Genomic DNA, 144,179 nt, shown 5'->3' with positions numbered 1-144,179 from the left:
ACCACCTCACTCCAGTTAGAATGGCAAAAATCAAGAACTCTAACAACAACAGATGCTGGAGGGGATGTGGACAGAAGGGAACCTTACTTCATTGTTGGTTCGAGTGTAAACTTGTTCAACCACTTTGGAAAGCAGTATGGAGTTTCCCCAAAAGACTTCACATAGAGCTCCCTTGTGACCCAGCAATCCCACTTTTGGGCATTTACCCAAATGTTTACAAACAAGACCACACTAAAGCTACCAGCTTTAATATGTTTGTTGCAGCATTATTTACCAGAGCTAAGATCTGGAACCAGCCCAGATGCCCCTCAGTAGATGAATGGATCAAGAAAATGTGGTATATATACACAATGGAATTCTATGCCTCCATCAGAAAGAATGACATTGCCCTATTTGTTAGGAAATGGAAAGACTTGGAAAAAATTATATTAAGTGAAGTAAGCCAAGCCCAAAGAAACATAGGTCCTATGGTTTCCCTTATTTGCAATATCTAGTATATGTATGAGTCAAGCAGAAAAGGTCAGATAATGTGATGTTAGGAAAATGAACCCTTAGATACGTATTTAAATGTTTTTTTCTTTCATGCATTTGTTTCTAACGCATTTATAAGATTATTTCTTTGTTGCTTTGTATGTCCCTCCCCCACAGTACAACCCCTGCTTTCACTATATTTGATGTCGGTATAATTTGTGGAGGAGATGGGGAAAAACAAGTCGTTTAAGGATACAGGTGGACCTGTTGCAACCATGAGAAGTACAAGTTGTCATGTCATAAACGAACTTTACAACTTTGGTGCGGGGTTGGGGGTGGGGAGGGGAATTGTGTGTGTGTGTGGGGAGGCTGGGAAAGGATGTGAAGGGTAAACAAAGGAGGAGGCTGCAATGCTTGATAAGAAATGTACTCATTATCTTGCCCATGTAATTGTAACTCCTCTGTACAGTATGTTCACAAAAAATACAAAAAAACAATCAATGAAAATAAAAACATTTGAAAACTTATCTTGGGGTACATTTCACCTAACATCAACTTATCTGACCATTTCTGCTTGTCTCACACATATACTAATTATTGCAAATAAGGGAAACCATGGGACCTTAGTTTCTTTGGGCCTGGCTTACTTCACTTGATTTAATTTTTTCCAAACCTTTCCATTTCCTAACAAAAGGGGCAATGTCATTCTTTCTGGTGGAGGCATAGAATTCCATTGTGTATATATGCCACATTTTCTTGATCCATTCATCTACTGAGAGGCATCTGGGTTGGTTCTATATCTTAGCTCTGGTAAATAATGCTGCAATAAACATATTAAAGCTGGTAGCTTTAGTGTGGTCTTGTTTGTGATCATTTGGGTAAATGCCCTAAAGTGGGATTGCTGGGTCATAGCGGAGCTCTATGTGAAGTCTTTTGAGGAACCTCCATACTACTTTCCAAAGTGGTTGAACAAGTTTACACTCCCACCAACAATGCAGTAAGGTTCCCTTCTGTCCACATCCCCTCCAGCATCTGTTGTTATTAGAGTTCTTGATTATAGCCATTCTAACTGGGATGAGGTGGTATCTCAATGTTGTTTTGGTTTGCATTTCTTTTATGGGTAGAGAAGTTGAGCATTTCTTCACGTGTCCATTGGACATCCTTCTTTCTGAGATAATCTGGGTTACAATGCAGACTGCAAAAAGTGAGGTGAAAACACAATTGCAGTACACTATTGTGCAGGCACAGTATTCTCTAAAAGAAAGTTTCAACAGTGAAACAAATTTGAGAAGTTAATAGAAATTTGATAAGGAATAAAAGGAGAAATAAAGTTGAAAGAAAGTGAAATACCTGTTTTTGATATACAACATGCACTCAAACTGCATCTTAGTTTTATGTTCATTTTTTTCCTATGGGCATTAACAAAAATCAACACAAGAAGGGTCTGTGAATAGGACCTTTTTATTTAAATATGTAAGATTAGGAATTTGTGTTGGTAGGATTCAGACATAGACTGGATTCTAAACCTGGGAGCCCAGACAGTGGTCACTTTTATAGCTCAGCTCACATCATTAATCTTTGAACTAGAAACACATGACTCATTCAGTCAAGCCACCAAGGTTCCCTTTAGCAGAATCTGTGTTGAAATGTTGCAAGGTACATGCCAAAGAGTGGATTGCAAATCTTTGCACAGCTACACAAAAGTATTTATCTTCAATAAAAGTACTTTGTTAAGCAATATACAGCTAGCAACAAATATGTTATAATAATAAGTAAAACAATATGCCTATGCTATATGAAAAGAAAAGTTTTGTGTTTCTGTAAAAATGGATATATATTTGTGTATTTGTGTCTGTGCATGGGCGTGTGTGTGCTTAGCTGTAGATCTATACCAAACCACACGGTAGAGCAAGGATCATGGAAGTAAACTGGAGAAATAGGCCCTTGATTCTCAACACAGAACATATATTAGAGTAAATATTTAATACAAAGCAAAATCCATTACCTTAAAGAATTACAATTGATCAATTTAGTTCAGTAGATTTAGTTCAGTACCAATGAATTATGATCTGAAACACATAGGCTACGCAGGCAGCAGTAGTTCTAAGACACAATGTTTTAACACAACAGTGACTGTGCCCATCAAAAAGCAGTCTGAAGTAGAGAAAAAAGATGGTGCATGTGTGTATTATTTTCTTATGTGTGTCCAAATCTGTATTCTACTAGTTGGACAGAGAGTGGGTAAATTCTCAAATGGTAACCAATAATGTGTAATATATATATACATATATATATATAATACATATAATACAAGATAACTTATGCTATAATGTAATCATATATAGTATATATAATCACAAAAACACAGATAATGGAAATTCATCTCTTAGACAGTTAAAAACTACACTTTAAATATTAATTGATTCAAAATGATACTGATGGTTCTTTTGATTTTATGACTCAAACTGAACTTTTCTACCTTATTAAGATCTGAAGTATTTCAGTAACAGGAATGAATTTATGGCTTAGACTTTGCTGTAAAAGTGAAATAATTATAAATCAGTCTAAAGGAAAAGAACAAAAGCCAAATAGTAGGAAAAGTAGGAGATACGAAATAATTACAACTGAACTGGGAAATTAAAAGGTGGGCTGAATATGAATCCATGCAATTATAGCTATCATACTTTTCTTCTTATAAATATTAATTTCAACTTGTGATTAAACAATTGTAAGATAAGAAACACCTTAGTAATAATAGCTATGTTTCTACATGCTGTAGTTCATAATTCTGTATCAGACATGGTGGAGTGTCCATGCTGGTCACGCTGACTGCACTGCTTCAGGCCGAGGCTTCCCCTCCCCTTCCCCCATATGCACTAGTGCACGCAGTGGGAAAATCCCAGTCATGCCAAGTGCCAACCTCCGACAGAAGCTTTTGTTCTCATGAGCATCGATGTACAGTCCCGAATTACAACATAGAGCAGCACATGTGAATGTTTATAAAACACTGACCAGTTTCCTGGAAATCTATGTTTATTCAAAACTGTTTGAAGTATGGCGACAAAGCTCGGTGGTAGAGCACTTGCCTAAAAGCCACAGGGACTCGACTCTGTCCCTGGTTCCCATGAAAGAAAACAAATATATGATACCCTTGTTTATGTGTTCCTGTCTTCTTCTGAGGGACAATATAACTATCAGTAGTTAAAAGGGATTTTTGCCCCTAATTCCCAGAAATGTTGTCATATGTTGCATTACTAATATTTTTTTAAAAAGAAAACCCACAGATTTTCTCAAAGTATGTAGCATGTCAGAAATTGTCCCTTTTCCCCAATAGAGTGCTGAAGCACATTTCCTCAGAGAGAATGCTAAAGAGTCACTGAATCTTCAGCTACCCGTTTGCTGCAGACAGTCCCTGTCTAACTCTTGCTTCCCTTGGGGAATGAGGACAGGGTGTCTGTCACCAGTAAAGCGCACTATAGGTTTGGTCACACACTCATCACAGACATGTCAGGTGGTCGTCAGTGGCTCCTTGCCTGTAATCCCAGCTACATGGGAGCCTGAGACACAGAGGACAACCTAGGCAGAAAAATTCTCCAGACTCTGTCTCCAAAAGAACTAGCCCAGGGCAGGACTGGAGGCATGTGTCAAGTGGTAGAGTGCCTAGCTTTTGCCTACAGGTGGATCTGATCTCCAACTTTAGTACCAAGAAATAATTAAAAAAAATAAAAATCAAGCACATAACTCATGTTTTTTTATGTCACTATAATACGCTTAAAATAATGATATCTGAATTTTCAGCTCAATATAATTCTTTAGGTTACCCCATGCATCCACCCAAATTGGTGTTGAGCTTTTTGGATGCCTGTAGTCCCAGAATTACAGGGTTTTGCAGTCAGGGCATCTGAGTTATATTTGTGTCTTTTTAATTCTGAATATGGTTTTAAACCCTCTAACTTTTATCCATTCAACCAATGACATGATTTTTAAAACTTACTTATAAAATATAGACAATGACCCCAACCTCATGTGAACTGTTAGACCTAAGCACTGTGTATACAGGACCTTTTAACTCTGAAGAGCACACCTAATTGCTGCCTGCCTCTCACTCAGACCAACATAGCCAACCTCTATTTCAGCCCTGTTGTCCTTGCTTTGAATGGAAAATGTATTTTTCCATGTATTTAAGTCCTACAATGTCACACCTTTGCTGCTCAGATTTTAGGCTACCTGCTTCCATTTTGGAAAGCACATGGTGTACTATTATTTTTGAGTAGATCATGAATATCACTGACAATTCAGAGAAATGAGCTATGGAAAGTTAGGACAGGATGAAATTTCTTATTTTCCATGTTATCCACACAAAATTTTCACTCGAGTATCTCTAGATTTTATATAGTCCAGTGACTAACTGCGTATGTAAACATGAAAAATTATTTCTTGAAACGTAATTTTCTAGAACTCTTAGTACACCCCTAAGGTTATAAAGATTTTTAAAAATGTTAACTATTCAGGTGCTGGTGACTCAAGCCTGTAATCTTAGCTATTCAGGAGGTTAGATCTGAGGATTGAGTCTCAGAGTCATCTCATGCAGTTGAGGCTTTTATATCCAATTAACCACCAGTGTGAGACTCTTATCTCCAATTAACCACCAAAAAGCCTAGAAGGGAAGTTGTAGCTCAAGTTGTAGAGTCCTAGCCTTGACAGAAAAAGCTGAGAGCACCAGGCCCTTTGTTCAAGGGCCTGAAAGAAAGCAGGAAGGAGGGAAGGAAGGAAGGAAAGAAGAAAGAAGGAAGGAAGAAAGGAAGGAAGGAAGGAAGGAAGCAAGCAAGCAAGCAAGCAAGGAAGGAAGGAAAAATGAAGAAAGGAAGAAAAGTTATAAATAAAGAGTTATGTGTAAGTTATTACATTTATAACCTGTAGCCAATGGAGATCACCAGAGAGCATAATTAGTGTCCTATCAATATAGGAGTTTAAAACTCCACACAGGCCTCCCTCTTAGATGGGACCACATACACTCACCCTCATGATGGAAGCAAACACAGGTTGTTACAAATGATGCCACTCTGATGTTCGTTCTAACCTGACTGAAAATGCCAGGCTTTTAAGGACAACCAAAGGTGCTGGCTCATCACTCTTCTGAAGGGACCAAAGTTATTTTTATGCAGTGCAAATACAGAATTCCTTGGGGGAGTGCCCCCAAAACAGTGTGTTTCCCTCTCAGGCCCAGGCTGGGTATATATAGAATGATTGATTAGGAAGCATTACATAAACTAATTGGATTATACCTCCCTTCTCTCTTCAGAAGAAGGGGATAGCTTTAGACTGCCAAGGGTTCTGTCTCTAGGGTTTATAAGAATCTTTTACTAAATTAATTAGAAGGCTTAATGGGAAATACACAAGGGATTTCTTTTTTGCGACAATCAAATTGCCATTTAAAGTTCTGAATCCTTCCTTGTAAAAAATTTAAAAAATGCTTTGTTTGTCATCATTGATATAATTTTTATCAGGGAAAAACTGGCTGGTGGCTCACACCTATAACCCTAACTACTCAGGATGCTGAGAAACCAAGGACTGAAGTTCAAAGCTAGCCTGGGCAGGAAAATCTCTGATATTCTAATCTCTAATAACCACCAGAATGCTAAGGATTAGAGCAATAGTCTTGATTGAAAAAGCTGAGATCAAGACCTAGTACAGCACAAAACAAGAAGCAAAACAAACAATAGCAACAAAAAAATCCCCACGTGGTTACTTGTTCACATGCTTTATTATAATGACACACACCACACTTTGTCCCATTAATATTGAAAGGAAAATCTAAGCCTCTACTTTATCTGTGTATCTGTACATGTGTATGTATAACTATATGAATACTTGTGAATATGTGTGTGTGCCTCAATGTGAATGATCATTTTGGATAAATAGAGCATCCATTTCATAGCCAGTCATGTGCAGTGAGGAGGTTGAGATCTGAGTATTGAGTCTCAAAGTCAGCTGAGACGTTTATCTCCAATTAACCACCCGTGTAAGACTCTTATCTCCAATTAACCACCAAGAAGCCTGGAAGTGAACTCTGTGGCTCAAGTTGTGGAGTCCTAGCCTTGACTGAAAAGCTAAGTGAGAGCATCAGGCCCTTCATTCAAGCTCAGGTACTATGAAAGAAAGAAGGAAAGAAAGAAAGAAGGGAAGGAAGGAAGGAAGGAAGGAAGGACAGATGGAAGGAATTAATCAATTCTTTAATTAATAAATATTCCAGTTTTCAACTCCTGCTCAAGTTTTCAACTTATGGATAGCATCACAAAAATAAAATTTCCTTATAATCCCATGAGCAATGCCGCTTTCTCGCCCAGGTAGCTTTGTGTAGAGCACCAAGCACTGAGCCCTGAGGACTGAGCACTTTTTCTTGCTGCTCGCCCCTATGGAACCTCTGTCCACAGTGCTGCCCACTCTCCACAGCATGTATCTCCTGGGGCCAAAGGGAGGACCCAGACTTCAGGCTACCATTGCTCTGTAGAGGACAGGTGTCTCATGAGAACTGCATAGAAAAGGCAAAGTTAACATGCAAGACAGGTGCAAGACTGAAAGAGAGAGGAAGAAGGATGGAGGGAGGGACAGAGAGAGAGAGATGAATGGAGGAATGTAAAGGGATAATGTTGGAGAGACAAAGAGATTGTTGGGGCTAGAAAGGCCTAGTGATGGATGGAAAGATAGATGGGTAGGCAATAGAAAGATAGACCATGTGCCGCCTGGTGGAACAAATGAAATTCTTGATAACTACTGTATAGTTGTTTCTCTTAAATACTCAATATTTGCAAAATGAATAATCGAGCTTTTACTTGGAGTGCACTAAATATATTAAGAGAAGATGGTGAAGTTTACAAGTTCTGTCAGACATCTAGTGCAGATGGAACTGGTTCAAAATGACATAGGGAAATAAAAGCAATGACACAGAATAATCCCCAAATGGACTCATTAGGGAAACTTAATGAATGAAAATTTAGTCACCACGAATCAATAGAGAAACAACAGTGATTTGGGGCCAACATTCTTAGGAAATTTGATTATACTTTGAAAAAGTATCAGATTACTAATTAAAATTTTTTAAAATGTCCATTATGGATCAAAACACTAAAGCTATTGCTAGTCCTAAAATTTAGAAGAGCTATAAGAAAACATTTTAAATATTTCTGCATAAAGGAATGAGATGCAAAGCCCAGAGTAAAAAAAAATGTGTAATGTTATATATGAAAGTTCCACAATTCACAAGTTGCTTAAAGCAAGAAATTCCAAGTTCTAGAATAAATTAGCAATTTGTCAAACTTAGTGGATTCTGAAAGTAATTTAAAGTAATACACATAGTCTGAAAGGAAATAGCAGAACCACAGTGTAAAATCGGTGAGTCCAAAACCACAAATAGACTGGCATGAAGCAATCCAAATGGTAAATAAACCTCATGGAAAAGAGATTGATCTTGGTATTAACCTAGGAAAATGTAAATTAAAATAATGGCATGCGCACTTCCTCATGAAACTAATCAACTCTTTTTTTGAAAAATGACTTCATTTAGTACTATGGAGGGAGGCTGGCATATCATACTCTCATTAAGTAAGTGTGTTTTTTTCAACATTTATTTTGGAACACTTTGTAGCTATTAAAAAGAATGAGTCAGGATCTGGTGCATTTTAATGGAATGATGTTTTAGATATACTAAGTGAAAGAAACAGTTACTGAGTAATGAGGATAATGGTTTCGATTTTATGTCAAACATAAGGGAAAGCATACATGGATATAGGAAGAATTTGCACAACTGGTCTCTCTCCTCCCTCCCCCCTCTCTCTCTCTCTCTGTATCTATATCTGAAAGCTCCAACTCAGAAGTCCACTCGGCACCCAGTCACATACAGCAAAGTGTATTGCCAGCAAGCTGTATTGTTGCACTGGGTGCAACACTTGTCTCTGTGCCAAGGTGTCTTTATGAAACCACACGATGGAAAATTCCACTAGTGGCAGGGACCGCTCTGCGGTTGAAGCTGGGGCCAAAGGCAGCAGTAGCCAGGGCAGGGTTTGCTGATCACAGCGCTTGCAGTTAGGTCTGGGCAGAAGGTGGTCCGTTGCTGCAGCTGGAGATGATCTAGTTAACAGTGGCCGTCAGGTCTGGTCTGTAACCAGATTTCAGGGAAAGGGCTGAGGACCCAAGAAGGAGGTTGTTAAGTCAAAATGGAGGAGGCCATACTAACAATATCTATCTATAGATAAAGATATAGACATATACCCTAGGACCAGTAGAACAGAAGACCCAGAAAAGAAACCCACACACCTCCAATCACTAATATTTGATAAGGGAGCCAAATATGTGGGATCAAAGAAAGATAGTCTCTTCAACAGATCAATAAACAACAATTAATAATTGGTCAAACAAGCTAGAGTCTTTTCACAAGGAGAAGTAAAAATGGTCAGTTGACACATGAAGTAGTGCTCATCATCTCTGGTCTTAGAGGAAATCTAAGTCTAGACAACACTGCAATTCAATCTCACCCTAGTCAGAAGGACCATTAGCAACAAAATAAACAACAGATGCTGGTGTGGGCATGGTGGAAAAGGAACCCTACTACATTCTTGGTGGAAATGAAAACATGTTCAACCACTCTGGGAAGCCCTGTGGAGATTCCTCAAAAAATGATACATTTAACTCCCCTGTGACCCAGCAATTCTCCTTTGGAGCCTTTATCTTATCATTACAGGTCAGAATACAGCAAAGAACAACTCTTGTTGTCTATAACGACATGCCTATAGTATCAATAGATAATTTTGGAAAATGTGTCCCCGGATTCGCTTTTAGCATCTCATTTAATCTTCACAACAACCAGAGGGCGGGTTGCTGCTGTTGCTCCACTGGACTGTGAAAAGGACATTTGAGATTGTATGAAGCTTTTCCCAGCTCACCCAGGAGGTGGGAGGATCACAGAGCTCCAGCTCTGCTTCTCTTTGAAACACGTGACCCTGTCACTCCCTGAAGACAGGTTTGTAGGCTCTACCCCTCATTGCACAACCACCCCAAGATGGCCCTCTGTGGGGTTTACAGGGTCCTCACACAAAGACCCTTTCCTCGAGCAATGCTGGCCAAGAGACACAGGACACCCCCCACCCAAGACACCCACAGTCCCACAATGCAAAGCGTGTTTATTATCCCTCTTCTCCCTTCCTTCTGTCTCCGCTGAGAAGTCTGTGGAAAAAAACTCCCGGTTGTTCCACGAAGGCTCATGCGGCTGCCATCCACCAGGCATGCTCACAGTGCTTGAGTGAGCAACATTTCTCTCCAGAAAGCAGAGTTCCAAGCTACAAGGTAGCTGGCCTCAGCTACTGAGGTGGCAAAGACTGAAGAGTATCATGGATGGAGGCTTGCTTTGGTTAAAAGAAAATAGTGTGCAAAATCCCTATCTCAGCTACTAGCTGGGCCTGGAGCCAAGTGCTTGAAAAAGGCTGGCATGGGAGGAGGATTACACTCCAGTCCAGCCTGGGAATACAGTTCATGAGACACATTCTTACAGAAAAACCTGGGCACGATGGCACACACCTGTCATCCCGGCTACCCTGGGAGGTATAAATAGGATAGAGTCCATACTGTCCCGGACAAAAATCAAGACCCTATCTCAAAAGTGATGAGGCAAACAACACCTGCCTAAGCAGGCACATCATCCCAAGTTCAAACCTCTCTATTTCCAAAAACTTAAAAAAGCAAGCATTCCACATAAAATGCCACGTGTCAATCAATGCACTCCACATTCCTGGAAACAGGCACTAAATCAGTGCTGGTATCACATGCTCTTGACACACTCATGCAGTTCTTATTTTCCCTGGTGATGTCTGCAAGAATTTGGTTTTGCCTCATCTGAGTAGTTCTGCTGAGTGCTGCTGCTTCCTGACCCCAGACAGGAAGAGAAGGAGGTCAGACAAGCCCTGGAACAGCTCTCTGCAAGACTTCACGTTACAAAAGCTTTAAGGACCGCAAAGAAAAGGGTTTAAAAAATCTCCCACACATTCTAGTTCCGGTTAAAGCAGCTGAGGAAGGTCACAGAGGAAGCTGAGTTAAGGAACTCACTTGATGTCTACAGCTAGTAGGTTGACTTTTACTTTTATTGTTGTCAGAGGATTTTAATAAGTGATGAAAGCTAACATTCCTCTTGCGCTCCTGACCTTGGGCTCCTTCCCGCATCTCACTGATATCGAGAGGCATTATTGAGACCTGAAATGCAATTAGAATTAATTGTAAATAAGGCACCACTAAAGTATAAATTCAAAAGAGTTACACCATTAAAAAATACTCTTTTCTAGCTGGACACTGGTAGCTCATGCCTGTAATCCCAGCTCCTCAAGAGAGGCTGAGGTCTGAGAACTGCAGTTCAAAGTCAGCCTGAAGAGAAAACTCCTTGAGTCTCTCTTTTTTAAAAAAATGATTGTAAAGGTATTGTACACAGGAGTTAGAGTTACATAAGTAAGGTCACGAGTACATTTCTGATTGAACAGTGTTACCCCCTCCCTCGTTTTCTCCCGCTGTCCCTCCCCTCCTCCCCAAGTGGTAAAGTTCATTTCCAGCCTAGTGTCTAGTGAGTGCTGCTGCTGCATTGGTTCAGCCTTGGTCCTACCCTTTCTGTGATTTTCGTTGCTTTCCCCAAATCAGACAAACTTATATACAAGACAAAGGATAGAGAAATCAAAAATAGTAACAACAGGAAATAAACCAGAGGAACAAAACAAAAAGAAAGAAAGAAAAAAGAAATAACCGCAAACACTACACAAAAATGAAAAAAAGAACCTCTGTTTTCATTTCTTGGAGTTAATTTTAATAAGCATCATTTTATATAGGCATATGCATGTAGATATTGAGCTATTGTGATCTTCTCTGTTAAGAATATCCTAGACATATTCTAGTTATTACAAATGAGGGAAACCATGGACCTGTGTTTCTCTGGGTCTGACTTACTTCACTTAATATATTTTTTCCCAAGTATTTCCATTTCCTTACCAATGGGGCAATGCCATTCTTTCTGATGGAGGCATAGAATTCCATTGTGTGTGTTTGTGTGTGTGTGTGTGTGTGTATCACATTTTCTTGATCCATTCATCCACTGAGGGCATCTGGGTTGATTCCATATCTTAGCTATGCAACAAAAACAAATCCTCAAATAACAACATAGGCATTAATTCTCTGAAAAGGAAATAAGAATGGCCAATAGACACATGAAGAAATGTTCAACATCACTGCTCATAAAAGGAATGCAAATCAAAACAACATTGGGATTCCACCTCACCCCAGTTAGAATGGCCATTATAGAGGTTCCTCAAAAGACTAAACATGGAACTCCCCTGTGACCCAGCCATCCCACTCCTGGGAATTTATCCATGAATCTCTTATCCCCAATTGATCAGCAAAAAGCCAGAAGTGGAGCTGTGGCTCAAGAGGTAAAATGCCAGTCTAAAATGCAAAAACATTAAGAGACATCCAGTCTCAGAATTCAAGCCCTAGTACTAGCAAAATAAAGAAAATACCCATTTTTTAGTTCAGTTGGGAAATACATGTTCTCTCGTAAGGAATAGGAAGCAGAGTCCATTTATAGTTCCTTGTCCTTGAAAGGGACTGGGCCAGGAGAGCTCATCAATGTTCATGTTGCCATCTTCCCTAGCAGAAAGAAACTACAAAGCTGAAGGCAAAAATGTGTCCTTCCTTCCACTGCAGACAGAGCTCAGTTGAGCCAGAGTGCAATGCAGTAGCTGCTCATCATGACCTTCCCTTTCCACGTTCAAGGTCATTGGTGGTGGCCACATCGCCAGCTACTACTGCAGACCCTGGGGATGGCACCTTTGCCAACTGTGAGTGTCCGTGGGCTTGATTTGGATGGATGAATATAGCATCTGTGCAGAGAAAAGTTACTGTACAGTTCCAGGGAATCAGGAAGACCTTCCCACACAGGGAGGGACAAGCTGGTCTACTTGGGAAAGTTTTTAAACACTGAGTGTGTCCCATTATCTTTTGGCAGAGCAAATAACAGGCTGTCTCTTCATCCTACCTGCTGCTTTCTTTTCGCTGAGCCGTTTCCTTTAAGCGCATTAAAGTCTAATTAATCCACATTTATTGAAAATTACTTGATGCTAATGAACAGAAATAAAAGAAGGGCAGCGATAATGTATCAGTACATTGCACGAGTGAAACCCAGGCAGCATCTGTCATCGTCACTGTCCTGAGCCCTGGTTTTATGAGAGAGCATAATTAGAATAATCTTTATCAGCTTCCCCTTGACAGTCAGTCTTACATATTGTGAGTTAACTCCACTTTCCTGGAGTTAATAATAGAAAAGGTAAATAGAGCTAGCTTCCATGCAGACAGGGACTTGAGGGGCCAGCATTTGCATCTATGCCTGAGCACAAATGACTTCTGGACTTCCATAAAACCCACCTGTGCAGCCAGATCGCCTGATAGAGGTCCCGCATGGGGACCACGCTCTGACAGGCGTCTGCCCATATTCGTTCTCAGTTGATGTCTGCCTAGAACACACAGGGAAATCTCTGAGAGCCCAAGCTCAGAGCGTCAGCACCAACACCCTCTCCTTGGGATGAGAGCTCACACCCTCAGCAAGGGAGCACAGTCCTCAAGGTCAAAGGCGGCCAACCTGATGCATGAGATGGACAGAGCACATGCCAGGTTGTCACTGTGTGTGGTTGGCACACCTGGGCACATCTGAGCACCGGGTATGATCTGAGAGCCAGGCAGCAATGGGAGCGCTGGTGTCTGTGGGATATTCTGTCCATGTTCTCCTAGCTGCTGTCCTCTTGAGCTCCATCAGGGGGGAGGGCTGCCACCCTACTCCTCTATCTACATTATCTACGTGAAGTCTCTTCAAGCTCATTAAAAAAATTCTTTCTGGGACGGGTTCCGGGAAGATGGCGGAGGAGAAGCTGGAATCTGAACAAGCTCTTGCATAGAAAACAGTTTCAGAGTTCCAGTGAACAGTCCCAAGCCAGAGAATCACACCAAGTGTGCCATCACAGGACAGAGAGTTAGCCAAGAGAGGGGAAGCCAAGCAGACACATCTGAGCGTCTGCCAGCAGCTGCTGCTGCGGCGGCAGGGTCGCAGCGGCGACCGCAGCCGCGGCCATACCTGAGCGCTCACACAGAGAGTCCGGGACGAAGGAGCCAGACGCAGCGGGCGAGCGGATTCTACTCAACACCAGCAAGAACCGACAAGGAGCGGACAACTTCATCCTGCACTTTGCAGACCAGAGACGACCCAGGATCCAAGACTCGGCTGAGTAGCCCCACTTCTTCACTCCTTCCCAGGGAGCAGAGGAGGGAAGGCCACCCCTCCCACCCAGCACCGGTGATCTCCATCTTGGATACCGACAAAGCTCGGAGGAGCGGCTAGCTCCAGCTCAGGCCTTGGAATAAAACGAGTCATTTAGCAGGTCACAAGAACTTAACGGCGAAGTGACCTCACAGACTCAGTTCCATCCAGGGAAAAGTCACCCAGCTCAGGCGCCAGCCATTGGAGTGGCTCTCCTCACCCGGTAACCAGAGCCAGAGGCTGCCCCTCCCTCTAGCAGCCACCACAATCAATTGAAAAACAGAAACCCTGAGAATGGCTCCAGGCTGGGTGCTGTGAGTTTTTTTTTCACAAAATAGCACCAGGGAAAAGCTACTGTTTGTTGAAAGGCCTCAACTCTACCCAGAACCTAGCCTCATCACTGCATCCCCCTCTTTTGTGATTCTCAAAGCAGATCACCCTCCCAGTAAACTAACCTGGGAGGGGGAATCTCAAAATCTTGGGTAAAGCAGAGCATTTTTCTGCCTGTTCCAACAAACTGACTTAAGAAACCAATCAAGCCACAGGACCTCAAGCCGACCAGAGACTCCAACCACACTCTGGTTACAGACAAAAGGGAGATACAGGACTCTTCCCACCCCTCCCAAAAAAAAAAAAAAAATCAAAGAACTTTTTTTTTTTTTTCTTCTTCTTTTCTTTTTTCTTTTTTTGTTTTGTTTTTTTTTTTCGTCCTATGTTACCTTATATATATAAAAAAATTTTTTTTGCTTTTCTAAAACTTTTATTAATCCTTAATTTTTGCCTCTTCTGAAAAAATAATTGTTTTCCATTAACTTTTTTTTTTCTTTCTCCTCTTATAATTTTTATTTTAGGAATACGTGAATGTGTGTTTTCCTTTCTTTTCTTGTCTTCTTTCTCTTTTTCTTTCATTCTTAATTATCTTTTTGTTTTTTGTCTAGCTCTACTGAATTTCTGATCATTTCTTCTCACTCTCCTATCCTTTCCATCTTTTCCTCTTTGTTCTTCTTTATATAACTTAACTCTTGTTCTGCACATCCTCAGATAAACCCGTAGTTAACCAGTAGACCCTATCCCCCATTGTGTACACACTTAATCCACAAACTTATTACTCAATTCAAAACCTCTGAGACTTAAATTCATTAATAGCAGTACTACCTCTTTATAACTATATAATATTTTAAGCATTTTTTTAAAGTTTTTCACATCTCCTCTACGTCCCTCCCTTTCTCTCAACATATTCATATTCCTCTATAAATAGATGGTCCTTTAATCTCTAAAATAACATTAATTTTTACGTTTCTTTTTTTTTCTGATCTCTTTTCATTCCCCTTTCCCTTTCTTCTTTTTCTCTCTCTCTCTACTTGCATCCTACCCAACCTATTTCCTGCATTGTGATTAGGACATAGTTAACTCTCCCTGTGCCTCCCCACACCAATCTATTCCTATTTTTTACCCACATCTCTCCCTAACCCTAATAATTTCTGGTTTTCCAAATTCTTCTCTGCGGTTCGAAGCCCTTTAACATATAGTTGTTTGATGTCGAATAGATGTATCTGTTGAACTAGAGTGTATCTGTAGACTATTGACTGTACAAATGCAAACTTTGGTTGATGGTTGCCTTAAGATAGTGTTCTAGCACAAAACTGGTGCTATCTTCATCTCAAATGGGCAGAGTAAGCCGGAAAAACACAAGAAAAATGGCAAATTCGGGTATCTCAATTCCCAATCTTGATAATCAGGGGTTAGAAGAGATAATGAATAATCCAGAGGAGAGTTCCCAAACAGCTCTACAAACACTGGTGGCAAACATGATAAATGAAAAGTTTGACAACGTACAAAGGACTCTGTATGAGGGTGATAGGGAGAGAGAGGAAGCATACCAGAAGTTTATACAGGAATATCATAAGCGTGAGGAAGCTACTCAAAAACTGATACAGGATTTGCATGAACAACTTGAGAATACTCAAAGAGAAAGGGAGGAATGGCGTGAGCAGGCTGAGAACACTCAAAGAGATCTGCAGGAATCCCACGAACGGGAGGAAGCTAATCAAAGAGTAATACAGGAATTGAGAGACCAGGTAGAGAACACACAAAGATCACTAAAGGCATTCATGGAATCCATTAACAAAGAGCTGAAGGAAGTCAGGGAGACCACAAAGGGAATGCTGAATGGAACCCAACAGAAGGAATGGGAGCCCAAAGAAACCATAACCAATCAACTAAGCGATTTGAGGACAAACACTGAACACCAAATTAAGGAAGTAAAGAAATTCATACAAGACCTAAAACAGAGCTTCAACAAAGAACTTGAAGCCATCAAAGCTGACCAACTAGAAGGAAAAGAGATAAAAAACAAAGTAGAGAGTCTTGACAGCAGGTTAGACCATGCAGAAGATCGAATCTCAGGGATTGAAGACAGCCTAGATATTATAGAGAAAGAACATACAACCATCCAAGACAAGTCCAAGAAATATGATAGATCTATCCAACACATGGAAGACACCATCAGAAGGCCTAATCTAAGGATAATGGGTGTAGAGGAGCACCTAGAGACAGAAGTTAATGGTCTAGGAAATTTGTTTAACAGGATCCTAGCAGAGAACTTCCCAAACATGCAAAAAGATAGGCCTGTCCAGATACAAGAAGCCTTTAGAACCCCAAATAGACCAGACCAGAATAGGACATCCCACCGCCACATTATAATCCACACAGGATCAACTCAGAACAAGGAAAAGATCCTTAAAGCTGTCAGAGAGAAAAGGGTAATCACTTATAAAGGGAAACCAATTAGAATCACCTCAGATTTCTCAGCAGAGACAATCAAAGCAAGAAGAGCCTGGAATGATGTATGCCATGCCCTAAAAACAAACAACTATCAACCAAGAATACTGTACCCAGCTAAACTCTCCTTCATAACTGAAGGCCAAATAAAAACCTTCCATAGCAAAGAAAAATTGAAACAATACATCTCCACCAAACCAGCCCTACAAAAGATTCTTAAAGATGTCCTACACATAGAAAACCAACAAGACCGCAATAAAGGCCAAGAAACTGCACCCAAACTGAGAATCCAAGAACCATAGGAAGAACCAAGTTTTCGCAGCCCCTAAGAAGGTAGATAATATGGCAGGAACTCCCAAATACCTCTCAGTCCTATCTCTTAATGTTAAAGGACTGAACTCTCCAATTAAGCGACATAGACTGTCTAGTTGGATTAAAAAACAAGACCCTTCTATCTGCTGCCTGCAGGAGTCACATCTTGCCCGTAAAAACAAACACATTTTCAATGTTAAAGGCTGGAACAAAATCTACCAAGCAAACGGACTGCATAAACAGGCGGGAGTTGCAATCCTAATATCAGATAAAATAGACTTCAAATTAAAATTCGTGAAAAGAGATAAAGAAGGTCGCTACATACTAATTAAAGGATCTCTCCTTCAGGAGGATATTACAATTCTAAATATCTATTCGCCAAACAATGGAGCACCCAAATTTATCAAAGAAACACTACTTTCCCTCAAATCCCATATAGATCCAAAGACATTAATTGTTGGGGATTTTAACACACCACTCTCCCCACTAGATAGATCAACTCGGCAAAAACTCAACAGAGAAACCGCAGATCTAAACAGCTGCATAGATCAACTAGACTTAACAGACATTTACCGAACATTTCACCCAGCAGCATCAGAATACACGTTTTTCTCAGCAGCACATGGAACGTTTTCTAAAATAGACCACATTTTAGGCCACAAAGCAAACTTGTCTAAATTCAGAAACATTGAAGTTATACCTTGCATTCTTTCTGAACACAAGGGAATAAAATTAGAACTCAACACCAAAAGCCACCAAAGAAAGTCCGGTATCACATGGAGGCTGAACAACACACTGCTGAATCATGAGTGGGTCATGGAAGAGATTAGAAAGGAAATTCAAATGTTCATGCTATTCAACAAAAATGAACACACAAAATACCAGCTCCTCTGGGACACAGCAAAGGCAGTACTCAGAGGCAAGTTTATAGCTCTGAGCTCCTACATCAACAAATTGGAGAGATCTGAAACTAACAATTTAATGACACATCTAAACCTCCTTGAAAAAGAGCAGCAAGATAAACCCCAATCCAGTAGACGGAAAGAAATAATTAAAATTAAATCAGAATTAAATGAATTAGAATCCAAAAAAACTAAAAAAGAATCAACAAAACAAAGAGTTGGTTCTTCGAAAAACTTAACAAAATTGACAGACCCTTAGCAAATCTTATCAGAAAAAGAAGAGAACACACCCAAATTAATAAACTCAGAGATGAGAATGGAAACATCACCACGGAAACAAGCAAGATTCAGAACATTATAAGGGAATACTTCTCAAAACTTTATGCTAATAAGTTTGAGAACTTGACAGAAATGGACCTCTTCCTAGCAAATATTGACATGCCAAAACTAAACCAAGATGAGTTAAACTATCTTAACAGGCCCATATCAAGCATTGAAATAGAAACAGCAATAAGAGACCTCCCAGCTAAGAAAAGTCCAGGACCAGATGGTTTTACAGCGGAATTTTACAAGGCCTTCAAAGCAGAGCTCACACCAATTCTCCTCCAACTCTTCAATGAAATTGAAAGAGAAAGCTCACTACCGAACACATTCTATGAAGCCATCATCACCCTCATCCCAAAACCAGGCAGGGACTCATCAAAGAAAGAGAACTATAGACCCATTTCTTTGATGAACATTGATGCAAAACTTCTCAACAAAATTTTGGCCAACCGACTTCAACAATTCATCCAAAAAATCATACACCACGATCAAACAGGATTCATTTCAGGGATGCAAAGCTGGTTCAATATACGCAAATCAATTAATATTATTCATCACATCAACCGGAGCAAGAATAAGAACCACATGGTTATCTCAATAGACGCAGAAAAAGCATTCGACAAGATCCAACACCCCTTTATGATGAAGGTTTTGGAAAAATTAGGAATCCATGGAACATTCCTCAATACAATAAAGGCTGTATAAGACAAACCTACAGCCAGCATTATACTCAATGGTGAAAAACTAAAGCCATTTCCTCTTAACTCAGGAACAAGACAAGGATGCCCACTCTCTCCACTTCTCTTCAATCTAGTATTAGAATGCCTAGCTACAGCAATAAGACAAGATGCAGACATAAAGGGGATCCAAATAGGGAAAGAAGGAATAAAACTCTCCCTCTTTGCAGATGACATGATCTTGTATTTAAAGAATCCCATAGACTCCACTCCCAAATTACTCAAGCTGATTCAAAACTTTGGCAAAGTAGCAGGTTATAAAATTCACCCCCAAAAATCCATGGCTTTTCTGTATGTCAACAATGAGAAAAGTGTGGCTGAAATTAGGAAAGCAACTCCATTTGTAATAGCCCCACAAAAAATAAAATACCTAGGAATTAACTTAACTAAAGAAGTGAAGGACCTCTATGATGAAAACTTTAAAATCTTGAAAAAGGAAATCAACACAGAACTTAAAAAATGGCAAAACCTCCCATGCTCCTGGATTGGAAAGATTAACATCGTGAAAATGGCAATACTTCCCAAGGCTATCTACAAATTCAACGCAATACCTATCAAAATTCCACCCTCATTCTTCAAGGAAATAGAAGAGGCAATCCAAAAATTCATATGGAACAATAAAAGACCCCGAATAGCAAAAACGCTCCTCAACGGAAAGAACACTGCTAGAGGAATATCAATACCAAATTTCAAACTCTACTATAAAGCCATAGTAATCAAAACAGCTTGGTATTGGCATAAGAACAGACCTCAGGACCAATGGAATAGAATTGAAATCCCAGAAATGAACCTACAGACCTATAGCCATCTAATCTTCGATAAGGGAGCTAAAACAATAGAATGGAAGACAGACAGCCTCTTCAGTAGATGGTGCTGGCAAAACTGGTTAACTACATGTAGAAAACTAAAGCTAGATCCTTATATATCACCCTGCACCAGAATCAACTCCAAATGGATCAAAGACCTTGAACTCAAAGCAGACACTCTGAAAACATTACAGGATGGAATAGGAGAAACCCTGGGTCTCCTTGGCTCAGGCCGAAATTTTCTGAATAGAGACCCGGAAACACAACAAATCAAAGAAAGGTTGGACAAATGGGATTGTATAAGGTTGCAGAGCTTCTGCAGGGCAAATGACATAGCTAGCAAGATCAATAGAAAGCCCTCGGACTGGGAGAAGATCTTTACTAGCCATACAACGGACAAGGGTCTCATATCTAAAATATACTTGGAACTCAAAAAATTAAACCACCCAACAACAAATCCTCAAAGAAACAACAGCCCAATAAGTAAGTGGGCGAAAGACCTAAAGAGAAGCTTCTCTGAAGAAGAAAGAAGGATGGCCAATAGACACATGAAGAAATGTTCAACATCCCTAGCCATAAAAGAAATGCAAATCAAAACAACATTGAGATATCACCTCACTCCAGTTAGAACAGCAAAAATCAAGAACTCTAACAACAACAGATGCTGGAGGGGATGTGGACAGAAAGGAACCTTACTTCATTGTTGGTGGGAATGTAAACTTGTTCAACCACTTTGGAAAGCAGTATGGAGGTTCCTCAAAAGACTCCACATAGAGCTCCCCTATGACCCAGCAATCCCACTTTTGGGCATTTACCCTAATGTTTACAAAAAAGACCACACTAAAGCTACCAGCACAACTATGTTTATTGCAACATTATTTACCATAGCTAAGATATGGAACCAACCCAGATGCCCCTCAATAGATGAATGGATCAAGAAAATGTGGTATATATACACAATGGAATTCTATGCCTCCATCAGAAAGAATGACATTGCCCCATTTGTTAGGAAATGGAAAGGCTTGGAAAAAATTATATTAAGTGAAGTAAGCCAGGCCCAAAGAAACATAGGTCCCATGGTTTCCCTTATTTGCAATATCTAGTATAGGTATGAGTCAAGCGGAAAAAGTCAGAGAAGGTGATGTTAGGAAAACGAACCCTCAAATATGTATTTTAATGTTTTTGTTTCTTTCATGCATGTGTTTCTAACGCATTTATAAGATTATTTCTTGGTTGCTTTGTATGTCCCTCCCCCACAGTGTAACCCCTGCTTTCACTATATTTGATGTCAGTATAACATGTGGAGGAGATGGGGACAAACAAGTCGTTTAAGGATTCAGGTGGACCTGTTGCAACAATGAGAAGTACAAAATGTCATGTCAAAACCAGCTTTACAATGTCGGAGGGGGGGGAGGGGGGTATGATTGGGTGGGGGGAGGGGGGAGGCTGGGAAGGGAGGTGAAGGGTAAACAAAGGAGGAGGCTGCAATGCTTGGTAAGAAATGTATGCATTATCCTGACCATGTAATTGTAACCCCTCTGTACAGTATGTTCTCAAATAAAATAAAATAAAATTTAAAAAAAAAAAATTCTTTCTGGGTTGGTTCCATATAGTAGATAAATGGATCAAGAAAATGTGGTCTATATCCATATCTATATCTGTATCTATATCTATAGGAATTCTATGCCTCCATCACAAAGAATGACACTGCCCCATTTGTTAGGAAATGGAAAAACTTGGAAAAAGTTATATTAAGTGAAGTAAGCCAGGCTCAAAGAAACATAGGTCCCATGGTTTCCTTTATTTGCAATAATTAGTATATGTCTAGGACAAGCAGAAAAGGTCAAAACCTATGTACATATGACCAGATAAGATGATGTTAAGTGAAATGAACTCCAAGATAGGGACACAAGATGTTTTACTTTGTTGTTTTTAATGTACTATATTTTTTTTGTGTGTCCTTTGTATGTTCTTCCCCCTATGGTATATTCCGGTTGTCACTGTATTTGATTTTGGTACTTTGCATCTTGAATATACATTTCACTAATTATGGGAGGGGAAGGGAAATAACAAAATGTTAAAACAAGGACACAGGATGAACCACTGCAACAATGATACCCACAAGATACTAAGTTGGAAATGATCTTTACAACTTTGGCAAGGGGGAGGTGGGGAATGTTGGGGAGATGGGGAGGGAAGGATAGTAGAAGAAAAACAAAGAAGGAGGTAACAGTGCTTGATAGGAAATGGACTCATTGCCTAACTCATGTAACTGTAATCCCCCTGTACAGCGTCTTTACAATCAAATACATTTTTAAAAAATCATTTTAATAAAGTCTATGAAAAGTAGCTAACCTACTGCTGAGATTTCCCTGACACCACATGTATTTGAGGTGTCATTTTATGATTCATCCTTGTCTTCTTTCTTGGCATTTCCTGGGTGTGAATTCGGAGCCTCACAATGCTTAGACAGTGCCTTGTCCCAACCCATTTTTACTGTAGTGACCTTTCAGATAGTGCCTCGGGCATTTTTTCTGGAACAGTCTATGGACTGAGATGTTCCTTCCCAGGACTTCTAATTATCTGCCATTACAGACAGAAGCCGCCATGCTTGGCTCCGTGGTGGACACAGCCATCACTATTTTATTTTATTTTATTTTTTGCCTGGGATCCCTTCAAATATGTGTCTCCTCATTTCTGTCTTCCAAGTAGCTGGATGTAAAATGGAAACTAGATTTCTTAAAGTGAAATTCTATATCTCGGCACACGGCAGGCATTGTTCAGCCACTAACCTCGGTCTCAGCTCTTCATTCCTAGCACAAAGTTGAGCCTAGAGATAGGTAGGCTTATTTGCTCTTAACACAAAATGCCGAACACAAAAGCTTCCACACAACCAATGAACAAAATAGATTTTTCTTTGTCTACTCTTTGATATATTCAACGTCTGCTGAGACTTGAAATGATTACCACTTATATAATAAGACACTTATGAATTATCTCAAAGTAATATAGGTATTAAATAATTTCATAATTCATGAAGTTAAGAATAAATGACTTTGAAAATTGACATTCACATATATCTGACATTTTGAATTCCAAAGTATAACAAGGTAATAAAGTGCCATTAAACCAAGACAGATATTTTATGACAACATATTTTACTATTGTGATACCTAAAGACAATTTCAATAGCATAGAAAATGTGCTAGTCAAGCAATCTGGAAAATGGATAATCTAGAAAGCCTGGAGTCTTGTTGAAATTAGCTCAGTAAAATTATGAGAAGACAAAAATGATGACAAAGGAAAACAAGCAAGTGGTGCAATAACAAGACCAAGAGATTGAAGACTTCAGAGATGGAATATAAACATGATCAATTCCTTAGAATATGAGTGAAATGTGAACAAGTTCATGGAGATGTGGAGAAATACATTTGCCAATGAAGAATAACAAAATGAGGCGATAAGTACAAACATACAAAAGGAAATGCACAAAGGGTATATAATATATAGAGCACTTGCAGATGAAAAATTCATTTAAAAGATTATCAGGCTACTGCAGCTGAGAGACAAAAGAACCAACTCCGTACCCATCACTTTAAACAATCGCATAGACAAAGAAAGATTAATAAAACAGAACAACTCGTGTAAAATATGTGAAATAATACCAGCATTTCCAATTTACTCTTTAATCAGAGAGGAAAGGAAAAGAAAATATATCTTGGTAACAGACATATTTAGACAGAGCATCAACAAGACCAATTAACCAGCAAAATGCCAGACAGGACGTGTGGCTCAAGTGGTAAAGTGCCCGCTGAGCAAACTAGCCAAGTGACCACCAGACTGAGTTGAAACACAGTAAGTACCCTTGCCCCCCAAATTTGATACTGATTCAGATGCCACATGTATCTTATCTCTATTCATCTTTTCACAGTTCTTTTGGGTGAAGCATGGGAGCAATCCTCCATACCAAGTCTCAGAACTAGTGCCTCTTCTCTGCGGTTATCAGCACACACACAAGCGTGACATGAAGTTAAATTACTTCAGAGTCCAGCTGAAAGTCCAGAAAAACAATTACTGTATTGTTAGGAAAGTCCAGGGAAATTTCACCTCCAAAAATTTTACCATGAGAAACCTTTCAAAAGTATATTATCTAGAAAGGCTATGTTTCAGTCTTCGATGACAGTGGCAAATTAGAACCTGTATAGATGCCTAAGTGGGTGCTAAATGTAGCGAATTTGTATGATTCAACGTTAGGCAGTTATTACAGTTGGTAATGAATGACATGGAGTCTTTTAGGGTCTGTTTGCTGTTACTATGGGTAATTCATCTGTCTACATCCAATGTACTGCATGAAATGAATCATAAAATGTGCTTTTATGTGTTATCTAAACAATATTGTAGAATATACAATTGCTAATGTTACTGTTAATATCGGTATTTCATAATTTTTGCTTTTGAGATTTTCTGTGATTTCTGTATTTTTACCTAGTATACATATTTAGTGCTTTTGAATGTGAAAAGTTGTATTTTGATGGATTGGCCCCTTTGAGTTAAAAAATAGAAGGTTCTTGTATACTTTGTTTTTTAATAAGTCGTATTGTCACTAATCACATGGCACTTTTGATTGTTGTTTTTCCTGTACTGGGGCTTGCACTCATGGTCAGGATGCTATCCCTTAACTCTTCTGATCTAGACTGGCTCTCTACCCCTTGAGCTACAGCTCTAATTCTGGATGATTTTTTTTTTTTTTTGGTGGTTGCTTAGAGATAAGAGACTCGGGGACTTTCCTTCCCTGGCTGGTTTAGAACTGTGATCCTCAGGTCACAGCCTCCTAAGTAGCTGGAATTTTAGGTGTGGTGCCTCCTTGAATTTTTAATTAATTCTGTACACTGTGTTGTCAGGGGAATTGTGCTATTCACACGGAACTTTAGCCCATTCAGCACCCACAGCCTCTGCAGACTTAGAAATAGCACTGCGAATCCTTCACCGCACTCTGTTAGCCGTTGGAAAGTGTAGTCCGGGACCTACCTGATTAGAGCGTATGTGCCAACGTGGGTTACTGTGTCCCGAGATTTCTCCCCCTCTCCTTCACGGACATAGCCACACTGATAGACACAACGCCTAATTGCTTAGTTATGCTGAAGATCTACTCAGATGCCTTTCTCTCAGTTCGTGGGAGTTATCTCAGTGGAAGACTTCATGTTTTCCTAGACTTCCTGTGGATATATATGAGATATGAAAATTGAAATTCATGTTATTTCATTGTGATCTACGTAGGACCTCTTTACTTAATGCTCAAATTGGCTTATCTTGAGTCTCAATCTAGAATGAATGTTAATATTACTATTACTAGAATTAATGTTAGTATTACTATTACTATTATTATTTGCACATTTTTTGACAAAGCTGGCCCCAGACTTACAACCCCACTACCTACTCCTACCTCATGGATGGGATTACAAACAGAAAACATATGATCAGGTTATTTGTGAGATGGCAGTATGGTTAACTTTTTTCTCAGGCTAACCTCAAACCTTGATCTTCTTGATCTTGTTCTGTCAAGGAGCTGAGATTACAGGTGTCTGGCACAATACTAACCCATGTCATGGACATGCTTGCATGAAGCTAGGAGGAGCTAGATTTCCATGCAACATGGAAATCTATTCTGAGCGCATCTGTATTAAGAAATAGTTTAGGAAAAGTTATGACATATGGAATTGAAGGTAACAGGTTTAATTTTACTCCCTTTTTAAGTCTAACCAATTATATATGCCACCCCTTACACAAATTCTGTCATTTTTCTTGATGATTAACATCTTGTAATTAAAAACATTTTCCTGTGCTTTCCAAACCTGTTTTTCCTCTGCTTGACTGATCTGATGCAGTCATGCTGAATTAGATTTTGCTTGAGCAGTTCACTATGAATATAAGAAATTGAATTCTTTCATTTTGCAAAGTTAGATCAGATGAATACCTTTCATTAGTCAGAAGATAATTCCTGATTACAGACATACATTATTTGAAGGTGGATTTTAATAATTGGTATTGCCAAATTGCTAACAAATACCTTATGTGATGTTTCAGTGTGTAATATGATTACAAAACACAGCACTTTATTCATTGTAGCAGTGTTCATTTACAATGAAAATAGTTGACATTGCAAAAGCATTGGGGTCAGGCTCTTGTGTCTCATGCTTCTAATTCTAGCTATTCAGGAGGTTGAAATCTGAGGATCAGTGCTTGAAGCCAGTCAGGGAGACAAATCTGAGAGACTCTTGTCTTCTATTAACCTGCAAAAAGCCAGAAGTAGAAATATGGCTCAAGTGGTAGAGCACTGGTATTGGGCAAAAACGTTAAGGGACAGTATCCAGGATCTGAGTTCAAGCCCCAGTATAGACATAGATAAAAAAAAGAGGCATTTGAGATCCTCTTCTCTCTGGAATGCAGTTGATGGCTGGGCACACAGGTGAGATACTATGGTGAGAAGAGACATCTTCGGGTGACTTGGGTGTCCATCTAATGGGATGATAGCAATCTTAATTTCCATACATTAGTACAAGGAGTTCCACTGGTTGTGAAATCATAAAGCAACTAAATATTTTACCGTACCCTAAAACAAGGTAGCTTGTAAAAACCATTTAAATATTGCTTAAATTGTTTAGTATTCAGAATTACTTCCTACATGTTTGTCAGTCATTTTCTTTTTTGGTGCAGGCACTGGGGCTTGAACCCAGGTCTGGGCTCCAATTTTTCACTGTTTTTGCTCAAGGCTGATGCTGTACTATTTGAGTCATAGCTCATCTCTCCACATCTGTATTTCTGGTGATTAAATAGAGATAATGTCCTCAAGAACTTTCCTGACCAGACCCTTGTGATTGCTGGATCCTCAAATCTCAGCCTCCTGAGTAGCTGGGATTATAGACATGAGCCACGAACACCAGAAGTAGAGTTCATATCACTAAAATCTAGTGTTGTTTTGTATAAAACTGCAGGCAAGAAGCCTGTAGAGCCACCTAAATATAGAATTTAATTCTTTAGTCATTCATTTCAGCGGTTGCATAATTGCACTTGGGTTATAACATGCACAGCATAGAACAGAAAGAACATAACATTTCAGAAAGTTCCATTAAGTGCATGTGACCTTACAACAGCTTTATTATTTTTTCTTATTGTTTTACTGAATATTTTTTGTGGTAGTTTCATAATTGCTCTCAGCCATGATATATTAATGTCAAAGATGTATAGTTTATGGAGCTGTGCCTTAACTGAATACATATGAATGTAAAACATCACTCCATCAAAAAGGAAAAAGAAAATCAACTCAAACTCTATGATGCACAGAGCAGCATTTCACTATGTGTTTTGTTGTCAAATATTCTAAACCACGTACTCAATTTCACCTTCTTCATGGTGGAAGTGACTATCTTCAAAATGAATATATTGATGCCAATTGTTGTATTGGAGTATTAATATTCAAACGTACTATGGATTTATTCTTAAATGTTTGAACATCATTTGACTTAAGGCTGAGCCTAATTTTTCTCAAGTGACTGTGTATACTGGTAGAAGAATTCATTAGTTGACGTGGCACACTATGCGTTTCCTTACTCTGCCCAATCCCTTCTCCCGCAATATCACTGCTGATGAGGCTGGTATCCGTAGGGCTCTCAGACGAATTTCCATATTTTTCTGAATATTATAAGAACTCTTTCTTGAGTGCTTTTGCTCCCCTGAAGAGAGTATATTTATAAATTAGCACTACGAAATGTCAATAAGCATAAAAGCAATGTCATTTCTAATATTCACACTCCACTCTGATTATGAATCACCCAGTGATTGCCAGGTACTGGTGGCTCATGCCTGTAATACCAGCTACTCAGGAGGCTGAGATCTGAAGATCACAGTTTATATCCAGTCTGTGCAGAAAAGTCTGAGACACTTCTATCCAAATAACCAGCCCAGAGGTGAAAGTTGATGTGGCTCAAGTGGTAGAGCCTCTGCCTTGAATGAGAAGCTAAAGAAGAGTTCAAGCCCCCATACTGGGAAACACACACACACACACACACACACACACACACACACACACACACACACACACATTAGAGGCATTAGGTAAAAGGTAAACTTTGAGTTTTTCTAATTTCTCAGTGGGTATATGAGACAAATACAATATTAGATACTATGTCTTATATTGTCAAAAGAATTTCAGAGTTGTTCCTTAGCTTGCTGCCAGCCCTTTGTGATTGATTGTGAACTCATATTTCAATGAAAGGAACTTTCTAAAATTTGAAGTATCACCATTGATTTTAGTATTAATGTAATTAAATTAACTTAGAGGATTGTGTAATGGGCTAGTAGAGTGCATTTCAGGGAAGTGTTTTATCTTTCATATGATTTTTTTGTGTGAAATAGATTATGGATTTCTATGGTTTTGTGCAATAAATAAAATGAGGTCATATGTTTAATGTCACGTGTCAGTGTGACAGAATCTTAGGATTCCCAGATACTTGATTCATTATCTGTGAGGGAGTCTGTGTGAAATTTTAACATTTCAATTTGGAATAAGGCATTGTTTTCTCTCCTGTCATTCGCGGCCTTTGTAGAGCAAAAGGGCAGTGTTTGAAATCACGCCTATTCTCTGCCACCAGCTTTTGATGTTGGCATTCTCCTGCCTTTTGATTTGGACTTAGAGGACAACCAACACAGCACCTTCCTGGGCTAGATTTCATATATATGTATATATATACATATATATGTATATATTTAGAGATATATTTTCATCAGCATTAACTAGCTGTTGAAGAGGAAAGCATTTTGACAATTTTATTTAGGCACACAATAAACTTCTATCAAAGTCACTCCTCAGCTCCTCTCCCTGCTGTCACCTTCCTGGGAAGATCTCAGTAAGCTTCACGGATCCATTGTCACATGTCATGGGTGACAATGTTGGCATTTACTCTCCTCCACCCTCTTCGCTCGCCTTCCTCCTCTAAGACTGCCCTCCTCTTACGCTGGATCTCTGCATTCCTGTGGTCCTCTGCGGGGTACATGGCCTTTGTTCAAAGGGGTTTTACCATGGTGTTCCACGCAAGCACCAATGGTCCTGTATCCAGACTGCCCAGCTCAATGATCCCACTCAACTCACATTATTCATGAGTTCTCAGTGAGTTTTGGTTAGCCATCTTCACACCGATACAATGTATTCTGCAATCATTTGCCCTCTGGCATACTTGTTTTGTCTCCACAATTACAAACATCTTTTGGAACTACATGAGTGATAATACGTAAAGTATATCTGTCTCTCTTCCTGGATTTATATCAATACATATGGGTTTGTATGCATACACATGCACCTACACATGAATGTGTGTGTGTGTGTGTGTGTGTGTGTGTGTGTGTGTGAATACAGTCACACTCACTGTTCTCTGGTGAATCCTTATTGCTATTACTGACATATGAATGACACATGAAAATTAGTTTGCACAAATGCTATTGAGTTTGATAGTTATGCTCTCTCTTGCATAGTTAATATTGTTTTCTATTTCATATCTTTGCCTTCAATTTACTTACTATATAGCTTTACTAGTAGGGAAAGGTTCAGTTTCACTGCTACTTTATTGTGATGTCAAGCGACTTCATTTCAACAGGTCGTATGCTGTTAGAACTGATATGAGTCTTTGCCAAATCTAATGATTGTTTAAAACCAAAAATACTATTCAGTTTTTTTTTTATTGTGAAAATACCATAGAGAGGGGTTACAATTGCAATGAATTGCAATAATTTTGCTTTCTTTTAGGGTGGAAGTTTGGGTCACAAATAATACATTTTACTTTTTGGGGGTCTGGGGGGTCCGGTTGTGGGCCTGAACTCTGGGCCTGGGAGCTGCCCTCATCTCTTCAGCTCAAGACTAGCACTCTACCACTTGAGCCACAGCCCCATTTCTGGCTTATTTTTTCTGTTTATGTGGTGCTGAGGAATCAAACCCAGGGCCTCATGCATGCAAAGCAAGCGCTCTACCACTGAGCCACCTTTCCAGCCCACAAATAATACATTTTAAATTGTGTAAGTCATGAGTAATACCTTATAAATTGCATCTGTTCTCTCAGTTGAACTCTGTACCACATTCTCAACTCTCACAGAAGTATTTGAACTCTCTCAGGTGCTTCTTTACCCTATCTTCTCAAATTGTGAAAATACATTTTCCTTTGAATATGGGTTTGGATGCTGTCTTATCTCTGGCTAACTTTCATATTGTGCACTTGCATGTCTATACGGTTAGTCCACTGAGGGATATTAATTATTCACAACACTCTGAGCTCCTTAAAACTCAGTATCTTTAGCCCTAGTGCCGGGACCAATTCCCTGATACTCCTCAACTGATATCAAAAATCTCTTTTATCTGGGTTCCAGTGGCTCACGCCTATAATCCTAGGCACTCAGGAGTCTAAGATCCCAGGTTCTTGGTGTGAAACCATCCTGGGCAGACAAAACAGAGAGACTTGTACTTGGAAGTGGAGGTGCGGCTCGATTGCAGGAGCACTGATGGTGAGGGGAAAGGCAGGAGACAGCTAGGGGGTACCAAGGCCAGCATCGACACACACACACACACACACACACACACACACACACACACACACACACACACACACACACACATACACTCTGGTTTGATCACTATGTTACAATGATATACTGGGTTTAAAAAGTAAGTGGATCAATAAGATGGTTTTTCCTTCATTTAAAGATCAAGTGCTTGTGCTTCAGCGGTTACTCTTGAACCGAAGAGTAGGAAGACAGCAATGGGGTCGAGGTTTGAAAATGCAGAGGAGTCAGGACTGCTTCTTCAGAACGCCGGGGGCAGAGCAAGTCTCGGGAGCCTTTTCAGTCCATAGAAGTTAAAGGTTCAGGATGGGGTACCTCAGCAGAGGTGGGAGGCCTGGCGGTGATCCATGTCTCCTTTCTGGGAGAGTGGGCAGGGCGGTCTGAGGTCTGGGTCTGAGGTAGAGGTCCAGGTCTGAGGTCTGAGGTCTGGGTCTGAGGTCTGAGGTCTGAGGTCTGGGTCTGAGGTCTGAGGTCTGAGGTCTGGGTCTGAGTTCTGAGGTCTGAGGTCTGGGTCTGAGATATAGGTTCAGGTCTGAGGTCTGAGGTCCCAGTTATTATTGCTTACTATTATTAATAATAATAGTAATTATGAAAAGAAAAACCTGACTTCCAGGAAGATAAACCAGAAGGGAGGGAAATCCATGTGAGAAACTTCAAGAGACAAAGCAAGTATTATTGAAAGCTTGTTTTCACCATTGGTATATGAGCTCTCGAGAAAGAAGCTAAGCAATGTACCCTCAAGTTCAGTGATTAAAAGTTATGGCACCCCAAGAAATGTGCTCATTGACCTCGTGCAGTTTCTAGCTCCAGCAGTAATCAGCTGTGGAGCCAAGAGTTGATAAAGTAGATTGTTTTCAACACAGCTCATTTCCTATTTTAACCAGGCATGTGGTTTCTGGGTTCAGAAACAGCTTACTGTTAGAGCCCCGAAGGCTTGCTCTTTGCCTACAATTTTCCAAGAAAGAACTGGAGGTTCTCTAGAAAAGCCCCTTGACCTGTGGCGTGGAGATATTGGAAGCAACTCCAGATTATTCCCAACCTCTTACAAAGAAATTAAAAGATGAAGGAAGAAAAGGAGGAAGAATTGGAGCTGTAACTCTGTAATTAAGACCAACAACTGTGCTAGGATTTGAAAGTGTTTACCTTGTATTGCCAGCTGAATAACTTCTGAAAACTGCATCACTCTGTTGTCCCTCACACAAGAAAACGTGTGCAGAAATTTTGATCCATGTGCATTGGCTCTTTTGTGTCTCTCTTGTCCCTCAGAGCAAAGCAATTAGAGATTAGAAGGCAAACTCCTTCTTGGATATAGTCTTTTCTTTATCTCCCTATCCTTCATTAGTTTACAATTTCTTCCAGATTGCCACAAGATGAACAGCTTAAATGACACCAGTGGAAGTGAGTTTGCCTGGTTGTTTTCCTTTCACAGTTTCACCGCACCCAATTCAGGTGTGGCCTGACTAGGTTCTTCTTGGAAAGAGTCGGACAGCTGTCTTTAAGCTCACTCAAGTTGCTAGTGGTGTGTGTAGTTCCCGAGTCTGTGTGTTGGTGGTGTCAGTTTTCTTGAAAAGTGTCAGTCAGAGGCCATGTTTTGTTTGGGAAGGTGACGTGGGTTATGGGAAAGTTGGTGCAGTTTGTTGACCTCCATGCTTGCGTGTAAGCAGAAGAATTCAGGAAAGACATGGACATGGTGGACATCACAGGAAAGTTCATCAGGAAAGAAATAAGGAGAGACAGGGGCCCCTGTGGCATGATGCCCTGGGAGAGAGCACTGTGTGACTGTGTGGTCTCTTCAGCCATCTTCAGGGAATGTGCGTGAGCAAGAGGCTCATGTGAGGAAGAATTATGAGCAGTGGACAGAGGAGTGTGGAGTTTAAGACTCCTGTTACAGCAGTGGCCCAGCTGTTGATCATCTTACTTGAAATTCTCCCAGGTTTCAGATACCTTGCTAGTGCTTTCATCACCCAATGGGGCGGAAATTTGGTTTTTAGAGGAAGATTTCTCCATCTTCAGGGTCATTGTAATTAATGAGCTGCATTAGGGCTCATGGCTGGGTGAAGGAAGCAAGGGTAGACGATATGTGTGGAGGAAGCCTGGTGCTGGTGGAAATCTGTGTGTGTGTGTGTATGTGCGCGCACGCGCGTGTGCATGCATGGGTGTTTGCCTGTCCTATGGAACAGGATTCTGAGTGCTTGACAGGACACAGTGATCCTGTCCAAAGATGGGAAAAAAGACTCTTCTTTAGGGTCCCTACATTCTACTACTTCCTGCTGCTCGGTCACTTACCTCTTGGAATGCCAGCACTTAGCTAGCATGTACTCTCTTACCTATTACAAGCTGAGGACAGAGGAAACTCAAAAGTTTCAGGGTCTGTCCCAGAGTCCCCTGGTTTCAATCGTGTAACCCTCCTTATTTTTCCATCATCACTGTATTCCCTGAACAGACTTGTCTGGTAATTATTCTCCTCTAACAGTGTTCTGCAAGGCTGTGCTGTTCCTTAGGGGTGCCTTCAGTCCTTTGCGATGGAGCTGTTATCAATCAGTCTGCCATTCCTGGACCCCCAAGGTGATTGCAACGTGACTATATATAGAGAAAGAACCTTCTAGAACAATGGCAAACACAAATGGAGGCAACAATGCCAGACTTCGCTTGGGTTTTCAGTACGTTCATGGTAGTCTAAGTACCTGCATCAGATCTATCTCAATGCAGGGGAGGCAGACTGTGCCCAGGTAAGGACAATGGCATTGGGTTTGAGCAAGGCCTGGGGCTGCCTGCCAGGCCGGCCTGTCTTCAGGCTATGGACTGGACTGTGGTCACTGACAGGTGCTAGATCTTAGTTGCAAGATTTTTCTTAGAGACCTGCTGATCGCATCCTCCATGCTGGGTTCCTTTTGCTATTCTCTTCTTTCTATCAACTTATTATATTGTTTAAATTTTCTATTATTTATTTAATTTATTTTTACTGCCAGCAGGCATAGATTGCCCCTCTTACTTACCTGCTGGAGAAAACTTTCTTCTGTCAAAAACACTCCCATAAGTGAAACTTACCTTGGCAGATCATCTCTGGTTTTCTTCCACATACTTCAATATAATCATAAAAGTGATATTTCCTATGAATGGATTTTACTCACACTCTAAGGGTAGTTTGACTAAGGGGATATTTATGGGAGTTAATTCAAGAACTTTGCTTAACCACAGAAGTCTATTATTTTGTTGTTGTTGTTGTTTGTTCACAGAATTTAGAATCGTCATGTTCCCAGTGGTGAGTTGTAAGTAGAAAGCTAATGTTTCAAATCACTTGTCATACCATGAGGAATGAAATCACTAAGTACTCATAAACACTTCTCATTCAACGAAGAATATCACATCTATAAATAAAAGTTTGTGTGGAAACACACTTGTTTACTGCTCTAAAGTCTGTCAGATAATTTATTTTCTCATTACAAGTCAAACAGATTATGCATAATCTATTTACATTCCCTCATCCTGAGTCTTATCACTGGTGTGCATTGTAGGTGTGTGAGTGTGCATGCATATGTGCGTGTGAGTGTGCCTTTATACTTCTTTCCAGTCTAGGGATTCGAGTGAGTGCCAATGATCAACCAATAATGAGAAAATGGGTATGTTTTTCTCCCTTCTTTGAGAATACATCCCATTAATCAATGTGCTATGTACATTTTTGTAAAATTAAAAGTGATAATTACTGTGAAAGGAAAGTAATGCTAGAAGCACACGTATTTGAAAGATTCTCAGATTTTACGACACAGCATTGCCTGGTGGGAGTTAACTAGGTGGAAAGAAAGAAATGATCTATTTAGGCATAAGTGCTGGGTTTATTAGAGAGAGAAATAAGAGCAGAAGTCTGGAGAGGAGGAAAGGTTGGAGAAAGGCAGCCCAGCCTTGTGCACAGGTAAGGTGGAGAGGCAGTGGCAGAGGTGTCATGGTCAAAATGAGTAGAAGCAGTGGAGACAGAAGCGGGGTGTGTTCTGGGGTGTGAGAGGCCCCGTGGCTGGGTGTGGACAGGTGGAGAAGGGGTGAGGGTTGCCCTCGGGGCCACATGGGACACATGTGATAGAGGTGTGAGCCATTCAAAGCTTTGATTCTGAACTTGCACGGACGACAGCTGCATTCTCCTGCCCTTCTGAAGGGTGAATAATATCCCACCACATACATAGATATGTAGATACATCTGTATATTTTATTTTCCGTGTTTTATTTTCTAGACCCCGTTTTAGACATTTTAAATACAGTCATTCTGCAATTTTTGCCACAGGAACATCTTACTTAGTACATGTTTGATACGACTTTGGTGACCTGTACCGAAGTTGTGACTCTGAGACCAGAGATTTCTCATTTCTGTGAATGACAGATGTGTGGGTGCCTCTTACACAAGTAGATAGCCAGCTCTCTCAACAGCAACTACTATTCCTCACACCTATGTCTAATATTAATTGTAAGGGCCAGCTTTTAGTTTTTCTGTTTTGTTTTTATCATTTTGTATGTGATTCTATACTGGCAGCAATAAGCACTGATTTTAATCACTTTATAATGTACTAAGGTGTTTCCAATCAAGGAGGGTGACGATGTTAGAGCTTGCTCCTTTGCTTTTTTATCTTTTAAAAATTATTTTTATTGAGGCATAATGGATAATACCATAGAAGTCAATTAATTTAAGCACTCAATCGAATCATTTTTAGCAAACTTAAGGATTTTTGAATCCATCACCATAATCTACTTTTAGAACACTTTCCATTTTTGTGGTTTCTTACACTTTAATGATTGCTATTTTATTTCTAGGAAGACACCATGATAAATTTGGACCTATTATTGAACAGACTGATACATGGACAGCAGAACATTTTGCATATTTTTTAAACTTGAATAAACATCAAAAATTTTATCTATGGGACTATTAATGATAGTTCTTCAGTTGTTTAGTTGCATATTTGGGGTTCCTGATATATTTGGAATGTCTCTTTTATGACTGAGAATTTGTTTTACTCACCAGAATATTATTTGGTCATTATTTTATGAGGCAGAGAAGAATATGAATAGCTCTTCCATTTTTTGTCTCCTAACGTACAAATCTAGGCCACGTTTCCCTATGGCTTATTACTTATTCATCAACCCTTAAAATATTTAAAGCAGTAGAATTCTTCTTTCACCATTGGAGGAATATTAAACATGCTCAAAAGGCTTATAGTAAGGTATGAATCATGTAATGTTACTATTCCTGGTGTTTTTTCTCCACTTTGAGTTAGATTTTTACCATTTATTTATGCTATTAGTTTATTCTAGTTTTAGCTTTGTGATAGCATACAAGATACAAGATCTACATCATATAGATTTTTACAGGGTAAACTTGTGTCTTTTTAAAAGACTGATTTAACACAATTTAAAAGAAGCTTTACTATATAGAAAATGCTGTTTTTCATATTTCAATACAAAGAGACACCGGTGAAGTAAAAAATACAGGGAAAAGAAACAGTTGTATAAGAGGAAAGAAAATGAAGACAACTCATCATTAATTAAACTTGAGATGAAAAGAAAACAATTCTAAGCCAGTCTGGGCAGAAAAGTCCATGAGACTCCAATTAACCACTAAAAAAGCTGGAAGTGGTTCTGTTACTCAAGTGGTAGAATGCTAGCCTTGAGCAAAAACAAGGCCTGAGATAGCGCCCAGGCCTTGAGTCCAACACACGCGCACACACACACACACACACACACACACACACACACACACACACACACACACACACATACACACACATACCTCTATCCAAATCTTCAAGACTGAACATCAGTGATCTGACCTCAATGAGACTCTTTTCACTATCGATATTTGTCTTCCTTGGGCTTTTATATCACTGATTTCAGGAGCTATTTCTTATTTTTCTGCCTGTACTCATACACTATGGATTTCAATGTTCACTTGTTAAATTGAGTTATTTCCCTCCCTGAGTTTTCAGTATTGTTGACACAAACTTCCTTGGCAGGACTGTCCATGATCGAAAATCAAACAAAATTAAAATCTACTTCTGTAAACAAGGCTTCAGACTAAGTGGGTTTTAATTATTCCTGTACATTTTCTGGTCTTTTGTCTCCAATTAACATTTGTTATGCAATGAACTTTCATTAGACAACTGACATTGTCAGGCAAGCTTTACTGAAAGCATCATTAGCTTTGATTTTTTCTTTTATATAAAAAACCTGTAGGTAATTAAAACCATCACGTACATTTTAGAAAAAGTTCCACTACCAAAGATAGTTTTTCTAATATTTCTGTATCATACTCAGAAAATATGGCATATTTCAAAAGCTGAGACTTTCTCTGATAGGAACTGTATATAATCTTAATTAAATTATATTTTTACATTTTTAAAAGCAAATCACTGCAGTATTTTTGACATTTATATTCATTTCTTTCCAAACTTCAAATTTAGCTGTGATGTGCCAGGCACTATTTACATTCTGGAAATACATTCATGCAATAATAATCAAATCGCTGTCCTTTCTCTGTCCTTTCCATTTTCACATTAGTAATGGGCTCTAAGTTATTTGAAATATAAACACATTTTTGCAAAATACTTACTAATGAGGTCCCTAGATCATGTGCACTTGTATATACAGTATAACTGCTGTACAAATCATTTTTATACTGTATTATTTAGGAAACATTGACAAAATAAGTGTACATGTCCAGACTCACTCAGTTTTTAAAAAATGCATGCTTAAGTGAATTTGATGACTTTTTAAGCAATACATAGCTGAGCCCAGGTAGCTCATGGCTGGAATCCCAGCTACACTGGTTGCTAGGCTGTGAGGACAGCGGTTTGAAACCAGCCTGTGTAGAAAAGTCCATGAGATTCTTATTTACAATTGTCTAGCATAAAGCTGGAAGTGGAGCTGTGGCTCCAGTGGTAGAGCACCATCCTTGAACAAATCAGCTAAGGCTGTAAGTTCAAACTTCTGTATCAACAAAAAAGATGAATGAGATAGATAAACTAATAATTAGTTAATTATCAAATAAAATAGTCACAGAAGGGTCCTATGTCAGTGTCTAGGCCTTACGTACACCTTAACCCTGTCTTGCTCTGAGCACATCTCTGCTTCATACTTTTCTGGCCCCTTAGAAGAAGGAAGAGTGAATGACAGGAACCAAAGCTGCATTGGAACCAAGCACATTTGGACTGGATTGCTCAATAACTCATTTTTTATATGCACCAGTCTTGAGGATTACTCAGATTAATATTCCTTAATATGAACATATTTCTTGAAGTTAAGACCGAAACGTGTTCAAGTGGCTTCTCTATAGAACATCTGTAGGCCTGATTATTCTAAAACTTCAGGTCGTTATATTGGTAATATATGGATGCTAGTGATCTTCAAAGCTGAATATAAGTGATAATAACCTGAGATGTGGTTTTAATAGCCATTGTTTTATTATTTCAGCCATTATTTTATAATCTCAGCCATTATTTTTAGCCTCTTATTTTGCAGGCCATAAAAATCTAATGGTTTCAAGATTGTTATATATTATATAAAGAATCATCAATGTTAAGGTCATTTGGTTTAATTTGCTATTGGTTTCATTTTACGAAGATTTATTGTAGCCTAACAAGTGATAAGAAAGGGCTGAATTCTGTATTTCAGTTCATTTCTAGATTTATTGCATAACACAATTTTACCTGGAGTATGAAGTTAACTTTACATCACCTCTGGTTGTGGAGTTGAATCTTGCTTCCACGCAGATGTAGTCTGAACCCCGAGCACTTCAGACTCCTCGGGTTGTAAACATTTCTATAGATGATTTGATCGTGGTATCAAGTAGTATGATGAGCAAAATTCTACTTATCAATGTTTTCTGATATATAAACTACTATTTGATGGCATCAAGGGAAGAGAATCAGAAGAGACATTTCAGTAAGTGTGTATAGTCACTGAGAATGGAGAGGTCGTGAGGCAGAGCCATGCACCCGGTGGCCGTGGTGGGTCTCGAACCTGTGCCCCTCCAGGTTCAGGGCGGGTGATGGGCGGGCCCGGGTAGGGCCCTCAGGCCTGAGAGGGAAGTTACTCAAGTGTCAGTCCACCGAGTGCAAGGTGGGTGGATCCTGGCTTCCCCTCTCACCTCCGGTGGAGGCCCTAGAGTCCTCTAGAACATGAAGCCCAAGGCTAGTTAATGAATGAATCTCATGGTTACCAAACTTCGTACAGTCAGGGCAAATAATTTAATTTCTGGTGCAGTTATTTGCGTCTGTGATCGAATTATTCAAAAGAGAGCTGAACGCGGTGCCCAATGTCAGTAATTCTGTATTCTCAGAACAAGAGGACCTGGAAGAGCCCAGCAAAAAGATCCCCTGACACTTCATCCTATTTAGCCAGCAAAAAGCCAAAATGGAAGCAGGCCACAAGTGGAGAGCACCGACCGTGAACAGACAGGCTGTGAGTGAGCCCTGCCTGACATCAGCACAAAAATAAAGATTATTCAGGAGAATTTTGTTCTCACTCACACAGCAATATACAACCTCATATGTTTATATATCTATATATGTAACATGTTTGAGAAAATCAGACATTTCTTAAAAGAAAAAAGTTTCCATTATTTTGAACTATTTATTTGCATTATTACATTTTCAACTTGGCATATATATCATTTTTATTACTCCTTATATAAGAACTCAGAAAGGTTTTCTTTTAATAGTTATATAATTCTACTAGATATGTTTGAAGTCCATAAACACACACACACACAACATTATTTATATTTTAGTGACACACTGAATGTGTCCTGCTGAGTTAAGACTTGTTGCTAAGTAACTGAATTATTCTATTTTATGTACCATATATAAGCTCACTTTGGTAAATCATCTTGGTTTAGTTACAGTAAGGAAAGATCAACTAACTACTTTGGTTACTAATTGTTAATACATTCCATATTCTAGTTAGTGTTCTTTCTTCTCTTTCTTTTATTTCTATTTCTCCTACTCCATTACTATTTCACTCAAAACTTAACTTTTTTTTTTTTTCTGGTGGTCGAAACTTAAGGAAGACAGAAAACTGGAAAGAGAAGTGTATTTTTGTCCTAGCTCTGACATTTCTTGATGTATGACCTCAAAAATGTATGAAGAAACCATAAAATCCTTGTAGTTCAAAGTTTAAGATTCTCTAATCTTACAAAGAGATGACCATGGCAATGGAATAGAAAACTAACTGATTGAGATGTGTTTTCTTTCCCCCAAATCCTACAGCTCAGGAGCCTACGAGAAGAAGATTTCCAGTAAGCTTAGGATGAAATAAATGCAAGGAGCAAGTGAAAGTAACAAAAAGTCTCTCTTTCCTTGAATGACAGAAGAAGAAATCCAATTCTGACAATGAAAAAGGAAGATAAATAGATGTAACTCTTCTAAAGGTAGTCAACCTTTTACAAACATCCAGACATAAATCATTCTTTGTGTAACACCAAATGGTAACACGGACTCCATAATCAAATGCTTTCCTAGTGTCTTCTGGTAAATCTGGAAAGATTTAAATTAAAAATTTTTGCTTTCCTTTTTTATTTTAATTTTATTGTCAAAGGGATGTGCAGAGGGGTTACAGTTACATAAGTAAAGTAGTGAGGACATTTCTTGTTGAACTTGTTGTCCCCTCCCTCATTTTTTTCCCTCTTTCCCCGTCTTGAGAGTATCGCTGCTGCATTTGTATCGCTTTGTCCTTTGTCTCACCATTTTGTTGTTCCCCTTCCCTTCCCTAGTTCAGATAAACAAATATACAATACCCAGGGAACCAAAATCAAATACAGTGACAACAGGGATTAAACCATAATGGGGGGAGGGAATACACAAAAGTAAAAAGAAATCACATAGTACATTAAAAAATGACAACAAACTTTGACAAATTTGGCCTAGTTCTGGTGACTGGGATATTCACAGAATATTTTGTTGCTCTCTGGGAAGATTTTCTGGAGAGAGCAGTTCTAGACAGACATGAGACTTCTTCATCTTTCTCATTTTATCACACAGAGGTATCATGAAAAATGGCAGCAGAAGATTTAAACCCATGACACCAGAAGAATGAGTTTAATACTAAGATGACGGGAACCATCTCAGATGGTCATCACCCAATACCAGTAGCTGTCTGCCTGTGGGAAGTACAACATATCCATTTTCCTCCATTTTTGGTTGCATCAATTAATTGTGCAGTGGGATTTCATTTTGATATGGCCATATATGTGCACAGTGCACCTTGGTCAGACACACGCCTCGATCATTCTTCCCCACTCCACTCTTCTTCCAAAACAAATCAACAAGCTCCATTATTTTCTTTTCACACACATGCATAAAGTATTTTGACCTTCCTTCACCCTCTCTATTCACCCACCTGCTCTAAACAGGATCATATGCAGCTTCATCTCTCATTTTTAAATGTTTATATGTGAGAAAAATTAAAACATATTTATTAAATCTCACCATCAATTTTTTCACCTTTATTGAAATGTATAATTTATTGGATCCTTTGAAATATTTATTGAATCAATTTGTTTAGTGAATAACTGTGCATGTGTTGAATATTGTTGGAAACAATAATAACTTAGCAAACATAAATACCAAGCAAAATGTTGAAATTATGCCACAGGTAGCATGTTGTCCAATATCTTTTTGAAACAATGATAAGCACCACATTTTATAAGGAGCATCAAGAGATTGTGAAGGGATGTGAAGGGAATCTTTATCCAACATTTGGGTAGGGTTAAAATCGGAGCAAATATTTTACCACTCATGGTGTTTTTAAGTCTGTGCTCACTGTGTCAGAACAAGAGAACAACAGTGGCCATGCCAATGTGCCTGGCATTGCTGGTGGGGTAGTTGAAAGTCTCACATAGAAACTTCCAGAACGTGGAAGAGGATGGCCAACAGGATATGTAGGAGGTACACTGTTTCATAGCCAAAACCGAAGAGACTGCATTTATGTAATGGAATATGTAAATAGTAACAATTAAAATAAATTAAACTGAGGCTCTGGGTCTAGAACAACCGTTACCAAGGCAACCTCAGCAAGCCATCAGTATTCCTCATAGAAGACCGCTGAAGTATCACTTTACGGAGTTTTTGCCTATTGAACACTTGTCCTCTGGTAATGCTCCACTTGTTTGTCGTTGCTGTTTGCCAGTCTTATCGCCATTTCTCTAGTATGTGTTTAATTCCTGCCAGCAAAGAACCTACTACTAGATTCACTTAACTCATTATTTTACCCCAAGAGAAGACCCTGTCTGAATGCAGGACCATTAAAATCCAGGCAATAACTTGATATTTGAATACATCCTTGATAGAGTCACATTATTAATACTGTTATTTCAAGACAATATAGCTTTTCCTATTTAACAAATCAATTTCTTACTGGAAGTTTAGAGGCTTACAAGTTCTATTTTACAATTTTGCCTTGTATTTGGATAGCAATCATATTGTCAACAGATCGATACTAAGACAATTCTAAGATGTTTTCTGATTGAACTTTAAAGTCCCAACACTTTTGCTGATTTCTAGCACATATGCCTATTATTTAAAGAGCTAAAGATACAATTAATATTATTTGTGTTGCACATATAGCAACATTACTTTTCATAACATATTTTCTTTTATTATTGCTAGACAAGCATAAGTCAGATCATTTCATTTAAAGAAGCACCAAAAGTTAAACACATGGAATTAAAGAAACATATTCTTCAACAAATAACTGGAAAGACATATATTTATTATCTGTTAGTAGTTGTACAAAGGGGTTTCAAATAATCATGTTGATTTATGAGTACATGCATGTTGATCGATGTCATGCTTTCCATCCTTCTTCCCATCTCTTCCAACTCCCCCTCCCCTTAATGACCCAGCTCCATTCTTTCATATGTACATTAAGAATTAGAACTGTATCCATTTGCTTCTCCCTTTTCCATTCGTCTGTCCCCCTCCCCCACCTAAACCCTATACACCACTTAGACAAAACATGTCCTCTTGGCTTCTTGGCATTCAATTTGGTAAGCTGTAAGCTTACTCTCCACAGAAGTCATACCATTTATCTAGATAAATGGAATTTATCTATGTAGATGGACAGATAATAGATATCTAATCTATATAATTCAGATAGATCTGAATCTATATGTAAATCTATGGATATATTTATACATACATAAATATCTACCTAAATAGGTTTAGATAGCTATTTCTATCTATGCACTATCTATGCACTGTCTATGTTCTATCTATCATCTATCTATCTATCTATCTATCTATCTATCTATCTATCTATCTATCTATCTATCTATCTATCTATCTATCTATCTATCTAGTTGTATCTCACATTTTCTTGATTCACCCATTGTACGGCATCTGGGCTGTCACTCTAACTTGGTTATGGTGGACAGTGTGGTTATGAACATGGCTGTGCGTGGGCCTTTACTGTATTCTGACTTCTCTGAGTTCTCCATCCCCAACTGGTGGTGTGTGTGTGTGTTTGTGTGTGTGTGTGTGTGTGTGTGTGTGTGTGTACTAGGTATGAACTGCAGCTCCTGGACACTGTCCCTGAGTTTTTTTACTCAAGGCTACCACTCTATCACTAGAGACTGCAGCTCCACTTAGGCATTTTGTGATTTAATTGGAGATAAGATATTGAAGAACTTTCCTGCCCTGGCTGGCTTCTAGCTGTGATCTTCAGATCTCAGCCTCCTCAGTAGGATTACAGACATTTGCCACAGGTACACAGCTTCCCTCAAATCCCTTCAAGTTTTAAATCACATATTTAAAACTGAGTAGACAAGATCCTATTTTTTTTAATATAAAGCATATGTACCACTTTTTTTGTCAGGAGGAGGATGTCAGTTGTGGGGTTTGAACTTGGAACTTGGGTGCTGTCCTTGAGTTCTTTTGCTCAAGGCTAGTGTTCTACCATGTTGAGTCACAGCTCCACTTCTGGTTTTCTGGTGGTTAATTGGAGATGTCCACCAACTTTTCTGCCTCAAGCTGGATTTGAACCTTGATCCTCAGATCTCAGCTTCCTTAGTAGCTAGAATTATAGGCATAAGTCACTAGCTACATAAGTTTTTGTTGTTGTTGTTGTTAACTGTTCATGTATTTTCACTGAAAAAAAATCCCCTACAGATATTTAAGTTCATGGAGATAACTACCTAATTTTATGTTTATATATTTTTTTAAAAATGTAAGTAAAGGAGTAATTTTAATTTAGAGAAACATTCTTGTCCAAAGACTTCCTTTTAGCTTGTAATTATGTGCCTTAGTTCCTGTCAGTCACATTACCACATCTATGGCTCTACGTGGAGAAACAGACAAGTCTAAGTGTAGCTACTTCTGTCTGGTCACCTGGGAATCTGCAGCTAATGACTCTTGCTTGTGAATACGCTACACACAAACAAGACCGAATCTATCCTCTCCTTGGGCCTTGTGGGAACCTGCTTGTCAGCCTCGGCCTGGCACTCTGCCACCTAAGGAAGAGGGCACCTTTAATCCCAGCTACCCGGGAGGTGGAGGCCAGGGAGAGTGAATTCCAGGTCAGCCTGGACAGAGGCAGCAAGCTCCTGAGTCAAAAACAAAAATATAAAGCCAAAGGGCTGCCTGGTAGCTCATGTGGTCAAGCTCCTGCTTGGCCTCAAATGTTCTAGAAGCATTTTGCATACAGTTATGAGAAAGAGAAAACAAACAAACAAACATTAAGAGATGGCCAACAGAGCTGGATTTGGTCTTTCCTTGGAAACCCACTCTTTTAGTACCTGAACCACTGCTTCAGAGATACACCAGGCCAGCGATGTACACAGAATACTCCACCTGCACAGCCATGAAGACACCATCTCTCACCAGACCCTGCCCATGTGGGCAGACACCTTCCAGAAAGCCATAGCTCACACCACGGTGCCTCAGTGACCCAATCTCTTGTGTTTCTCTCCCTGAATTGGGAGAGCCCTGGAATGCATGTCCCTGCCATGTTTCATTTCTCTAGCTCCCATGTCAAGACTCGACACATCCCACGAAATCAATAAATGCATGTTGAGTCAGTTCATAAAAAAATACAACAAAACTAATATTTGTAGATTTCTAGTGTGCTCTCAACATTGCAAGACGGATGTGAGAAGAATAGAGAGAATGCTTCTAGAGGCAAAAGACATTACAGGAAGGATTAAATAAATTTTAGGTACATAAATGGATTGTTGACTAAATAACTAATGCTAATGGTATTGAGGAAGCATAAATAAATCCTCCTTGTTTCTAGGAATTGTATGCAATTGCATGTGCCCTTTGTGTATTCTGTTTTTTTTTTTTTTTAAAAAAACTCTACCTTTATTTTTCAATCACAGAAATGTCTTCAAACAAATAGGATGACATTAAAAACAAACAAACTTGTATTGAATAATATCTGCTTTCCTTGATTTTTTGCACTAGAAAATATTCAGTCTGAACAAGGAGAAATTAATTCACCTCAATTCTCATCAGATGATAAAAACGCTGCCCCAGCTTCCAGTTGAAAATGTGGTCACAGGAATTTTGGTACACTGTCATTCTTAAACTTTTATATCGTTCACATTGCACTAAGATGGATTCGATTGTTTTAAGTATGCTTATTTATTTTTCCAGTAGCCTAGGTTTAAACTCCTGCTTATTTGGCTTGCTCAGAGCAGATGCCCTAATCCTTTGAGCCGTTGGCTTTTTGCTGGTTATTTTGAACATAGAGTCTTGTGGAGACCCTGCAGTCCTGTGGGAGCCAGGACTGGTTACCAAGAATGTGGGTGTGGATAATGCATGCAGAGAAAGCCTAATCCTGGCAGATAAAGGCAACTATGCCTGGCTATTCTATCCTGTGTTTGAGCATAGACAAGAGATTCTGAGTGCTTGCTGGTCATTACACAGTGATCCTGTCCAAAGATAAGATGGGTGCTGGTTCTTTTGTGCCCTGAGCTCCATTCCGTCCTGATGTCACTCCTCTATCTCTTGGAATGTGCTAATAAACCAAACCCTGTCCAAGCAAAAGAGAGCTCCTTAACCAAGTCAAAACAGAGGCTGGAGTGTGCTCAGGACTCTACTGGGAGCTGTATGGGGCTGCTCCTCCTCATTCTCCATGGCACTATGAGTCTAACCTAATCTGTTTCAACATGATGGGATCTGTGGACAGGGCTGGCAGAGCTCAAGGACTCTTCTTGCAGGGCTGGCTCTGAGAGAGCTCCTCTGCTCCTCTGGCTCTCAGCCTCCTGAGTAGCTAGGATTGCAAGCGTCAGCCGGTCGCCCAGCCTCTTGCTGATCCTTGGAGCCCACTCATCAGTGTAGTTTATCTTTTTCTGTAAAGCCAAAAGAACTTGACTTTCTGGTCCTTCTGAATGAGTTTCAGTGTTGCTTACAACTTGCTTATCTCCTAAGCAGTCTCCTCAGAATCTGGCTTTGGGTTTTTATCTCTACTCATATTTAAATAGTGACAGACTCTGTAGACTAAGCTTTAGATGGAAATTAAGCAACATGCTCAACCCTCGGACCTCAGCTTTTGATTTCTTTTCTTGTGACCAACTGTCTCAGTCAACTGATCAACACCAACAAGTAGAACCAGGAATGCTTTCAAACCCTAGATTGGTAGGAGATGTGGTTGTATATTTCTTTGTAATTTTTAAATTTGAAACAACAAAATTGAATATGAGTACATAGTTGTTTGCAAAATCTTATACAGTGAGTTTGAAGTAGGTAAAAACTATTTTCAAAGCTTCTGTGACAGTACTGGGGTTTGATCTCAGAACCTCTTCTTCTCATTTTGCTTAAGGCTGGCATTCTAAGACTTAAATCTCACCTCCATGTCATGCTTTTTGCTGGTTAATGGAAGATCAGAGTCTCTCAGCTTTGTCTGCCTGCATTGACCTCAAACCATGATTCTTACCCCTCAGCCTCCAAGATAACAAGGGTGATAGTGATGAGCCAATGGTTGGTGTGCATCAATTAAAATAAAATAAAAATACCTGCCTATGCAAAGTGAAGGCAGGGTGACATGGTTAAAGAAGAAATGTAGCCATTACCTGACTTAAGACCCCTCCATATAACATCTGAATAATAATAATATAATCCTCTTATTAATAAAGACACATATGTGGCAGCTCAGAGCACAGCTTTATTATATCCTCTTTGTAATATATTGAAATAAGTAGTTTTTGGAGGCAATGTGCTGTCCCTCCGTTTTGATCTGTTACAGGGGTTGAGCTACTAAAGACAATGTGAAACAACCACAGTTATTGTAGTAAAGGAACTTAAAGGAACTCCTATAATTACCTAGACTCAGAAATACAAAATAATTAAAACTGATGTGTGCCTCAAATGTGCTCTTTGCACAAACAGAGAAGCAAGGGGTGGATGTGTGGTGCCATACCAAGGGCCTAGTTACACAGCCGTGGTCTCTGAAAACCATAGGTAGAGTTGTGGAACCCTATGAGGGCAGATATTACATGGTTAAATTTCAACTCTCCTCCAGACGATATAGGCATTACTGACACTTTTATAAGTGATTAAAAAGTCTTCAGCATATTTCTGAACTGAATTTTTCCAACCCAACAACAGAGAACTCTTACTAGAGTATATAATTTGGTTAAATGAAATTACCATTAGCTAATTATCGAACACAATTATGAGTTGGGATATGTGATCACTTATTTAAAAAATACCTTGAAAGTAGAGGAGGATTTCTTTAAAGTGAGTAATTATACTGTTGGTCTCTTAATAAACATGTGTTTAGTACATGTATTCTGAAGAACAAAGCACCACAGACTAATTCTGAATAAGCTGGCTCTTCCATTTATATGAAGTAATTTTTCAAAGTGTTTCCCTTCAGTTTTTGTGAGAAGGAAGATTACTCATTTTAATTATGTACTGCATAATTGCTGAAGCTTTTCTGGCCAAAAAGTATTTCCCCCTTAAATGTTCTTCTATGTTACTTTCCTTACCTCATCTCTGAAAATATTCTTTCTGTAGCCTTTGTCATTTCTTTTTTCTTTTTCTTTTTTGTTTAGTGCAGGGACTAGGATTTTAACTCAGGGCTTGGCACTGTGACTTAGTTTTTTAGTTCAAAACTAGGTCTCTACCACTTGAAGCATAGTTCTCTTTCCAGCTTTTTGGTGCTTAATTGAACAAGACTTTGCCGCTCAGGCCAGATTTGAAAAGTGATCCTCAGAAATTTCCTGAGTAGCTAGAATTACAGGCATGTAGTAGTTTACCTTAAGTGACTAAAGATGAGACAGTTATTTTTTTTTTACCATCTCAGTATCCTATAGGTGGAGCCAATAAAAGATTTTTCCAGGTCTGCTCTAAATTAGCCAATATTTATAAACAAGGTGAAATTATTTCAAATACAATAAGCCCATTCATTAAGAATATTATTGCTTATACACTGTATGAAAGGAAATGTACTCATCACTTGACTCGTGTAATCCTTCTGTAAGTTACTTTTATAATAAAAATACAGTAAATTCTAAAAAATTCACAGATGAGATTTTTAAAAAATAGAAATTAAAGGAATGAAAAATTTAATGACTTAAATAAAATTTGATGGAAAATATCACCAGCAGTATAGACCAGATATAAAAATTAAGATTGAAGATTAGATTGAGGAATTAATATGTTCAGATATCAATTATAAAGAAAAAATAAGAAATTATGATATTGACATTTAAGGCCTCTGGGACACTATTACGAGGACAATTGTACAAATCTATAATGCCTGGGCTGGAACCCAAAGACATAGAAAATGTATTCAGTGAAATTATATCAGAGAATCTCTAAATGGTAAGAAAACCAATTGACATCCAAATCCACAAGGACATGAGGCACTCAGAACCCCAAATAGATGAGCCAAGAAAATAGTATTTCCATATCATATTGTAGTTAAAATGCCAAGAAAATAAAGAACAGCATTACTAAGTAAAGGCATCTTTTGGTTTTTTTCTTGTCAGTTGTGCAGCTTGAAATCTGGGTCTGAGTATTGTCCCTGTGCGCTTCAGCTCAAGGCTAGCATTTTACCACTTGAGCCACAGTGCCACTTCTGATTTTCTGAGTGGTTTATTGGAGATAGAGTCTCATGGAGTTTCCTGCTCGGGCTGGCTTTGAACTGCGATTCTCTGTCTCAGCCTCCTGAGTAGCTAGGATTATAGGTGGGAGCCACTGGCACCTGGCAGTAAAGGCATCTTGAGAAGTGGTTTAGCTGAGTGTTGGGAGATTTTATGTTTTCCTTAACATATGTTTTGACAATGAACGACCCTTGAAGTGAATGAACTTGGCCAGTGATGGTGTGACATGGGTCAGAGCTCAGATTTTTAATTTCCTTCAGACTTTTGCTTTCCCTTCCCTTCTCTAGGCCTGGCATTGCCCATAAAGCAGGCTGACTGCAGCCTCTTTGGCTGTCTTCCTCTCCACCTGGGGCCTGCTCAGCACATCAGCATAGCCATTGGAAGTGTGATGAGCACACACTTGACATTTTCTCTGCAGGGCATCTCTGGGCTTGGGCAACAACATCAGAAACCACCATCCAACATTTGACTTTCTGCGTAGCTCAACCCTGCCAAACTGACAATGTGCCCACCTTCCTCACAAATGCTTCTTTTCTCGTTGGCAAGAAGAGTGGCACTGATGCACCAGAGTGCGGCTCTCGGCTCTGCCAAATGTCTTCTGGAATGGTTTTGGCACAAATCCCAAGGCTTCCCAGATTTAGCAACTTCAGAATGCATTTGGCCTACAGAGTGGGCGAAGGTTCTTGCCTGTGGTCCTTGTCCTTCGCAAAAGGGAGGTTTGGTTTCTCTTCTCCAAGTGCTGCTTGCTGTGCTGCAAAGAGGTTCAGGGATGAGGTCTCTAGTATTGCTTTGCTTTTCACTCTAATCCTTTCATTTGATTGCTTTCTTATGTTCCCCAAATTTCTGACAAGTGGGTGATAGTGCTTTCACTTGCTAGGATTGATGCAGACTTCTTTCTTTGCTTTTGCTGTTGCTTACTCAAAAAGAGCACAGGAAGAGACACTTTAGGTACTTATAATGAATTTAAATTCTTACACTTTTCAGCAGCCTCACTGGTGGTTTTATAACAATTATTTTTGGCCATATTTGAAGAAAACATTGCTTTTGCCATATATACTCAAAAGTCACACATGTGATTTCCTCTAATGTAATGCAAAGATTCTCTCCTCTAGAGATTTTTGTAGAATGACAGCAGTGATTTCATTTTGGTTTTGAGATGTATTTATTTGGCAGTGAATAAATGCCAAGTCAAGACATTTCATCATAGTAGAAATGCTTTGGAAGTCAGAAGGTGAGCTTTTACAAATACGCTATGGAAGCTTGAAAAAATTGGCCATTTTTAAGTTGGTGAAAGATGATTCTTTTTGCTTTCCATGCTTGATTGTTTTTATTTGTTTTTGTAGAAAGGTAATAACAACATCTTTAAGTATTGTGCAAAGGAGTTTCCATTCAAGGTGTCAGTTTATGGGTACAGTGCATCTTGATCAGGGCCACCCCTCCCATTGTTCACCCATCTCTCCGACCCCACCCCTCCCCTCCAGCCACCTGGTTCTGTTTTCACATGTGTGCATTGGATGGGATGACTGCATCCTCCTCCTGCTATGCTTTCTTCTCCCCTTGTCCCCTAGATGTCATCCCCCTCCCCCAAGAACCCATTTCTTGGTGTTTATTTTGTTGTTCTTTCTATGGGATCACTCATCTGGATTCTCCCTGAACCTTCCACGTTTCAGATAATACACATGCTCTTTTTGTTTCTGTGGCCTGACTTACTTCACTTAATGTAATTATCTCTCAGGTCATTTTCTCTGCAAATGCAAATGATGGGTGACTAAAATTTCTACACCCGGTACTAGATTTTGAGTAAGTAACCTTTTAGATTTCCATAACACATGTTACAGCACCATTCTTGAGATATCAAAGACAAGTTCATTTTAGACTCGTGGGTTGTTGGCTTCTTTTTTTTTTTTTTTTTTGCTGCCAGATTTTGAATGAAAATTCAAGTAGAATAAGAAGTGACCACTGTATTTGTTTTGATGTTAGTCTGGTGCTAAACTATGGCTTATTCAAAGTTAATTGATTTTGTTGGTGCTCCAAGGTCAAATTGAGAGCTGAATAAAACTAGGAGGTAGAGAGTTTTATTGGCTAACTCTTCTCTTATAAATTCTTCAGTTGACAGGGAATTTGCACTGCTACCCACATGAGATCCTGGGGAAGGATGAATTTCAACCTTTTGAGTTATCATGTTATTTTCTTCCCAGAAAATATCCCTTTTACATAGTGAAAAAAATTCCTTCAAATTCCATGCCTGCCTTATGAATACGGTATCCCCAGTAAAGAGTAATATACAAATGTTTACCTTGCACCAACTCACAGGTATGATAATACATTTTTGAGGTTCCTCCAGTGATGCATTTCCCATTAAGACCACACAATTGACGATAATGGCTATTCCAACACCAGGTAGGACTTTCATCTTAATGGAAATAAATGAATTCTCTAACATTCATGCCAATTGTAGTTTTCTGTTTTCCATTTTATTGTTATTATATCCATAAAAAATTTAATAATAGAGAGAACAAATAAAGAGATCTTTTATAGGGAATTCTATTTGTTTTCCTCTATTTTGAGGCATAAATCATTATATTTTAGTGTCTGCTGTATATATTGTGTATATATTGTTCCTTGTATTTATCTGTATCCTCCTAAAAGCTCACTTGATTTTTCCATGGCCATCTCTTATTTTTAACTTCAGATTGTAAACAGCACAGGATGTAACAGGAATAGCAGTGTGGCTGCTCTTGGATGCATCCTGTCCTACCCACTTCTTCATCTCAGGTTTTACTCAGATGGCTTCCCTGTATTCTGCATTTCATATATTAAACGGGAAGTTGGTATTATGCTGATACATCCTGGCAGGGGAGGATCCGATTGCTTAAAGACACTGATTTCAACTTTACTCCATATTTGAGTCTCTGCCTGGATTATCAAATTCCTGCAGCTCCATCTGCACCAGGAGACACATTAAATCAGACTCTGTAAGGGTCGTAGTGTTTTCTAAGTGGTTCCAGCATGCATCCAACTTTGCTGATCTTCCTGCTGTGTCTTGTTAAGGAACACAGAACTAAAGAGAACCGATTTGGCCTGAACAATTGAAGCAATTCATGTCACAGAGTCAGGATCTTGCCTTTTTATTAGGAGGCAGCATACAGAAATGGTGCTGTCCTTCATTAGATGTCATAAGTTATAGAAGTGATGTCAGGATGCTAACCTCACTTTACTTTAGTAAGTTTGTTGGCACAGCCACCATAGAGAATATAGTAGAGCTAAGAGAAGCTTAAATATAGGGTCATTGTCCACATATCTGCACTCCGGGGCAGTAAGAGGCTGGCTTAGTGGCCTGCTTAACAGTTTGAGTCATAGACTCATGTATACAAAGGAAAGTCACTGTTGAAGAGGAATACATATATTTATCTTTATATATATGTTTACATAGACATGCCTATGTACACATATGCATGTATAAACATACATGTGTATATATATCTATATATATAATGGTAGGCATATAAAACAGCATTTTAAAACATCATGAAATTTACTGGGTAATTTTAGTTTGTAGTAACATATTGTATTTATTTTGCATTCACTTGTTATCTCAAGGAATACTCAATAAAGTTATTTTAATAGTTCAGTGAATTCAATAGGAATTTTTAGTAGTGGGTTCAGCTGTAGACACAGGTAGTTAAAAGAGAAAGAGTTGTGGATTGTTGGAATGAAAATAAGACTGAGTCTGAAATCAGCACAATCTTTTGATATCAAAACTCATAGGTCTTTATTTTGTGTATTTACAAGTACTTCCTTCTATTGATAATCTACTGTTTGAAATATGAATGCAGATCTAGCATTATGCATAGTGTGTGTGTGTGTGTGTATATGTGTGTGCACATGCTAGTACTGGAGATTGAACTCAGAGCCTTATAACTTTGAGTTGGCCTTTTTTTTAAACTTGAGTTTGATGCTCTAGCACTTAAGCCACAACTCCACTTCCAGATTTTTTCTGGTCAATTGGAGATAAGATTCTCACAGACTTTTCTGCCTGGACTGGCATTGAATTGTGATCCTCAGACCTCAGCTTCTTGAGTAGCTAGGATTCCACGTGTGAGTCACCAGCACTTGGCTAAGAGGAAGCCATTTTATTTTAAATGAAGTCACAAACCTTCCAAGTTCCTTGAGATCTCAGTGCTAAAAGGTTCAATACAGAGCACAGACCTCAATTTAAAATCTACCTCACCCAAGTTAAAGCAGATAAACTTCATACAGAGGAATGAATTCTCAACAGATGTGAAAGAACAACTACAAGACTCAATAATAAGACAACAGCTGCATTTAAAAATGGATAAAATATTTAACGGACATTTCACCAAAGGTGACATAAAGACAACAAGCACTTGAGATGGTGCTTAGCATCCTATGTTGAGGAAAATACAAACAGAATGAAGTGAGATGCCTGTCCACACCCGGCAATGCCACACCCCAGCCATACATGCTGTGGAGATAGCCGGACAATGAAGCCATACTGTGTGGAATTGCAAAAATAGGACGCGGAGTTTTTTATTTTAAATTACAAATATAATTTTCACTAGGCTGTTACACCTTTCTTTTAGTGCAAAGAAGGCATTTTACACTTGGATGTGCTAGGTAATAAAATTCTAGGATATCATGGCCATCTAAGTAGTTTATAATCTGCATTCAAAATACATCAGAGAGTGATATGCGTTGACTTTCGTCTTCCCCAAATTCCTGAAATATTATGCCTCAAGACTCAAAATAAGACCCCATGTAAAATGAGATAACACATAGAGATTAAAACATACTTAGAAGTAATAAGAGCTAGTGTTCCACAGAACTAGAGGAGTGGCCAGAGTTCACAGAAACTATTATAAACTTGCTGGATCACTTGTGGAGCGCAGCTCCAAGAGCCCAAAGCAGAAGTGAAGGTAAGGAGGTGCAAGGGAAAAGCCGATGACCCAACCCACCTTGTTGCCTTCTGCAAGTATTGGACAGCACCCATGAATATCGGTGGTTATGATGTTAATGGTTATTTTAACAGTGCTTGAGGAGATGAACATGCTAACTACTTTCAACATTACACAGAGAATTCCTGTGTATCCTTCCATGTAATTAGTTAACAAAATAACATTTCCAAAGGGGAAATGTGGTTGTTTGGGGTTTAGAGACAATTTATAAGGCTGGATTATATGTGAGTCACCACACAGAGAATATGGACATGATAAACGTGTGCATTCCTAAGTCACGGGGAAAATGAAGGCCAAGATCATTGTGATGTAGTGTCAGCCACAATGCTGTGCCCTCCCATTGTAGCTATTAGAAGGCCCACAGGGAAAACATGGGAAGAAATGCTTGGCATTGATGCTTATCACAATTAGCCCAGCTATTTAAGAAGTGGAGATCGGAGGGTCTCAGATCAAAGGATTGCAGGCAAACAAAAGATTTTACCAAAATACCATGGGAACAAACAAACCAAGCAAGGAAGACGCTCTTAATCAACCTAACTATCTAGGGAGAAGGTTTGTGGTCAGAGGCCAGGCCTGGGTTTAAATACAATCCTAACTGGAAAAAAAAAACTACAGCAAAAAGAAACTTTTCTCAAGTGGTAGAGTACTTGTCTAACTTTGAGCTTAATAATAAATAAATATCTTCTGAAAAATATCACTGTACTTGACCAAAGCATCTCTTGCTTTTCTCTTTCTACATTGCCTCACTAAATTAAGAATGTTCATTAATTTGCTCACAACATCGTTTCTAAACCTCTTAATTTCTTATGATCTTGAAATAATATATTGTTTCTTCCTATGTGAAGTAAGAAACACACTCAAGTTGCTGTAATTTTCTTTTTATTCTTCTTTGAAATTATTACTGACACTGAATTTTACTTAATTGGTGAATTCTTAGGTCTAGCTACAAAGTGATAATTGGTCTTATTTACCAAAGAAAGTGTAGAAATACCTGAGGTACTGAAACCCTGTGTGCTTCTAACCTTTTAAGTGAGAAAATGATAATTATACCATTGTTCACAAGTTTGTTAAATACTTAGCAGTGTTGCCCTTATTTTGTTCATTCTCTGCACTCCTGAGTTTAGAGTTTCTGTGGAGGAATTTTCTGTTATTCTGATTATTTACCCTTTGTAAGTAATTTAGAGATTCTGTGTTTCAGCCTACAATAGGATTTCATTGTCTTATATCTTTGGTGGTTTAACTCTGATGTGTTGAAGAGATCCTTTTCTGGTCATTTCTATTTGAGATCCTAAATACTTTCTCTGTATTGATGTCCACATCATTCTCCAGATTTGAGGAATTCTCTATGGTTTCATTGAAGAGGTTTTCTAAGCCTTGAACCTATACCTCTGCTTCCTTGTCTAACTTAGTCTCTTATTTATGTCCCAGAAGTCCTCTACCTTCTGATCATAACATTTTATTTTTCATCTTTTTTTCTTTAATACCGTCTGAATGTGATCATTCATAAATCTTGATATTCTTTCTTCCTTTGATCTAATGTGTTGGTAAAATTTTCCAATGGATTTTTTATTTGAGTTGGTGAGGTTTTCATTTTCTAAAATTGATTCTTTTTTAAAAATCTCTTTCCCTTTAAGTAATTTCTTATTAATATCCTTCAGTGATTGCCTTAAGAAAGCCGGTTGTTTTCTGTATTTTCTTGGAATTCATTGATCCTTTGAAAACACATTTCTTTTGAATTCTTTTTGTTGTCTTGCATCAAGCTTAGCAGCTCTGGGTCAGTTACAGGAGAGTTCCAAACTCGGGAAAATGCCCAGTTGCCTTACTCTTTTTTTTTTTTTTTCCCCCGGTCGTGGGGCCTGAACTCTGGGCCTGGGTGCTGTCCCTCAGCTCTTCAGCTCAAGGCTAGTGCTCTACCACTTGAGCCACAGCGCCACTTCCGGCTTTTTTCTTTTTGCTTATATGGTGCTGAGGAATCGAACCCAGGGCCTCATGCATGCAAGGCAAGCGCTCTACCACTGAGCCACCTTCCCAGCTCCTGCCTTACTCTTTTATATACTTTTTATTTTTCTATAATGAAATTTGTATTCTCTTGGGATATACAAACTCTGTTCTGAGTTTGTGAAAGGCTAGGTGGAATGAAGTAGCTTTCCTCATCTGGAACTGAGTTTGTGAAAGGCTAGGTGGAATGAAGTAGCTTTCCTCATCTGGAATATGGATACGTTACAGCAGCAAATCAAACACCCTGCCTGTTAAACATTCTAGCCCTAATTCCTGACACCATTTTGGAAGAAAGCACCAAATACAGCAATCAACAACATAAGAGAAAACTAGTCTCAGACATACAATAAAAGCCTTGTTCATTGCATCATCAACAACTGCATTGAGGAAGAGAAGAAACAAGTAGAAAACTTAAAATAAACTCAAAAGATTATTTGCAATAACCAGTGTATGTCTGAGTCAAGCAGCTGAGGGACAGCACCCAGGTCCAGAGTTCAGGCCCCATGACCGACAAAAAAAAAAAAGTTCAAAATCATAGGTTCAATCCCCAGCACTACACCTACACATGCAAACAAACTTAATCAAGCAGAAAAGTTCAGATAAGTTGATGTAAGGGAAATGAACCCCAAGATAAGTATTCAAATAGTTTTTTTTTTCTTTCATGCAATTGTTTCTAACATATTTATAAGATGATTTATTTGTTGCTTTGTATGTCCCTCCCCCCCTCCCATGGTATAACCCCTGCTTCCACTGTATTTGATGTTGGTATAATTTGTGGAAAAGGAAGGGAAAAAAACAAATCATTTAAATAGGGGTACAGGTGGACCCATTGCAATGAGATGTACAAATCATTATGTTGAAAAACGAACTTTACAACTTTGGTGTTGGGGGGAGGATTGGGTAGAGGGCGGGAGTGGGTGGTATGGGAAGGGATGGGAAGGGGAAACAAAGGAGGAGGCAACAATGCTAGATAAGAAAAGGTACTCGTTATCTTGCCCAAAAATTGTAATCCCTCTGTACGGGATTTTCACAATAAAATTTTTTAAAAAAGATATCTTAATGAAAGGGAGATTTATATATAAAGGAATAAAATAAGAAAGAAAGTGAAAGCAAAGCTCTAAATCATAATTAAAGATAATAAAATTATGTAAATGCAGCTAGAAATAGGGAGGTGGAAGAGAATAAAACAAAACTACTTTTGAGTTCCATCTCTCTCCTGTCAGAATGTATGGCTGTTGTTCATCGTCAAGAACATAAGTAACATCAAGTGCTGGCAGGGATGTGGGGGGGCAGGGGGAAGGATCTTATTATCCTGTTGGTAGGAATGTAAACTAGAGCAGCCACTTTGGAAGGAAGTTTGGAGATTTCTTAATATCTTAACAGAATGACACCATGACTGAGCAGTAAAACTCATGGGCATTAATCCAAAAGGTGGGAAGTCAGAATACATTAAAGCTACCAGCACAACCACGTTCGTTGCTACACCATTCACCATAGCCAAAGTGCAGAAACAGCCCGGATGCCCTACAATAGATGGGTGGATCAAGAAAATATGATACATACACACACGTAGATTACATGTCAGTAGTGACCCATCACCTGGAGGGCTTTGATTGTGTGGAACGTAACTGGACACAGACCATGTGTGCTGGATGCAATGAGCTTTGGAGTCAAGTCTAATCCAGGCTTAGCCCTGGACGGCTCTGCTCTTCCACATGAATCTTTGCACAGCTGTCTAACTCCTCCTCATGGGGTGTGACTTCTAATTCATATGTCATACAAAAAGCGGACCAACCACCTAAAATAAATTAAGCTGGACAATAGCAGGCAGGAGGGTAGAACTGCAGCTGAATTTTTCCAGACATCTGAAGAATTGATAGCAATGCTGGTTCCACACAGGCTGGGTTGCCCTCATGCTGAGCTTGGACAAAGAAAAATAAAAAGGAAAGGCAGACAGCAACAACCTTAGAGAACAGAGTCAAAAGTGAACCTCAAAAGTATTTTCAAGCTGGATGCAGCAATATATTAAAAACATCACTTGCCATAATCAAGTTGGTTTTAATCCAGTGATCCAGGGATGGTCCAATGTACACAAATTGAAAAATGTTAAGAGTTCTTAAGTAGGATTAACCTAACAAAACTCACATAAGCATCTCAGTAGACACAGAAAAAGCAAGTAAAAACTTTTTTCCATTTGTTTGTTTTCTATTGTTATTGTAAAGGTGATGTACAGAGGGTGACAGTTACACAAGTCAGGTAATAAGTACATTTCTTTTTGGACAATGTCACCCCTTCCCTCACTCTCTCCCAGTTTTTCCCTCCTGTCCCCATCCACAAGTTGTCTAGTTCATTTTCAACATAGTGTCTAGTGAATAACACTGCTGCATTTGTTCACTTTTTGTCCCTCCGTTTCTGTGCCCCTGCTTACCTTCCCAATGACAGAACAAATGAAAAGAAAAGGAAAACAGCAACAAAACAAAATGCAAAAGCCCTCTCATTTCCATTTCTTGGACTTCATTTCGGTAAATATTACATTTGATCAGATGTAATTGTACAAAGGGGTTGCCATGTAACATATAGTTTATGGTTACAATGCATCTTGATCAAAATTTAATACCACTTATGAATTAAAAAGACTGGATGAAGCTTGGAATAGTGAGATAATATCTCAATGAAGTAAAAGTACATAGAACAAACTTACAACAAATGTTATCCTAAAGGAGGAAATACTAAAACCATTTCCTCTGAATCCAGGAGCAAAACATTTTTCCACTACCTCTACTCTTATTTAATATTCTGCTTGAAAACTTCTCAGAACAAGGAAGCAAGAGAAAGAAACACCTAGGTAAAGAATAAATAGGATGGAATGAAGTAAAATTATTGTTATTTGCAGATAATATGATATTACAATTATTTTAAAAAACTCTAAAGATTTCACCACAAAACACTTAGATCTGTTAAACAGTTTGGGCAAAGTAGTGAGATAAAAATCAGCATACATAAAATTAGTGACTTCTCAATCTCTTTCCCAAGAAAGTGACCAGGATAAATCCCATACATAATCTCTTTAAGCCTAGAAATAAACCTAATAAAGACCAGGAAAATCCTTTAATATGATAACTATAAACTCTGAGAAAAGGAATTGAACAAGACTCTCTCTAGATAGATAAAGATAGATAAACCTCCCATGTTCATGTTTCAGCAGAAAAATCATGGAAAAATGCTGACATTACCAAAAGCAATCTAGAAGGTCAGTGCAATAATCACCAAATCATCAATAGTATTCTTTACAGAACCAGAAAAAAAATCTTAAAATTCGTATGAAATCACAAAAGATTCCTAATAACTGAAGCAATTTTAGCAAAAATGAGAAAAGCTGTAGGTATTAGAATATGTGATTTCAGAATATCCTACCTAGTGAATAAAACAAAATCAATATGATATTGGCATAAAAACAGACATGCAAAAGTAAATATACCCATAGAATTGAAAAGAGGACTCAAAAATAAATACATTATTTTATTTTATTTTATTGTAAAGATGCTGTACAGAAGGGTTACAGTTATATGAGTAAGGCAATGAGTACATTACTTATTGATCATTGTTACCCCTTCCCTTCCTTGTTGTTGTCCCATTATCCCTTCCCTCCTCCACTTCTCACCCTCCTCACCTCACCCCATTCCACTCCCGCCACCTGAAGTTGTAAAGTTTGTCTCCAATATACTGTCCTGTGGGTATCATGGTTGCAATGGGACATCCTGTGTCCTTGTTTCAGCATTTTGTTATTCCACTTCCCTTCCCTAGATTAGACATATGCAGGATATCAAAATCGAATACAGTGACAACAGGGGATATGCCATAGGGGAAAGAACATACAAAGGAAACTATAACAACAACAAATAAAATCACATGGTCCATTTAAAACAATAACAATAAAGACAGATCTCTTGTGGCCACATCTTGGGGTTCATTTCACTTAGCATCATCTTATATGGTCATATGTACATGGGTTTGAGCTTTTCAGCTCATCTGATAAGATTATCCTTTATGTACACTAATTATTGTAAATAAGAAAAACTATGGGACCTAAATTTCTTAATCCCTGTTACATCATCTGATTCTTTTTTTTAATTTTTAATTTTTGTGAACATACTGTACAGAGGGGTTACAATTACATGGGCAAGATAATGAGTACATTTCTCATCAAGCATTGCAGCCTCCTTCTTTGTTTACCCTTCATCTGATTCTTGACAAATGGCTCACACTGGGTAAAGATACCTTAATTAACAAATGGTGCTAGCCGGGCACCGGTGGCTCATACCTGTAATCCTAGCTATTCAGGAGGCTGAGATCTGAGGATAGCAGTTCAAAGCCAGCCTGGGCAGGATAGTCCGTGAGACTCTTATCTTCAATAAACTACTAGAAAAAAAATTAACAAAATTGACAGACCCTTATCAAATCTTATCAGAAAAAGAAGAGAACACACCCAAATAAATAAACTCAGAGATGAGAATGGAAACATCACCACAGAAACAACCAAGATTCAGAACATTATAAGGGAATACTTCTCAAAACTTTATGCTAATAAGTTTGAGAATTCAGCAGAAATGGACCTTTTCCTAGCAAATATTGACATGCCAAAACTAAACCAAGATGAGTTAAGCCATTTTAACAGGTCCATATCAAGCATTGAAATAGAAACAGCAATAAGAGACCTCTCATCTAATAAAAGTCCAGGACCAGATGGTTTTACAGCGGAATTTTACAAGGCCTTCAAAGCAGAGCTCACACCAATTCTCCTCCAACTCTTCAATGAAATTGAAAGAGAATGTTCACAACCAAACACATTCTATGAAGCCATCATAACCCTCATCCCAAAACCAGGCAGAGACTCATCAAAGAAAGAGAACTATACACCCATTTCTTTGATGAACATTGATGCAAAACTTCTCAACAAAATTTTGGCTAATCGACTTCAACAATTCATCCAAAAAATCATACACCACGATCAAACAGGACTCATTTCAGGGATGCAAAGCTGGTTCAATATACGCAAATCAATTAATATTATTCATCACATCAACAGGAGCAAGAATAAGAACCACATGGTTACCTCAATAGATGCAGAAAAAGCATTTGACAAGATCCAACACCCCCTTATGATGGAAAAATTAGGAATCCATGGAACATTCTTCAATATAATAAAGGCTGTATATGACAAACCTACAGCCAGCATTATACTTAATGGTGAAAAACTAAAGCCATTTCCTCTTAACTCAGGAACAAGACAAGGATGTCTACTCTCTCCATTTCTCTTCAATCTAGTATTAGAATGCCTAGCTACAGCAATAAGACAAGATGCAAACATAAAGGGAATCCAAATAAGCAAAGAAGAAATAAAACTCTCCCTCTTTGCAGATGACATGATCTTGTATTTAAGGAATCCCATAGACTCCACTCCCAAATTACTCAAGTTGATTCAAAACTTTGGCAAAGTAGCAGGGTATTAAAATTAAGCCCCCAAAATCAATGGCTTTTCTGTTTGCCAACAATGAGAAAAGTGTGGCTGAAATTAGGAAAGCGACTCCATTTGTAATAGCCCCACAAAAAATAAAATACCTAGGAATTAACTTAACCAAAGAAGTGAAGGACCTCTATGATGAAAACTTTTAAAACTTGAAAAAGGATATCAAAACAGAACTTAGAAAATGGCAAAAAAAAAAAAAAAAAACAAAACTCCCATGCTCCTGGATTGGAAAGATCAACATCGTGAAAATGGCAATACTTCCCAAGGCTATCTACAAATTCAATGTGATACCTACCAATATTCCAACGTCATTCTTCAAGGAAATAGAAGAGGCAATCCAAAAATTCATATGGAACAATAAAAGACCCCGAATAGCAAAAACGCTCCTCAACAGAAAGAACACTGCTGGAGGAATATCAATACCAAATTTCAAACTCTACCATAGTAATCAAAACAGCTTGGTACTGGCACAAGAACAGACCTCAGAACCAATGGACTAGAATTGAAAACCCAGAAATGAACCTACAGACTTATAGCCATTTAATCTTCGATAAGGGAGCTAAAAAAATAGAATGGAACAAAGACAGCCTCTTCAGTAAATGGTGCTGGCAAAATTGGTTAACAACTTGTAGAAAACTAAAGCTAGATCCTTATCTATCACCCCGCACCAGAATCAACTCCAAATGGATCAAAGACCCCGGAGTCAAAGCAGACACTCTGAAAACATTAAAGGATGAATAGGAGAAACCCTAGGTCTCCTTGACGCAGACCGAAATTTTCTTAATAGAGACCCGGAAACACAACAAATCAAAGAAAGGTTGGACAAATGCGATTGCATGAAATTGCAGAGCTTCTGCATGGCAAAGGACATAGCTAAAAAGATCAATAGCAAGCCAACAAATTGGGAGAGGATCTTCACTAGCCATACAACGGACAAGGGTCTCATATCTAAAATATACTTGGATCGCAAAAAATTAAATCCCCCAACAACAAATCCTCAAAGAAACAATAGTCTAATAAATAAGTGGGCTAAAGACTTAAAGAGAAACTTCTCTGAAGAGGAAAGAAGGATGGCCAATAGACACATGAAGAAATGCTCAACCTCCCTAGCCATAAAAGAAATGCAAATCAAAACAACATTAAGATACCACCTCACCCCAGTTAGAATGGCAAAAATCAAGAACTCTAATAACAACAGATGCTGGAGGGGATGTGGACAGAAGGGAAACTTACTTCATTGTTGGTGGGAGTGTAAACTTATTCAACCACTTTGGAAAGCAGTATGGAGGTTCCTCAAAAAACTCCACATAGAGCTCCCCTATGACCTAGCAATCCCACTTTTGGGCATTTATCCAAATGTTTACAAACAAGACCACACTAAAGCTACCAGCACAACTATGTTTATTGAAGCATTATTTACTAAAGCTATGATATGGAACCAACCCAGGTGCCCCTCAGTACATGAATGGATCAAAAAAATGTGGTATATATACACAATGGAATTCTATGCCTCCATCAGAAAGAATGACATTGCCCCATTGGTTAGGAAATGGAAAGGCTTGGAAAAAATTATATTAAGTGAAGTAAGCCAAGCCCAAAGAAACATAGGTCCCATGGTTTCCCTTATTTGCAATATCTAGTATATGTTTGAATAAAGCAGAAAAGGTCAGATAAGGTGATGTTAGGGAAATGAACCCTAAGATATGTATTCAAATGTGTTTTTTTCTTTCATGAGATTGTTTCTAACTCATTTATAAGATTATTTCTTTGTTGCTTTGTATGTCCCTCCACATGGTATAACCCCTGCTTTCACTGTATTTGATCTTGGTATAATTTGTGGAAGGAAAGGGAAAAAAACAAATCGTTTAAATAGGGATACAGGTGGACCCATTGCAACAATGAGATGTACAAGTTGTTATGTCGAAAACGAACTTTACATCTTTGTTGGGGGAGGAAGTGGGGAGGATTGGGTGAGGGTGGGCGAGGGGAAGATGGGAAGGGATGGGAAGGAGAAAAAAAGGAGGAGGCTACAATGCTTGATAAGAAATGTACTCATCTTGCCCATGTAATTGTAACTCCTCTGTAAAGTATTTTCACAATAAAAAAATAAAAATAAAAAAAACAGCAAAGCATCATGGACAGCCATTCTTGCAACAAAAGATCATTATCCACAATACAGAATGAATTCAAAACAACGAAAGTCCAGCTAGGTGCTGGTGCTCCAACAGTAGTAACTACACAGGCTGAGATCCAGAGGATTGTGGTTGAAAAAGTACTGAAGGCTCTATCTCCAAAATAAGCAGCAAAAATCAGTCTGGCTCAGTGTCTCAGGTGGTAGAGGAGCAGCTGACTCAGGAAGCAGAGTATGTACAAGACCTTGAGTTCAAATCCCAGGACCAATCAAAAAGTCAGCAAGAATTCTTGGTGCTGCAAGAAAAGTAAAACCACAATACTATTTCCATTTAGGCAGCCGCCATCCTTGTCATCAATCTGAGGTCAAGAGCGAGATGAGATTCATTAACAAAAAGTAATGTCTATAAAATTATATATGAGTGTACAGATCGTTCAAAGTTGAATTTGGAGCTGGCTACACTATACTTTAGTTTTCTGATCTAAAATTGAGGACACGTGCAATTTTTAGTATGTTGCAATTTACATCCGATTATTTTAGGAATTCGTTTTTCATGCTGTTCAGCAGATAGGTATGTGTATATTTGTAGAATCCATCATGAGAAACAAAATTGTTGGATCAAAGTATGTTATATTCATGATTTAGAGAGTTTTAAGCAAATTCTATTTTAGAAAGATTTATATCATACACAAACAATTAGTGTGACTGTGCAGCATATCAATAGCACATAACATTATATGCTAGAACAGATTCCATAACAATCTATTATGTATGCATATTTGATACATAAGGGAACAAACACTCAGACATCTTCAGTAATATATGCAAAAATCAAAGGACTTACTTATGTTGAATCCACCTCTTAGAATGAGGAGTCCATGATTTCCAGGACAGAGCTGCAGACAGCCAGATGTTAAAGCATCATCTGGTCTTGCTTCTAGTAGAAAAAGGATAAATATATTGTTATTCCTCTGTTTCTAAGAGAGAGTTCCATGTGTGTACTTCTTAATTTATTTATTAGTGCATATTAATGATATAGAACGATGGATTTATTGTGGTATTTTTCATAAGAGCATATAGTGTACTTGGAAGGCATCCATTCTTCCATTTCTCCCATTTCTTTTCTTATTCCTCTCCCCTTCAACCTCTTTGTTTACCTTAATGTTCTCCTTCCTGCTTGTGAGTATTTTTTTTCCCCTATATGTGCAGGAAAACATATCTGATTACAAATCTTCCTGAGTCTGGCTTATTTCATATAAAACAATGAGCTGATGAACTTCAGTCTCATCTATTTTTCTGAAAGTTCCACGCTTTTGTTCTTTTTGGCATGGATGCGTTGGTATCTCCAATGTATGCTGACTTGTTTCTTTGGTTATACAGCCGCGATATGGCGGGGTCATGGCTCTATATTTAGATTTCCGAGGAAACTCCATTCTGATATCCATGATGGATATCTTAGTTTACATTCCTACCTGCGTTCCATAAAATTTCCTTATCCGGCCCTCGTATCCTCAACAGTATTCATTATTTTCAGTATTATTTTCTTCACAACTATAGGTTTGTTTCTATGCTCTCTCCTCAATTCCTTTTATGATCCTCACCCTGAAGAAGTTGCACAAAGGACTTTCATTTCAGTTGATGAGTGCAGTGTAGCTTGACCAATGTCCCCCCTTCCAGCACTTTCTATATCTCTCCCAACCCCTCCCCTCCACTGTCAACACTCAGACTCCTCTACCTAAATTAAGTGAACAAGTTTTTTTAGGACCAAGAATGAGAAACACACCGAAATCCTCGTAGTGTCATTTGATATGTAAAAAGAATGCAAATCAATGGAGAGTTTTCTTTTTTAACTGAGCAGATTTCTGTCATTTTCTTAGAAAAGACATGAAAAGATTGAATGCATAGTGCTTCATAATTGAAAGCCTCCATTACCAAAACAACAACAAAAAAACCCCTCATGAAGTCTCGAATGAGAGAAAGCAGAGAAACTTTCAAGTCAGCTGGTGGGACACTGACGTTGCTGGGAGTGAGGGGCTCAGGTCGGTGCCCAACGCGGCCGTCAGCTGCACACAGAGCCCGGGCAGCTGCTGCTGGCGAAACCCGTTCCAGAGCGTGGCATCTGGGCCCAATAACTGTCATGCAGAGCCCCATCTGTAGCTAAAGCTGTTGACTCTGCTTTGGGGGAAGAAAAATCAGAAATAAAGAAGGCAGTTAACTTCGAAACTGTGCCAGGAATAGCAGAAGGCAGGTTGCACTCAGCATTCAAATGATGTCCCTAGCCCAATTTGCTTTTTAATGTCTTGAAACTGTGTAAACACTGAACTATATCAACCGCACTTGTGTTCGGCCCTGCACGTGTGGGGCTCCGGGTCCTGAGCCACCCCTGTCGCCTAAAGAGATTGCCACTCCAGCAAATGACCCGTGGCCTGCATTTTGTTCTTCATAAAGAATCAAAGCATGGGGTGAGGGAAAGGTTCCTTTTATGTTGCTTCCTTGCATTTTTTTTCCTGAAGATAAGAAACTTAAGGGTCTGCTTTGAAACTTTCATTTTATTTGTTGTTGAATTTTTAATCATCTCGAAGCTGTTGTACAAAGGGGTTTCAATTCAACACATCAAGCGTGTGTGTTCGGTGCCATCTTGATGGTTCTCCGTCAGCCTTCTTGCGCATCTTTCCAGACCTGACTTTGGAAGGAGTCTTTGCGATAGCTGATGTGTTATGCACTGAAGCTCATGAAGATTTTTACTCAACAGAATTTTGAGGGGGGAGCTTAGAAGCTTTAACTTTATGTACTTCCCTTGGTTGGAAAGAAACAGCTATAGCATTTCGGAATTGTTCCTTCTTTGGAGCATATAAACTTGTGCCAATGGAACAATTTGACAGCTATCTGGAAAAGCAACCATCACGTATATGGAGCTTTACTAGTCTTATCCTTGTCTATGTATTTGAAAGCATGCTAACTATAAAGAATAATTAAAATTAACACTGTGTGAATGTACTATACATACAAAGTTGAGCTAAATGATTCACAGACAGAATTTATGTTACTATGTCCATCATCCTGTGATATTACAACTAGAGACTCTATATCAGAAAACTAAAAGCTTGCAGAAAGGTTGTAACCTTGTTCACTGCAACTCACACCAATCTGTAAGAGACAAACCCAGTGCCCACAACACAAATTTTCTAACCCATTTTCTCTCTCTTACTTTCCTACCTTCCCCTCTGCATTTTCTTCTCTCTTCTCTCCAAGATGAGCAGTAATGCCAAATAACTCCGTAGAAAATGGAATAGCTGAAAGAGAATTTCTAAATAATATTTTCCGCCAAAAAAAGGAGAAAAGTAGCTGAAATAAGCTTTTAAAACTTGTTGTGGAAAAGAGCTGCGGACCACAGTCTCCAAGCCAATGTGAAGACAGTGACTGAGTCCTACAAACAGAGCTCCCCCTAGTGGTGGTTGACTGTCCATCCCGTCCCTCGTTGTGCCCAGCTCTGTGCTGGGCTCAAAACCACCATTCCAGGCAGATTATGCCAAGCGCCACTGTGTTCTTTTTTTTTTTTCTTGTCATTCTTTTTTTTTTTATTGTGAAAATACTGTACAGAGGGGTTACAATTAGATGGGTAAGATAATGAGTACATTTCTTATCAAGCATTGTAGCCTCCTCCTTTGTTTCCCCTTCCCATCCCATTCTCTTCCCCTCTCCCCCAACCCTCCCCCCCACCAAAGTTGTAAAGTTCATTTTCGACATATGACTTGTACACCTCATTGTTCCAATGGGTCCACCTGTATCCCTATTTAAACGATTTGTTTTTTCCCTTTCCCCTCCACAAATTATAACAAATACAGTGAAAGCAGGGGTTATACCGTGGGGGAGGGACATACAAAGCAACAAAGAAATAATCTTCTAAATGTGTTAGAAACAATCGCATGAAAGAAAAAAAACATTTGAATACATTCTTGATGTCCAAATCGTTCCATTCTCAAAGACTGTCTTCACTTCCCCACACACCAAGCTCATTCAGAAAAACAACAACAGCAACAAGCTATATCTAGGTGAGATTCTCACTTCTCCTGGGGTTAAACATTGTTAATTTGTGGGCTGGGAAGGTGGCTCAGTGGTAGAGTGCTTGCCTTGCATGCATGAGGCCCTGGGTTCGATTCCTCAGCACCACATAAGGAAAAAGAAAAAAGCCGGAAGTGGTGCTGTGGCTCAAGTAGTAGAGCACAAGCCTTGAGCTGAAGAGCTGAGGGACAGCGCCCAGACCCAGAGTTCAGTCCCTACCACCCGACACCCCCCCCCAAAAAAAATTGTTCATTTCCAGTATGTCCAGTAATTTGGGGAGTGATTATAACTAGCAATCCTACTTACCCAGAACATTGTCATCTGGATATTGCAGCTCAAAGCCAGCCTCCACAGACAAATCTGTAGGATTCTTATAAACAACTGAGTCGTGGCCAATGACAGGAAATAAAATCTCAACGAACTCCAGACTGAAAGCCGTCACAGTATGCCCTTAGCAATACAAACTTAAGATTTACCAACCAGGTAATCTCTTTCCATCACTTACTCCTTTCCCTTCAGGTTACAAAAGCATCTCCATCAGTGGCGGGGAGAGAAAACTTGTGGTCTGCAACGTTGCTTGTAGAATCATCTTCTGGCTCAAGTAAACTTAGGTCGATGGAGCCAGTCTCAGCCTTTTCTTGGAATACGAAGCAGGAGATTAAGAGTGAGATGAATCAATGACTTGTCGTTAGAAACCTAATACAGCGTGTGGACTTCAACACCATGGAAAACAATCCTGTCCTGCCAGAAAGTGACATCTACACTAAAAGTGAACATCAGTTCAAGCCAGGGGAGTAATAATTTAGGACTAAGTGTCCAGGTCAAAAGAGTAACAAAAGCAGTTGACAACAACCTTTGCATGAGAAAAACAAAATGCAGAAACTAGAAACAGAGAAATCTGGAGCTACTCTGAGATCAAATCCACTATCACTACCTGTAACAAAAATCACAAAAATGCATGACCAGTACTGTGGTTTTGTTTACTCATCTGTTTATTTTGTTTCTGAGGACTGAACTGAACTCCCATGGCCTCTTCCATACCGGGGAGCCTAATGTGCTACTTAATGGAGGGAGGATGTAGAAGGTGACGATGATGATGATGATGATGAAGTCTTGTCAGTGCTAGCCAACATTGTAGCACATGTTATCAGAGTCATTAAGCAAGAAATAAGAACACAAATAAAATTATTAATATTGGCAAATGAGTCAATTGATTTTCACCAAAATTGAGTTTGTAGCTCAAACCACATCTATGGGTAGAGACAGCCCATAGAATGGGAGAAAATATTTGCTAATAAGATCAGATTAGGTAAGTTGTACATGAAATATATAAATATAAAAATTATTGTGATTAAAACCAAGCAGTTTAATAATTCAATTCTCAAATAGGTCACCAATCGGAGAATACATCTACACAGCCAAAAAGAACATCTTAAAATCAGAAGTTGGGCACTAGTTTCTCACTCTTGTAAATCTAGCTACTTGGAAGACTTAGATCTGAGGGTTATGGTTCAAAGCCAGTCCCAGCAGGAAAGCTGTGAGACTCTTATCTCCAATTTACCACCCAAAGGCTGAAAGTAGAGTGATGGCTCAAGTGGTAGTATGCCAGCCTTGAAGAAAGAAAGCTCAAGGATAGCACCCAATAAAGACAGACATCAATAAAAGTACTGGCAAGATTTGTAGAATCTGGAGCACTTATACGCTGTGGACGGTGGGGCAGTGTTAAGTAGTATATCCACTCTGGAAGCTTCTGTGAAAGTTAAGCATAACATTAGTATAGTAATAGATTCCTTGCCTCTTTTGTTTGTTGTATGCTGTGTGCTCTGTGTGTGTGTGTGTGTGTGTGTGTGTGTGTGTGTGTGTGTGTGCGTGTGCGTTTGCTGGTACCAGGGCTTAAGTTCAGGGCCAAGACATAACAGATGCTCTAACACTTAAGACACATCTCTACTTCTGGCTTTTTGGTGGTTAATTAGAGATAATATTCTCATTGACTTTCCTGTCCACACAGGCTTTGAACCAGATTCTCAGATCTCAGCCTCCTGGTCAGCTAGAATTACAAGCGTGAGCCACTGTCTCTCAGCTTCCACACTAATTTCCTTACTTGCACATGAATACTTATAGCAACATTGTTTATAATCAAAATTTAAAACAGTCTATATGTCAATGAAATTAAGAAAGCAAAGAAATGTGGTATAACTATTCAATATAAATAGTTAAAATTATATAACATTATTATACAATTATAAAGATATGGACAATTAATACTAAAACATTAACTTTGACAATTGAATGAATAATAATAGGTCAGATATTAGATAACTCCATGATTTATATATTATATCTCAAATTGTCAAGTCTATCTATATAAAGAGAAAGACAGAAAATAACTTGTGGCTTCAATGAAAATGTAGAGGGATTGGCAATATGCATGGATTTCTTTTGGAGTTAGGAAGAAACTCTAAAATTAGATAAAGATTGTCGTTTAACTGTTCTTTGAATACACTAAAAATGAATAAATTGTACAGTATAAAATGTGGATTGTATGGTATTTGGATAGTACCACAGTGTTATTATAAAATACATTTTATTAAGAAGATTATCAATAGCAGCCTATAATATTTATTTAAAATATATACGTATAGATGGATAATATATTTGGTGAGTGATCTCTCATTATTTAGGGAAACTCACGTGAGTATAATATGCATAGTAGTACATGATCTCAGAAATGATAAAGAAGAAAAATGATAAGAAAGCCTACTTCTGCATGGACTTCTGTTTTTACATTCCTTCCCCCATCAAATGAAGACATAATATCTCAAAAATACAAGCAAGCTGGGAGCTGGTGGCTCATGCCTGTAATCCTAGCTACTCAGGAGGCTGAGATCTGAGAATCATGGTTCGAAGCCATCCCGGGAAGGAAAGTCCATGAGACTCATATCTCCAATAAACCACTAGAAAACCGGAAGTGGCACTATGGCTCAAGCGGTAGAGTGCTCACTTTGAGCTGAAGAGTGCAAGGACAGCGCCAAAGCCCATAGTTCAAGCCCCACCACTGAAAAAAAAAATGCAAGCAAGCCATCAAAATTTCTAGGCATGATGAAGTGGCAAAAAGAGTTGATGGTAAATGAAGTGACAAGAGACTTTGGTGCATTTATGAACTTAAGTCATTAGGAGACCCAATGAATGGTGCCATAGTTTTCTAGAAAGATGACTCTGCTCATGACTATCAACATTAAGTATATTTTCATTGAGTAATCTTCATTTAACTGCTACTTTGCCTTTCAATCCTCAAGACTTCTGTACCAAGTGCAATGTTTCGATTCAATTAAAGGTAATGATATGATGAATAATAGGTATTTGAACATTGTCATTCTGTTGGGTGTATATTATTAAAATAATGTGCTGCCCACACTCCTATACATATGTATGTGCACATACAATTCACACACATATATAAGCCTTATTCACATGCATGCACACACCATAAATATACATATACACACAAGTGACTGCTGATAAACATGAATTGCAACTGCAGAGGTCCACTCACCTGTGAATTGGCTTTTGAGAGTTGCAATCATTTGAGAACACTTGCAAATGCACCACATAGCCTATACATATTAAAAAGTTAAGCAATGCAGACATACATTATGATGGCATTGAAGATGTAAATATAGTTAAACATTTTGTCATTTATAGCCATAAAATGTACATGACCATTATAAAAAGCCAAAACTGAGCAAACCTTATGCCCACATTTATAAGTAAGCAAACATAATGTCGCAGCATTACATGACAACCACGTAACATCAGCTTTAGTGGAAAGTATTCAACTGTTACCATCTTGTAGGTAGTGCCTGGTGCTTGTACGGGAGCTCACGTGTTGTAAGATTCCACTGAAATCTCTGTGTGGTGCTAAACATTCATCTCTGGGTAAGAAGATTGTCACTGCAAATGAATTGCTCATTGCAGCACAAAGAGATCTCTCAGAGTGCTTCTGTATTTCTCATTATATGAAACATTATAACATACAAAATCTGTGTGTTACTTCACGATTTCTGTTATCAGCAAGACTTCTTGTCAACAAGAGGTTGTTAGTAGATCTGCTTGAGAAAAGTAAATCTTGTATTCTGATTTTCTTGTGTGTGTGTATGTGTATGTGTGTGTGCACGTGTGTGTGCATGCGTGCCGCCACTGGGTCTTGGACTAATAGTTCAGTGTTACACTTGGCTTTTCCACTCTAGTGTGGAGCTCTGTCTTTTGAGCCACAGCTCCATGAGTGCCTCTTTGCTGGTTCATTGGGGAAAAAAAATCTCTCAGATTTATCCGCCCAGGCTGGTGTTGAGTCTGGATGCTCAGATCTCAGCCTCCTGAGAAGTGGGGATGACAATTGTGAGCCAGGCATCCAGCCTGTGTTCGTACTTGATTTTCTCTACCTCTGCAACAAAAAAGAAAATTGTGCCAGTGAAGCGGAACATCTTAAATGAATGAGTTGTGTTCTATCTTGACTGATTTCTTGATTCAACAAGTCCAGGCATACTGATCAATAGCAATCTTACGTACAGAGATATTGAGCCTTTGGGGTTTTATTGCTAGGTATACAGAATGACTGCTCAGACTTCTGCATGGCTAAAATAATTTAACAAATGGATTTAATGATCATTTGCATTTTAAAAGTTATCAATTATCTGAATAAAACCATCCAAACAGACTGCAATTCCAGTTAATAATCAGAAATGTTACTGCAAGGGCCCTGTTCCTTTCTCATCAGAGCATGGCACAAAATGGTCTGAAACAGCACTGGGAAGAAGGAACCCCATCTTCAGCCATATTGCCTCCAGAAATCAACTCTCAAAATCTTGTATTCCTCGTTGGTTTGAGACCTGGACTTGTTCAGTGAAAATTTGAAATGCCTCTTCTTCTCTAGATGGTTGTTTTAGTTGAATAGGTGTATAAATAATATCTACAGCTATCTTAAGGACATGGAACAGTTGTGGGAGTTTTACTTTTACAAAGAAAACTAAAAATCAATGACTTTCATGGATCGATGGATCAGTGAAGACAGATCATTTTGGGTGGAACTGTCATTGAAGGAATTTATTTTGTACTCATTGGCTTCCTACAAGTTCAGCTTTCCTTCTCAACAGATTGGTAGCCTTAAGAGAATATGAACACTATAAAAAAATCTTTTAGATTCGTTCTTACTCTTACACCTGTAATCAGATCTGACCTTTGGCATTTTTGGTCTGTCAAAGTCCCTTTGGGGATTTTGAAAAATGTCAATACTCCTCCAGACAATTTTACACTGTTTGTAAAATTCTGTGAACAGCATCCCTTAGAATCTAACTTAATAGAAATATAGCAGAATGTGATTTTAATCTATGTAACATTAAAAATTCATGCTTTATACTGACAATGTAAGGCTATCTTCCTTGTTAAATATTTCAAAAGAAAATTAGTGTCTTAGGAAGATGCTGATTAGCAGGGTTAAGTAAAGCCAAAAAAGAAAAATGTAATCTGCCACTCAGTGTCTCACACACAACTCAAATAGAATGAAATAAGATAAAATAATGACAGAAGCATATGATACTGAGTGACTCATAGCCCAGATTATCCTGCTTTCTGCTTTAGCTTCAGAACATCCCTTACTTTACTACTTTCCTTACTAACTGGTAAGATTAAAATTCTAGGATTCTCTTACTGCTTTATCACCAGCTATTCTTAATATCTTGAAATTATCTTTAATTTGATGACAAATGCAAGTCAGTACTCAAGTCATTTATGATGGTTCTATTTGACTATCACATGGTCATTGAGAATATTCGGTTTATAATTTCTACGTGTTTATCTCAGTTTCCTACCAAGCAAAATACTTTTAGAATTTCTTTTAAAATTCTTCATTATAATCAACCAGAAACATGTCTACAAATGGAGATTTTTAAATGCCAAGAGAGGGCCATTGAAATGCTTTTGTTTTGAAAATGTTTTACACAGTGGGGTCATTACATTCATTATACATTATTTTTAGCCACCATTTTCATATGAACAAAATATGAGTTTCGTGATATTTACTGCTAGGTTCCTAAATTTAGCTTCATAACAAATAATAAACACTTTCATTTTTAAATTTTCAAATTTTTCTGATTTTTATATTTCAAATCCAATGCTTCTATGATTCCAAACAGCAATTTATTATTTAAGGAAAAAACAAATTAAAATGCACATTGAACTCAGAATAATAGACTATCTATGGACTTAATTGTTTTTCTTAAATGCTATTGTAATAATTCATCTTAGTTGATAAACGCTGACAGAAATGTCCAGAGACCCAAAAACTCCAAATACTTAATAATGATATCCAAGATTAGGCATAAAAACTGTAATCTTTATTCTTCAAAACAAACAAAACCATGTAAACATAATTTCATTCAGCCAAAGAAAATGACTTAGCTTGGTGCTTTACCTCCAAAGTGAAGTAATGCGTATTACTCTGACAGAAAGTTAATGGAATATGTACAAATAATCTCTGTAAAAAGTTATAAATGCAGAATTTGAACATGTTTTGACAAAATGCAATGGAAATATAAGTTACAATGAGTGATATTCAAGCCAAAACTGTTGTGAAAAATCATTTCAAATGGACAAAATATAACACCTATACATGAAGATTACAACAGCCTCATGGAAGATGTGGTATCAACAGTTGTGAATCCTGGCCTTTGCTTTTTATTTTACTCATTTTAATTGTGTGTATATGTGTGTGGTCTGTGTGTCTGTGTCTTTGTGCTGGTCCTGAGGATTGAACTCGAGGCATAGGCTCTGACTCAGCATTTTTGTGCTGAAGGCTAATGCTTCACCATTTGAACTGTCAGCCTTTTCCTGGTTAATTCGAAGTAAGAGTCTCAGAGAGTTTTCTGCATAGGTTGGTTTGAACTCTGATCCTCAGATCTTTGCCTCCTGAGTAGCCAGGATATAGGCCTAAATCACTGGCACTTAGTTTTAACCTGGCCTTTAAAGGAAATACAAGCCAAGGGAGCTGGTTGCTCACACCTGTAATCCTAGCTAGTCAGGAGGCTGAGATCTGAGAATCACAGATCAAAGCTATGCAAGACAGAAAAGTCCATGTGATCCTTATGTCCAATTAACCAGAAAAAAGCCACAATTGGAGGTGTTTCTCAAGTGTCAATGTGCCAGCTTAGAGCAAAAAAGTGAATAGACAGCACCAAAGCCCTGAATTCAAGTTCCAGGATGCTCTGTCTGTCTGTCTCTCTGTGTTTCTCTATGTCTCTGTCTCTGTCTCTCTCTCACACACACATGTACACACAGCTGAGACAGTGGTCAGCCGAGTCATACCTGCAGCCCAGGACTCTCCACCCCTCCATCCCCATTCAATTTCATGGGAAGACTGCATCTTCCCATGGCTGCCGCATAATGAATCTCTTTTCTTCACCCTTCACCATCCTTTGATTGGACATATGGAGGTGAGGGAGACTCTTAGGTTTTAGAACTGAGGTCTAAAAATCTAGTTTCACAGTTATACTTTGCATGGTACTGTTTGTGTTGTCTGACTTTCCTTAAGTTTTACATCATTTGTGAGTATATGGAGAGTAACAGTATCATTGTATTAGGCTATGTACCGTGGGATGCATAAAGACTTTTAATGCCTAAATTCTTAAGGAAGAGTTGAGTTGATGGCATTCACTAAAATACACACGTGATAGATTGTGGGTAAGAGTCCTACCTATGTTGGATGCACTTTTTGCTGTGTATGATAGCTATGAAATTACTTCACTTAATTCTGACTATTATTATTTAGTATATTTTTGTTTGTTTGTTGCCAGTACTGGGCCTCATGCTCATTGCTAGATGTCTTTTGCTCAAGGCTGGTGCTCTATCACCTAAGCAGCACTTCTGGACTTTTGCTGCTTTACTTGAGGTAAGAGTCTATTAGTTTGGCTCAGGCTGCCTTCCAAACTTAGATCCTATAATCTCAGTCCCTTGTATAGCTAGGATTACAGATGTGAGCCACCAGCACCTGATGAGTCCATTTAGTAAAGAAGAAAAAAATAATCAAATACAATTGGATCATAGTCACATATTCGAAACCTCATTGTCTCTATCAATAAAAGTAAAAAGTCATTATTTTTCTGATTTATTATAACGAAATATGACAAGTACTCAAATATTTTTATTTTTCTGAAGATTGCATTTGAGGCTGATCAGGTGATGAGCTATACACCTTTTCATGTCATTTAGCTGCACATCTATTTACCTAAGAATTTCTCAAGCTGATAAAAATATGAACCACTTACAAAAGAAGACAGTAGTGATCATTTTGTTTCTGAAAATGCACCTCTGTATTAGTTTGATATGGAAAAAATAGTTTTTCTTAAAGAAATGGCTATTCATATAAGTAATGCATATCCAGATTCAACATGGTAATTCCCTTTCCTATCTCAGAATTTAAGGAAACATTGCCCAGGAGTGCATTGTCTGCTTACTGAGATACTATGCATGTCATCGATATGAGAGACGATGTCACATGTTAAGTCTTTCTTTTGTTTTCTCTCTGCCAGTCCTGGAGCTTGCACTCAGAAATTAGGTACTGTCCTTGAACTTTTTCTCTCAAGGCTGGTGCTGTACCACTTGAGCCACAGCTCCATTCTTGGTTTGTTTGGTGACTAAGCAGAGATAAGAATCTCATGAACTTTCCTACCAGGGTTGGCTTTGAACTGTGATCCTTAGATCCCAGCTACCTTAATACCTACAAATACAAGCATGAGCCACCAGCACCTAGCTTGAGTCTTTTTGTATATTTATTTAATGTTTCTATTTCTCTTCTCAACAGCAATTTCAACCTCACTCAATCACAGGAGTTGTGCTACTGCAACACAGAAGCCACACATCAATCGTACAGAATAAAGGGTCTCGTTACAATTCCATCCATAGTTATGACATCCTGAGATCTCTAAAACCCCTTTGGCCTCACTTTGTAGCTTATCGCCCTCATCCGGAAACCCTTTGTAATCACCCCCACTTTATGCTGAAGGTTTAAACTCTTTTATTAGCTCCTAATACTTTAAAGTAGATATCGGATTTTCCAGAATGGATGAAAGATATTTTAGAAAAGTCTAAATATTTACTTCAGAACTTTACCCAAAAATATAACTCGTAATGATTTTGTGGAGTTACTAAATAAAAACTTGTTAGTAAATAAGTGAATAACTTGTTAGTAAAACCCAAAGCTATATTAACTAACAGCTTTGTTTCAAGATTCCATTCACAAGTTTGAAATATGTATATATATATATATATATACATATATATATATATATACATGCATATGTGTGTGTATATATATAGAGAGAGATATAGTCTATAAATAGATACAATGACTTAAATATAATGTAAAGAACTTCATGTCAGCTCTATTCTTCCATCACAATGATATTTTCAATCCTCACAAAGATAAACTGTTCATATTGCAGTCTGTCTTTGATTTACTAAGAGTACAACTGACTGGATAGCTTTGAATGAGGTCATCCGGGCAAACGTTGACAAGATTATAATGCTGCCATAACAGAATACCAGTCAATAAGAAGTAAGAGGGGCTTAATTAACTGCGATGGCCTCAGCAGAGTGCACTTTTTTTTTTTCTTTTTTGGTCGGTCGTGGGGCTTGAACTCTGGGCCTGGGCGCTGTCCCTCAGCTCTTCAGCTCAAGGCGAGCGCTCTACCACTTGAGCTACAGCGCCACTTCCGGTTTCTGGTGGTTTATTGGAGATAGGAGTCTCACGGTCTCTCCTGCCCGGGCTGGCTTTGAACCGCGATCCTCAGATCTCAGCCTCCTGAGTAGCTAGGATTACAGGCGTGAGCCACCAGCGCCCAGCTCCAGAGTGCACTTTTTGTGTAGTGAAAAGAGATGAAGGTAGAGAACCACTATGTGTCAATTAATCTACTCATACCCAATTTGCATGGAAGGAACCAAGAAGTCTACGAGCTATTTGTTGTTAGAATTGCTAGAGTATAATATATACAGACTAATTCATTCTTTGGTGGTACCCCATCGAAGAATAATACTTTGATATTTGTGCTCACAAATACCGATCTTTAGAGCACAAAACCAAGAGAAGCATACTGACACCCATAACTGTTTTAATAATTAGTGCAAAGGTGGCCCACTGCAATACGAAGTCCACTGAAGGATTGGTTCACATTTTCCCCTAGTCTAGTGTTTAGTGCTGACATGAGAGCAGATGAGGCCTGCTGATTTTTTTACACCGTGTAAAGAATATTTTCCTTATTTATTTATTTATTTTAAAGACCACGTTTAGTCGTTTTGATTTCTCATTGAGTCTTGGTGAGAGAATCCCTGCAGTCCAGGCTTCAAATGGAGAACTCATTTAACTATGAAACTATGACGCTAATTCATTAAGTATAGTGTATCAAGGGAGAGGCTGCATTCTATGCAAGCACCCTGCTGCTGAGCCCCAGGCCCAGCCTTCCACTCACCTCTTCATAAAACATTGTTCATTCTAGAATCGGATTCCACTGAGCTGCATCTTTCCCAATCGCCTCTTTCAAGTCACTTTCCCTCCTTCCTTTTCATTCCATGCAGAGATGCTCTGTGGACTAGGTGGGCTGTGCTTGCTCTCTGAAACTTGCTGAGGGAAATGTGTCTCCCTGAAAAGTTTCCCCAGAAGAGACAAAGACTCGTAGGTCTCCTGCATGGCTGTGCAAAACCCAAATTTAGTGTTGACAAGTGTAGTTCTACATTCCCATGTTCATTTCTGCGCTTGGCTCTGCCTAAGAATCTGATATTCCATCGGAACATTCCCAGGCTGGGTTCCAGATGCCCATGGATTTTTGAATTATTACAGGTGAGGGTGTGGCTTGTGGAGCTTCTGATGTCAGAGGCTTTGCTCTAGAAATGCCCTCCCTGCCCCCCCAGGTCTGAAGCCCGTCTTTAGAGTCTGACATACTTCTGTCCCCCTTTTGTAGATGCTGTGACCCAGGATTTCCCCCCCTACCCTTTCTATTCTCTGTGAAATGAATCTTCCATGACACACCAGAGGCCTAGCAAACAACTCCCAAAGTACGTGTTCACCAGGCATGCTTTTAAAAATTGTGCAACCAGGGACGGTCTACCTGTTTCTATGTCTCTAGATGATTATTTTCTCCCTATAACAATCATGTCAGTCTCTCTGGAGTTTTTGTTTCAAGTTGTTCTTTATTTTTAGGATACAGCACAGAATTTTATTCTTAGTTCTCAGCTCAACAGCTAAACCAGGGAGATTTTTTTTCCCCAGTCCTCACAGGGCAGAAGAGGCCAGCAACTTAAATCAGGGGTACTGGCCTAGAGGGCATGACCATTGCTAAGATTCAAGTCAAGTTGGCCAGATTAGAGGCTTGCTCTTTGAAGAAAGGACAGATCCGGCTGAGGGTTTTATGTTGTGTCTGCCAGCTGCAGAACATGTTCAGCAGAAACATAACAATCTGACCGTGAGTCTTAAAAGATGACCCCAGAACCCCAGCAGCCTGAGGTTTGATCAGCAAAGGTGGCCAGCATCTGGAGGCCATGGCAGTGCTGGAGTTTTTGTTTGTTTGCTTGGCTTTTTGTGTTTTGCCTGCACTGGGGCTTGAACTCAGGCCTTCATTCTTGCTTGATTTTTTTCACTCAAGGCTGCTGCTCTACCACTAGAGGTATTGCTATCTTTTGGCTTTTTGCTGATTAATTGGAATTTAAAGTCTCATAGACTTTCCTGCCTGACCTGGCTTCAAACCATGATCCTTGGATCTCAGCCTCCTGAGTAGCTAGGATGGTAGGCACCAAGCAGCAGCAACAAGCACCACTCCACTTTTGATCACTCTTCATGGACAGGAGAGGAGGAGAATGAAATGTGGAGCAGGAATATAGTGAAGTTCCTGGCATTTGGATATGAACGATCTACTCCACTTTGATACTGCACTTTGGGAATTGTTGATCTATCATTCTGAAGGAATATGTGTTTTTAAATTCCTTTATAGGCTGCTTAAAAGTAATACATGAACACAAAGCAAAAGACAGTCAGTGGTTTTGGAGTAACTTACATGGAGGCAATCTGTTAAAATGGCAGACATGAAAACGGCAGAAAAAAGCTTTCTAGGAAAAAGAAAAGACTTCTTGCCCTGTTAACTTTCCCCTGATTTCTCAGAAATCATTTAGGAAGCTCAGGGACAAACCTAAGCTATTGTGATGCAAATACAACAAAGAAAAGCACAGTGTTTATTTTGAAATAAGCTTAAGCTTAATTTGGCTCATGATTCTTTGAAATGAGCAAACTCATTTTGTTTCTGCACTTTTGCTAATATTGGCAATGGAAATGTTATCCAATTAGTTCTAAATCAATTTCTGGGAACTGTCCATTTTTATTGGAGTCTGGAAATGGAAAATTTTACTCACTGATTTGTTGTAGTCTTACACAATGTGAAAAACATTCAATGATTCTCTTAGTCCCCTGAACTCCAGCATCTGTAAACCTCCCTTTTCTGTACTGAATCTTGGAATAAGAAAGAAGGAAAATTATACTCAAAATGGAAAACAGTAAAGTTCATATATCTGTTTATTTGGGTAAATCAAGTCATTTTCCCACAAGTTCTATTTACTGTTATTTTGTATATAATACCAACAAATTGGATAGCCATTCTAGAGTTATCATTTCAGGAAAGTAGATTTAAGACAGTAGACATAAACATGGATGGTTGAGATGGGCAACTGATAGTTGATTGGAGTTATTAAAATAATGATACAGGCCACAAAAGGAATGAACTAGAATGGTTATAAGTCATATTAACTACAGGAAAACAAGTACATCAATTACATTTTTAAAAGGAGGATAGAAAAATGACATTTTAGAATGCTCCTGGACATAAATGAAACATTACATTCTTTAGCTAAGGGTTTCTCCAATAGAAATTAAAAAACCTGAGCAGTAAACTGTGGATAGATTTCATGCTTTACAAGCAAACACAGACTACACAGAATGATCAGGACCAAAAGGTCTCATCTCCTCTTAATAGTTGCTGCTGGACTTCTTTTAGCAGTGGGGTTCGTTGGTAATTAGTACAGCAAAATGTAAAGTTTTGGCTGTACTACTACCACTGAAGATGCTGGTTCTAATTGATTTAGACCACAGATTTAACTGAACCTTGGGGAATGTAATGAAAAATCAATCATCGGTTATTTTTAACATTCCCAAATTGATTTGAAATGTTATACTCTGTCTCCAAGAGAAGCTATGGTGTAATGTATAGTTCTTCTGATCTGGGAATGTCAATACATAGGGAGAATGGCAGCAGGGTGAGTTTTTAAAAAGTGAAGAGGGAACGATTCATTGTTTTCTCCCTCACATAGAACCGAAAAGCAAAAAAAAAATCAGATTTTAATTCCTTTGTGTTAAAAACAAAAAACACTGAAACACTGAAAACACCAAAATAGATGGAAGAATTCCAAGAGCATGAAAAAGGAACACAATATGAAATATACTGCTAACATCCCAGAGAATAGATCTGTCAACCTTTCCGATCATGTGCCATCTCTCTTAGGTGCAAAATAAATCGTGCATGTTCAAAACACATGGTGCAGAAAAGTCAGTGCTGTCCTCAGGACAAAAGAAATTCACAAGTAGGAAGTAACTTTCAAGCCCAATGACTCAGATAGGAGCATACCTCAGCATCACCAACACCTGTGCCCATTTTCCACATCTGAATTTTGAGCAAAATTTTAACCAAAACCACAACATCACAAAGTACCAGTACCCAGCTCCAAGTGAGAATTATGAACATGTATGCTTTCAAGAATAAGCTGAATATATGTACTTTTTTCTTTGGATGTACTTTTAATACATTTTATTCCTTTCTTTCTGTGTTAGGGATTGAACACAGCTTTTTGCTTGCACTCTATCAGAACTTTATCACTTTTAACTGTGTTATTGCAAAGTTAACTGTATTATTGCAAAGTTAACTGCCTGCTTAAGAATGATTTAGTCCCATTCTCATGTTTTCTTGAAAACAAAAAAATAAATCAATTCGAGGAAAGGTAAATCAATTTAAATGTCTAGCTATTGGTAGTTGTTCCTTATATTTATGTGAGTGTTAAAATGAATGGGAAATCTATATTGTCTTTAACATGATAACATAAAACCATATATAATAAACTTGAGTGCATATTTTAGCAAGTTTCCACTTTAGAGGTCCACTAAGTTAAATAGTAAATCACAGAATAAGCCCACCTCAGGGTGAGACAATTATCAAAGGCAATATCTCCTCTTGTAAGGTTGCTCTAAACTTAAAATGTTTGACTTCATCAACTTAAGCAATGAGGAGCGAAGAAATTCAATTTGGCAGGCCTAGCAGTTCAAACTGAATCTCACAGGACCTATAACTTAAAACCACCAAATTGCAATCATAAAGGCCACTTTTCAGACATAAGGCATTGAAAAGCTAGATTTTTGCTGCATTCCTTTATAACAGAGAGATGAATGAAACTACAATTTCATACTATCTTTTCCGGATGCAAAAAAGAAATCAGAGCATATCCAGACAGCTCTTTGAGTGTTGAGCATTTTTAGAACTGGAATCTCTGCCCTTCCCTGTTCATTTCTCTCCAGTGAGATTATGCAAATCTTCCTGGCATGGGAGGATGGGAAAGAAGTAAGAGCTTCAATGTTTGGACAGAGAGCAATTGAATTGCTTCTGCATGGATAGACGGTCTGAAACCCAGAGAAAGAGCAGGACCTAGAGGTTTTAGATATTCCAATTAGATATGCTAATGAGACAACTGGGACGTGATCACTAATTAGCTGAGCATCATGGACTTGAGAGAGAGGTGCAGAGGAGGTCCTGGGAGCCACATTAGGTATGCAAGGATTGCAGCCATTAGTGCATCTGTGAAAGGAAGGTGGGCACACACAGGCAGTTTAGCAGCAGCCAAGCTGTAAGGCACCCTGGGGAGTGAGCTGTAATAATTCAAGCCAGAAGCACCCTGACGCTGGTTCTGCATTGTGCCTGGAAGGAAAGGGGCAAGTCTCAAACTTTAGACTTGGAGTTTCCAGCCACAGAGTGGGTGAATGTAAAGGCTGGTCTTTTGTGATCAGAAAATCATTTATTTATCTCTATATATTTTGTTGTTGTTTGTCAGTCCTGGGGCTCAAAATCAGTCTGGGCACTGTCTCTGAGCTTCTTTTGCTCAAGACTAGCACTCTATCACTTGAGTCACAGCACCACTTCTGGATTTTTCTCTGTACGTAGTACGGAGGAATCAAACCCAGGGCTTCGTGCATGCTAGGCAAGCACTCTACCACTGAACTATCTTCCCAGATTATTTTTATTTTTATTTTTTTTTGTAGGTACACACACAGTGTGCGTTTTGCTGCTCTGCTTTGGAGAGAATTAAATGTGGTATATACCACTATTACAGGTATAAATTTTCACACAGTCACATATGAATAGAAACTTTCTTCATATTAGTGTTTTTTGTATTATTTTTGTTTCTCCTGCTGTGATCAAAATTAAGCATTCATTATTCATGGAAGATACAGAGGAAAATGAAAGTCAAATGAGGAGGAATGTACTAGTATAAATTCATGATGCATTGTTGAATAACTACTAAGAAACTAGGCGTTGGTGGCTCCTGCCTGTGATCCCAGCTACTCCGGAGGCTGAGATCTGAGGATTGTTGATGGAACCTATCCAGGCAGAAAAGTCCAGTGAGACTCATACCTCCAAATAAGCAGCAAAAAAGTTGGAAGTAGAGGTGAGGCTCAAGTGGTAGAGTACTAGCCTGGAGCGAAATAGCTCAAGTTAAAGCTGAGTTCAAACTTCTGTAGCAGTACAAAATAAATAAATAAATAACAGGGAAGGTGACTCAAAGTGCTTGCCTCACATGCACAAGGCCCTGGGTTCAATTCCTCAGCATCAGATAAAGCTGGAAGTGGTACTGTGGCTCAAATGGTAGAGCACTCGCCTTGAGCTGAAGAGCTGAGGGACAGTGCCCAGGCCCAGAGTTCAGGCCTTACAATCAACAAAAACAAATAAACAAACAAACAAAGCCAAACAAAACTAATAAATATCCACCAAGAAATCATAGCTTAAAAAAGTTAAGTAAGGGAATATGGCCCACTTGATAAAGTCTTAACATTTCTATCATACTGTGGGTAAGAATCAAGGGAAGTTTCCTTTCTTATGTTATATGGCATTCACTGAGCCACAAAGAAAGAAATATCTCATTGTTGCAAAATACTTACCATACTTTCAGAGTCTCATGGGTTTATATTTTTTGTTCTAAATTCAACAATATAATGCTGCAATATAATCAGAAAAAAGTATGTGACTGTGGAAAAGCTAACATAAAGACAGACAAAAACAAACTGCACAATAAAGCAAGCCTCCCATCGGGGGACTGTTGGAGTCCTGCCACACAACACAGAGGCTGCGGCGACTTAGACAGATGTGATTGTTTATAGATAATACAAAGTCATCTTCATTTGTCAGTACGATTAAATGATCCTACTCCTGGCCTTTCTTATTTTCTCTTCTACTTTAAAGTAGTTGATGTTTTCGTTGTTGTTTCCCATAACTATGTTTAGCTAAGGTAAGTTGGTTAAAACTGAAATCAAACCTTGCTTCCTTCTAATTTATTTGTGGTGCTCATTCCAAATTTCTATACAAAATACTGAGTAGTTCGTGCTTTTTACTTGACTAACAAACACACTTAAATTTCTTTTCTTGATTATTGATAGGTGAATTTTAACTAAAAGTGAAGAAAGTTTCAATAACATCTCTTTCTGTCTTTCTCTCTGTCTCTCTCTCTCTGTCTCTGTCTCTGTCTCTCTCTCTCTCTCTCTCTCTCTCTCTCTTTCTGTCTCTCTCTCTCACTTTTGTATTGTTGTACCACAAAAAAAAAATGGAGAAGCCACATTTTGAGAGGTTGAATTGGGAGTCTTTATTTATGAAGAGGCCGGTTACTGCATGGTAGACTCCTGTTGCAAAGACCAGCAGCCTAACATTGTTTCCTAACATTGTAAGGAAACTGAGCCATGAAGGCTAGAGAGGAAAGAAAGGACAAAAACACCACCAACAAACCAGCACCAGCGGAGAGCTGAAGTGGGATACCGTGGTGACCTGAGAAGAGCCAGGAGCAGAGGCACAAACACAGAGACATGTAGCATGGAGTAATGACGCCTGAGTTGGGCCAGGCCTAAATAGGGTCAGGTGACAGGGGTGTCAGGGGCACAGGAAACCCACAGTCCCAGGCACTGGACTGACAGGTTTAGTAACCTATATCCAAGTTCTCAGCTCTGCTTCCAGGGATTCAGGCACACCCATCACCTGGGAAGCAGGGGGTTCACCTTTCCCCACCATGAAGACAAGATGCCAGACCCTACCATCCACCATGTGTCCAAGATGGCGCCAGCCAGACCCGATCTCCCACTTCATTATACGTTCTAAACAATATAGGCATTTAATTGTTGACCTCGTGTATTAACATTGGTTTGTTATAGAAGATGGTTTCAAGGAGGCATGTGTGTACATGCAGACAATGTGTCTCCATCAGACTTCCTCCCTGGATGCCCTTCCCCACCCCTCCCAAGTCAATCTCTGCAGGCTGCCTGTTTCCATCTTCACATGTAGATGAGGTATTTTCACCATATTCACCCTCTTCTGCCATTCCTGCTTTTACTAGGTCCCCACACCAAGACATAGTTTACATTCTCATGCCTCAGTGTTGTGTGTGTGTGTGTGTGTGTGCTAATTGTTCAAAGGGGTTTCAGTATGGGATTTCTCCTGTGTATATACAAGGTTTCCATCACACTGGCCTCACTCTGGTTCTTCTGCCCATTTCTTCAACAGCTTTCAGTGATACTTCTTGTGCTAGGCTCACTCGCAGGTGCATTGTATTTTGGTATTGTTTAACCTCTGATATTCTCTCTCCAACCCCGAATCCCCTGTGACCGTTCTACAATGACAAATATATAATATACGTGTATACAAACAAATGTACATGCATATACATTTATGCACACGTGTGTGCATATACACATATGCATGTTATATATATCTATATATCTATATATACAATGTAGTTTGATGTATATGTATACATGTGCATGTATGTGTATACATGATCCTGTGTGGGTTTTTTTTTTACATATTTAGCTTTGAGTCTAGCATTCACATATGACAGAAAATGTGTGATTTTTGTCCTTATGAACCGAGTTTCCTTTGCTTAACATGCTTTAACACAATTCTATCCTTTTCCTAGGAAACAAAATAATTTCATTCTTCTTTATGTTTGAGTACTGCTCCGTTGTGTTTATTTACCACATTTTCTTGATCCATTCGTAAGTTGTGGGGCACCTAGGCTGTTTCTGTAACCTGACTCTTGTGCACAATGCTTCATTGAACACGGGTGTCCAAGCGGCCCTATTGATATGTACCAACACATACATATTTAAGTTGGTGATAGGTAATCTAGTTGGTGAATTTTATTTATAGAAATGTACTCCCTTATTGACCTTGATTATGTATGTTTCTTCTTTATTTTTTAAAATTTTTATTTTGATGGTCCTGGGACTTGAACTCAGGTCCTGGGCACTATCCCTAGGCCTCTTTGTGCTCAAGGCTAGCACTCTACCACTTGAGCTACAGCACCACTTCCAGCTTTTTCTGAGTGGTTTATTGGAGATAGTCTCATGGACTGCCCCAACTGGCATCAAACTGTGATCCTAGATCTCATCCTCATGAGTAGCTAGGATTACAGGTGTGAGCCACCATGCCTGGCCTTCTTTATGTTTTTTAACAACAAATTTTGGAACTATCAATATGCTGACCAGATAATAATGTAACATTAGTGAAAAGCTTCTTATTGGCAATTTAAAACCAGATGTATAATGTGATACTTGCATGTTCTGCTGTGTGGATGCCTTTGTACACAATGGAAGTCGGCTTAGTCTTACTCAGGTTGCTGTGGTCAGGTCTAGACATGGACAGCTGTGGTTAGGACTCTGAAGGTTTGCTGCCTCATCTGAACTGTTCCTCATGAGGTTACAGAGTCTTCGTGTTATGGATGAGTCAGAAAGTCTGGCTTGAGCTGTAAGTGATGTTACAGAATGACATGCAGCTGGTCAGAAAGGCCTAGCGTTAGCAGCTCATCAGTAGACCAGTGGCCAAGTCTCTTTCCTCTCTCCATTCTGCTGTCTTCAGCATCTTTCAGTTCTCTGTTCTGGAAGGGGTCAGGTGACACAGCAGCAATGTTCTACATGCTGATGTGGACAGAACTTTCCAGAGAGCGGAGTGGAGACCCTCACCCCAGAGAGGGCAGAGGCCACCGTGACTGGACACCACGGTGGGAATGAGGGGAGGGTCAGAACTGTGGAAGACAGGGCCATACCCTCACATTTGTGACCTGCAAGCCCTCCCTCACACTGATGGTGGATAATCAGATGTCAGTTGTAAAGATTCCTTCTTCTATCTGCCTGCTTTTCGGGAAAGAGGTTATACTCACATAGTAAAGCAACACTGGCGTGCTGCTAGAGCTTGGATTTCTAACTGCTCACGCAAGCTTTTTTGGAATAATCAGTTCAGCAGGAAAAGAATAAGCACAAGGCCAGGACTAGAGTTAACTTGCAATGTGTGTCGTTTTTGCCGTCAGTGAGCGATTCTACCTCATGTAGCTGTGCTGTGTGTCAAGCCTTCTGAGAAAGGCGGGGGAGGGTCTGCAGGTCCCCTGGCTTTATCCACCCCTTGCAGCCAGAGTGACCATGCTGGTGACCCAGGTGATGGATGGCACCAACCCTGAGGGACATGGGCACCGACACAGGGAGCCTCTCACTGAGATGGAAGGTGGTGGAGGACAAGCAGATGTGGAGGGCGGTGTTCACAGAGCTGTGTGCTCTTCAAGTTGGACAAAACCAGTCCTGAGATGGTAAGACTCCAATGCAATATTGCTCACTGTTTTGAACCCCTAGGGAGAGAACCAGTTTTAAATGAGATAAGCTGGTGGCAGCACTTTGTAATACTGTGAACTTGAGTTTCTGTTTGTTAGCTTTCAGAAGTTTGCACGTGTTCACATACAGGTTTATGTGTGTTTGTGCATGTATTTACCTACAGCACATAAGGATGTGTGATATAGAAGCCCATTCTATTTGTCAAGTGTAATCAGGTTAGTTTTCATCAAGCTAGTATTAATTAATACTTAATTATCTTATTACTTTAATTGATTAAAATTGATATTTTATTAATTAATGAAACCAGTCTTTGCGGATGGGATGCAGATCTCTGCAGGTTGAGTCATACTCATGCTCATTCTGTCTTTAGTCAGGGCTATATATGTCTCTGTCCAGCATGAGACATATTGCAAAAGCAGGAAAAGCCACCATCCAGTGGAAAAAGCTGGGAATATTTAAAATGGCTTAATCACAGTACAGGCAGAATGATGCTAATGTTCAGTGCTGAAAGCAGCTAGGTTTTCCACTTTAAACCAAAAGAATTAGGGTTTTTGAGCTCAAGGCTAGCTCTCTAACAGTTTGAGCCACAGCTCCACTTCCAGTCTTCTGGTGGGAGGTAAGAGTCCCATGTACTTTCTTTCCTGTCTGGCTTCAAACCGTGATCCTCAGATCTCAGCCTCCTTAGTAGCTAGGATGACAGGTGTGAGCCACTGGCACCTGCCTTCAGAACATTTTAAAATAGATTGCTCTGCTTCACCTCTGTCATTTTGATTTTGCACCTGTACTAGGGCAACAACTCAGGGCCTTGACCTCTTGACTGACTTTTTCTGCTCACAGCTGGCACTCTGCCACTTGAGCCATACCTCCATTTTCTGTGATATGTTGGTTAATTGGAAATAGCAATCTTGAGACCTTTTCTGCCCAGGCTGAATTTGAACAGTGATACTCAGATCTCATCCTCTTTGCTAGCTAAGATTGCAAGTGTGAGCAACCACCAAACCCTTTACCCTACATTTTCATCTATCATCTGTTTTTAATCTAATGCAAAAGGCGAATGATTATTGAAAATATAGGCATAGCTATAAATATACTTACATAATCAAATGGTTTCAGTTAGTGCTTTTTAATGTATAAATAAATATAAACGTGATGTTAGGTATTTTAAGAAACTGAATTAAGACCATATGCCTTGCAAGGTGTCATTAAGACATTGTGAAGTGGCATTGAAGTGACATTGCCACTAAAACCTTACGACTGGGCACCCTCGGTAATAATATTTGCAATATGTTTCTAATTATAATTCAAGACTGGATACTGATTCATCCTGGCAAGCAAGGGAAAACTCACCTAGCATTAACTTTCATCACAGATATTATACAACAAGAGAGAAATTATTTTCAAAGGCAAATGGCAACCAAAAAGCAACTGATAACCAAGGGTCTAGGAGAGATGATTACAAACAAAACAGCTTAATCTGCACTAAGTATGTGTCGTAATGTTGACTACTGTAAAAGGAGAAACTAATAAACGAACCATGTGTCAGAGAGGACTAGGGGAAGTAAATTGGGTATTTCTAAAATAGCTGTGCAAATATTTCAAACAAACAGAAATAGTGAGTTTTTAGACAGAGCACTTGTAGCTCATGCTTGTTCTCTTAGCTACTGAAAAAGCTGAGAACTAAGGATCACAGTTCTATTTAGGCAGAAAAAAATCTGTGAGATTCTTATCTTAAATCAACAAGCAAAAAGCCACAAGTGGAAATTTGGATGAAGTATTAGAGTTACAACCTTCAATAAAAAAGCCACATTGGCAGGAGACCAAGAGTTCAAGCCACAATACTGATGTACACAAAAAGAATAGAGACTTATTTTGCATTCATTTTCTTTAATCTCTGAAGCAATGGAGTGACTGATAGCCATTTTACTAGAAAGTACATTTTAAAAACTATTGTTCAAGCCATGATTTTTTCTCCCAAGAAAATTCACTCTCTAGATCTGTCTTTGTTGACATGTATTAATCTTAAATACCATAATAGTGGACTTGTAGATGGAAGAGTTTTCACATGCAAATATTATCTTACTAATAGATCATTTACAACAGGATTATCGGTTTGGAAGGAACCTAAGATATAAGTAAACAACTTGCTTAGAACAGCACTCTCCTGCTCAGTTGTATTTCCTCTTCATGCTTGTAACAATATCAGGTCACAATCCCATTCCATCTTGTTAATCCTGAGCCTCAACAAAAACTACACACAAAAATGTATGCATTAAAAACTTCAATCTCTCTTCCTTTCCTTACTTCTTTCTTTATGAAGTTGATGTGTGTGTGTGTGTGTGTATATGTGTGTGTGTGTGTGTGTAGAAAGAGATAGGAGATGGGCTAAAATAACTAATTAATATTATTGTGAACTATACTTTCTCATGTCTATGAATACTACTTTGAAAATCCTTTTATTAAGAGGGTGGGATGTGGCACAATATTGGTACCCACAAACCCCAGGCTCTCCTGAAGAGAATCCTGGAAAATCTGGAAAGCAAACCATGTCTCCTGCGAGTGAAGTGGAAAGGCTCTGGGCTTCCACAGCACACCCAGAGCCAGACTGAGAAAGAGATGGAGGAAAACTCTGAAAAAGAGGGAAATAAAATCTGCTTCAGTGGGGTAAGTGCCTGGTGTGGAGCAGAATGCCCAGCTCAGAGGGCGGTGGATGAGAGTGAAGCCAAGAACCATGAGAGCAACAGAAAAGGTACTTGGTTTAAAAACAACTAGAATCAAATTGCTGCTGAGTGCTGGGCAGAGACAGAAACAGCCTCAGCCGCTGCTCTAGGCAGACGTGCTCAGAGGAAGAGAGATGGAAGGGAGAACAGAGACTGAGAAAATGCGGTTAGTAGCAGAATGAGTACCAGATAAATGTGCAGTATGGACAGACAGAACCAGCCCCTGGGGTCTACAGGCTGCACGGACCTTGGGAAAGGCCAAAGGGCCAACCACTCCCACACCTCCCAGCGGCTGAGGCCACTGGTGTAAAGACATGGAGCCAATAGCTCCTGGGCTTGTGAGTGTGTGTGTGTTAGTTCAGCACAGAGATACGTGAGGTACAGAAGTGCCACATTGCTCATAACAGCCAGATGAGCATCTGTCCACAGCAAAAACAGCAGACTCTCACACATCCTTTGCCGGGGAGCGGCTGGCCTGTTAGATCCGCTCATTGAGTGAAACAAGCCAGTGCCACACAGACACATCCCACATGCTTTCTCTCCTCGTGGAACTTATGAGACATGCAAAACACAAAAATGGAACAACTAAAGTAATGAGGTAAAAGAAAGTAGAAGGAGGAAGGGAAAAAGGGGAAACAATAACAGAAATGGTGGAGAGAAACATGACCCAAATCACACCCATTCATGCCCAGAAACCCCTCAAGAAAACATCCTACTTTGTGCAATTTGTCGACACTAATATAAATACTACCCCTTGAAATAAACCTTAAATGATCCTATAGCAGAAATGACATCTTATCACATAGCCTCTTTGGCTCCGATGGCAACAAATTAAAACACAGGCAACATCGTCTGAGTAAATTTTACCTACAGAAAATAAACTGCGTTGCTTCTGATGTGGCAGGCAGGCAGAGGTCGGTAAAGAATCATGGTTGTATCTCGAGTCATTCTGTGGTGTCTGCTTCTCAGTCGGAAAGCTGGAGAAGAATTGCATCAGAAGGTGGGGGTCTCTGGTCCCCTGCCTTAGCAGTAACCTTGTAGGCAGGGGCAGGGGAGGGGACAGGGTTGGGGGCCAGGGAAGGGGCCAGGGGTGGGGGCAGGAGTTGTATTCATGGGTACCAACCTCACAGTGGGGTCCTACAGAGCCTTTCCCACTCTGGCACTGAACCCTGGGAAGTATTTCCAGACTCATTTGTTTTCTGTACGAGACTCTCTTCTCAGAAGCACCTGAGTCTGACCAGGTCTATGCAGTGGGAAGGATGGACTGCAAGGATCAGGGCTTCTCTGCTCACCTGAGTACTGACCCTGCTGTCTCCTACCCAGCAGACTTCCGCAGAAGCACATTCAATTTCATCTTTATGCAGTGACCCGAATCTCCATATCATCACTGCTCTTTCCTCCATTACATTTTGAGAAAGGCAATTTCTATACTGCTTCAGAACAAAAACACAAACCCAGTACCAGCAGGCAGAAATGTAAGTGGCATCATTTAAAACAAATATCTTTGGTTTGTTTGTACTCATCTCCCCTACCTCTTGTTCAACAATGTTCTCTGAAGACATTCCAATTAAAAAATACAGTATAAATGATTTACGGCCCTTGTGTTTCCTTTCTGATTCCCTGGAGGTTGCTGTCACTCTGAGCTTTGCCTAGTGGATTTGTTGCTATTCTCAAAACAAATAAACTCTGAAAATCACCGCAATCAGCTTTTAATCTTAATAGGAACACCTCAGTCCTTAAATTAAGTTTTATGGTTTAGATCACAAAGTGTAACTACATAAAATGAGCCTCTTAGTGTGAAATGGTCACAATTATTCAGAGATAAGGAAAAAGAGGGTTTAATTCTATTTCTTCTATAGAGGAATATATCTTAAGTAAAACTAAAGCACACACAGAATCAACTTGGCCATCCAAGGAAAGCAATTACTCAGGTAGAGGATTTCCTGGCACCGTAAATCTATTTAGATAACGACTAATCTGGAAGTATAGACAGCATAAACACAGAAACATAGTTTCCAGAGGCAACTGCCTCTAAACTTTGTGGAAAAAATAAAAATGTTCAATGAAGTTTGTAAACCACTGAGCTTCTGCTCAGTATTTTTGTAGCATAGAAGTGAGCAGGAATAATAAAAAGAACTGGGGACAATGTCTTCAAAGTCAAGCAAACAGTGGGAGTTTGAGAAATCAAAATTTCCATGATTTTTTTAAAAAATGTTTTTCCCAAATCTGACTACAAGAAATGAAGAGCCTGCTTAAAAACTGTGGACTACACACATTAAAAAAAAAATCATACACTATGACCAGGTAGACTTCATCCCAGAGATGCAGGGATGGTTTAACATACATTAGTCAATAAATGTAATCCAACACATCAACAGAGCCAAGGTCAAGAATCACATGATTATCTCCACAGATGCAGAAAAGGCCTTTGATAAAATTCAACATTCATTCATGCTAAAAGCTCTGGAGAAAATAGGAATAGAAGGAACATTTCTTAAAACAATGAAAGCCATTTATGACAGACCAATAGCCAATATTATACTTAATGGAGAAAAGCTACAACCAATTCTCTTAAAATCAGGAACAAGGCAAGGATGCCCACTGTCTCCACTCCTCTTCAATATAGTCCTAGAACCCTTAGCCAGGGCAATAAGGCAAGAAAAAGACATTAAAGGGATCCGCATAGGGAAAGAAGAAGTTAAACTATCCTTTTGCAGACGACATGATACTATACCTTCACCATTCCAAAAACTCCATCCCCAAACTCTTAGAAATCATAAATCACTTCAGCAAAGTAGCAGGATACAAAATCAACCCACAAAAATCAGTTGCCTTCCTGTACACTGACAATGTACAAGAAGAGAGGGAAATAAAGGGAGCAACCCCATTAACAATAACCTCCCCCAAAATAACATGTATAGGAATTAACCTAACCAAAGATGTAAAAGAACTATTTAATGAAAACTATAAAAAGTTAAAGAAAGAAATTGCAGAAGACACTAGGAAATGGAAAGACCTCCCCTGCTCTTGGATAGGCAGACTTAATATAGTGAAAATGGCAATACTGCCAAAATTAATATACAAATTCAATGGAATTCCTATTAAAATCCCAATGATGTGCATCTCTGAAATACAGAAAACAGTCTAAAAATTCATATGGAACAACAAAAGACCTAGAATAGCCAAAACAATTCTAGAGAATAAAGACAACATGGGAGGGATATCCATGCCGAACTTCAAACTCTACTATAGAGCCATAATAACAAAGACATCATGGAACTGAAAGAAAAACAGACCCAAAGACCAATGGAATAGAATAGAAGATCCAGAAATAAATCCACAGGCCTACAGTCAGTTGATATTTGACAAAGGAGCCAAAGACATACAATGGAAGAAACACAGCCTCTTCAACCACTGGTGCTGGGAAAACTGGGCGGCCATATGCAGAAGACTAAAAGTGGACCCCAGCCTATCACCATGCACCAACATCAACTCAAAATGGATTAAAGACCTTAACATTAAACCTGAATCTCTGAAACTACTGCAGGACAGAGTAGGAGAGATACTTGAACTTATAGGCACAGGAAGGAACTTCCTGAACAGAGTCCCAGGGTCACAAAAAATTGGAGAGAGACTCGACAAATGGGACTACTTTAAAATAAAAAGCTTCTGCACAGTTAAAGCTATCACAACCAAGTTTGAAAGACAACCAACTGATTGGGAAAAATATTTACCAGCAATATATCAGACAAGGGGTTAATATCCAGTATATACAGGGAACTCAAGAAACTAATCCCTCCCAAACATAACAAACCAATTACTAAATGGGCAAGGGAACTAAAGAGAGACTTCTCAGATGAAGAACTAAAAATGGCAAAGAAACACATGAGGAAATGTTCACCATCCCTGGTTGTGAAGGAAATGCTAATAAAGACAACCCTGAGATACCACCTTACCACAGTCAGAATGGCCCACATCCACAAGTCAGCCAACGACAAATGCTGGAGGGGATGTGGAGAAAGAGGAACCCTATTACACTGCTGGTGGGAATGTACACTTATACAACCACTTTGGAAAGCAGTCTGGAGGGCCCTTAGAAAGCTAAATATTGGCCTCCCTTACGACCCAGTCATACCACTTCTAGGCATCTACCCTGAACAACAGGAACCAATATACAAGGACACGTGCACCTCCATGTTTATTGCAGCACTGTTCATAATAGCCAGGATATGGAAACAACCCAGATGCCCCACCACAGATGAATGAATCCAAAAATTGTGGTATCTATACACAATGGAATATTATGCAGCCATTAGAAATGACAAAATAATGGCATTTGCAGGGAAATGGATGGAGCTAGAAAAAATCATGTTGAGTGGGGTAAGCCAAGAGCAAAGAGACAAACAGTACATGGTCTCCCTGATAAGTGGATGTTAAATCCAAATGTTAGGTGATATGACACAATTAACAGGACTTAAGAAACAAAGAACGTCCACTCATCTGGTCGAACCACTACTAAATAACCCCATGCTGCTGATCACATGTATGGTGAATGTGTGTACACCGTTATATGTTATAGACTGTGATAGACAATTTGCCCCAGGAAAGTTAGAATGAGTTTGTGACTTTAAATGAGCCTCACTATCCCATAATACTGTGAAATTTGGGAAATTATGTAATCACTTAATCACAATAAAAAAAACTCACCAGAAAAATAGAAGTGGTGCTATAGCTCAAGTGGTAGAACATGACCCTTGAGCTGAATTGCTCAAAAAAAAAAAAAAAAGAGAGATCTTTCATGTGATTGTTTCTAACATATTTATAAGATTATGTCTTTGTGGCTTTGTGTGTCCCTCCCCCATGGTATATCCCCTGCTTTCACTGTATTTGATGTTGGTATATGTGGAGGGGAAGGGAAAAAACAAATCGTTAAAACATGGATACAGGAGGACCCATTGCAACAATGAGATGTACAAATCGTTATGTCGAAAAACAAACTTTACAACTTTGGTGGGGGAGACGGCGGGGGGGAGGAGGATGCGAAGGGATGGAAAGGGGAAACAAAGGAGGAGGCTACAATGCTTGATAAGAAATGTACTCATTATCTTGCCCATGTAATTGTAACCCCTCTGTAATAAAAGAATAAAAAAACAAAAACAAAAACTGTGGACTACAACAATGTATGCATGGAAAAAAATCAGCACAGAGACATTGTGCAAAGCACAACACACAGGGTGCTAATGTATAGAAAGCATTAACAATTATATTGCAAGTATAGAAAAATAATATCAGGGCATAAAAGTAGACATTTTCTTCGATGAATAAATCAATTAAGGGACTATGTTTTGCTAGAGCTTTCCTAGATAAAGAATTCAAATAGAAATAAGACTTCTTTTTTGTCCTAAAACAATTGTGAGATAGAATTGTCTTGTATATGATACTTTCTTTCTTTTTACCATCTTTAAGTAGTTGTACTCAGGGGTTTCATGACCTGTCAGTGTATGAGTACATTGCATGGTGATTCATGTCACTCCTTCTGACCTTCTCCCCATCTCCCCCACCCCACCCCACCCCACCCCACCCCGCAAGTGACCTGGTCCTGTGTTCACACGTGTGCATCCACTGTGAGAGCTGTGAGCTCCCCTCTTCTCCCTTTTCATTCGTCTGGGCCCTCCTTTTGTCTCTGTTCCTCCTCCGACACAACTTGTTCCAGTTTTCTGGCATTATTTTGTTGAAAATTCATTTTCAAATAAAATTCTACCCTGGAATATGCTTTGCGTGATTCCATTTTATTGGGTGCACATCTAATACGGCCCTGCGGACATCCTCATTTGTGTGTATAGTTTAAATCTCTGCTTTGTACAGGAGAGAAAGCCTGTGTCCCTTGTCTTCCCGAACCTGACTTACTTCACTCAACAAAATCGCTCCAGATTTCCATGCAAATAACATAATACTATTCTTCCTGATAAATGAGTACCATTATTTTGCATACAGACATATATCGTGTATGTGTGTGTGTGTGTGTGTGTGTGTGTGTGTGACAGATTCTTGATCCATTTATTTGTTAAAGGGCATCTGAGCTTCCATAACTCCTTGGGTAGGTGAAGAGCACAGCCATGAACATGGACGTGCAAATGTCCTCACTGCATCTTTGCCGGGGCAGATGCCAAGGTGAGATGTGGGGATCCCTGTGAGGTTCTAGGTTTAGTTTTCTTTACTTAGAGCAGTCTCCAAACTGCCTTCCATATGCTACTTTTCCTATAGTGTTTTTATTAGAACGTTTTTCTCAAAAATAAGGAAAAATGCACCGAACCAACATTTACCACCACATGAGTATTAAAAAAATTGTCCCTCATGATAAGTTGCCATGCATATCATTTCTTCATAATTACCACCCTCTAATATTTAATGATGAGACTAGGTGTTTCTCTTTGCAGAGGGAATTTAACTTAGCTCTCTCTTCATAAATAATTTCATGCACATAATCCATTATGTAGCTGAACAATAATTCCCAGTCACATGTTTTAGTCTCATGATATTTTATTTTGAAGACTACACATGAATCAAATGCATTGCCATTCCTTGCTGCTGTGTGTTGTCCTTATACCAGAGGCAGGAGCCCCTACGAGGCGGCGGGCACTGGGGCAGACAGTGGGGTTACGAACAATGGAGAATTCACAATCAGCAGCAGGAGGGATGGAGTGCGCAGGATAAATGCAATTGATTTCTCAAGGTGAAAACGGTCACCAGAGTGAGCAGAACTGTAGTATGGCCCCAAGGACCCTGGCTCTGTGTCTGTACGCTCTGCATAGTCCATCCCATGTACATGTGGGGAAAACCAGTGAAGGGGTAGAATGTCACCTCCTGATTATATAAAAGTATATTGCAGACATGATCAGAGATGCAAGTCCTTAGGTAAAGCAGACACTGAAAAGACGTCTAGATGGTCTTACCAAATCAAGGGAGACATTAAAGAATATCCAGAGGACTCTCTCACTGGCCTTAAGGAGGCAAGGAAAAAGTCAGAGAGTTGAAATGCCCTAGGACAGGAAATTGCCGAGTGGCTACCTGGAGCTCTAATGCACTCAGACCACCAATGAAGCAGGAAAGCAGACTAAAACCACAGGGGACTAAATTCCAGCAACATCCAATTCTGGAAGGAATTTACCTTCGCCCCGAGGTCTAGCCAACATCTTGATTTCTCCATAAGACCTCGAGAAGGCAACTCAGCTAAGCCACACAGCATGTCTGAAATTGCGGTGTGCAAAGTACTATTTGTTTTATGTCCATAAGCTTATGGTAATTTGTTACCTAGTGGAGAAAAGTAACCAATACAGTCAAACACAGGGCTGACTAAGTTGTCTTTCATCAGGGGTGCTGAAGAGTTCCCTGAAGGGGAGACATTCTAAGATGAGTCCTAGGAAATGATACTGACTAGTAAGAATAAAGGTTGCCAGTGGAGCACCAGTGGGTAGGCCTGTAATTCTAGCTGCTCAGGAGGCTGAGATCTGAGGATCGCAGTTCAAAGCCAGTCAACCAGGAAAGAAACCAGAAGCGAGGGTGTGGCTCAAGTGGTAGAGTGCCAGCCTTGAATGAAGAAGCTAAGCCAGAGTATGACACCCTGAGTTCAAATCCCAGTGCCAGTATTCTCTCCCATGCACACGTGCATGTGTGCACTCACTCACACACACACACACACACACACACAAAGGTAACAACAAAATATGCAAGACTGAGAAGGGCAGGGCAGAGTTTTCTATAGAGATAAAGTGGGAATAAATCAATGTGAACGCAAGACAACAGGGAGGAAATACAGTGCATTGCTCTCATCCACTGAGTGTGATATGTGGCTGTTGGTAATGGAGTTTACATTATATACAAGTAAGGGCATTGGGTCAGACTGATTCACTCCCCTTCAAGTTCCCCAGTGTCTTAGTTGCCAAAAATTTTAGGTTGTAATACCAGAAAACTATGGTTGGTATTTTATAGGCAGACAAAAGTCTAGCCTAGGTTAGTGTCTTGATGCAGGGACATTATCCTGGTTGTTGTTGGGTGGGGGCTCCTGTTGTCAATCTTAAGATTCAACAAGTCCCTTGTGAAAATGGGAATGAGAAGTCAAAGAGAAGAAAGAGAGAGGAAAATGGAAGTGACCGTGTGGATTAACACAGGGCCAGCGGACAAGCCAAAACTACAGGGCACCTCTAGGACCTGGAAAAAAGGGCAGGAAAATACAAGGCTGCTGGAACGCAGGTGGCTCCTGGCTGTGATTCTAGCTCTTCGGGAGGTTGAGACTTGAGGATTGAGGTTCAAAGCCTGCCTGTGCAGAAAAGTCTGTTCGACTCTTTATTTCCTATTGACCAGCAAAAATCTGGAAGTGGAGCTGTGGCTCAAGGGGTAGAACACTAGCCTTGGCTACAAGAGCTCCAGGGGACAGTGCCACCCAGGCCCTGAGTTCATGCAATAGTGCAACAAAGCTATCATAGCCTCTGTCTTCCAGGGCTATAAGATACTAAACAACCAAGAATAATCTGTACAGTATCTGGTCCACGACTGTCACAATCATAGGTTAAATTCAGACACAGTGATTACTGGCTCGTAGCTGCTAGTAAGCCTCCCAAAATAAAAGAGGTTGAAGCTGATGTGTTTTTGTTAGTTCTTGCACTAGCTGGTGGTAAAGATGATGCTGCATTGATGAAGTTCACTAATCAGAAATAACAGGACCTCCCAGGCTTGGTGATCCACATATACATAAGAGCCATTTAAAACTTCCCTAAAAACAGAGTAGAGAAGTACAGTTGGCCTCCTCACGCAGAGTCACGCTGTATTTACAAATTGTGTTTAAAACATATGTACTGTGTCTTCTTTTTTCCCCTGAGGTCTTATTTTTCTGAAAACTATATGCTCTTAAAATTGAGAAAGTAAGGTAATACACATTTTATTTGCATATATATATTTGGTAGGAAACATTAAAAGCCTGTTTTCATTAGTTTTCTTTTACAACGCCATCAATTCCGAAAGTCGCAAATGCTAAGTTCCCCCCTGAAATTGTATTGATAATCACAACGCTCACTTAATGAACTGTTTTTCCTCTAATTGAAATTTGCATTGATCAATTTGGAATTTTACTTTTGAGGGCTATGAATCACTTTTAGTATCGTGTACTTTATGATAATGTTAAAATTCCTAAATGAAAATCCTGCATAAAAAATCTTAAGTGGATGGATATGGACATTTCCAAAATTGAAAATGTTAAATGCAAGGCCATATTATTTGAATAGTTTAACTATTTTGTTTTCTTTTTTTAATTTATTTTTTATTGTGAAAATACTGTACAGAGGGGTTACAATTACATGGGCAAGATAATAAGTACATTTCTTATCAAGCATTGTAGCCTACTCCTTTGTTTACCCTTCCCATCCCTTCCTATCTCCCACTCAACCCTCCCCCCCCACCAAAGTTTTCGAAATAATGACTTGTACGGCTCATTGTTGCAATGGGTCCACCTGTATCCCTATTTAAATGATTTGTTTTTCCCCTTCCCCTCCACAAATTATAACAATATCAAATACAGTGAAAACAGGAGTTATACTGTGGGGGAGGGACATACAAAGCAACAAAGAAATAATCTTATAAATGTGTTAGAAACAATTGCATGAAAGAAAAAAAAAGCATTTGAATACATATCTTAGGGTTCATTTCCGTAACATCAACTTATCTGACCTTTTCTGCTTGACTCAGACATATACTAGTTATTGCAAATAAGGGAAACCATGGGACCTATGTTTCTTTGGGCCTGGCTTACTTCACTTAATATAATTTTTTCCAAATCTTTCCATTTCCTAACAAATGGGACAATGTCATTCTTTCTGATGGAGGCATAGAATTCCATTGTGTATATATACCACATTTTCTTGATCCATTCATCTACTGAGGGGCATTATTATGACTTAGATCAACATAGAGAGTGACATGTTGTTTAATTTGTGTGTATGTGTGTGTCTGTATGTGTGTGTGTGTGTGTGTATGTGTGTATGTGCAAGTGCATGCCAGTGGGGCTGGAACTCAGGCCTCATACTTTCACTGGATGTTTTTTCACTCAGGTCTGGTCTTTACCACTTGAGCCACACCTCCATTTCCAGCTTTTCGATGCATTATCAGAGAGAAGAGTATCAAGTGCTTTTCCACCTATGCTGGCTCAGACCAGACTTCTTGCATCCTGACCTCTGGAGTAGATAGGATTACAAGTGTGTGCCACTAGTGCCCAAGTGAATAGAAAAAGTTGAAGATGAGGTTGGTGTACAGAGTTTGTCTTTAGCACGTGTGAGGTCTGGATACAAGCCCCACACACTCTAATATCACTCCGCACAACATGGTGGCAGAATTCCGACGCACACAAAGACAGGAGTGTTTAAGGTGTGTGAACAATGCCATGTGTCTGTCCAGAAAGAGGTGCAGAGGAGGCACAGGCTACCAAAATAGAAATGCAGCAGCATCCGTGAAGATGAATGAACGGGAGGTCAGATGACAGAACCTTTTTTTATTAAACAAGAAAAGGAGGAAACTCAATTTTCATCTGCCTCAGTCTCTCAGCTGAATGCTCTTTCTGGGCAGAAGATGGAATTTAACAAAAGACTCTGACTACATTCGTAGAAGCTGGAGGAAGCTTAAAATATTAAAACAATTTTGTTCAGACCATGATGCTCTATAAACTATGTTCAAGCTTAGATACCAGACTGAAGATAGAAAAAAATAACATCAGAAGAGCAGGACATCAGCGGCTCACCCTTGAGTCTAGCTACTCACGAGGAACCAGTGTTTGAAGGCAGGGGAGCTGCATCTCTCAGACTCCATCTTAAAAATAACCAGCAAACTACTAAACAGGAGGCATGGCTCAGGTGGTCGAGCAGCAACTATAACCAAACATGCCTAGAGAGAGTAGCAGGCCATGTGTTTAAGTTCTGGTACTGGTACAAGAACCATAAACAAGCAAGCAAACAAACAAAAACAAAAAACAGAGAAAGATAAGAATCAGAGGTTCATTTCCCTAACATATACTAGTTATTGCAAATAAGGGAAACCATGGGACCTAACTCTAAGGTATGTACTCAAATTTTTTTTCTTTCAGGTGATTGTTTCTAACACATTTATAAGATTATTTCTTTGCTGCTTTGTATGTCCCTCCTCCATGGTATAACCCCTGCTTTCACTGCATTTGAGGTTGGTATAATTTGTGGAGGGGAAGGGAAAAAACAAATAATTTAAATAGGGATACAGGTGGATCCATTGAAACAGATGTACAAGTCGTTATGTGGAAAAACAAACTTTACAACTTTGGTGGGAGAGGGAGGGTTAGGTGGGGGGGTGGGGGGGAGGATGGGAAGGGATGGGAAGGGGAAACAAAGGAGAAGACTACAAGGATTGATAAGAAATGTACTCATTATCTTGCCCATGTAATTGTAACCCCTCTGTACAGTATTTTCACAATAATAAAATAAAAGAATCAAAGGAAAGATGGTATGTTCCTTTGTTCCGGAAAACATGCAAAATATTGTTTTAATGAGACCATTATACCACTCAACTATTTTCTATTAACCATGCATTGATAAATATATGCTAATGACCATAGGATTAATAATAGTCAGAAATAATGTCCTTACTTTAACAGACCCCTGTTGTTGACTGAAATAAAGTATAAATTAAAGTTGCTTATCCGAAAATTTACATTTTTAGTTCTGTACATCTGGTCTTTCTATAAATGTCAAGATCTTAATATGCACAAGTTTGCAAGAAAAGTACTGTTTTGAATATTTCATAGATTATTCAATATGCTAACAGAGTATTTTGTGTCAATCATAAAGCTGAAAGTCAATACACATTGACCCATAAAATGTATATTTGAGAAACCATATTAGCTACAGCAAATGTTCAGAGTCTAAAGTGCCATTGAATACATTAAAATTTTAAAGACTCAAATGTCAGAACTGGAACTTAATGCATGAAAAAGGTACTATCACGCCTATGAAAATAAAAGGAAACAAATTTGTTTCAAACAAGTGTCTTCTGGCAAATAAGTAGCTCATTTCCATATTAAAATATGCAAAATGTTTGACTCTCCTTTTCTACAAGTTACCTTTGCATGTTAGGGAGTATAAATCATTTAAATAGGGGAAGTATTTGGCACTTTAGGTATACAATGTTGCTATTTGTTCCTGTGTCCATATCTAATTGTGCACCTGTGATTATTTTTCTGTGACTGTCCTGCTAAACTTCCATCCCATTCTGGAGAATTTACTTAACCCTTCCAGAAATCTTTCTGTAGATACTCTAATGTGACTTCAGTGTATCTACCCATAGCTTATAAACAAAACAAGCGTGCACCCAGCAAATGCTATTTAATTCCCAGTAGGCTGGGAATCCACCGAAGGAGAGAGGAGGAATAACAAGAGTCTTGAGTGTATTAGGTGAGAAGTGTTCTCCCTGGCAGATGCTTGGGTGCAGATACAAGGTGACTTCCAGCTGACTGTTGTGCTCAGAGCAATGGAGACGGTGAGGAGGAGGATGAGAGGCTTCTCAGCAAGGTTCCCTAGTGTCTCAGGTTCCCTTAGGGATGCAGCGGGGGAAGGACTAGAACTTTGCACAGTACTTACGAAGAAAGGCCTCATTCAGAGACCCCAGACCATCACCTTTCCACCTCATCTTGTATTGTGTCTTTCTCAGCAATGATGGGTTCCTGTCATCTGCAGTCAGGACTTGTCTGTTTGACCCCACTGCATACTTCATACATGAGTTTGACCCCACTGCATACTTCATACATGAAGTTATTTCAGAAGCGCTTACCCTTACCTAGGTGATGAAAAGGCTTGTCTGTATGTATTGTTATGTGTGGTTCTTTTGGGATCTACTGTAATACAGACTTCCCTAGCCATTTATGGCAGCTTGGTGTCTTTTTCCTTCCATTAAGTGAGGTCAGATACATTCCCCAAATAGCTGGGTTTATCACGATGGCCTGAATTCTGTGATTGCGCTTAGATCTCCACAATAATGGTTGATTTTGTGTTTGATTCTATAAGACAGAGTTCTATTGATTTTTACAAATATTTTATACAGCTACTGTACTCTGTAAAACAATTATATCATCCTAAATATCCTCTAGAATATACAACTTAAAGCAATCATGCTTGTTTTCATGCAACCTCTGAAACTGCTGTCTGGATTAGTTCTACTTTTTCCAGAAACCTGTGTGAATGAAATCATATGGTGTCTACCATCTGTGCAGGACTTATTCTACAGAACAGAAATCACTTGTGACTCACCTATATTGAATTAATAATCTGTTCTTTATTGCTGAAGTATAATCTTTATGTGAACGCATGAGGATTTGCTTTTCTGTTCACCTGCTTAAAGGTATTTTAGTGATTTCCATTTTTTAATGAGTAAAAATATACATGTACGCTATAAACATTTTATATGTATTTACATTTGAACAAGATTTTGAAATAACTTGAACTTGTGAGCTGGTCTTTATGGCAAGCCTGTGTTTACTGCATAAACAGCTGCCAAGACTGCATTACCAAATATCAATCTAATCATCAGTGATGATAGGTTTTGTTGTTCAGGATTCTGGTTAATATATTTTAATTAATTTTAACAATGATAGATATGCACTTGTCATTTGTATGTAATACACATTAATAAGTTTAATATGTTAAATACAGTTCTACATAATTAAGCACTAGACATCCAGTGGTACGGTGTACTATTATAAATGCTTGCATGCACTATTATATACATATAGAAAATATAGAAACATGTATAGAAATGTAATAAATGCTTGCATGCACTATTATATACATATAGAAAATATAGAAACATGTACAGAAATGTAATAATATGCTCTGATACATGTAAATAAACATATAGAACACATAGGAAAAAGCTTGAGACTGGCTAACGAAAAGCACTGCAGAGTGCAAAATGAATAAGAAATTAATTTACAGTCCTGTTTTTAACTAACTCTTGCAGATAATGAATGATGGGTACATCAAATAGGCTGGGACACATATTTTCTTTTCTCCCATATTCTGTTAACATGTAGAACGTATCCATAATCTGAGAAATTCTTCATTACCCCTTCCTTGTCAATAGGCTTCCTAGTGTGAATCAATTTTCTCTTTGTTTTCTTATTTGAGAAGTCCGGTAGGTGGAATCATATCATGGTTTCTCTGATGGCCATCTTTAGATATGGTCTTTGAGAGATTCTTAAGGTTCCTTACAGAATAGTTGTACTTTTGTGCACATGTTACTAGTTGGTAATATCCATGTACGTGGATATTTTGCTGATTTCCAGACTTTTAGTTAAAATGAACAAAGCTGCTATAAACATTCCTGTAAACACCATTTTGCAGCAGACCGACATTTTCATTTATTTAGATAGCTAAGAATTATTGTTTTTCAGGCATTTTTCATGTTCAAAGAATTTCTTAAGTGCTTTTCTATTTTATTCTTATTGACAAATTTATCTACCAAAACACATGTGAATTCTTATTATTTTACAATTTTAAGATTAAAAAATAGACATAAAGAGGAACATCATTTATATTATTTTGCATTTCTTTGATGATGATGATGTTAAGAAAAATTTATTGGCATATCTAGCTATTTGATGATCTTTATCATGCTCTCATTATTTCCAATGTTTGACTTTATATTGCTGAATTATAGTTGGCCTGTGTACTTTATTGGGTTTCTGCTGTCATACATTTTTGTCATAACTACCTTCTAAGTGAGAATTTTGGTTTTAATTTTGATTTGTCTAATTTATCTTCCTTGTCTTTGATGGTTATTGCTCTGTTTACTTTATAATTAAAAGAAAAAACCTTCCCATATCTTAAAGACCTTCTCCCACTTATTCTCCTTAAAGTTTTATAGTTTCAGCTTTTATGTGAAGATCAATGACCATCTCAAATTAATGTTGTTGTCTTTTGCATGAGGAGACATCAAGGCCATTTTTCCCATAAGAACCTCCACAGGTTTCATTATTATATGTTGGCTAAACTGACATTTTTTACATAATTGATGATGTCATTGAACATATATTAAATGTATAGCTACATTTACATGGCTCAATTTCTGGAATTTTAAATTTTTTTAATTTTTAAGTTGTTTTTTTTTTTTTTGGATCCGGTCGTGGGGCCTGAACTCTGGGCCTGGGCACTGTCCCTCAGCTCTTCAGCTCAAGGCTAGTGCTCTACCACTTGAGCCACAGCGCCACTTCCGGCTTTTTTTTCTGCTTATATGGTGCTGAGGAATTGAACCCAGGGCCTCATGCATGCAAGGCAAGCACTCTACCACTGAGCCACCTTCCCAGCCCTCTGGAATTTTTTAAATCAACTCAACAAATTACTTTTATTTGCAAGGAAACAAAATCTCCCTTCCCATTATGTTGAAAAGTCTCATGCTGTAGCCTTTCCAAACCTTTCTTTTTATTCCAATACTTCTGCCATTACTAACAGATACATTGCCCTATTTTGGTTGTGCAGTCACATTCACCTGAAATGAACTTATTTCTAAAAAAATAGCACATTCTGAGGTGACCCCACTAGAGGTTACCACGTCCATGTGTGAATCCGGGGACCAGTGTAAGACCTGGTGTGCCTGCTGCCGTCTACCCACACTTCCTCTGGGTAGGGCCTCCTTCAGCTGACCAGGCCTCTAGACCTCTGAAACTGTTTACTGGGGACCAAAATCTTCTTGAGTTTAGACTCACTGATGAGAAACTCTTCCTCTCCTTGGCTGGATGCCGTGAGAGGAAGTAGAGCACGCCACATAGAGGATAGTGTGGACAGATGGGCACCCACCCAGTCCCGATGTCCACAGATGTCACCAATGTTTTTACATGCCACAGATGAAAGTGAAGTGATTCCCTGTTTCCATCTATGAGTAGAGTTTTCTTGATTGAGATACATATGGTGTAAGCCAGGTACTGGGGGCTCACGTCGGCAATCCCAGCCTCTCGGGAAGCGGAGCTCTGAGGATCATGTTTTGAAGCTAGTCCAGGCTGAAAAACCCACGAGACTCTTTTCTTCAAAGAGCCAAGGACTAACTAAAAACACAAAAGTGGATCTGTGCCTCAAATTTTAGACCCAGCCTTGAGCGAAAAAGCCAAATGAGCACATGAGGCCCTGAGTTCAAAGTCTGGTACTGGCACAAAACAGCAACAAAAAATATAGACAAAAGTTCTTACCATATTTTTAGTATAGGAAGCTAGCCAGAGAGGAATATTTCCATAATACGTGTTCAAAATGCAGAGAGGAGAAGGAGGGAAGTAGAGAGCTTGGAGCGTCTACATCCAACTCTATGTCACAAACAAGGGCTCATAATGCGGCTGAGGAACTTTCTCAGCCTGCTTTCTGTTAGTCCCACAAATCTCTTTGACTTATGTCCTCTACCTCAGAATGAGAGTTAAATACTGTTTGTTTACCCCAGGGTGTCTACATACTCCTTCTGTAAATCACTTTATAGTCTTAACAGAAGAGTTAAAAAAAAAACATACAGCATTGATCGTGTTCTGAAGCCCAGTTTTACTAGTTATGACCTGGAGTCAAAATCTTGTACCAGCTGCGGGTCTGAAAATGGGAGTTGGGTTTGTGTTCCCACACAGTCATACCGCATGAAAATACATACTCTTGCATACTGTGGCAGCAAACTGTTTTCACCAGTTTCCTTTCCTATTTTATCCTGGGCTAGTGAATGAGACTAATTGGTAGCTTCCAGCTTTCTTCTCTTGAAATTTTCCTATGTTGGAAAGGCATGTTCCTCTGGCTAATAAATCCATGAAGAGATAAATTATGCTCAACCTCCCTGGCCGTAAAGAAAATGAAGATGGGAACAACTGAGATTCTAGCCACCCTCATCAGCCTGGCGATCATCCAGTGTATGAAAAGCAACAAATGCTGGTAGGCACGTAGGGAAAAGAATCACCCAAATATACTGTGGGCAGAAATTTATACTGACTTCCAGGAAGTGGGAAGGTGGGATGGGTCTGGGGAAGGGGGAGACAGGCGGACCAGGCAGGATGGGGGCAGGATGTCTCTGACCACGTTCATCAATGCTAAGAGGATCTCATCATGTTCTTCTCTAGTTCTTCAACCCTCTTATTCCATGTGCTCCCTAAATGAGAGAAAAAAGAAAGTCACAGACATTTGAAGACTAATCTAGAGAAATATCTGCTTTCTATACTCAGCAAGAGTTCACTTACGGGCTATAATTCTATGATTGAAGCCTCTTTTGGAGAATCAAGACCAACATCCATTATAAGCAACGCTACTGCTGTGAGAAGTGGACAGCTCCATGGGACCCAGTGGGGTGAGGAACGGTGGGACTGTCCTGGATACATCTGGGATAGGTCAGGGGCTACCATTCTGCTGCACTGGATCTGTCTTTTCTGTATTATCTCTCTGATTCTACTGGTACACCCACACACTACATTTCCCCAACATCAGTACTTTTTAAAGTCAACAGCTGTGAGCTCAAATTTCAGTGCCAGAGTCAGAGAAACACTTTTCTGAAGCTTCTTCCTCCTTCATCTCACAAATGGTGTCTGGGAAGGGTATAATGGGTCTGGGAAGGGTATAATGCTGTAATCCCAGCATTCAGGAGGCTGGAGTAGGAGATCCCAGATTGGAGCCAGCATGGACGACATAGTGAGTTCCAGACAAGCCAGCAGCTCCACAGTGAAAACCCGTCTTGAACACAAAGACCAAAGCAAACTCTCCCCCTGCAAATAAGAGGATCTTCTGCTCTCACTTTGGGGTAGATGGTAGGCCCAGCCGATTATAGCAGCTTTATAAGACAAAGGATGAAATAAACATCAGCCGCTGAAGGAAAACTCACGTTCACTTCAATGTGAGGTGTTTAGGATTCTCCTTGTGCTGTTAACTCCATTACTTGTCTGCCACTTACAGAAGTAGCTCTACCATTAGGTTCATGGAAAACAGACTCTAAAACGTGTTAATTCTTCCAAATCCCTATTGAAAACTCAACTGTATTTTGATACATCCTCTGTATGTGTTCAGTCTCTCTCTTTCCCTCCCTCTCCCTCCAACCCTCTTCTCCTCTCTATCCCTACCCTCCTTCCTTATTCCCTCCCAACTCCTTCCCCCTTGGTACTGAGGTTTCTTTCTGTTCCTTTTGCCTGTCAGTCAGATACCCTAACAGGGGCAGCACCTCCAGTCCTGTTTTTACCCAGTTTATTTCAGAGATCCAGTCCCGCACCCTGCCCCGGTGCATGCCCCGGCACCACTCACCTGTGCAAGGCAGGAATATGTTACCATGTCCAGCTCTCCACCGGACTGGCTTCTTCCCAACCATTTCTGCCTAGGCTCACCACACACAAAATGAGTTGCCCACCATCCCCGCCTCCCAAGAAGCTGGAATTACAGGCGTGCACACAGGCTCGAGACACAGGCATCAGCAATTTCTCCATCTTTTATCTAAAACTAATGAGTGATGGAAGAGTTCTTAATTTCCATTTTGCCACATTCTGTTTCACTCTCTGTGTTAATTGTCTTTCATGCTTCTTTCTCATTTCACCCCACGAACAATAAAGGCTGGCAAGTGTGACGGAATTCTTGCAGACATGAGATGACATTCTACCTTATTATTCAGAATGACCTTTCAATGTTTACAGGTGGTCATTCTCTCCCCAGATTAACTATTTGCCAGCACCCTCAGAAGTATATTTTAGGTCACATTTCTGGATGGAACTGTGTTCAATACTCTTTACTCTTGCTTCTGAAGTCATATATAGCTAGTGTGTGTGTGTGTGTATGTGCGCACACACATGTATGCGTATATGATTCCCAGAGCTCATTTGTCTCTGTTCTGTATTTTAGCTTGTGATGAATTTACTCCTGGAATATCAAATTAAGATATTCATGACAGTTCAGAAATCATCAACATAAACTTATTTCAATTTCAAGGATAAAAGTCCTTTTTCACCTGATAGGAAATACATAGTTGACATATTTGAAAAGATTTGATCAACCCAAAAAGCATCCTCAGAGAAAAGATCAAAACATCTAGGACAGGATGCTGAATAATACAAAAATTTAGGGATGGGTATTATCCGGAAATTACAACAAAGAAAGGCTTAAAATAATAGCAGTATCATCAGTTCTGTTTTGCAGAGTTCAGATTTTCATGAATTCGTTGTAACTGTGCCTCCATAATTTTCAACTTAATTATAATTTTCCTTCATTGTTAGTGTGTCAAGAATATATCATTTCCTGTTGATAATGCAAATCGGAAACGATCAGTAGAAAATGGAGGTTGTAATTTAAGCATTTCTCTGAATCTTCCAAAGCTATCATTTCCCACATACAGTGTGACCCAAAGTGGCCTTGTTTTATTCAGGCTTCTGATTAAACTATATAAGATAACGAATGTCATAATTCATAATATGGTCAGTAGCAATGTTCTTTCACTAGGCACACAATTTTTACATAAAATGTTATCCAGTATAATTGCATGCACAAATGAATTCATAGGTTATGAAAGAAAAGATGGCAGGGATTTCAAATTGATAAATAACTCTGATCCATTAACAACTAAATACCAATAAAATAATGAAATTAAATGACATTTGGCCATAATATTAAATAACCTTGTTTTTTTTCACAAAAGGATTGGTAGGGAGAGGTAAAGGGAACAAAAATAATTATTTCTATTTGCAATTGATAGAAAGAAAATTTTCCATCCTCCACTCAGGATCAGTGTATTAATGTTATCACCACACTAGGTACTTTTAGTGAGCATCATTGTCCAGAATGCTAGCATACATATATATATATATATATATATATACATATATATATGTATATATATGCATATATATATACATATATATATACATATACAAATATATACATATATACAAATATATACATATTTATACATATATATGTATATATTTGCTAGCATTCTACCACTAGAGTCACAGCACCACTTCTAGCTTTTTCTGCTTATGTGGTGCTGAGGAATTGAACCCAGGGCTTCATGCATGCAAAGCAAACACTCTACCATTGAGCCACCTTTCCAGCCTTGTTCTTACAAATTTTAAATGACCATAAGACCAGCCCATTAACTTTTGTTTATTTTAAAGATATTCATCATACTTGATAGGAACAAATGATAAATACATACAGTAAGAATGTTCTGTATTAAGTTAAATAAGTTATCATTTACATTAGATGAGGAAACCAAAATCTTCCATGTCAAACAAAACTTAGAGGAATTCATGATTCCTAAACCAGCATTACAAAGAATTCTAAAGGGAGGAATGGAATCGTGATGTCTGTTTTAATTGCTACAAATACAAAGTGGGAGCCCAAAGCCTCGGCATTAATGTTTCGATATATATTTTTTTTCTAGTGGATTGGTAACTTAGAATTTACTAAGCATGTTACAGTTCATGTAGGCATTGACTACTCTTCCAAAATAAAACATGGTCCTCTCATTCATGAAAATTCACTTTTTGTTAGGACCCACAGTTAATCTACAGTTGACTTTAAGACGCACTGGGGAGGGTGACCTGTGCAGGGCATCCAAACTCTTTTGTCCTTGAACGTGTGGTCAGGGGTCGAGGGCCCAGGCTGGAGCTTTTACTGACAGGGTCTATACCTCTCCTCTGTAGCTCAGCCCCAGAATCACCAAAACAGGACCTGCTGAGGTTGAACACTAATTGCTCCATTATCTGTCCTACATTCTTTTCCCCTTCTCAAGCTCTTGATAACATATTCTTAAAGCTGCTTTCTAATTACAAGCTCCCACAATGGGTTGTCCTCTCCACAACATAGCATTATTATTCTGGCTTTCACCAGACTTAAGCATTTTTATTTGCTGAGGTTTCTTTCTTCTGTTTGTTTTCTTCGGCAAATACGTTTAATGGCTAATTACCATTTCAGCTTTTTTTTATTGAATCTTAATTGCTACACATTTAGAGACATGTGTCATTAAAGCTTTCGTAGATAAGACATTCAGTCTCAACAATATTTCCATTTTACTGGCTCATACATAGCTTTACTAAAATGGTAATTTATTACTTCAAGTACTTATTTTCTTGAGAACTAAAGAATAATTTATAAGAAAGCTTTATCCATTGTATACTAGGTATTGAAAACATTAGAAGAAAAGACTTACAACTTATTTCTCAGAACAAAACTGCAATAGAAATGCAAAAACTTTCTTTAACAATGAAATAGGCAACATTTCTTGATGACACTACTCCTTCAGCTAATGACATTTAATTGGGAAGGGGTTCATACTATGAATTATAAACTCAGCAACAGTTTGTTTATTAGCAAATAGGCACTTAAAATGTTTAGCTTATTATTCATAGTTTTCTTTCTTGAACAATATTTATATTGCACAAATTGAAAGTTACATGTGTATATACATTACAAATGTAAGTTAATTAATTTGCATTCACTCACACATGTTTGTAGATTTTTGTGGTGCAAAGACTGAAATCCCCTTTCTTAGCAAAGTTTGAGAAGCTGGCTCATACCTGCAGTACACTGGTGGTTCATATCTGTTTTCCTAGCTACTCAGGAGGCTGAGATCTGAGGATCACAGTTCAAAGCCAGCCCAGGTAGGAACATTCATAAGTCACTAAACCCCAATTAACTACCAAAAATCTGGAAGTGGAAATGTGGTAGATTGCTAGCCTAGAGCACAAAAGTTAAGGGAAACTGCCCAGGCCATGAGTTCAAGTCCAAGAACCTTCATACACAAAAAAAGACACAATACTTATTATCTATAATCACCAGCTTTAGAGTAGACCTTGAATTTCCTCCTGTCTACCTGATACTTTGTATTCTTTGATCAGCATCTGCCCTTGGGAAACAGGCTATACACAAAAAGCCACAAAGTACAGGCGCTCACTTATATGTGGAATGTACAGTTCAGTTCACAGAATCAGAATAGTGATCGTATTCTCCTGGGAGTTAAGCCTTTGGCTGAGTACTGTAGCACATCACTATAATCCCAGCTACTTGGGAGACAGAGATTGGGAGGATCACTGGCTTAAGACTATCCAGAAAAAAATTAACCAACATCTCAAACAAGTGACAAGGCATGTATGGTGATACTCACCTCTCATCCCAACCACTGAGAGGTATAGGTTAGAGGATGATACTAACTATAAGGCTTGTCTTGAGCAAAAACATGAGAGTTACACACACACACACACACACACACACACACACACACACACACACACACACACACAGCTAAAGGGTGAAAGGACCCAATAGTAGAGCTCCCGTCTAATAATCATGAAGCCCTGAGTTTGATTCCCAGTAGAGCATAACAACTTTATTTAATATGGATGAAAGTACCACTGATATTGGAGGTGATACTAGCATTCGTGTCTCTTTCTCTCCTGCAGAGGTACACTGTAAATACATCATAAGAAAGACTGACACCAGGGAAACCCTGTCAGGAGCAACATTTTCATTACAGTTGCTTGGTTTTATCTTTTCTGCTCTTCACCACATTTAATTGATTTTAATTGTAGAATTTTATGTTGCTGGGTTAGTAAGACCTGCATTACTGGCTGGGTCTGATTATAATTTTAAGGAAAAAAAACCAATTTCTCAGATTTTGTTAAGCATGTCCACATACACAGTTCCCTTTAGTGTTGGGGGGGAGGGGGAAATGAGCAAATGCGCTTGTGTGTTTGTGTGCCTGTGCTTTATCATTTTATTTCCGTCCAGATATAAAAAGAAAATCTATACACGGAAGCAGTTCTTTTCTTCAGGGATTTCACATGTGAAAACATAACAATCCATACTGAATACATTTTGTTTAGCAAGGAACTACAATCGTACAGTTTCCCTTTGAAGTGTTCAGCATGGAAGCCATTGGCCACGATTTGCTGTACTCCCACATTGACATGCCGAATGGAAATCACGGTAACTACTAAAAGGTAATTAAAAAACAATAATAACAATGATAAATATGCCTCAATTAGTACCGATTGCTCATGGAGACAGGTGGTTAATAATAATAATATCATTAGTAATGATTATGTTTTCTTTGCTTTTACTTTTGTGTTTGTTTTGAGACAAGTTCTTGATTCAAAAATGAATTGAAGTCCCAACTCCTTAGTACTTAGTACTCCTATCACAGATGCTCACCAGCATGCTGGCTGACTGTATATCCTCTTGTTCTGACTGGATAAGAAACTACTAGTTTTTATATCTTGCTTTCCTACATGAAAATTATTAGGTTTCTTTCAAGTAAATCACATTGCCCAGATGGGAGGAGAGAAAAGCCATTAGAAGGCATTACATTTTTTTGGTTCATTTATGAAGTAAAATTTGGTTTATACTAAGCAGAAATGAAAATAATAATGCCCTTTCCTTGTGAAAGAATCCATATTTCAAGTTTATTTCCTAACTTCTTTCCCTAAGAGTGAAATGTGGAAGAGAGCCCAGTTTAATTCAAAGCTTACTAAATAAATGCAATGGATGAATGTCTCATGGAAAAGAAGCAGTTGCATTCATGGGCTAATTTTCCACATTTCTTAGTTCTTGTTTTATAAACCAGAAACAGATTTCAGAAGAGGTATATCGCATTGATGTTATGCATGAAAAACGTGCTGTATGTGGAGGATTTATAATTATAAAAGTAGAAGGAAGCATGCATAAAACTTGAGTGTTCTCGGCAGAATTAACATGCAGATATGTTTTCTATAATTACATTTCATTGTCTCCATAAGTGTACCATATAATAAAGTTTGCCTTTTGGATAAGCAACTTTATCTAGTACATAATTTAATAAATTATAAATAGTAATGCAAAGTCACCTCTACAATAGCCAGACATTGGAAAGAGCATTCTTAATCTATGAAGCAACTATTTGTTTTTAAGTTCACATAGTTGATGAACTTTAAATATTTAAAATAGATTCATAAATACATAGTCTTGTAATTCAAGGTGTTCTAGTATGATTTTAAATCAAAATAGAGAAGTATTAATTTAATTTGGTAGAGTGTATTCATTTCTCTCTCATGAAAAGGATGATGGTACACATTTCTTAACAGAGTGTGTTAATACAAGTAATGGTCTACACACATGTGTGACCCCGCGTGTATATGAGTGAATATGGGAACTGCACAACAGCAAAGGGTCTGGGTTTTCTCCAGAGAGGCTTCTCTATTGCTCACATCAACTCCCATAGACTCTACATTGCTCACATCAACTCAATTCCAAAGTAGCAATCTGGAACCATCATTGAGTTAATAAGGAATTTACTAAACTCAACCTTATCACTTCCATGTATGGTGCTGGAAATCGATCATTTTGACGTATATTTTTTAATTCACTCTTGTGGGAAAAGATTATAAAATCATTAACAGACTCCAAACGAACTTAATCAGAAAGCAAATTATTAAATTAAAAAGATGAAATTATTTGTGCCTTTCAAATAGAAACTCAATTCATTATTGTATTTTTATATACTTTTTGAAAAACATATTTAAGCATTGGATTTGAAAAATCAATTCTAATGAGATCACAAAGTCCTTCTATCAGTATTCAAAGAACAGTTCCTAGGGTGAATAATATTTCTCATGCTGAAGAGAAGCATCCTTAATTAATGTGGCTGAGTACAATGAAAACCTCTTTTATCATCTGCTAGAGCTTTCCTCACTCAATAAAAAGTGGGCATTCACCGGCTTTCTATATTTCCATGTAAGAGTTTGGGAATCAATGTTGTCTCAGCTTCTGAATTTTCTCTAGCATTTCAGACATTTTTCTTTTCAAATGGATCGAGGTAGCAATAAAAAAAAAAGTGTTCAAGTTCTGGGGACACATTTTAGGACCAGACTACAAGATTAAAAAAAAAATGTCCACTCTTTTCTTATGACATGAACGTATTCACATATTGCCAACTTATATTCAGGAGTAAACTAAAAGGATAAACAAGCCAGGTACAAGAGGCTCATATAATCATAGATACTCAGGACATTGAGATTGAGGATCAAGGTTTAAAGCCATTGTGGGTAGAAAAGTCCATGAGACAATTATTCCAATTAACCAGCAAAAAACTGGAAGTGGATCTGTGACTCAAGTGTTAAAACGCAAATCCAGAACAGAAAAAGCCTTTGACAACACAAGTCTTGAGTTCAATTCCCAGCATCAGCACTGGAAAATAAAATATTTTTAACAGAAAAAAACTATAACTTACTTAAACTGCATGAAAAATATTTGAAGTGAGCCATACCATATTAAATTATTGGAAATTTTTTTTGGGGGGGATCCGGTTGTGGGCCTGGACTCTGTCCCTCAGCTCTTCAGCTCAAGGCTAGCACTCTACCACTTGAGCCAAGCGCCACTTCTGACTTTTTTCTTTTTGCTTATGTGGTACTGAGGAATCGAACCCAGGGCCTCATGCATGTAAGGCAAGCACTATACCACTGAGCCACCTTCCCAGCCCCCTCAAATTTCTTATCTCAGAAAAATCTGCTAAAAGTGAAGAAAGTACCCAATGATTTACACTTCCAATATACTAGTTTTCACAATATTTCATTTGTGCCAATATTGGACCCTGGACTCACGACCCAGTGTGTTGCTTAGCTTTGTTCACTCAAGGCTAGCGCTCTACCACTTGAACCACAACTTCATTTGCAGCTTTTGAGTGGTTCATCGCAGATAAGAGCCTCACAGTTTGTCTTCCTGGGCTGACTTCAAACCAGGATTCTCAGTTCTCAGACTCGTGAGTAGCTGGGATTACAGGGATGAGCTCCCAGCTCCTGGCTATAAAAAGCATTTTATAAGGCAAACACAGAATGTTAACCGAAACTGGAGAGTTGTCATTCACGACAATTTAGTAGAACGCAGTAACTGATGGCTTCATGTGTGTGCATTGGTCTGAATGTCCCATGTGACCCAGGCCAGTTCTCTAGATTGGCAGCATTTGCATGGGCCCCAGGGGAGGTATCAGGCCTTTAAGAGTTTGCCTGGAAGGTGGGATGAAACCTCCTCAGCATTTCCTTCTTTTCTTCTCTTGGTGATCTGCCTCTAAGGTGAGCAAGCTCTGCTCTGCTCTGCTCTCTCCATGATGCGCTTGCGTGTCTGCTGTGATGGCATCCGTGCCCAACTCACTGACGCCAACCCTAACACCGTGATGACATTCATCTCACCTCACCAAGAACAACCCTGACACCATGAGGACGTCCATGCCCAACTAACCGACGCTAACCCTGACACCGTGAGGACGTCCATCTCACCTCACCAACGCCAACCCTGACACCAAGTGATCATGGAGCCCAGGCTCCAACCCTATGAGACAAGGCAGGGCGTTTGTAGGCATTGCTACTTATAGCTCCCTCAGGTGTTCGGTGAAGTGAAGGGAGCTGAGCAGCGTAACACACAAGCATGTATACATAAATGAAGAGTGCAGCCCTGCACCAGCGGCTCAAGTCCATAATTCTAGGTGCTCAGCAAGCTGAGATCTGAGGATCAGGGTTTGAAGCCAGCCTGGGCAGACAAACACCAGAAATGTTCATCTCCAATTAATCAGCAGAAGAGAAACAAACAGCAGAAGTGAAGGTGTAGCTTAGGTGATAGAGAATCAGTCTTGAGCAGAAAAGCCATGCAAGGGTATAAGGCCCTGAGTTGAAGCCTCAGTAGCAACACACACATACACACACACACACACACACACACACACACACACATACACGTACACACACACACACACACAAACAGATACAGATTTGAAAGAAAATTAGAAATGTTACCAATTTCATAACATCTTCTAGAGTCAGAGGAAAAGGTAACAAATAGACTTACTACTTTTTGTTACGTCATTCAATATCATTGATATCTTTTCAATTTTTTTTATTATGTTTCAGTAGTTGTACAATGATCAAGATACACGGTACTCATAAATCTGTATGTTGGATTGAAATCCCTTTGCACAGCTACTTGCTGATATCCTAATAGAAAAATTAGGACCTCATCTGTTTGGGTGACTTATCAAGAGAGCTTATTACATCCCACCTTCGGTCTAAGGGATAATTGGTCACTTTAGAAGCTGACTTTAAGAAAATGAAGGCCTAATAGTGTTGTTGGAAGACTGAAATGAGTTCAGACAAGAGTAAGAAATGCTTTTTTAGGAGTTAATTATGTTTGCTTTTTCCCTCTCCCTTGGTGTTCGTTACCTTTTAGAAGAACCCCACGTTGGCAGAAGTAATTACCTGGTCAGCATGGCTGGCTCTGCTATTCCAGCAATGGGTGACATGCACGCTCCTCTGTGGCTGGTTTGCACCTTGGACCTCTGCAGAAGGGTAACAGAGATGTTCTGTCTTAATAAAGCTGCCAGTTTAGAGTGCTTACATTTGCCCCAACCTTTAAATTCACTTCGGAAGCTACCAGAGACTAAATTCATTAAGAAACACAAACAAACAAACCAACAGTGACACATATTATTATCAGAAATGCTTTCATGTCAGTACAAACAAGAAGAACTTCTCTTGCCATTAATGTATATGGACTCAGCCCCACCCCACCCCCACCCCAGTGTTCAGATGGAGTCTGCTCACACAGGGACTTGTCTGCCTTCTGTGTGGGATTCAAATCAAAGGAGTCCAGGTGATCAAGACCCAAGTCTGGTATCATGTTACTGAGGGGGAAAAAGGAAAAAGGAAATGCTGGTGAATCAGTAGCATCATGAGGAATATCCCTGAGGATAAAACCTTGTTTACAAGGCACAGTTATTCGATGCTGTTGAACAGTGACTCCAGGGGTAGACACGTGGGAGTCTACCCACGAACTCTACAAAGGCTTAGCACCCAGGGTGATGTGTCACATTTCCTCACTAAAATTCGCAAAGGAAGTCTGTGTGTAGAAGGAAAGAAAATGGAAATGTCCATAAACGCCATGGTCTTAGCACTTTCTACAAACCATTTTCTAGGGCAGATTTTCTGTTTATAATCAGCTAAAGCTGATATTTCATAGATGATCAATGCAATTGTTTTAATGTCCTGAATTGAAAACAAACTGTGGCATACAATGATCCTGAATTGGTTCCTACCAATTATGACAGTTCATTTTCTTGCTAATTTATAACAAGAGTAGAAAAATTGGCCCTGATATATAATACAAATCGCTCATAGATTACATGAACCTAAATGTGCTTTACATTGTTAAGACACCAGTGGCTCACTTCTGTAATTCTAGCTATTCAGGAAAATGAGATCTGAGGATCTGTCAGACAGAAAAGTCTATTAGACTCATATCTGCTTAAGCATAAAAGTTAAAAGATAGTGCCTGGGCCTTGGCAGGCAAACACATAAAATATTATTCGGAATAATGATATGAATAGGGACAGAAGGAAACTAGATAATTTTAATCCAAAGCAGTGAATGTACTTAATTCAATGAGAGACATCATATAATCATCAAAAATGAAATAGTAAGTGAGAACCTGACTTTAAAATATTAAGCTAAGGCAAAAGGTAAAACCTAAAAATAACGATTAGGCTAATGAAATGCTTGATAAACCTTAAATATATTTATGTGATTGCTGAATATCCTACCAAAATTGTTAGGTTAGTGTGACATGTTTTATATCTATATATTATACATATATTATTTATATCTATATATTATATCTATATATTATACATGTTTTATATCTATATATTATACATTATATATATATGTATAATATAGTTACATCTGTGAATGGTCAGCATTATTTCATAAATAAAGATCTTACTATGCAGAGATTTTCAGTGGAGGAGGAGAAGGTAGGGAACCACCTGTTTCTGTCAGGGAACAGTCATATGGGATTCAGCAGGAAGAGCAGAAGAAGAGGTCCCTCCCTCTGGCAGAATGCCAGCTCCTTCATTCACAGCCCAAATCAAAACCAAAAGACATGTCTCTTGTCTTGCAATGCCTAGTGGCCATTTAGAGGAACATAATGGTAACTCTTGACTTTGTTTACACACTCACTACTGTGGTCCACAAATAGCACGTTGAGTGACCTGCATGGTAGGAAAGGGCCATAAGTGCAAAGTTTTTAGTTTAAGTTGGGACTAACTCTGCCAAGGGTCAAATTAGGAGGAACAGTGATGATTGTCTTCCTCCATTGGCACTTGTTGGGAGAAAGCAAAGTAAAAGCTCTGAAAGACAGTCACCCCGCAGATGGGGTTAAGGTAAGGTGGCGTCTCACTCCAAGCTCCGGCCTCCTAGGCAGTGTCCTTACTCCATTTCATATTTTTCCAACTTTGACTTAGAATTGCCAGAGAGTATTGTTTCTTGGTTCAAATGGATTCATCAGGTTTAAGCAGTTTTTGTAATACAACATATAAACTGGTAGTGGAGGTGTGGCTCAAGTGGTAGAGCACCACACACACACATACACACACATATCATAAACTGTTTCTCTGTCAGATGAGAGTGTAGAACAGTTGGAGATTCTGTGCAGGGAAACTGGAAAAGTGTTTGCCAAGGTCTTAGACTACAAGTGGAGAAGGGATCGCCTCATGCCTTACACAGTCACAGCTGTTCCTGTGGTGATGTAAACAGAATGGTTTTTGCTTGATCTTCATGTCAACAAGCAGAAGGCAACACAAAGCCCAGACACAAGGCCTGAAGGAATAGGTCAATTGGAGCCCAAAGAGGCTGGAGTTCTAGTTCTCCTCAGCTGAGGGTTTGGCCCCTGTAAGGCTGTTATATACAATTAAGCTATTACAGCTACTTTAACAAATGGAATTTTTTCCTCATAACTATGTACATTTTGTTGACTATAAATATTTGCCTAGCAGATCATAAGATTTTGATTGGTTTAAGCTGATTGAATGTTTTTGCAGTCTTCAAAATCAAATCATAGGATCTACTTACTTAAAGCGACAAATTCTAAATTAGAATACACAAACTCAAATTCACAGTAATTAGTCTTTATAGTCCACAAAACCTGGGAACTGGCAAGCTTTGATTTCTGATGCTATAGAGAAGAAAAAAATTACAGGTCTAACTTCTCAGTCTCCTCTTACTTGTGTGTGTGTGTTGTGTGTGTGTATGTGTGTGTGTGTGTGTGTGTTTTAAATCTCTTTCCTGGTGTCATTGACTTTCTAATAAACATCATCTACATGGACTTCCTGGGTGTAACAGATTCAAACAGCTTAATGGTATTGTTGAAAAACAACCAGATTGACGATCTTTGTATTTTGTCCGTATGTCCCTGTTTAAAGAATTCGTGGTTCTGGCAGATGCTGGTTGTGGAGGCTGGGTAGATTTTGAAAGCTATAGAATAGGAGCATGGGTCATCTCATTCTGCTTCCTCAGCATGCTGCTCCAATCAATAGAGCTCTCCTTTTTCAGTGCTTTGGTGAGGACCCAAGGCTGGTCCTGGCCAGGCTGATGGTACTACTGTGCAGTCCATTCTACATTCAGACAAGGTTACATGTCAGTCAAGGTCTGGAACATTTGCCCTGACTCACTTCAAACCTCAGCCCTTCCATCTCCTGCCTACACAGCTGCAAATACAGATGTGAGCCATCACACCTGACTTCAGAAAGGCAGTAATGTAATCTCTGCTTTGGTTTAAATATTACTATGTCTTGGTTTAATATGAATATCAAAACTAGATGACATTGGCTTGTGTCTATAATTCTAGCTACTCAGGAAGCTGACATCCCCAAAAGGAAAGTCAATTAAACTCTTTATCTCCAATTAGTGAGAAAAGAGCTCAAAATGAAGCCATGGCAAAACATGACAGCACCCAGGCCCTGAGTTCAAGCCCTAGTGCTAGCACATACAAGAAATGAATATTGTTATTAGAATAGATGCAAAGTAGTTTGAGAATGCAGTTAAGTTTCTTAAGGCTCTGAGCCTTAGAAATGACCTCAGGTCATACCTTTAGCGATGTTGAACCTATTTCTAGGTCAGAAGCAATAAGTATAAGAAGGTTACTCTTGGTAATTATACACATGCATATTTCTTAATAGTCCATCAGGTGGCATGACAATATAGAAACCCATTTTCCTATAATGTTTAGTCTCAGAAATGAATACTTCCATGTATAATGAAGCGGGAGTTTATTAGGCATACCATCAGAGTTGAAAGAAAAAGTACAACGGACCTATTTCACGGTACAGTAGACTTTGTATCACAGAACACTTCAGAAAGGAGAAATTAGATTTACAGAAATAATCTTGTTTCAGTTTTTAGTCAAAATTACAACACATTCAAAAGACTGAGTGCAAATTGATTCTAGCTTGAATTCATCAGGGAAACTATCTAAATTGGTTAGATTTTATGCTTTCAAATCAGTTCCTTTCTTAGAAGACACTTGCTAATCATGCACTAATCTGGCTGCACTGAAAGCATTTATTCATTCGCAAATAGTTACACATTCCATCACGGGGAGACTAATGAGAACTGTGCACATAACAATTGGATAACAATTGGGAGATGGGCTATGAATTATCTGCTTAACTGTGGGAGAATATCAAGTAGGACTGGTCACTCAGATGGGATAAGACACAGCATATCGAATTCCCATTTCTGAAAGGAGAGAATAGAGAATGTTCACGGTCTGTTTCCTAATTCTACTTTTAAACCCTTTATGAAAATGGCCTTTTAAAGAGGAAAATGGCAATATGTCTCTTTGAGAATTAAGGTATCTGCTTTTATTACACTATTCCTAACGATCTGTAACTGGGATCGCAGTGAATAATGGAAGAAAAGTCATCAAGGAGAGAAAGAAAAAGTAAAAGCTATTTGAAAGGGGGTAAAGAGGTAGGCGTAAAAAATTCAGTGAGAAATTTTAATTTCTAGACTAAAGCCCTTCACAAGTCATTTTCTCTTATTTTTTTTAAAAAAGAAATTAAGATTAAGTGCACATTTAAATTCAAAGGGTAGAGTTAAGTGATGATATTTTCTTGCTTCTTGAAAATTGGAGTCCAAGGCAGAGTGGAAAAAAGGAAGTCTATTATAATTAAGGAAAATCTAGAGTTTTGGATGGCTAGAGGCACTGTAAATATAATATTTAAAATAATCATGCTGATTTCAAAATCAATTTTTGAATCTCTGGTTTTAGAAATGATTACAAAAAAATAGACAAAGAGAAGAAATCCTACCAAAGCCAGAAATCAAGCAGTTTATAAATCACAGTCCAAATTGGGGACAGAAGTGAATGCAAATAAGGTGAATTAATTCAACAAATGCAAGCTAGAAAATCAGGACCTGCTGGTAGGCACAAGGGGCTTTCTTGGCAGATGGCATTGGCGATTTCTATACCAAGTTGTGCTGATACCACAGGTCATACAGCACTGGGACAGGCACCCGGAGAAATTCTCCTCAGAAAGTTAGTGCTGAGCTCTTCTTTTCTTTTTGTGACAATCCTGAGGCTTGATCTCAGCTCCTGGGGATTGGCCCTGAGTGGTTTTCTTTGGTACTCAAGGCTAGAGCTCTATTAGTTGAGCCATACCTCCACTTCTGGCTTTTTGCTAGTTAATCAGAGATAAGAGTCTGTTGGACTTTGCTGCTCAGGCTGGCTTTGAACCAGAAACCTCACATCTCAGCCTCCTGAGTAGTGGAAGATCACAGATGCAAGCTGTGGACATGTAGTTCCCATTTCACTCCTACAGTTGGGTCACAGGTCTGGGTTCTTGTGTAATCTTGCATTTAATGAGCAATTCCAAAGTGACGAAAACAAGAAAAGAAACTGAGCTTTGATATGTGCTTAAAAACACACTCAGCAAAGACACACTCAGAGAGCAAAAACCCACTCACACAGCAAAAACACACCAGACAGTGAAAACACACCAAACAGTGAAAATACACCAGACAGCGAAAACACACCAGTGAAAACACACACAGACAGCAAAAACAGTCAGCAAAAACACACCAGACAGCAAAAACACACCAGACAGTGAAAATACACCAGACAGCGAAAACACACCAGACAGCGAAAACACACTCAGACAGTGAAAACACACCAGCAGCGAAAACACACTCAGAGAAAACACACCAGACAGCGACAACACGAGATTGCGGAGCCCGAGCTGCGCGCGCTGGTCGGCGCGGGCAGGGCCCACGCACGGCCCGGCTGCCCACGCACGGCCCGGCTGCCCGCGCGCAGGGCAGCGGCTCAGGCACGCATGTACCGCATCTCACACGTGCCGAGTGAGGACGTGCGTGCAGCTGAGGCCCTTTCCATCTTGTAGTCCGTGTAATGGGGACATAACCGATCTGAGTGGCTCCACACCGGACGCAAACGGGCGGTGCCGGGGGTTCCGCGGGGTCCGCCTGGGGTTCCGTGGACTCGCCGCCCGGGCTCCGTGCGCTTGGCGGAGGCCGCGGCCCACAATCGTGGTCTGCTGGGCGCCCTGGAAACCACGATCTCAGCCTGTGGGGCGGGTGACTTCGCAGTGCACACTGGCTCCCGCGCTGGTCACCGGCTCGCGCCATCAGCATCGCTTCCGGCTGTGCACAGGGAAACTGAGGCTGTATAGGGCCCAGGGCTGGGGTGGAGGGCCTGGGCTGCAGAGAGGGCAGGTGTGTGTGTGTGTGTGTGTGTGTGTGTGTGTGTGTGTTTGCTTGCATGTGTGTTTGCATGTGTATTTGTGTGTCTGCATGTGTGTTCGCATGTGTATTTGTGTTTGCATGTATGTGTTTGCATGCGTGTTTGTGTGCTCGCATGTGTGTATGTGTATATTTGTGTGTGTGTGAGTTTGTGTGTGTGTGTGTATGTGTGAACTCAAGGGGGGCGCGAGCACTGGAACTCCGAGCACTGGAACTATGTGCGGGATCATGCGGCCCGGAGCGGGTGTGCACGCCTGTAACCCAGGCTCAGATCCAAACATCACTCAGGGCCTGGAGAGGGTCGACGCCCCGCCTGCCCTCTCTACCCCAAAAGAGGGCCCCTGGCTGTGCACCCCGCCAAGGGGTCAAAGCCAACCTGAGCTCGTGCCTGGGACTAGACCAGCACACACACTTGTGCACACATGCAAATACACACACACTGAGTTCTAGCCCCGGACCAGCACACACACACACACAAGCACATACACACATAGAGTTCAAGCCTCAGGACCAGCACACACACACACACACACACACACACACACACACACACACACACACACACACTGAGTTCATGCCCCAGATCCAGCGTCCATGCAAATTACACACACACATATACACATACACACACACTGAGTTCATGCCCTGGGACCAGCACACACACACACACACACACACACACAAAGTTCTAGCCCTAGGAACCAACACACACACACATACACACACACAAGCACATACACACACACTGAGTTCTTGCCCCAGACCCAGCGTGCACACACACACACACACACACACACACACACACACACGAGTACTATAAGCGTTACGAGCAGCTGAGACCCCTGTGCCTGACCACAAGAGCTTGGTGGCTCTTCATGATCCTAAAATAGCAGAAGAAAGGATCGAATAAGATTACCACGCTAGGTATCACACACTGTGACTCCAGGGTTTTAGTACTTTGTGACAGTTGAACGAGTTGTGGAGGCACTATACACTTACATAATACAAGGGAATGCTCACCATGTATAATTAGATCGAATATCACTGCCTGATAAAATGCCTATAATTTTCATTTCACGTGTGCCTCTCCACCAGTCTTGTTATATTAAATGGGTTTGTAGGAGGGGCTGGACGTGAAGAACACGAGTTCTTAGTCACTGCTTTGAGGCTCCTGAGGCCGATTCTGCTGCCACTCCACCAGGAGTTTGCATTCACAGATGACAACCAGGGCTTGATCTACCCACATGCACAACTCCCAGATTTATGATTCGGTAAACACTGCCCACACACAGCAGCATAGCTTATTAAATGGTTTTAATGTCACTAAGTGCCTAACACAAAACTATTTCACACTTAGAAAGCACTAAATATTTCCTAAAAGATGGAAATATTATACAAGTCTCTAAGAAATGACTCCCTGTGCATTTTATTCCTTTTCACATAGTTTTAAGAGAAGTATAGCTTCTCATTTATTTTAATTTAAAAAAATAATAATTATTAGCTCTCTGAAAAATTTAGAGATTCAGTTTCTCACAAACTGAGACTATAACCGTACACATTTGTAGTAAAATTCCAAAGTATCGTCCAAATTCATTTAGTTTTATATAGAAAACTAACCCCGCCTGTAATCCTAGCTCTTGCAAGGCTAACGCAGGAAGATCACGTTTGAGGCCGGCCTGAGTTAAGTAACATCCTATCTGAAAAGAAGTAAGAAAAAGCTTCCTATAACATCACATGTATATAACCCTAGCTATTGTCTCTATGATATATGTTTCTTTTTTCCTATTTTATAACAAATTTTGTTTCATTTTCAGTTTTATGATCTGTAAATAGTTTTGGTATTTGTATATGTGTGAATATATATATACACGCATATATACACATGCTTACACATATACATATTTCCAAAAACACACTATGGCAAAATATGGGTTTTCATATTTCTAAGGAGAATTCTATCAACACAGAGAACAGCTTATATATCTGTTCCAACCTCCAGTGAATTGAAAATTTCATTTGAAAGGAAAAATTCTTTGATAGCCAAAATATATAAATGTCTTTTTATTTCCCTGACAAGCCAGTACAATGAAATCCCGCACCTCGATGTTTATAGGACTTGGAAGTCTATTTATCAATGTCTGGGGCAGTTTGTATCTGACAGGAAAGAAAAAAAATCCAACATTAAAACAGTAAATCAGGTTGGATTTGAAAAAGCAGAAAGTTACTTTACAGCCTGGATGACAAGTATATAATTTAATGTAAGACTTGTGAAACCACACTTACTTCTGTTGGACAGTTTTAAAGGTATGGATGATAGGCCATAAGTTATTTATAAAATTAAATTTTCTGAAGAAAAATGGATACAAAATTTAAACTAAATTCAGATATATTTTACTACTCTTATGGAGATAGTTTAAGAACTGTTCTTTGGTCTTAATATTTAATTACTAGAAAATGTTTAAACTCAAATATGTTTGTATATTGGTTCTTTTTTTTTTGCTGGTCCTGGGGCTTGAACTCAGGGCCTGGGCTGAACCCAGTGTTTCTTTTGCTCAAGACTAGCACTCGACCACTTGAGCCATAGCGTCACTTCTGGCTTTTAATGTTTATGTGGTACTGAGGAATCAAACCCAGGGCTTCATGCATGCAAGGCAAGCACTCTATCACTAGGCCACATTCCCAGCCCCTGTATATTGGTTCTAATATGTTATAAATATATCAAATATTAATGTGTCTCTTGCAAACTGAACAAAAGGCAGTATGTCCAAGACAATAATATATACACACACACACACACACACACACACACACACACACACACACACACACACACACACACACATATATATATATATATAGGCTTATTTATTTTTGTCAGCAAATGTCACATTTCCCAAAAGGTAATAGTAGATAGTATATCTTTAATAATATACGGTTAATTTTTAGAACATTTTCAGCCCTTAAGTTCAATAATTAAAACAATAGTGTATTCTATGAGTCATCATAAATACATTAAGAAATACAAAAGAACTAAAATGCTGTGTGATATTCTTATTATATGCAAAACAATTAGAAGTATGATAAAAAAACAAAAGCCAAATCAGTTATATTTTATAGAAAACAGTTTTCTTTTTATGTATGATTATCTTGATGTCCTTTTTTTATTTTTTATTTTTGGATCCAGTTGTGGGGGCTGAACTCTGGGCCTGGGCGCTGTCCCTCAGCTCTTCAGCTCAAGGCTAGTGCTTTACCACTTGAGCCACAGCGCCACTTCCGCCTTTTTACTGCTTATATAGTGCTGAGGAATCGAACCCAGGGCCTCATGCATGTGAGGCAAACACTCTACCACTGAGCCAACTTCCCAGCCCCCCAGTGTCCTTTAGTATCAAATAGCTAGATGATTATGCCAATCATTTATAATGAGAGACGCATCAGACAAATTGCCTGGTGCACAGTCTCTCTGTTTTTCAGAACAGATACTCATAGCTCATGGCAATTTCAGATGTGGAAATTCTGTCATCTAGGCAACTAAACATTCTACCATCCTGGACCTAGGATGGCTCAAGGTCACATACCTGGAGCCCTTAAAATCATAATTCATTATTGTGTATCTGAGTCCTAAATTCACATGAATTTTCACCCATGGTGTTGAGTGAGGCAATGATAGAGTTGGGTCTTAGATCTCAAAAATTATCTGAAGGGACTGGGAAGGTAGCTGAGTGTTAGAGCGCTTGCCTTGCATGCATGAGGCCCTGGGTTTGATTCCTCAGCACCACATAAGCAGAAAAGGGTGGAAATGGTGCTGTGGCTTAAGCGGTAGAGCTCTAGCCTTGAGCTAAAGAACAGGGGGACAGTGTCCAGGCCCTGAGTTCAGGCCCTACAACTGACCAAAAAAAAAAAAAAAAAATCCGAAGAAAGGACTTTCAGACAACCGAACAAGAAGAATTTGACATTTGACTTTATCAATAAATTATTAGAAAATTCTCTAACCTTTTAGTAAATTGACTAAAATGGCAATGAGCTGTTTCAGAATGGATAATACTTTTTAATTTTCTTAAACTACAATTTTGCATCTTTTTACGTTCCCTCATTCTTTAGTTTCTGTGATTTGATTTTACACACAACCTATCTATTTCACTTATGTTTAGGAATTCACCTGATTTGTGCAGCCTAGTGCACTGGAATCTTCTATACTCACATCTCAACTGAGATGTCTGTACGTTAGTCAGACATTTGCTGAAATAACTTCTGCCACAGTTAGGCTCATCACATCTTCCACTTGAATCAAAATTATATTCATCTCATGTCAGTATTTTTAAATGCCAGTCCCAGGACTTGAACTCAGGACCTGGATGCTATCCTTGAGCTTTTGTCCTGAAGACTTGTGCTCTACCACTTCAGCTACAGACAGCTCTACTTCTGTTTATTTCTTTTTTTCCCCCTGCTGGTTAATTGGAGACAAGAATCTCACAGACTTTCCTGCCCTGAATGGCTTCTAATTGTGATCCTCACATTTTAGCCTCTGAGTATCTCGGATGATGGGCGTGAGGCAAACCAGCGCCTCAGAAAAATAAGTTTTTTTGTTAATATGAAGGTGAGGTGCAGAGAGGTTACAGTTACAATAAGTCAGATAAAGAGCACGTGTCTTTTTTGGATAGTGTCACCCCTCCCCTCTCAGTTTTTCCCTCTTGTCCCCACCCATAAATTACATAGTTCATTTCCCACATAGAGGTTAATTGATTTTTAATCGACATTTTCTTATTCATTTTGCGCTTACTATACATGGATCACCATTTCTGGGAATAGAAGGATCCCTGTGCAAGAGGTACTGGGCGGTCCTTCCTGCAGGATCTCGTGTTTGCTGCCTCTCTGGCTGGATTCTCATGCACGGCCATGCCGCAGATGACAGCCATGAGTGGCCATTAGTGCTGTCATGGCCCACGGCCAGCCAACAGCCGTTGGAGCGAGGGGCCATCTCCATCTCCTCCCTCTACACACCGACATGGAACCAATGTCCTCGGCTGCCTGGCATCAAAGCTCACAATGACTTGAGCTCATTCATAATGGATGCCCGTGTGACTGGACCCACGCACGCCTGTGTGATCAGACCCATGGCTTGCGTGTGGGTGACGGGCAAGTCACCGCGTCGTCCATAGAAATGTCAAGGTTTATCCTCCCCCCATAAATGCTCTAATCTGGTCTGGTATCATAGGTCATCAGAGGTACTCTTCCCCGGGGTCACTGCTCACTTGTGTCATACCCACTGACCCTCACCGCAGAGGAGGTGACTGACAGGAGTCAGGGATGATTTGATGTGAAAAATGTGAAACCATGAATAGATGGACTATGGTTACTGCTAGTCTGTAGTAAGTGCAAAGCAACAGTGCCCACACTTGTTTACTCCTCCAACGAGTACGTGTTGAGAAGGAAAACACACCCAACAGTTATTTCAGTTGCAGATAAGTCAGGCTGCCATCTTCACCAAGGTCATGATGAGTTTCTACTTCATACTTCAATACACAATCCCAGAAGTCGCCCAAATAAGACATGACAGGTTAAGACACTCTCAAATGGTTGCAGAATGATCAAATAAATGTGATCTTACTTCTACGGTGGATGGCTGCCTATATTTTATGCATAAGAGTTTATTTGAATCATGGGGGATATCAAATGAACAGCCCTGAGACAGGTTATCTGTTTGAGCTTTGTTCTATTAAGTTGTGATTTCCTTGATGCAATATATTTTATCATACCATAACTCAGAAAAGAGTTTTCTTCGCCCTAAGTAAATGAGTGGTTAAATTTACAGAAAGGGTACCACATGACATAACTCATTATAGAAACGTCCATCTATGTGTGGAGATGCATAGAATTGTATAGTTCATGTGCCTTGGAAAGATCCTGTAGAGAAACAGATAAATAGCTAGATAAACAAATACAAAGTTGAAGTTTCAGGAACAGCATTGATGGAGAAAACCCCACACGTCTCTGGGCGGCTAGTGGAAGAGTCGGGATTGTCTGCCAATTCCGACATGCCATCTGCCTTAATAAAACACATTCCAGGAAGAAGCTCCCCTTCCGGGCAGAAAACGACAAAGTAGTGGGCACCATCCTGGCAGCTCTATCCATGCAGAGACGGATGCGATCTTCCATTGCATATCTGCACAGTTCCACATTTGCAAGATTTGGAGAAAATGTCAGCATCCTACAATTCATTACTTCACAAAAGGAAATAAATCACTCTGAAGAAATCAAAATAATTTTTAAAAGCTAGCATATTTAATTTTTCCTTAGTTGAATTATTCTATTTTGTCTACGTAGTTTATAAAGTTATTGTCCATCAAGTTAACACCTTAAAATGTTAATAATTGAGAAATTGAGTAAGATGCTGGGGGCTCATGCCTGTAATCCTATTTACTTGAGAGGCTGAAATCTGAGGATCAAGGTTCAAAGCCAGATCTGACATAAAAATCCATGAGATGTATCTCCAATAAACCACCAAAAAAGCTGGAAGGGAGGTGTGGCTCAAGTGACTGAGCAAATCAGAATGCAAGGTTTTAAGTTCAAGCCTCAGTGCTGGCAAAAAGTAAATATAGAAAACTGTAGATAGCAAACACATCTAGATGATACTTACTTGTTCACTATATGATAATAATAATTCCTAATTCTAGTCATTATTAACATTCTTAGGCTTTGTGTTTGGGCTTGAACTCAGGAACTGGTGCTCTCCCTTAGCATTTTCTGTTCAAGAATGGTGCCTTACAACTTGAACCTTTTGCTAGAGATAGGAGTTTCTCAGATTTGTCTACCAAGGCTGGCTTTGAGACTTGATCCTCAGATCTCAGCTTCCTGAATAGCTAGGATTAAAGGCATAAACCACTAGCACCTAGCATTTATTATTTTTAATTTATATTAGATACATGATAAATAGATAGATGATAGATATTAACTCCATTGATAGCATATTCTTAAATATGTCCAATAAATTGAAGATAAAGAAGCACTCTGCCTTCATTTTATGTGGCTAGCATTATTATCCTGAGAGCTATGCCTAAGATCATTACAAGAAAACCATATTCTAGTATTCCTAATGATTATCCTCATAAAAACCCTTGACAGAATATTAGCAAACTAAATTAATTTGCACATTAAAAGGATCATAATTGTGTCCAATTGGGATTTGATCCTGAAATACAAGGGTGGTTCAGCAAATGTAAATCAGTTCATATTGTTTTGGTGTAATGATAGCACAAACACAGATTTTTGCTTTGGTTTTTAACCTATCCATTAAAACAAGACTCTCGTCAATCTAGCCAGCCTGGGGCCGTATCTCAAAGTGTCCTGTGTGTTGGCTGTGTGAGGCAGCATTCTTTTGTAAAATGCAAATCAAAAGAGAAGAAAAATAAATCTTTCTAAGGAAGAGACATGGTGCACGATTCCTTTCTTTTTCCAAAGTAGCAGTCACAGATATATAACTGGATAGAATTGCCTGTGTTTAGAGAAATCAAAGGAATATCCAGAAGCTGCTAGATGCATTTTCCTTGAGTAAAAGGGTTATCACATAGATATTTGTAACTTTAGAGATGTCAGTACTGATAGCCTTGGGGTGTGGGAAGGGATTTCTGTGCTTCCAGCTGAAGCCAGCTGAGATTCTGTCTCCCTTAATGAGAGAAAGAATGACACATAAATGAAGATTTAAAGTACTTGAATGAGCTTTGAACTAGTCAAGCTGAAACTCAACTCCCATCCTGCCCAGTGAAGCACTCCCTGCCAGAATGTTCTCTGGCTATGGAATATAGATGGATGGCACTAAGCACCAGCCGTAAACTGCTTTATCTTTTACACCAGAAGGGATACTAAAAGCAGGAGCTAAATGACAGGTTTCCCAACTTATACACAAATACAACTTGCAAGAAGTCAGGTGCATTTTGAGGTTTCAAAATAGCTTTGTATAAATACATTAGTAAGACTAAGGCAAAACAGATATTCAATGCTGTTTACAAGCACATATAAAAAGTTAAGTATTGCCTAAATCTATTGGACCAAAATTTATTTTACACCATAGGTTGAAGAATGATTGAGTTTCACTATCTCTCTCTTCAGTTTCCCCTTCTCACTTTTCAAATTAAAAAAAGAAGAGCTAATATAAACATTTTATAAGCAAGCTGGGCCCTGGTGGATCACATCTATAATACCAGCTCTTCAGGAGTCTGAGATCTGAGGATCAGGGTTCAAAGGCAGACTGAGCAAGTAAGTCTCTGAGTCTCCTCTTATCTGCAACTATCCAACACAAAGCTGGAAGGAGAGCCATGGCACAAGTGGTAGAGCACTAGCCTTAAACAAAAAAGCTGAGAGACAGGGCCCTTGAAGCCCCAGTGTAAGTACAAACAAAAAGGTCTAGAAGCAAACAGACACTAAATATTCACAGTGTCAACAGAGGTATCTATTTCTTTGTGCTTACTGAATTACGCTTCAGCATATCCATGGGGCTTTATTTTTTTATGTTTTTTTAAAAATTGTTTATTTATAGATATTTTATTGTAACATGATGTGGTGTGTTTTTTTTTTAATACTTTTTAATGGTAAATATACTACACTATAACCCCTGTTTTCACTGTATTTGGTTATGGTGCCCTGCACCTTCTATATGGGCTTTATTTTTGACAGGGGATATCCTGGGGTTTGGACTATAGGCCTCTCTCTTGCTAGGTTAGTCCTCTTAAAGTCTTACAAGTGTGCATCACTTGTAAGTGTGTGTGAAACTAGTGAAGATACAACAGGAAATCAAAGTTGTCTAGTCCAAGTGAATCCCACGTACCATTAGATGGAGGACAAAATGACTGGATTAATCAAATGTCTACTAACACCACGTCTTGCTTCAAGATGTTGTTGCATACCAATAAATCTACTATCAAAGTAAATATTATTAGGAAAATGTGCACTAATGACACTATTCTACAAAACGCAGCTTTAGCCAAAAGGCAGGCTCAGTTCCTGAGATGGAGTCACACTTGGCGTGGTCACATGTACAGAGGGAGTAGATCATTGCCACATGTCCTAAGAGAGCAGAATCCCATATCCATGTACTGGTGGAAAAGCTAAAAATCAGAACTAGAGGCAGGACTTCTATTAAATACCTATCATTTGGTATCATTCTGAACACAAAATAAGTTGTAAATTCTGGCGGTGAGGTCCGGGACAGTCCGAGGAAATGGGAGTAACTTTCGGAAAGGTGTTCTAATGGCGGTAGGCCTTCACCATTCAGCCCTCCTCACCAGGGACTGAAGTTGGAGACACAGCAGCAGAGCAGATGTGAGCTGAGCATGAGCAAATGACCTAGGGTTGTGAGTCAGTAACAAAAAGAATTCCTATATTCACATTTACTCTGTACTGAAACTATATAGGACTTGTGCCTAGAGTGGCTTCACTTTTAGGAAAAAATAATACAAAAAGTGGTATGTACTCATTACCTTACTTAAACCCCTCTGAACGGTATTTTCACAATAAAAAAACTTATTAATAAAAAATAGACAAGTAGACAAATAAAAAAAAGTGTTTTCACATTCAAACAGTCCTAAAATTCATTATCTGGACATTTGGAGTTTTTTGGTTGTTTTTTTTTTCCCTTAAATGGTATTTAGGTAAACTGAGTCATGATCTGGAAAAGCCATTCGATAGAAAGGGAGCTGAAAATGGATGCTTAAATGTACCTTCAAATCTAGATTGAGTCGGTATAGACCTACATCGATTGTATGATTGTGATAAAAATATTTCTTCAACCTAAAACATATCCTACCTGTTCACTGTACCTCCCTCCCAAAATTCCCTGTCCATTGTAAAGTCTTTTGTTCCACAAAAAAGTGGTGGCTTTCTAAAGTCAAAGTTGTAACTTTTATCAATGAGAAATATAATATTTAGTGCATAAGATGTAATGTACTTACGACTGTACCATATAGTACAGTAATGAATGTGTTGGTTTGTCTATGTATATTTATTTTTTTACTCATTATTTAATGGTAGTAATGGGACTTGAATTCAGGGACTCAACTCTTGTCTGGCTTTTTCCACTAAATGCTGGTGCTTGAGCCACACATCTACTTCTAGCTTATTGCTGGTCAATTGGAGATAAGAGTCTCCTAGAATTTTCTGCATGAGCTGATTTTGAATTTTGATATTCAGATCTCAGCCTCTTCAGTGGCTGGAATTACAGGCATGAGCCACTAATATTGGGCCACCAGCATGGATTTCAAAGAGCAGAGCTATGGAAAGACAAAATAAAGAACGGTGGAGCTCAAGTCTGAGGAGGAAGCACCATAAATTTCAAGACAGGGCGAGCTACACAGTGAGTCAATAGTCCTCCTCAAAAAGCTGTAAGGACAGTAGACTCCACTGATATTACTAAGGGGGAAGTGTTAAATAAACAAGCAACCCTCAGATAAAAGATAATTTAATATTTTACATATAGTGTTTTATGTCTAACAGACATGGAAAATAACAGAACATTCAGTAGCATAAAAAGTCCAAAATTTCTACAAAACAGATCTCCGTTGTAGAAGGTATGCATTGTCACATACCAGAATATCTATGGATTACAAGAAATAAGGCGACTAGGTAATAGTTAATAGATTTCCTTATCATAGATAGAATAAGATCCAGATCTTGAGCACAAAATACTTTCCTAATTAACTGATATATGAACATATATGTACAATGAAGTAGATAGGAAGGAAAAAACACTACCATCTTCTAAGGCGGTTATTCAACATAGTGTACAATGACTCAGATTAAATAAAACAGAAGTGGGTTAAAGATATTTAAAAATATTCAAGTTTTATGGATCAGTTTGCAGTTCTGATTAAACTAATAGCTTTTTGTTCTTACTGTACATTCAAAAACGAATTAAATAATGATTCAGGCATTGTGTTATCTAAAACATTCTGACAATTAAATTAGGAATTGTTTTAAAGGAGAAAATGCTATTTATTAGACCTTCTAATATATTCAAAACTTTCAAAAGAAAGTCATGCAATCAGTTCCAGATATTACTATACTTGATTGCAACATAGTCTGTAATCTCAATGATTTAATGAACTGTAAGCCTGATAAAGAGGCTTGCAGAGGCTGCAGAAGATGTCCAAACACAAACAAAAATAGCCTAGGTACAAAGAGATTGTTTTGTTCTGTGTCGATATAAAATATAAGATACTATCACACAATGACCTGACCTGGGTCTGCTGCAGCACAGGGTCAGTGTCAGCACCGATGCATCTGGTCTACCAAAAAAAGGAATCTTAGAACCTTTGATAGATGAAAGCAAGAAGAAGTCTTACCTGATATTGGTTTTCATCATACATGCAATGTAATTTGAAGAAATTAATAGGGAAGCTGTTCTTTCCAAGGGGAGATTTTCAAAATGACTATTGAAAGATGCAATGTGCCTACAGGAAATCCTCCTGCTTAAGCGTAGTGAATGTCCAATGTTAAGAAGAAACTTCAAAGATGCTTTTGCAGGGCTTGTGGATGAACACGCAAACCCCAGGCTCTGTGTCGGTGCCTTTTGAGTGGGGCTGGTCTTTCCTTCAGTTACTGTTCAGTCCTCTTGGGCTCTGAAAGAAATAGGATGCACAGAAGATCATATTGTGCCAGAAGAAAGACTTCCCTTTCAATGAGCAATGCCATCTCCTTATCATCATACAACAAAAAACAACCAAAACCTCAGGACCCCTTCCCCAGATAGTCCAGGGATTTGTTCCTGTTCCATTCCAGGGATTCAATTTCATTTTCATTACTCTAAAAACCCTGAAAATTTGACTTATGTATAATGTTGAGATATCCATCTCAAACTTACTTATTTCTTGTCTTTTGAGTTGGCACCTGAGATCCAAGAAGCTGTTGTGGAACATATTGTCTCTCTGGCTTGCCCTCTAAGGTCACCTTGGCCTTGCTGGTAGAATTAATATGAAGCTGGGTAATGGCCTTATTTGGTACTGTATGATATTCCCTGGCTTGCCAATTGGCATTTATGGTCAGCCTCCATTGATAGCTTGGTGCCAACATATCCTCCAGACAATCCTATGAAGTACTCACTGAGAATACTGTTCTCTCTCTTTCTCATTCGCTCTCTCTCATTTTCTCTCTCAAATATCCTGACCTAAGGAAACCCTCCAAGGCCCCCTTGAAACACTGAGCTGTGAAGGTCAAATGAACTTGAAATGATTGACTACAAAAAGTAATCGTTTTTCTCTAAAATTGCTCTGCAAATCATTGTTGGGGTACAAACTATTTTCTCATTGAATGAAAATATGTTTTCTTTCAAAGGAGAGAGGAAAAATCAATTATAGCACATTGTATCACAACAGTAAACAGTGTGGTATATAAAATACATTGAATATAATTAGAATTATGCAAACACCAGCAGAAACATTTTAAAGTATTCAATTTCTTTTCTACATCTTTAATGACTTTGAGAGTATATCTGCAGCCTGCATTAGAATAGTTAAAAGCAGAGTGACTTTTTCCTGTTCCTTTGTTGGCATACATATGTTATTGGTACAAAGCTGATTAATGGTAGTATTCTTGCTCATGCACACAATATACTTGGGTCAAGGTTTCTTGTAGGTTATTCTTCCTTAACTGCACCATTTCCAACATTTTTTATTCATTCCCTGGTGCCATTTTCATATATATATATATATATATATATATATATATATATATATATATATATATATATATATATGCACATACATATGCATGTGTGTATGTGTATATATGATTATATATGTATCGAACCCATTCACTCTACTATCTTCTCTTTCATCCTCCCTCATCCAGATTTCCTCCACTGCTGACTATCCCTCTTCTAGATTATGTTCTGCTGTTGTTTAGGCCTCGTTTTCACCAATGAATAAAAGGACTCAGTATTATCCTTCCTGAGTCTGTCTTATCTTGCATTCTTTTTCCTTGGAACCCAACATAATGTCGTGTTTCTGTATAGCTGAGGAACCCAGTGCTGTGTACATGTCCCGTATGTTCCATGTTCATTTGCCAGGTGTCGAGGACTCAGGCCAAGCCTCTAATAGGGATATTGTGAACAGAGGTGTGCAGCTGTCTCTATTGTATCTGATTTGCACACTTAGGGATATGAGCACCACAACAGAATAAAGAGCTAAGCCACAGAACCATTGCCATCTATTCAACAAAGAGTCAATATCCAGAATATATAAACATAAAGCTCAAAAGTTAAACACTAAAAGAACCAATACTCCAGTTTATCAGTGTGCAAAGAAGCCAAACAGATATCTCAAAAACTGTATATCAGTCGATGATGTGCTTTGTGTTTTGGGCTGATCAACTTTCTGTCTGCTAAGAACGTTACATATTAGTGATACAAATGAACCTATCAACGTCTTTAGTTTTCTTCATTTTCTTACTTAAGGGTTTTTATAATAGCGGTCACTTTCTAAAATATGCCTGTTAATTTTCAAGGTGGAACCTCTGTTTTGTTTCTTTTCTCTTGTCATATCATTTGGGTCTTGGTCAGGTAATTTCAAACCATGTTTTAATTTTAGATATTAATTTGTTATTATTTTTCTCTAAGTGTTGTTTTCCTTGTCATTGAAAGAGTTTTGATAATTGGTTGGGTTGGGTAGTTGTAAGATCTAGCCTCAAATCTTTTTAAACAGCTTTTTTAGAACATTTTTATTTTAATTTTTAGAGTGACCGGCTTCACTATGGACGTTTGCACATATGTGTACAATACACTATGACCACACTCTTATTCTCTTATTGCTACTCTTATTCTCCTTCACTTTCTCCTTCCTCATCTCTAATACTCACCCATGTCCTTTTCTTACTCCTAGGTTTACATAGGAAAGAAAACAAGTGCTCATCTCTGAAACTGGCTTATTTCATTGCACATAATGACCTATACCTATCTCAATTTTTCCACCAATGACATGATTTTACTCTTTTTTACATTTGAAGGAGGCTTCCTGTGTCCTCATACCACATCTTCTTTATCGACTCATCCATGATGGCCCTCAACTGATCCTACCTCTGACCTCTTGGGCATAGTGCAGCTCTGTAGTAAGCTGGCTGAGATTCTTCAGGGTATTTGCCCACAAATGGCAGAGTTAAAAACTATGAAACTTCTATATTTATGTTTTTGTGCAAGTCTTAGGGCTTGAACTCAGGACCTGGACACTATTCATCAGCATTTTTCTCAAGGTTAGCTCTCTACCACTTAAGACATGGCTCTGTTTCTGTATTTGTAGTGTCTGATTGCTGGGAAGAATCTCATGGAACTTCCCGCTTGGACTGACTTTGAACTGGTATGCTCAGATCTCAGCCTCTTGAGTGGCTTGGATTATAGGTATGAACCACTGATACTGGCTCATCCATTTTAAATTATTTTTAAGGAATCTAGGTACTGATTTCCATAGTGGCTGGAATAATCAACATTTCCTTCAGTCTGCATAAATCATTGCTTTTTATTTTTAAAGCCTAAATACTTAGAATACTATTGGTTTTTTGTTTTCTTTATGGCAGCTATTTTGATCAGGTTGTGTTACCACCTCAGGTAGTTTTGATTTGGATTTCATTGACAGTTATAGATGTTAGTTTTTTGTAAATGTTGGTTATTTTTAATTCATTTGAAAAGTGGCTGTTCTCTTTCATTGCACATTTATTGATGGAATTAGTTATTCTTCTGATATTTAATTTCTTAAATTCTTTATATATTGTAGATATCGATCATTTTTTCAGATGAAGAGTTGGAAAAGATTTTCTCTCATTACATTGGCTGTCTCTGTTATGTTGAGAGTTGATTATGCATTAACTTTGCAGCTTAATGCAATTCTGTTAATATTTACTATTATTTCCTAAGCTATTGGATTCTTGCTCAAAATGTCATCACTTATGCCTAGATACTGAGGTATTCCCCAATGGTTTCTTCTACTAGAATGTATTGAGACATATTAAAATCTTTGATCCATTTGGGTGGTTTTTAATGCACATACAACTATATTGTTTCTTATATCGCTTCTCAGTGAAGCTATCTCTTTCTATGCTTTTTACTGCTTCTTTTTCTTTCTTTCTCTCTCTTTTTTTTTTAGACTCAGATGTCTATGTTATGGGGCTGATCCCTGGGTGGTCCATCCTAGTCCACTGGTCTTTCTGTCTGCTGGGGGCATCATCATGCCAAGTCTACCTTGTATCATTTGTTGCTAAGTTCTGTCATGTAGTTTAAAGTCAGATATTGGGATATTGTCAGAACCAAGACTATTCTAGAAGAATCTTAGATCTGCCAAACACTTTCACCAAAGTGGCTGTACAGAAAATGAGCATACAAACACCAGCAGCTTTTCTGTATCCCAACTTTTATCTGTCTAAAAAGGAAAACAGACACCTTCAGAAGTCTCCAAAAATAAAATATTTAGTCGTACAATTAACCCAAGATGTTAAAGACCTACACAATGAGTCTTATAAAGCTCTGAAGAAAGAAACTATAGAAGATGAGAAGATGGAAACTTTCCATGTACCCCTTCCCTAGGGGTCCTTTCCCTGGTCTCTTTGGGTATTCCTTTTCAGGTTTTATCTTTGTCTGGTGTTTTATGGGTTAGTGTAGTTTTGAGGTTCCACTCCGTCTGTGGTTCTTTCACCTTTGCCATTTCCTGACTCCTCTCAGGAACCGTCATTTCCTGCTGTTACTTTTACAATTCCTCAGGTCAACAGCTGTGGATTTTCCTATCTCTCCTTGTCACCACGGCCCGTGTTGTACCAAGACCCAGTCTCCAACCCACAGGAGATAACTCACTTCAAGACCTTTGCTCTAGGAAAGCAAAGTCTGGCTGCACAATCTCTAATTCTGTCCATTCTGCTACTAAACAGAGCTTCTCTTGTACCGTTTCCTATTTTTGTTTCATGGGGCTATTTATATAACTCTTAACATAAAACCTGAGTACAAAAATTTTCTTCCCTATCTGTTTGATTCACAACCAAACTAACTCTGTGTTTCTTTTATTTCAACTGAGCTTTGAATTCATGGCCATGAACTTGCTCAAGGTGTTCTAACTCAACTGTTCTTTCAGTCCATGTTTCTTATCTGAAGTTTCCACACTACTTGTTTCTGAAGATATTGTTTTCTATTTTTTTGGCACTCAATCAACTTATTAATATTCAAAGCATCTGTAGCACTCAAAATATCACATGCCATTTTGTGTCCTGTGTTGTAAGGATGGTCTGTTTCTCTGGAAAATCAACTTTTTTTTTTTTTTTGGTCCAGTCGTGGGGCCTGACCTCTGGGCCTGAGTGCTGTCCCTCAGCTCTTCAGCTCAAGGCTAGCACTCTACCACTTGAGCCACAGCACCACTTCCGGCTTTTTTCTTTTTTTGCTTATGTGGTGCTGAGGAATTGAACCCAGAGCTTCATACATGCAAGGCAAGCGCTCTACCACTGAGCCAACTTCCCAGAAATCAACTTTTCTAATCTTTGGCCTCTCTTATCAAATGAGAAGTTCTCTTTTCACTCCATTTCTACTGTTGATCCATTCCATCGTTTCAAAATTAATTTCCATATTCCAACAAATGCTGAATAATGGAGAGGAAATTTTCTTTGTTAATCAATTGTGCTCTCAAATAGTTGTACATAATTAGCATAGATTCCAAAGCATCTTCATGTGGATGGGAGCATTAGAATGTTTCCCTTTTGTTCAATGGTTGCTCAGATTATATTGTGGCTCCAATACTCAATGTGTGTTCTTATCCAAGAGAGAATTATTTACTTTCAAATAAAGGCTTACTCATTACAATTTCAATGTGAGGTCTTTTACCTCTACCCCATATATGAAATTATTGAATTATAACTATAATCATAATTATTATTATTGAACTATTATTGCGAAAAGCAGGCATAGGACAACAAACCTTCCAATAGCCACATGAACACATTTCCCATTGTTTCATACTTTCTCTAAGGAAAGAGATTTGACTATGCTTCACATTTTATTTCATTTTTTCCCTTTGCTTCTGAACAGTGTCATCAGGAACTTCCATGAGTATGAAAAATAATCCCACAAGCTACATTTTAATATCCATCCATTTTGGTAAAATAAGTCACTTAGAATTTTTAAGCTCCCTTTATGGTCAATTTTTCAAAGACATCTTGGAAGAAGAAATGTCATCCAATTTACTGACATGATAACTCACCTTCATAATCTCACTTCCCATAACTCAAGAGAAAGCACAATAGATGAAACTTTCCTCTTGCAGTTTTCAGTCTGTGAGCAGAGCTTAAATTTGTATTAAGTATAAAAATTGGTATCACATATCTTATTAACAAATGAAAACATGACATTCTAATTGTTCTGACGGCTTTCATTTGGAGGAGGAAATACGTGTGAAACTCAGTTCTGAGTCTCTCTCCAATAATTAAAATGAATAGAAGCTGAAAAAATTAAAAACGGATAAAGAAAATTCTAGCATAGACTCATAAAGCCAAATATTATTATAAATATCTTCAATGACTAGCAAAAATTCCATTGAAAATTATTGTCTACTTAGATCAAGTTGGTTCCTAGTAATTTAGTCAAGTGAATACAATTTAAAAGAGATTTTGTTCATAATATGAGCGCAGTTTCTGTGTATTTATGATCATTTTCTCTAACACCATTGTATATTACTTTGTGGATTTGTGATGGGACACAAAAGCCAGCCCAGAAAAGCAAATATGTTGGACATTTGAAAATAATAAAACATTTTTACCATAGGTAGTAATTGGTATTAAAGTGGTCCTTCATACGCTAACAGTGCTGTGTATTTTTATTATTTTCTCCCTCTCATGGTATGCAAATATGATCATTATACCACATACTAACGCACTCAGCATATCTCTATACCTTTGAAATTTGTGGGAATTAATGGAGATAACATGGAATATTAATATGAAATGCCAAGAAAATTGTTCACATAAAACAACTTTTCCATTAGAGGACTTTAAACCTCATTTTTTTCTGCTGTGAATCTTAAGTATGCATCTAAGCAGGAATGTGAAACACTAAGTATTCTATCTTTTTTTAAAAGAGCCCTTTCCTCAAGGTTCAAAATGCTAATTCTAAGCAAAACAGTATTTGTAGAATAAACAATATACAAACCTAAGTTAGTCCAAATCTACTTTTTTTTTTTAGTATCTATTGAAATTTAAGAAAAGGTCAAGGATCTTTCTGTGTAATATAAAATCAGATACTTACAATTTTTCTGATGTGTATTGCTATTACATTTCCTTTTCAATTTTCTAGAGCATGTTGAATTATTTTTTTAAAGAGGAAAATAGTACAGATGTATTACAGGACAAATACTAACTGAATGGAGTCACATAGCAATACTTTTGTCCAAAAATAAGATTCAATTTCCTCTCCTTCAAACTTAAGAGTTTCCTCAAGAGCAACCCTCTAATCATTTTGTCACAGTATTTGTTCACTCCTTTACCTCTTGGCACATGCTAAACCCCTTAGGAAGCAAAACTGGAAACCAGGTAGTATTAACCTTTGCAAATATCTCCCAATGATGAGCCATGGAAGTTCAAAACACAAAGTCTCTGCTAGCTGCCTGGACAACAGAATGTTCCTTTGGGGACAGACAATATTGAACTTCTTTGCTCATGCTATGTTCAATTTTCACTCTTCCTTCTATCATTCTATTACTGACGGAGTAAACACAGAAGACATCTTTGAGCTATTTGCCTGAATGAGAAGCATGAGAAAGACAAAGGCATTTTCCACTTTTGTTTCATTTCCTTGTCTGACAAGTTTATTCTTGCAGTAGCTGGGAGTGAAGAGCAGCTAGTTCACAGGAGCTTTAGTATACAAGGAACACCCAAACTACTGTCACCCGAAACTCAACTACCCTGCACCATCAAAGGAGCTTTGCAAGATGCACGCAGTCTTGGTTTCCAGGGAAAAGGAGAGAGAGCATGAAAGGTCCTGTGTGAAAACCTGGCTCAGCTACACAGAACCTCCTCCGCAGAATTGGCCCATATCTTCCCAAGGCATCTACAAGGCTCACACACTCAGCCCACAGCCAGCTGCCTGTGTGCTTCTTCACCATCTCACCTATCTCTCTATGTCTAGATATCTACCTATCATCAATCTATCAATCTGTCTATCTGTCTGTCTGACTTTTTCTTCTTTCTATGGAATACTGGGGTTTCTAGGCAATCTACCATTTATACTACACTCCCAACCCGTTAGGGTGTTTTTCAGAGAGGGTCTCATGTTTTCTGGGTGCAGTTTTTCATGTTCCTCCCTCCCTACTCATGTAACTGCTAGAATATTATAAGACATTTTTTTCTCTTTGTTTCATTCTTGAATTTTCCTTATTTCTGATTCACTTCCTCAGTTTGCCCTGAAGTTTTTGTGACTCAGATAAATCTGTTTCTCTCATATGTTTACCACAGGCTCACTATCTGATGCTAGACAGCAAGAAATATTACAATTAACTAGAGATGGTAGCTCAGCTCTGCTGAGATCTTAGCTACTTAGGAGGCTGAGGTCTGAGAAGGAAGGTTCAAAGACAGCCTCAGTAAACAAATCCAGGGGATTCTAATGTCCAATTAATGAGCCAAAATACAAGTGGAGGTGTGGCTTGACCAAAAACATTAAACAAAAACAAAACCAACAATAAGAACAGCAACAAAAAAGTGAAAACTGAGAATTCCTTGACAATTTTGACAAAATAACATCATGTATTCATATATACACACTCATACACATAAACAGAATTAAAATCAATATATCACAACTTATCTTTTCATTATATTTATGATAAAGTCATCCCATAAGTTACTACTAATAAGAAATAATATATTGAATGTTTTTAATTTCTTAAAATTTAAGGTATGTTTTTAACTGGTACATGAAACATAAAACTGCACATATTAGTGGGGTACTATGTAAGGTTGTCCCACATATATAAATTCAGTATGTTTCAATTCTACTTAAACCTCTCTGCCTCCTCAAACATCTATTTCTTCTTTATGGAGAAACTCTAGCTATAAAGGAAATGCAAATCAAGACAACAATGAAATTCCACCCCACACCAGTTAGAATGCCCATTATCAAGAAAACTAACAATAACAGATGCTAGCAGGATGTGGCCAAAGGAAACCCTACTACACTCTTGGTGGGAATGTAAACTTGTTCAACCACTCTGGAAAGCATTGTAGAGGTTTCTCAAATGACTAAACATAGAGCTTCCCCATGACCCAGCAATCCCACTCCTGGGCAGTTTCTAAATGGTCACAAGCAATGCCATACTAAAGCTACCAACACAACCATGTTCATTGCAGCATTGTTTACCATAGCCAAGATATGAAATCAACCCAGATGCCCCTCAGTGGATGTATGGATTTTAAAATATGTGGTCTAAATACACAATGTAATACTATGCTTCCATCAGAAAGAATGATATTGCCCCATTTGTAAGGAAATGGAAAGACTCTGAAAAGTTATATTAAGCAAAACAAGCCAGACCCAAAGAAACATAAGTTGCATGTTTTCCCTCATTTGTAATAATTAGAATGTCCCTATAAATATACAAGTAAACACAATGGATGGTAAAAGACAAAAAATTTACACTTAGACATGACAAATTAAGCAGGACTCTAAACATTCACACAGTGAGATCAAAGGAGGATATTCTTAGGAGAGGATCACAAAGGCTCAATGGCTATGTACATATAATCCTATAAAATGATGTATATTGAATGAATTGTAAGAAATGGAAAAAAGAGGTTATTGTTATTTTGCTTTTTTCCTTCGGCTTTGTCTCTG

Source organism: Dipodomys spectabilis, unplaced genomic scaffold, assembly GCF_019054845.1.
Source record: "Dipodomys spectabilis isolate Male_0828 unplaced genomic scaffold, ASM1905484v1 ptg000457l, whole genome shotgun sequence".
In the NCBI taxonomy this organism is placed as follows: Eukaryota; Metazoa; Chordata; class Mammalia; order Rodentia; family Heteromyidae; genus Dipodomys; species Dipodomys spectabilis.
The sequence above is the reverse complement of the archived record's forward strand: the minus strand, read 5'-3'. Positions refer to the sequence as shown.